Below are 144,179 nucleotides of genomic sequence, written 5' to 3'. Positions count from 1 at the left end.
TTACACCGTTGGCAGCTAGCTGAATGAGGCAGTTGTTTACGCTGCTGTAACGAAGGGACCTCGGCATGCTGCCCATTTGGGATACGAGGCAAACAGTGGGCCTCGGAAACTAAATAACGAGTCAGCACAACAATTCGTAAAAATACACCCATGTACGTATAGTCACATTTAATTTAAGGAAGTGCCGGCGAGTGCGACTGGCCGCCTTCGAGAACGGCACTGTACGAAATGCGGAATGGTTTATTTCAAATTTGTATTGCAAGGACTACAGAAGCATTTTTCTTCATCCCAACGGCTTCATTAGCTCCAGGTCAGTTGCTCAGGTCCGCCACCAGTAGGCGCAAGAACTCAGCGACTGTGATTTAGGTTTGAAATTTAGTGTTAGAAAATCAGGTGTTATGGTATTCAATGAAAACAGTGAACAGACAGTGGAGATACAGGGCCAAGAAATACCTCGGGTAACAGAATATAAATACCTTGGTATATGGATAAACGAAGGCAATGGATATATGGAAACACAGGAAAAAACCATAACAGTCAAGGGGAAGAGAAATGCAGCCATAATGAAGCACAAAGCGCTATGGGGATACAATAGGTACGAGGTCCTCCGAGGTATGTGGAAAGGGGTAATGGTTCCAGGACTTACTTTTGGAAATGCGGTTGTTTGCTTTAAATCAGGGGTACAATCAGGACTCGACGGGAACCAAAGGTCAGTGGGTCGCCTCGCATTGGACGCTCACGGGAAGACTACAAATGAAGATGTGCAGGGGGATATGGGCTGGGCTAGTTTTGAAGTGAGGGAAGCTCGCAGTAAAATTGAGTATGAAGAACGGCTGAGGAATATGGAAGAAAGTAAATGGGCTGGGAGAGTGTTCAGGTATTTGTACAGGCAAAACATTGATTCACAGTGGAGGAAAAGAACTAGGAAGCTTACCAGCAAGTATGCAGCCTGTGGGGTGGGCAACACAGCAACAAGGAAGGTCAAGCGGAAAGTCAGAGAGGCTGAATTAATCTCATGGGTGGCGGCAATGGAAAAGAAACCTGCCATGAGTAACTACTTAAGAGGAAAAAACGAAATCAGGAAAGAAACCATTTATGATAACTCAAAGGGAAGCTCATTACTTTTCGAAGCGAGATCGGGATGCCTTAGAACACGCACCTATAAAGCGAGATATAAGAAGGAAGAAGAAGCATGTGCTTGCTGCGGTAAAGCTAGGGAAACGACGGAGCATATTTTATTAGAATGTGAAGACGTCTACCCAGCGGTCAATTTAGGCACCACTGGCCTCCTTGAAGCCCTTGGGTTCAGCGGGAGCAGTGGTAAAGCAAACAGGTCCGCAATAGACATTAGTAAGAGGCGATTGGAGGATTGGTGGAAGAAAAGTAGGGAAACGACAAAAGACGGAGACGTACAAAAGCACAATTCGCAATAGGGGATCAGAAAGTTTGGACGCGGTAGTTCATAGTGTTTTTTTTTCTTTTTTCATTGGTTAACCTAGGTAGGATATTAGGCAGCATAGTAGCAAGAGCTTGGTGGCGCAACCCACCGCCCCGTTCCAAAGGGGATGCTCATAACATCCATCCATCCATGTGATAGGCTTAACCTCGGCTGAACGCCATCGGCTCAAACTGTGTGTGCGTATGGCGAGGGCTGAAGTTCGTACAGCCAACAACGCATCGGCACTTGCCTCCCATCTCTTGCCCGTACACGCAGAACGTAACTTTTGGCCACAGCAACTTCTCACTCCAAACACTAGTTCCCTATCACTAGTTCCCTGTCGTCTGCCATTCATTCCCAGCATGCTCTGCGTATACAACCTTTTATGTCATAATGCAATGTAGTCAGTAGCTGAGGAACAGGCAAAACAGGTGGTACTAGTGAATGAGCGAAATTCATTTGTAAACAAGCTGCGCCACTCTCAAGCATCATATTTTCAAGGAATTACGGAAGCATGAAAAAGAACTCACTCAGCAAATTTCATTCAGATCCGTTGATCTCTAAAAATCGCCGGAGTTGCCCTTTAAGCCGAGCCGTCCTTCTTGCGATCTTCACGACTACCATTCTTCTGTACAATCCGAGCGCGGAAGATTCTTGTATACAACGCTTACACGTTTCTGCGAATGCAAGTTATACAGAGAAAAGGTGCACTATGCTTTCGGAATAGCTTTCGAAAATTTTCGAGATGCATTGCTGACGTTGATAAACCTATTTCAATGAACTTCTGCAGGTTAACTTCGAGAATTTGACAGACGGCAAAAAAAAAAAAAAAAAAAAAGAAATCGCCAGCAGCGTTTCAAATACTTCTTATTAATTACAAGTCACCATTTTCAAGACGGCATCGAAAGTCGAAATTTTCATTTGCTGTCATTAGCCTAATTCCATGATTTTTTCTTCCTTGTTCGCTTTCCCCCTGCAATATAGTCTGGAAAATTTTCAGGCGCAAAAGTAAATGCAAAATATCAATAATTTTGCAGACGTGCGGATGAACTTCGACACCAGCCCACTACGGCAAAATTTAATTTTCGTTGTCGCATGGTTCTAAGTGAGAACGAAAGGAAAACTAATGGGGGAGGGGGACTTGACAAGAACAAGGGTGGGAGGAGGCGTTAGGCAACTTCAGGAGCGTGTGCATAAATCACTGAGCGCCGTTAACGGCGGATAGCGCTCAAGCGTTTTATTAAAATGGAGCTCGTTACTCTATATCGCTCATTTCTTTAAAACTCAAGCAGAATCCCGCCTTTTTAGCTGGTTTACTTAGACGCGGAAATTACTTGAACGACAAAGGGCAGTGCATACTTCTCTAATTAAAAGATCATTAAGATTATAATTAATTGAAGGAACTGTCGCATTTTGGGAACTGAAGCTGTCCAGTGCTCAAGCTAGATTTCTTGTCCTGCATTACTTTCAAACCTAACTTATGTCCTGAAATGAACTTTCAAAAATTTACATAATTCATTTTGTTTAACGGTGACATATCATGTTGTTTTATTTAGTAAGAATACAGAGAAAACAACCAGGTTGCCACTCATAAGGCCTAGCAACAATGTGCTTATTAAGCACACTAAGCATATTATGTGTTTCTAAGGGGCATTGCGAACGCTGATATGCCATTGATCTTACCAGTCCACGAATAAACCACATTTAAACGAAACATTTTGCTTCGAGGTATGTAAAACACCTTGTATACTGGACGTTCTATTCCCGACCGCTGGTTCTCGCGCCTTTTCTTTCTATTGTTATGGTCCTCCTTACTCCCCGTGACATGTTGTGTCCCCTCTTCGGGAGGCTAATCGTTCCCTTTAGCTTGCATTTACTGAGGCTGTGCGACTATAGCCGACGTGCTTGTTCACCCTCCTGGCGACAGTCCGCGCCAATGTGGTATACACTCGCCCGAGTGCACGTACGCTCGTCGGCCAGGTTGCGTTGAGATTCCTTCGCCGCCGGCTCCTCCTTGACGGAGGGCTTATTGTGGCCTGCATGCCATCGTTGCACCATAGAGAGTGCATTGATCAGGTTGTGCTGACAGCTAACTTAGACGATCGCACATCCACTTTTAAAGGAGTGCTGGCATTACATTTCTTCGCTTGTGATTTTAAAGCGAAGCTTTCTTTGCCTCCTCCTTCTACTTTCCCACTGCTGCTGCTGTCGCGCGCACCGCGTCGGGGGGTGGCTCAGAGCGTGGCGCGAGTCAGAGAGGAAAGGCGACGGGAGAAACTAGTTTTCGCTCCACCGCGTCGAATGTGCCCAATGCCCTCTGGAGCTCCATGGCCGTCGCCAAATTAGTCGCTTGACAGCTGTAATTATCCGTGACTTCCCTTAGAAATAAAGTTTCACGAGGGTTGCAATGAGGGCTTGTTGGTAATGCATCTTCAAGGGGAGTACGGTAGCGCGATTCAAAGACGGGACAAAAGAACACACAAAGGGACACACATAGCGCTTAGAAGCATTGCACAAACTGCAGCGCTTCCCTTTCTACTAACGTGAGAGGCCAGAGGGGACGCATATATAACTGTATAGTGAGGAGAAGAGGCAGTTCCCATACAAGAGAGGGGGGGAGGTGACGTGAGAAGGCAAGGAAGCGGTTGCGGGCAAACAGGATAAGCTTAAGTTCAAGGTAGGTTCAAAAATAAACGCCCTGCAAATATGTCAAGCGGGCAACTTACGCAGGGCGTGCTGAAGCAGGGCCGCATTAATTAAAACGGACCGCAGGGCCCAGGAGAGACTACGGAAGTGGTCGACCGTCAAATCAACACTTCTGTGCCCGCCGCGTTAGCTTTGCGGCTATGGCATTGCTAAGCTCGTGGATCTGATCCCAATCGCGGCAGTCGCATTTAGACGGGAGCGAAATAGAAACGCACGTGCACGTAAATTTTGGGACACGTTAAAGAACATTACGGTTTCAAAATTAATCCGGAGTCCGCCACTACGGCTTGCCTCAGAATTCGATTGTGGTTTTGTCACGTACAGCCCCATAATCCAACTCAAGTGTAATACAATGTTCCACAATGCAATGTGTCATGTGAGGCAATGACAACGCTCAACCCTCTCAGATGTTATAAAATATGGCGCACAACAACGCCTCAAGCAAACACCTCTCCCTGTGTGCTCTGTGTACTATATACGCCTAAACTTTGTAGAAATTAAGCTTTAGCCGTCAACATCACCGCTAATTATCGTCAATAAAAGCATCCAGCACGGAAAGCTTCGCTTACATCGCTTCTCACAGTGCGTGGGATCTGTATAACTTTTTGAATTACAATTAAATTCAGAATCTCGCTACTTCCATACGACCACCTTCGAAGGTTTAAGGCGCGTGACAGCTTGTGTAGGCGCAGAGATCGGATGCTGTCGCCTGGTGCCGCAACCGCTTGCGTGCCTTTCCTCTCTCTGTTTCCACGTTTACCGACAGCTTTCAAGGTAAGGACCGAATCAATCTGCGGTTGATAGGTGGGGAGGTTCGTACACGGCAATGGGGCACGTCTGGAAAGTTGACTCTATGCCCCCTTTATGACGGCACCTTTAATAGTTGGTTTGACGGCTCCACCAACTACGGACTTGTGTGTCCGTCCAGGCACGTACGCAGGATTCTTTATCGGGGGGGGGGGGGGGGGGGGGAGGCGGGGGGGGGGCAAGCCAAGGTAATTTTTCTATGCAAATGACGGGGGGTGGGGTACTTTTACTAGTACGAATGTGGCTAATGCCCACCATTCACCACAAAGACGCGTACACCTGGAAAAGAGAATCTAAATATCCTGTATCTCACAGGTACGCCTATGAGATACACCTCTCCTTTACGTGGCAAACAAAGAACCACATCAAATGGCTTAGCGCATGAAAGATGCGCAGGAAGAACCTTGCCAAGAACAAGTTAACAAGTGAAAGTGCAAAATAAATATTTCTACTAGCATTTCTTGAATTAGCTCTGGAAGAATTATAGAGAAATGTATATTTGCGGAACAATCACAGTTCTTTTGGATCCCTCGTTTACTGCTCTACCAAGTGCCAAAACCGACTCGTGTTGTTATCTGGGAAGTTGCGTAACGATGCGGGGTCACCAGTCCCGTACAACCGAGTAGAGCGCAGGACGCTGCGGTTCTAGACGTACTGCGCCCACCGCGGAAGGTTAGAAAAACACCCCCATTAGCACAGCAGAGAAGTGGCTACGTCAAGCGGCTTGATTGATAACTGTAGAAGTGTCATTCAAAACACACGAAATTATCTTCCACTTCCGGCGACGTTTTCTCTACTTCCTTTTTAAATAAAAAGATGTTGATTCCTAAATATTTTCACAAACAATTTTCGTTTTTCCTCCCTGTTTGGCTGTTGCCTTGGCTCTCTCCCTTAGTAGATCGCTTAATTTTTCATCTCCTTCGCCTCTTGTTTCCAGTTGCCAGTTTTCCACGAGAAGTGCTGCACAATTAGGGAACAGATAGACGAGGTAACGGGTAACAGTCATATTGCTTATGGGTTTAACGGTTATTGTATGGCTTGATGATGGACGCTGTTTCACCCGCCGTGGTTGCTCAGTGGCTATGGTGTTAGGCTGCTGAGCACGAGGTCGCGGGATCGAATCCCGGCCACGGCGGCCGCATTTCGATGGGGGCGAAATGCGAAAACACCCGTGTACTTAGATTTAAGTGCATGTTAAAGAAACCCAGGTGGTCGAAATTTCCGGAGTCCTCCACTACGGCGTGCCTCATAATCAGAAAGTGGTTTTGGCACGTAAAACCCATAATTTAATTTATATGGACGCTGTTTCGCATTATTTTATTTTCCACCTTATCTAACCCATATCGCGGCTATATGGTTCCGAGGTTCTGCCAGCGTCGCCGCGAGCCGTCACTCGAGGAAATAATGAAGTAAAAGGAAAAGTTCAACGCAACTCCGGCTGCAACTCGTTCTTCAAGCATACAGACCAGCTGACTATGAACCGAATCCCTTTCCTGGCCCCTGGATCAGTCTAAACAAAAAAGGTTGAACTAACGAAGCAACAGCGACACGAGTGATTATTGAATAGATGGTGACATAAAAATTGTGTTGGGCTTTATAATTAAAATAAAATATTATAATTAAAACAATAAGCTAAGCCTTGCCTACTGCAATAGATGGTGATAATTCAACTCATCTTGAGCTAATCGCGAGGGCACCGAATTGATGAAAAAACTGGCCTCCACACCCCAGGAGATGCCTATAACCACCGCCATCCAAAAGGAGGGAAAAAATTGACAACCATGCATTACGCTCTGTGATGATGGAATGACAGCGAGAGCTAACTTAATTATGGGGTTTTACGTGCCAAAACCACTTTCTGATTATCAGGCACGCCGTAGTGGAGGACTCCGGAAATTTGGACCACCTGAGGTTCTTTAACGTGCACCTAAATCTAAGTACACAGGTGTTTTCGCATTTCGCCCCCATCAAAATGCGGCCGCCGTGGCCAGGATTCGATCCCGCGACCTCGTGCTCAGCAGCCCAACACCACAGCCACTGAGCAACCACGGCGGGTGTGGAAGCGAGAGCTGACGACAGTAAAAGCTCTCAAACGAAAGGCAAAGTGTTTCACCTCCGCTGCGGGTCGGCCTGAAGATAGTGTAATATCGGGCCGACCCGCGGCGGAGGTGAAGCAGGCGTTAAGCACCCCCCATACGTGGCTCAATCCCAAAAGTAGTGCAACGCCAGGCCGACCGGCGGCAAAGGTGAAACAGGCGTTAAGCACTCCCCATACGTGGGCCGATCCCGAAGATAGTGCAACACCAGGCCGACCCTTGGCGGAGGTGAAGCAGGCGTTAATGCACTCTGTTACGTTTCGCCTACGACGCGCGGTAATGCCGGCGCGGATGCAACGGACGCCGGGGCTTCGTTCAAAGCGGCGGACATTTTGGCCCGTTCGGAGCTGCCGCAAAGCCTCCCCGCCAAGCGCGTCCAGGCGTGTTTCAGTGCCACGTGTCTTCGTGTGTGCGTGTGTGTGTGTGTGCCCACGCTTGTCAAAGCGCGGCAGCCGGGGAGAGGAGCTCCCCAAGTGTGAAGCGAGGAGGTCCGACCGGCGCCCGTTTGGCGGATGCGTCACTACACTCGTCTCAACCTGTCTCTCAGCGTGTCCGTGCCCAGTCACGTGCGCATCTGACGAGACGTTCCTCCTTGCCCTCAGCTGCGAGACTATAAAAGCAGCTGCCCCGGACGCCAAGAGAGAGGCTCCGATTTCTTCCGTTGAGTTACGTGCTCTCCCGTCTCTCCACTTCGGTCGACCTGACCGCGCGCTCTTTTGCGATGTTAGAATAAACAAGTTGTTCTGTTACCAGTCGACTCATGCTTTGCCGGGACCTTCGGATGCTTCCAGTGCCCCAGGCCGCCAGGCCAACGCTACCCTTGGGGCTTGCGACCCATTTGCAATAACGGGCGTCAGCACTGAGTTTCCAACAACTCGTGCCAGCGGTGCGATACCCAACAGCTGGTTGCCAGCGGTGAGATCGCGACAACGGAGGCCAGCAGCGAAGAGATGCGGTTGACTGTATGCTGAGCAGCACAACGACCATCTGGGAGCAGTGCAACGAGCCCTGTGTGATGACTGGTTGCCTGCAGCGGAACGACTGCGCTGAATTCTTGGCTGCGAGGTTTGGTGAGTGCGGGACTTTCTTCTTCTGAGTTTTGCCAGGCTTTTGTTAGTGTCAGAAACAGAGCTGGTAATTGTGGTTGTCGTTGCTGCCGGGTTAGTTTGCGGCAAGACAATAGTAGGCAGTAGAGAAAGCAGCATTCAGAGCAGCCATGGATTTGAAGTCGTTGCGCAAACCGAAATTGCTGGAGCTTGCAAGAGAGTTGGGTCTGGATGTCTCAGACAAACTCAGAAAACCGGAACTGCTAAGGGCTATTCTTGAGTTAGAAGCTGAGGATGACGAGCTGTCGGAATGCCTTGAGACCATTGAGGAGCGGGCAAAAAGACAGGAGCGTGAACGTAAAGAACAGATAGAACGAGAGCAACAAGAGAAAAAAGAAGAGCGCGAACACGCTTTGGAAATGAAGCGTCTCGAGGTAGAGATGGAACGCGCTCGTAATGGAAGTCAGGCACACGGTGCAGGAGAACGAGTATCGTTCAAAATGACTGACCTGATGCGGCCGTTTAAGCTTGGAGAGGACATTGGTTTGTTCCTGGTTAACTTTGAGCGAACGTGCGAGAAGCAGGGGTTCTCTCGGGAGACGTGGCCACAGCGCTTGCTCACTTTGTTACCCGGCGAGGCGGCCGACGTAGTCGCTCGCTTGAATAGAGAGGAGGCAGAGGATTTCGACAAAGTGAAATCGAGTCTGCTAAAAAAGTACAGGCTGTCAGCGGAGGCGTTCCGTCGGAAGTTTCGGGAAAATGAGAAAGGCAAAAGTGAGTCATATACAGAGTTTGCCTACAGGCTAATGTCAAACATGCAGGAGTGGCTCAAAGAAGAGAAAGCGTTTGGTGACCACGAGAAAGTTCTGCAGTGTTTCGGGCTAGAACAGTTTTATAGTCGGTTACCTGAGAACGTGCGGTACTGGGTCTTGGATAGGCCAGACGTTAGTACGGTGGCTCGAGCCGCTGAGCTAGCCGAGGAGTTTGTGACGCGTCGGGCTCGTGGAGCTAAGGACGGTCAAAAGGGTGAATTTGGCTCCAAGTTTGAGAGGCCGAAGTTCACGCCCATGAGAGCAAAGGGGGACACACGTAGTGCGGATGCGAGTGAAAGCAGTCCGACCGAACGTAAGGAGACGGCGGCAGCCGAAGCCGAACGCAGAAAGCGGTTCGAGACGAGGCAAGCGCGCGTTTGTTATACGTGCCAGAAGCCGGGTCACTTTTCGGCGCAGTGTCCAGAAACAAAAACAAAAGTCGTGTTTTTGTCATTGTGCAGCACTGACGAGAACATGAAGCTTCTCGAGCCTTACATGCGAGACCTCCTCGTGAACGGGAAAGAGTGCCGAGTGCTTCGCGATTCCGCAGCTACGATGGATGTAGTTCACCCCTCTTACGTAGAACCCGATATGTTCACGGGCGAGTGCGCATGGATCAAGCAAGCCGTGGAAGCTCATAGCGTGTGTCTGCCCGTAGCAAAAGTGCTTATTGAAGGACCTTTCGGAGCGCTTGAGACGGAGGCCGCAGTGTCATCTATGCTGCCCCCCCAGTACCCGTACCTATTTTCGAACAGGTCCGATCACCTCCTGCGCGAGAAGGGGCTTTTGTTTGGTGAGGCTAGCGTTCAGGCCTTAACCAGATCGAAGGTTCGGGAGCTCGCTGCAAAGGCGGTAGTTGCGGGGCCGACGTTGTCGTACGATGAGAAAGGGTCAGAGGCGCAGCAAGCTGATATTCAGAGCACGCCCGAACTGAATAAAATTGAGCCTGTAGCGTTGAAGGCACCAGATACTGGAGAGGAAATTCCCGATGCGGGAAAGTTAGAAGAGCTATCTGCAGATTTGCTCATCGCGCCTACGTCAGACGGACTTAATAGGTTGCTAAAAGTCAGCCGGGCGGCTTTGATAGCCGAGCAACAGAAGGATGGCAGCCTAGAAAACATACGCTGCATTGTCAAAGAAGGTGTCGCCAAGAAAAATGCTCGCTTTGTGGAAAGAGGTGGGGTCCTGTACCGGAAGTATCTAGACCGCAGGGGAGTGGAGTTCGATCAGCTGATCGTGCCTCAATGCTACCGTCAGGATCTGTTGCGCTTGTCGCATGGGGGTTCGTGGTCCGGACACCTAGGAGTTAAGAAAACTAAGGACCGTCTCTTGCAAGAGTACTATTGGCCAGGGTGTTTTCGGGACGCAGACCACTTTGTGAAGACATGCGACACCTGTCAGCGGGTGGGCAAACCAGGGGACAAATCGAGGGCGCCGTTGAAGTTGGTACCTATCATTACGGAGCCTTTTAGACGGCTCGTTATTGATACAGTGGGACCTCTGCCGGTAACAACCACGGGGTACAGACACATCTTGACTGTGATCTGCCCAGCGACAAAATTCCCTGAAGCAGTGCCGCTTAAAGAACTCAGCTCAGTTGAGATAGTCAATGCACTACTGTCCATATTTGCGCGAGTTGGTTTTCCTGCGGAAATACAATCAGATCAGGACACAGTGTTTGCTAGCCCTTTGACGACAGCCTTTCTCGAAAGGTGTGGGGTAAAGCTGTTAGACAGCTCAGTGTACCACCCACAGTCGAATTCCGTTGAGAAGCTCCACTCCGTCATGAAGCGCGTGTGGAGAGCATTGTGGTTTGAACAACAAACTGACTGGGAGCTGTGTCTGCCTGGGGTGATGTTTGCATTGAGGACCGCGCCGCATGCGGCTACGGGGTTTTCACCAGCTGAGCTAGTGTACGGTCGCTCGCTGCGATCTCCGCTTCGCATGCTTCGAGACGGATCACTGCCCTCTCCAATGGCTGCAGACCATCTCTTCCACAAATGGCCGCCTCCTGCGCTGGAGCCTCGCTTTGCAACAATATTCCTTTGAGGTGCGTTACAAAAAGGGGAGTCTCAACGGTAACGCCGATGGCTTAAGTCGAAGCCCCTAACGTGGGAATCAGCCTCAAAATTGTTTGTTACTGATGTTTTTCTTCCTGAGGCAGGATTTTTAACATATTGCTTTTGTGTAGTGTTTCAAAGTGATGATGTGCTTTCTAGTGCAATTTTCCGATTTGTGGACGCGTTCTGAGTGCTGCTAAACTACTGTAAGGAACTAGGCAGTAGTATAAAAGGGGAAAGAGCCTGGCAGGGCTTAGTGAGGGTTGTGCCGTGCTTGCTGACTGAGCGGTTGAGTTTCGGCGTAGTTCTAACGCTTGCCGGGAACGAGAACAAAAATGTCAACTCTCCCGAAGTCACTTTGCAGTGTCCTGTGTGAACCTGAACGAGAGAACGAGGCCTTCTCTGTGCGCTGCGCTCAAGAAACGCCGAAGGACGCCCGACTTCGGTTATGAGCATCATCGAGCGACATCCCTCCGGACAGCGGATGCAGTCCCCTGACCATCGGGATCTCCTTCCCCCGGCGGGGCGGTCTGTTACGTTTCGCCTACGACGCGCGGTAATGCCGGCGCGGATGCAACGGACGCCGGGGCTTCGTTCAAAGCGGCGGACATTTTGGCCCGTTCGGAGCTGCCGCAAAGCCTCCCCGCCAAGCGCGTCCAGGCGTGTTTCAGTGCCACGTGTCTTCGTGTGTGCGTGTGTGTGTGTGTGCCCACGCTTGTCAAAGCGCGGCAGCCGGGGATAGGAGCTCCCCAAGTGTGAAGCGAGGAGGTCCGACCGGCGCCCGTTTGGCGGATGCGTCACTACACTCGTCTCAACCTGTCTCTCAGCGTGTCCGTGCCCAGTCACGTGCGCATCTGACGAGACGTTCCTCCTTGCCCTCAGCTGCGAGACTATAAAAGCAGCTGCCCCCGGACGCCAAGAGAGAGGCTCCGATTTCTTCCGTTGAGTTACGTGCTCTCCCGTCTCTGCACTTCGGTCGACCTGACCGCGCGCTCTTTTGCGATGTTAGAATAAACAAGTTGTTCTGTTACCAGTCGACTCATGCTTTGCCGGGACCTTCGGATGCTTCCAGTGCCCCAGGCCGCCAGGCCAACGCTACCCTTGGGGCTTGCGACCCAGCCTCTAACAACTCCCATACGTGGACCAATCCTGAAAGTAGTGCAACGCCGGGCCGACCCGCGGCAAAGGTGAAGCAGGCGTTAAGCCCCCCACCCCCCCTTACGTGGACCGATCCCGTAGATAGTACTACACCAGGCCGACCCTCGGCGGAGGTGAAGCAGGCCTTAAGCGCTCCCCATAAGTGGTACCATCCCGAAATGCCGGGCCGACCTGCTGTGGGGGTGAAGCAGGCGTTAAAGGGACACTAAACGTTACTATGAAGTCAAGTAAAAGTGATAAAGCAATGCTCTAGAACGTTTAAGGCGTCAATATAATCGCGAACAAAGCTTTAGTAACCGAGAAATTCAGGTAAATGCATGACACGATTTGAGACCCCCCAGCGACATTCCGGTACTAGCCCGATGACGAAGGCACTCCTCATCATAATTTATATCACTAGTACTCAACTACTCGTATTAAAAAGATAATTTCATTAGGTTATAAGACGGAAGAAAATGCTACTTGTCTGCTTCTGTTCGATTCTAAGAAAAAATAACATTTCGACCTTACCCTTCAGTAGTATGCGTGGTCAAAAAGTTTCGTTTTCGCTCGACTCTGCGCGCTCGACTCAGCGCCATGCGCGCTTTGGAGTTTCAGTTGTTTCGTTATCGCGTCGTGCTGCGCTGGCTCTGCTAGCTCGCGAAACTTGCATTTGGAACAAGCAGCGAGAATGCCACGTCCATGTTATGTCGTAGGATGTGCGAACGGGCCGCGGAACTTGGCCAAGAGCAGTTGCAGCGGCGCATCCAACATTACTTATCACTGTGTGCCAACGAGTGAACCTCTCCGTTCGAAGTGGTTAAGTGCTGTACCTCTGCCACAGCGCCTTGGCAAAGATCCGAAAAATCGCATAGTGTGCTCGCTTCATTTTCGTCAAGAGGATTACGAGTTCAACGCCGACTTACTGAAGTCGTGTTGAGGGCCTTTCAAAACAATGCTTTCCCGTAGCGCTGTTCCGTTGGTCTTGCCTGCATTCTCCGAAGCACAAGAACAAGTGCAGGTCGAAGACGAGGCGGTGAGTGCGGCATTTGGTTTTCACGAAGGGAAAGCTACAAATGTGCGAATATGTACAGCCATGACATACACTTGCCGTCGTAGTAGTACGCAACGACGCTGGCAGCGCGAGCCCTCAGCAGCAGGTTACGTTGATCAGTGCTTAAATCGCTGAAGTCGAGCCCAGCGTCGCGAGCCAATGTGTCGTTGTCAGGGTCGTCCATTGCAACGAGCGTCAAAGTTGGCGTCATAAAATAAAGAACCAGCTTAGCGTCGAGCGCTTTCCCTTCCACTAGCCACCATAGTTCCTCTTTCGCGCTGCTGTCGGCTCTGTCTTGGCTCTGTTTTTGGCCGCGAGTTTGCGTTTTGCTCAGAAAAGCCGTAGCGCCGTCTGCGGGCGCCGTTTTACTCACCGACGGCGCAACGTCACTATGAGACCATGACGTCACCACTCCTCGATCGGAGGGCGGGCGATTTGAACTGCGCTTGAGGTACGCGGACGCTTCAGAACGCATTTTCTTTTAATCTAAGTCTCTTCCTCGCATGAAACAAGCGTTTCGAGGTATCTGGGATGGTATTTCAACAGTCCACGTTGACTTAATATTAACCTTTAGTGTCCCTTTAAGAACTCCCCATACGTAGGCCGATCCGGAAGATATTGCAATACTGGGCCCAGCCGCGCCGGAGCTGAAGCAGGCCTTAAGCGCTCCCCATAGGTGGGTCCATCCCAAAGATAGTGCAACACCAGGCCGACTTTCAGCGGAGGTGAAGCAGGCGTTAAGCACCCCCTTTACCTGGGCCAATCCCGAAAGTAGTGCTACACCAGGCCGACCCTCGGCGGAGGTGAAGCAGGCCTTAAGCGCTCCCCATAGGTGGGTCCATCCCAAAGATAGTGCAACACCAGGCCGACTTTCGGCGGAGGTGAAGCAGGCGTTAAGCACCCCCTTTACCTGGGCCAATCCCGAAAGTAGTGCAACACCAGGCCGACCCTCGCCGGAGCTGAAGCAGGCCTTAAGCGCTCCCCATAGGTGGGTCCATCCCAAAGATAGTGCAACACCAGGCCGACTTTCGGCGGAGGTGAAGCAGGCGTTAAGCACCCCCTTTACCTGGGCCAATCCCGAAAGTAGTGCAACACCAGGCCGACCCTCGGCGGAGGTGAAGCAGGCCTTAAGCGCTCCCCATAGGTGGGTCCATCCCAAAGATAGTGCAACACCAGGCCGACTTTCGGCGGAGGTGAAGCAGGCGTTAAGCACCCCCTTTACCTGGGCCAATCCCGAAAGTAGTGCAACACCAGGCCGACCCTCGGCGGAGGTGAAGCAGGCCTTAAGCGCTCCCCATACGTGGATCCATCCCGAAGGTAGTGCAATGCCGGGCCGACCCGCGGTGTAGGTGAAGCAGGCGTTAATCACTCCCCATACATGGGCCCATCCCGAAGATATTGCAATATCAGGCCCACCCGCGTCGGAGGTAAAGCAGGCGTTAAGCGCTCCCCATACGCGGATCCATACCGAAGGTAGTGCAATGCCGGGCCGAGCCGCGGTGGAGGTGAAACAGGCGTTAAGCGCTCCCCATACACGGGTCCATCCCGAAGATATTGCAATACCAGGCCCACCCGCGTCGGAGGTGAAGCAGTCGTTAAGCGCTCTCCATACGCGGACCCATACCGAAGGTAGTGCAATGCCGGGCCAATCCGCGCTGGAGGCGAAGCAGGCGTTAAGCACTGCCCATACTAATAATAATAATAATATATGGGGTTTTACGTGCCAAAACCACTTTCTGATTATGAGGCACGCCGTAGTGGAGGACTCCGGAAATTTCGACCACCTGGGGTTCTTTAACGTGCACCTAAATCTAAGTACACGGGTGTTTTCGCATTTCGCCCCCATCGAAATGCGGCCGCCGTGGCCGGGATTCGATCCCGCGACCTCGTGCTCAGCAGCCCAACACCATAGCCACTGAGCAACCGCGGCGGGTCAAGCACTGCCCATACGTGGGCCCATCCAGAAGATTCCGAAGGGCGCGTTATAGGTTCCCGTGTCCACAGGGGTATGTGCCACTGATCTTGGACCCTTTTTGCACAATCACCAAGATCGGCCCACATGATGATTTTTTCTGTTAACGGACGGCGGAAAAACTACGGAAGTTAGTCATATACTGCTTTCGCTGTAAAAGGCAACAAAATGTTGACCGCCGAGTAGATTGATTTGTCGGCGCTTAAGGAATGTGTGTGAGGAGTGGTGGCGTGGGCGGATGGGCGGGGGGAGGTATGCCGCTTAATTTCGGCGGAGGGGGGGGGGCGTGCGCCCCCCCCTGGGTATGCCCCCCCCCCCTCTGGGTACGTGCCTGTGTCCGTCTGAGTGCTCCTGCGTGCAGGCTTGAAGCAGGGATATTTTTTTTTCACGAACAACTAGTTGTCTCACTGATGAGCTTGAGTATCTCTTCACGATAGCATGCAATCAAGCGTGTGCACCTTTCCCGTTTCTGGTCTGCTGTCGTCAGCAATGATAGGGTCATGCATGTGCGATCGTCCCAACCCTAAACACACGGTATTTTAACTTCGGCGCTTTTGTTGTCTTTCTTTTTATTGCGTTTCTGTCCTTCCTTTCAGCTAGGACACAGTGGAACGCTGATGGAACTTAATCCCGTTCTCCGCTCATTTCGTTGTTTTTCGCTCGTGTCGTAAATGTTGGCGTATGTGCCTCTTGCGATTGTGCACCTCGAGCATCCTTGTCCAGAACGTTCACCTACCCTTCCGCAGGTGGTCCACGGGTACCAATCCGCCGCGGTGGCTTAGCGGCTATGGTGTTGCGCTGCTAAGCCGGTCGCGGGATCAAATTGCGGCCGCGGCGGCCGCATCTCGACGGCGGCGAAATGTAAAAACGCCCGTGTCCCGTGCATTGGGGGCACGTTAAAGATCCCCAGGTGGTCAAAATTAATCGGGCCATTATGGCGTGCCTCATAATCAAATCGTGGTTTTGGCACATGAAACTCCAGAATTCATTCATTCATTCATTCATTCATTCATTCATTCATTCATTCATTCATTCATTCATTCATTCATTCATTCATTCATTCACGGGTACCCAAGTGTCACCCGAGATCACCAAAATGGAACCAATTTGAAACACACTGAAAATACCCTTTGAAATAAAATAAAATTTGCCTCTTGCGACTCTATCGAACACCCTTGGACACTGTTGACTGAGTTGACTGGGTGCAATCAATTATGTCTGCAGTCGGTTTGAACTGCACGCTGTAAGCATCGTATGCTTTCGTCGTAGTGGCAAGCGGTTATGACCACACAGCTGCCTCGTTTGCACCGCTGATATTGTCACTGTCATGTATGATATGACTGGAAAATCGCAATTGCCACAGGTTTCTGTCCATCAGAAACCCTTCGACGATAAAGGCAGCACGTCAAACGCCTTATACCACGCATTTTCCGTTTCGTTTTGTGAACTTAATTTCGATTTTTTTCAAGAGCTTTTAGCTTTTTTTTTCTTTGGCCGAAATAGAAAGCACGAGGAATTTATGTTTTACAGGCAATATCTGTGACCCTCCACTGTGAGGTGTGAGTCATCCTCCGAACCTCACGCACAACCTGACCGCGCGCGCGCGTGCGTGCTTGCGCTGCACCGATGGTTTTAGCTCTGGTTTGTTTCCCGATTCATGTACTGCCTTGTGCCGCCCGTGTATGTTTTTGTTCACTTGCTGGCTGCCTAGATGCTCCACGTTCCCCTTCCCTCAACGATGGCCCTCCTCCACTTGAAGGGACGCGCTGCTTTGGTGCCACAGCACGTGTGCACGTGCGTCTGCGTGGCGCGTTGTCTTATAACTGCACGTGCTGTCTTTCACATAGCAGCCCATTTTGTCGAGACCATTTACTGCGTGCTTATTGACTGCACTACCTGCAGCATTGGCTTTGTCGTTGAGCTGCTAAGCACGAGATCGCGGGATCGATTCCCTGCCGCGGCGGCCGCATTTCGATGGGGATGAAACGCAAGAACGCCTGTGTACTGTGCATTGGGTGCACGCTAATGAACTTCAAGTGCCAAACTTAACCAGGAGTCCCCCACTACGGCGTGCCTCATAATCATATCGTGGTTTTGGCACCTAAGACCCCAGAATTTATTTAACTTTTTTGCCTCACGTTTCGCGTTTGCGTTTGCGCAGTAAGCCGCCGGCGTGGCGCTTGCGCGCTCCGAAATGTACACGAACTGGAGCAACGAATTCAATTGCAGTCTGTTCTAAATCGTTTAGCGTGCCTGTGCAGCGCATGTAGTCGAATCTTCGAAAAATTGGCTGAGGCAGCATGGAAAAAATTTGAACGTATGAGGCTTTGCAGCAGCATTGTACATCGCAACCAAGTTACTGTTACTTTATTCTGGAAAACAACGTTGTGACTGACTGCCGACACAGTGGTTATTTAAGCAACTATACTTTAGCTGACCCGCAGTCGTGGCTTAGTAGCTATGGCGTTGAGCTGCTAAGCACGATGCACATAGAAGTTGCGGCTTCGATTCCCGGCCGCGGCTGCCGCATTTTGATGGGGCGAAATTTCAGTGCACGTTAACCCCAGGTGGTCAAAATTAAACCGGAGTCCTCCGCTACGATGTGCCTCATTATCAGATCGTGGTTTTGGCACGTAAAACCCCAGAATTTCAAAGTTGTATGCGCCGACCCCACCAACATATTTATGTGTGTGTCTGTGTGTGTGTGTGTGTCCCTAATTTTGTAAATGTTTCATTGCAGGTGACCTCTCAGCAGGATAAGAGGCTACAAGCTATAAGCACGCGCGAGTGCCCGCGCGCGAGAGAAAACTTCTTTGTGCGGTCATATATGCTATATATCAGTCGTGCGTCACTGCAAAGATGGCATTGATCAGTGTACGCGCATTGCTTTCAGGGGGGATTGTGTCGGCACGTTAGAATTAAACGTCACCCGATGCTATGTTTCATTTGTCCGCGCAGTCTGTGTTCACCTGAAGATACCAAATCATAGGTTCCGCTGGTAAGGTACGTATTGAATACTAGGGAAGTCGAGGGAGGAAGAGGAGGGGGTGGGGCTATACGCGCCCAGCTGTGTTTGTTTTGTTCGTCTTCGTTCGGGAAGAATGAAACCAAGAAGAGCCTTTGGTGGAGTCGTGAGCTCAACTGCAAAACTCCAAACTGCTGAAGCTGCTGCTGCAGGAGTGGTCCCCTTGGGCGTTCCCTGTGAGAACTCAGAGCCAAAGAAGAAAAAAAAAGAAAAACTAAAGAAAAGAAATAGAAGAGAGCGCGTGCACCTCTCTGGGCTTGGTGCGTTCGATCCGCTGACCTCTGGACGGTGAAAAGGGGCCGGACACTTTTCGCGTGGTTCTCGGAACTTCGCCAGCAGTCAGCTGTTCTTATCGCCGGCGCGCAGCGCTGATCGATTGCGCTACTCAAATGAAGGTTCGCGGCGATCGGCCTCGCTTTAATCGATCAGGTCGTTTTTGACTGCGGAAGAGTGCGCCGTCTCTCGAGCCGCCGCAGTCGGAGGCACGTACATGTAACATCTACGAACAGCGAATAGTATCGTTCGTGCCCCTTATAGGTAGTGCGCACAGAGAGTAGACATCAATTGTTGCGTTCATGCTATAGAAGCTATTACTCCGTTAATCGGAGATTTTGCTACATGGGGAAACATCCTGGAACGTGATAGTACCGAAAAAGAAGGCACCCGTTTTGTGCACTTCATTCTTCATTCAGTTTTATGAAAGGAAAATTGCCATCCACCCGACAAAACACGGAGCTAGAATGGTTCTGTGAAGAGAAAGCTTCGCAAAAGAAAACATTCGTGGCGGTCAAGGAATCGCACCCGTGACCAACGTCTTTCCTTAGCGGTTGCTGTACGATGTAAGCTAATCAGGATTACATATATACCAGGAGGCTGGCAGAACGCAGAGAGAGCTTCGTGCTACTGGTAGGTGGATGACAATTTTCCCTTTCATGAAACTATCTCAGTCTTGCGTACTTCCACCGAAGTGCTATGTCATGTCCAGTCCCTATGTGCTTCGGGCTGTCTATAAATTTGGCCTCACACTGTGGCCTGCTAGCCTCCTGCATGGTTAGCTCCTATCGCCCCGGAAAGGCCTTCGCTGCGCTTTAAATGCTTGAAACTGGTCGGTTCATTTTTATTTGCGAAATTTTCTCATTGGCCCTGCTTTGTGCTACTGCCGGGTGAATCACAATTTCATTTTTCACGCTTCGGAGGACACAGCCTGCAATACACACACGGGTGCGCGTGGACGATGGATCGCCGCCACAAACAAGGCACTGCTTCCGCCAGCGCGTATCCCGAATGTTGCCAGGGGGAGACATTAGATCATCTCCTCCTCAGGCGCGCACGCACGGTAACAGGGCTCAGAGAGTCCTGACAACTTTCTGCAATCTGGGTCTCGAGGCTGACACGACGGCAGTTCTTCCATTCCCCACAGGCACAGCCAAATGTCGGGTAAGCGCGCATGTGAAAGTCTGGTGGCATTCTCATACGGCGTCGGGATCGCTCAGTACCTCACGTTCTATGTAAGAGAGAGAGAGAGAGAGAGAGAGAAGAATACAGAGAAAGGCGGTAGTTTCGGTTGGCTACCCTGCACGGAGGGAAGGGTTAAGGGGGATAAAAAGAGAAAGAGAGTGGAAGGGGGAGATAGAGAGAAAGAGAGACTAGCACGGAACAAAGCGCATGCACTATAGAGCGGTAGGGGGCGTCGTTCTTAAAGTCAATCGTGAAGCCCCGTAGACCGCAGGAACCTTAATAACGCGAGTAAGGCCTTCAACGCGGATGTTCTATCGGAGCACTCGCATAAAACTTTGAGTTCTGATAGTGGATGATTGTCCAACTAGTCCAGTACTCTGCACATCACTTGTCTCTGGGCACTATATCGAGGGCAGACACATATAATATGTGCGAGCGTCTCATTGGTGTTGCATGTGTCGCACGTAGGGCAGTTGGCCATTCCAATAAGGAAAGCATACAGTATGAGTTCGTAAAGGGAACGCCTAGCCACAGACGGTACAGCATAGCCTGTTCACGTCGTGGTAACACAGGCGGGAGGTGCATCCGTCCAGAGACAACGAACGCAAACGACACATGGTGAAAACTTTCGAGTCCCACAGGGGCAAAGTACAATCACGGGACATCAATCGCAGCCCAGCCGCAGCGTCTGTTCGCGAAAGCGGAATGAAGACTCGTTGATCACTTTCATGCGCATATAGGGCGGCTTCGTCGGCGTGGTCATTCCCGCTGATGTTACAATGTCCTGAAAGCCATTGAAAGATTATGTTGTGTCCCTTGTCATGGCTGTGATGATATATGTGTCGAATTTCTGAGGCCAGTTCATTGGGTCAGCGGCACATTGGGCTTTGTATGCACTGGAGGTCTTGGAGTCACTAAAGACTGTCCATTGTTGCGGTGGTTCCTGATTAATGAAATCAAGTGGAGCACGGAGTGCCGCGAGTTCTGCACTCGTCGATGTGGTCACACATGAAACAAAAAGCAAGCATATCCAGGGACTTTATTCTGCGGTGCTTGACAGTGCGATAGCTCGGGAGGCCCACCAATGAAGCAGGGCCACCAGGTCTTCATAAACTCCATTTTCCTGTCTACCTTTCAAGCACTTTTCTTGCTTTCATACCTAATCCACTCCACTCCTGAAACAGCGGCCCTAAATCATTCTATTTGCCATTCCTTGGTCGCGGAAAAAGCTCAGGCGCCTGCAAGGCAGTGAAGCAGTTACGGTGCCCGAGGTCACACATCTTTCTCTTCTTCACTTCTACTTTATTTGAGTGAGTGAGGATCAACGAGGAGTGAGGATCAACGGCGAATATCTCAGCAACCTTCGATTTGCAGATGACATTGTCCTGTTCAGCAACACTGGCAACGAGTTATAACAAATGATTGAGGACCCTAACAGAGAGAGTGCAAGAGTTGGGTTGAAGATTAATATGCAGAAGACAAAGATAATGATCAACAGCTGGGCAATGGAAGAAGAGTGAGGATCGCCAGTCAACCCCTAAAGTCAGTGAAGGAGTACGTTTACCTAGGGGAACTAATCACAGGGAACCCTGACCATGAGAAGGAAATTCACAGAATAATAATAATGGGTTGGATCGCCTAAGGCAGTCATCGTGAGCTCCTGACTGGAAGCGTACCGTTATCATTGAAAAGGAAGGTATACAATAAGAGCATTTTACCTTAGCTGACATATGGCGCGGAGACTTGGAGACTGACAAAGAAGCTTGAGAACAAGTTAAGGACCACGCAAAGAGCGATGGAACGAAGAATGCTAGGCATAACTTTAAGAGACCGAAAGAGAGCGGTTTCAATCAGAGAGCTAACGGGTATAGACGATATCCTAATTGACATTAAGATAAAGAAATGGCGCTGGGCAGGTCATGTAACGCACCGATTACATAACCGTTCGACCATTAGGGTGACAGAATGGGTACCAAGGGAAGGGAAGCGAGGACGGCAGAAGGCTAGGTGGTGCGACGAAATTAGGAAATTTGCGGGTTCTAGTTGGAATTGGTTGGCGCAGGACAGGGATAATTGGAGATCGCAGGGAGAGGCCTTCGTCTTGCAGTGGACATAAAATAGGCTGCTGCTGCTGATGATGAAATAGTTAAGAATATTGATTCTTGCTAAACAACAATGAAAGGTGGTGATAAACAAAAAAAATATACAACGCCTGTAATAACACAATAATTTTTTTTATACGCATACCAATCTAAACCAATTCAACCGTGACAAGCGTTCATTTTCTGTAAATGAATGAATGCGAAATAAAGATTGATTGATAAAGATTGATTGATTGACCCGATTGCAACAATGGCGCGGGTAAACTTATATTATGGTGAGGGGAGCTTTGCTTTGGATCTTATGATAAAATGTATAGAGGGAAAACTTGAGCGGTCCTGTTCAGGGCCGTTACGTTCTTGGAAAGGAAAAGAAAAGGGGTTTTGGGTGCTGTTGTCTAGTTGAGCCCGCCTACCCGTCTTGTATGTATTCTACTCGAGCTCAATCACGTCAACCACACTTCACAATGTTCTAGTCCCAGTGCTAGAGTTCAGCCAGGTGTAGTTCGTAACTTCAGCTCACTCTTTTATTTCAACTATCTCGCTCGCCCGTCATATACGTTAGGAAATGGCAGAACCATGAGAAGCAGAAGGATATTATTATAAAAATAAATGCAGTTCATTCTTTTTCTTTCTTTCTTTGCGTTATTTACTCTGTAGCACTGGGCAAATAACAAAACAGGTCACTTACGTGGTTAGAAGCAGCAACGTGTTAACAATGAAGAGGCAGACAAGGGGTGCCGATGACGGCGAAGAAAAAAGAAAAAAAATGTCCTGACGTACAGTGCTGATTGTGACGCAATGGGGTGTTTATTAGACTGTAAGAAAAGTTTACACCCTTTGAGTTGTATCTTGCCGCACAACAATAAACGTCATCTGTCTTGTCCGCATTTCCTTTCTTTAACGCTGCGAGCCCGGTACTTCCCAGTAACGAACGACATGCGCGTTATCAGCATGATATAGCATTGCCGACAGGAAAGTAGCGGGCGCGGCGTTTTCAAGAAAGGAAATGCAAGCAAGGCAGACGACGATTATTGTTGTGTGGCAGGTATACACCCCAAAGGGTGTAAACTTTTTTAGTGCGTGCTGTAAATACACTCCTAAGCAAAATTACACCCTTCGGGTCGCATCTTGCCACACAACGATAACCGTCATCTGCCTTGTCCGCATTTCCTTCTTTTAACGCTGCGAGCCCGGTACTTCCAAGCCACGAACGGCATGCTCGTTATCAGCATCACAGAGCATTCTCGACAGGAAAGTAGCGAGCGCAGCGTTTTCAGGAAAGGAAACGCAAGCGAGACAGAGGACGATTATCGTTGTGTGGCAACATACGACCCAAAGGGTGTAAATTTGTTCAACACTATTAAAACGGTTGCACCCTTTGGGATGTAAATTTGTCCCAAAACAATAATCGTCATCTGCCTTGCTTGCGTTTCCTTTCCTGAAAACTCGGCGCTCGCTACATTCCTGTCGAGAATGCTGCGTCACACTGATAACGCGCATGCCGTTCGTGACTCGGAAGTACCGGGCTCGCTGCGTTAGAGAAAGGAAACGCGGGCAAGACGGATGACGATTATCGTTGTGGGACAAGATAAGCCCCAAAGGGTGTAATTTTTTCGAAGAGTGAAGAATGTACAGTCTTAGGCAAAGTTACACCCTTTGAGGTGTATCTCTTCCACACAACACTCTTACACTCTTAAAACGGTTGCACCCTTTGGGGTGTATATTTGTCCCACAACGATAATTGTCATCTGCCTTGCTTGCGTTTCCTTTCCTGAAAACTCGGCGCTCGCTACTTTCCTGTCGAAAATGCTGCGTCGCACTGATAACGCGCATGCCGTTCGTGACTGGGAAGTACCGGGATCGCCATGCACGTTAAAGAAAGGAAATGCGGACAGGACAGATGACGATTATTGTTGTGTGGCAAAAGGGTGTAATTTTGCTTAAGAGTGTACAAATGACGGCGCAGTAATGATGACTGCGCAAACAGCGCACCTCCGTTCGCGTTTAATTTTAAACCGATATGGCACATACGCTTTCGCCGCACTGGGCGATCAACATTATATAGTATCGTCCATGCCCTACACTCTTAGGCAAAGTTACACCCTTTGGCTTGCCCCTTCTGCCACACAACAATAATCGTTATCTGCCTTGATGCGTTTCCTTTCTTTAACGCTGCGAGCCCGGTACTTTCCAGTAACGAACGGCACGCGCGTTATCAGCATAGAACAGTTTACACCCTTTGGAGTGCCCCTTCTGATAACGCGCGTGCCGTTCGTTACTGGAAAGTTCCGGGCTCGCAACGTTAAAGAAAGGAAACGCATCAAGGCAGATGACGCTTATTGTTGTGTGGCAGAAGGGGCAAGCCAAAGGGTGTAACTTTGCCTAAGAGTGTATGTTGTGACATGGCAGCTTCCGTTTTCTTCGATTGTTCTTTGGTCGCTTTCAAATTAAAAAGAACCAGAACGGAAACGAAAAGTGGGAGCATCATAGCGCAGTGCGTTCAAACCGGATGAGCGCGCCTGCCGATGGTGATGACTGGTCGGCGCGCCGCTTCACCTTCAGTCATGTTCTCCGCTTTTTACATTTAATTTGACGCCGATAGTACGTGTTCTGTCTTGGCTGTGGGCCAGGCACTCGCTACAAAGGTTGCGCCTGCGGCGGAGCTGTAGTTCATTCATGTGTATGTCTTTAGCTGAAAGAGATACAACGGCGACCTGCGCACCGAGCTAGATTTCGAGCGCTCTCGTTGCCTCCACTATCTCCCTTTATTTTTCTTTCTTGGCATCCACTGCGCGTGTACTCCACTTCGCCCCAACGCGCGCGCATCTGGCACGCCTTACGCAAGTGCAACGTCGCCATGAGGTCACACGCGTGGCTGCGTATGTTTACCGGCGCTCTAACGAGTCAACGTTACGTAGACGGTGTCCGCTTTCTCTTTGCTCCCGTGTGCGCGCTTCCGAAACTTGAGTGAAAACGTAGTGCCAGAGTCGGTCTGTCGCCGCTGTCGAGGTGCGACACCCAAGCACGCCCAGGTAAGCGAGACACTCCGACGCCAACAGACGCGTGCTCCTCTTCGCTGTCGCCGGCTCCAGTCACGTTGCACAGCGTCGCGATCCTAGGTGTGCCGCGTGCTGCGACCTGATGGCGCGCCGTCGGCGTTCTAGCGCGGAATTTGGCGTGCGTTCGTCTGGTGCTGCTGACACGGTTGGCGCATCTGCCATGCCCCATTTAAAGCCCTATTCGCTCGCACTATGCAGTGCGTAACCAGTTCAAATCGACTACGCCCATGCACGTCTGGGCGATCGCACACATGCCTGCAGGCTTCGAGGTCGTTCTATTCGCGACAGCTCTAGCACTGCTGTTAGTGCGTGGCGACGCGCAGCTTTGAGTGATCGGTCGTAATAATGGCAGTGAGTCTGCGCGAGCGAAGCCCGGCCGTCGGTGCGCCCGCTCCCATTTGCGGGCGCAGGGTCGAATCATTACCAGGTGGCCCGAAAAGGCGGCCAATTATCGCGGCCGATCGTCAGAGGAGACGGCACTGAAATGTTCTCACTGTTCGCTGGTGGTCATTTTCCCTCTGTAAATGGTAGCAGCTCTGTACGACAGCGCGAAGTGGGGCTTTACAGTGTAACCTGATATTAGGCGCTTACATTTTGGCTACGGTTTTTGCAAGTATGTTTTCATAGGATGTCTACTGTGCTTCGTCTGATAATCTCGCGACAACGCTGAGTAAAGGAACAATGGCCATTGAAGTTTATAGCCCTGTTTTTACGCGCTTTAGCGAGTACGCTGCTACTGTTTGCTTTGGTTGATTCATTGCGAAACACTGAACATGGGCAGCGAAGGAGGCGACGAATAGCTGTGATGTGCGCTGTCATGTAAGACTGGCCGCACTGGAAAATACCTTCAAGCGGGGCGTTCTTATAGAGTACTTCGTCCGGAGGTGTCCAGTTTTCGTATTAGGTTGGATCAGAGATGCCTAGAAGAGCGTGGTCCAAGTCTTGCAATTAACCTACCATTCCAGCATTTCAACGGCATCGTATTGCAAAGCATCGATACTGATTGTAAGGTTCGTTACAGCGCAGCACAAGAAAGTATAAAACGATGACCACGGTGCTGACTCTCAACTGATATTTTTATTGAAGATATGTTTAACATATACATAGGTGCCAGTTCAAAACCATGACATGCACGAGACAGAGATACATCCAGGCAACTGTGACCAACTGACGCATAATCAAAATTGACATTGACGCAGTTCTTTGTCATGAAGAGCGATAGATGGTTCGCTGATACATGCCTTGACCCTAATCTTTATATTACAAGCCTCAGCGGTTTCTCTTGTCAATTGGCTCGCGTGTTTAGAAATGCCGTTCGTTCTTTTTTAAGCAGGGACGACAACCGAACGACTTGCAATGCTCCGGGAGATAGAGTGGAGCAACCCTTTGAAGAGATATATCTCTTCAAAGCGCTGAGTGAATGTCCGACTTAGGGAGCATGAGCTATCTATAGATAGTTCATGCTCCCTAAGTCGAACATTCACTCAGCGCTTCGTTTGTCCCACGTACTCTCCACCACAAGATAATGGAATGGCATATACAACCTGCTTAACGCAAGTGATGTGCCCGTTCACATGGTTGACAGTGCACTTTCCCTTTTCTTGTTTATCCTTCAACATATCAACTAACGGGCATATGCGACCTATCTTAAGTTTTCCAGAAAAACGAACATCAATGCTGTACCTTTAACCGACGTTCTTAAGCCCATGCGCCAACTTGTGTACATTCGGTACTACTGCGTTTTTCTTTTTTTCTTCTTAGGGTCAAGGCATGTATCAAGATTAGGGTCAAGGCATGTATCAGCGAACCGTCTATCGCTCTTCATGACGAAGAACTGTGTTACCTATGTCGATTTTGATTATGCGTCAGTTGGTCACAGTTGCCTCGATGTATCTCTGTGTCTCGTGCATGTTTTGGTTTTTGAACTGGCACATATATATATGTTAGACATATCTTGAATATAATATCAGTTGAAAGTCAGCGCCGTGTCGTCGTTTTATACCTTCCTTTTGTCCGTGTCTTGTATTGCGCTGTAATGAACCTTGCAATCTGTACCGATGACTTGCAATACGATGCCGTTGAACTGCTGGAATGGTAAGTTAATTGCACGACTGGGACCACGCTCTTCTAGGCATCTCTGATCCAACCTAATACGGACCTTCCTTTTGTCTGTGTCTTGTGTCCTAACCAACTGGCCCAACTTGCCGTCTTGATGCATCGGTACTGACAGTACCAGGCATTTACTCACTTCTCCTTAATCGTACAGGCAGTTCACTGCTGTGTTTTCGAACATGGAAAAATGAAAATAAAAATAAAATTGAATCATGTAATCCCTTGGCGCATGTAACTCCTCAGAGTCCTTAAGGGCTCTGAGGTACCAAGGCATTACAGTACGGAAACGGTCATCACTGTCAGCTGTATTAGGTAAGTGAGCACTAGGTCCTGGGTTCGATTCCCGGTCGTAGCAGCGGTATTCCGATGGGGTAAGAATGCAAAAAACGCTCGCGTACCGTGGATTGGGTTTGCACGTGAAAGAACGCCAGGTGGACAAAATTAATCCAGAGCCGTCCACTATACACGGCGTCTCTCAGAACCCACTGTGCAGGTCCGGGACGTCAATACCACAATTTAAAGTAATTTTTTAAGTGTGTTATTTCAATAGGCGTTCACACCGACGAGCAAGAGCGTAATATACTTTGACTGCTTTCGCCTAATTTAGCTGTTATCAATGATTATGTGCGGCGTATAATGGCGCAAGGGCCAGCTATGGCCAAAGAGCGCCATGATCGCTGTTATCGCTCTTACGCAAGACTGTATCCGAAACTTCGCGAACGTTGTCGCCTATTCGTTAGCGAGATAGGCGCGTCTATAAGATTGTAAGAGCGACTCGAATAGCGTAGCACAATCTCGCATCTACGTGGGCACCGGCCAATGCTCTGGGATGTATACGATGACGTATAGATAAATACCGGATGTGAGTGGTGGGATATTCGATTCGACATTTGCGCTCGCCGCTGGCACATCTCTTAAAAGCTACTTTTCGAGTATACGAATTCGCTCAATAAAGACTTGGATCCTTCAGTTTTCTACTTCCGGATTTTATTGTTTCGGCCTCTTGACCGCCACTATCGCCTGACAATGTGTTGTTCCCTATGACGACCACTCAGAGTTGGCTAAATGAGCGTGACGTTACGTTACGAGCGTTGGACTTACAAACCCGGTTTCCTAGGACTTAGCCACTTGTCGCAGAAAATATCACGCATTTATCGTCGGTATCGTGACTGCTGAGAACGGAGACAACGGCGAGATCATGCTTCGAGATCAAATATATTATTCATATATAAAAAAGTAAAAGCAGTAGATTTTACATGCGTTTTGGATTATTAAAGCGTAGCCTAAAAGGGGTTTCCGTTAGTCGGATGTATTGTGCGCAGCAGATATACAACATTATAAGTGTCGCGGTTGTAGTGCCCTTGAATTTTGAGTGAAAGTGAAGACCAGGGCTCTTGGCAGCATTAGCGGTGCTCATCTATACCGCAGCTCCCCCTTTCCAAACATGTGAATACACTATGCCACCCTTCCGAAAGATTTTGAGGCCACTATATTGAAATCAATATTCTCCACTCACTACGACAGAGAAGCTTGCGAGTCATTTCTAATACACGATTTCAGCACACTTTCTAGAGGAATTAATGAAAACATAGGTAGGTTGACGTGTATGCCCAACTAGCAAGAGACATGTTTGCCGACATGTTTGGTGCACAAATGAATACTTTTTTCTGTCTGATTTATGCATTAACTAATGGTTATATATGGTATAATATATATAGCATCTTTATGAAGCTACATCTAGATTTCCGCATCTTTTATTAGAGATTCTTCTCGCCCTTCTGTTATGTTGATGTTTATTACTTCGCTTTGTCGTATAGTATTTAATTTATTATTTTATTTTATTTTTCATACACGCATAGACTTTGTAGAACAAACAGTTCGCCCCCAATCACGAAAGATACCACCTGTGCAAAGAATGCAATGAAATGCAGTTCGCGGAACTCGGAGGTTAGTGGAGGTCACGATATGGGTGTCATATAACCAAGTAGGGGTGTATTGACCGCCTTCGTTGCCTCACAGAAGTTGCAGTACCTTCAAACAAAGCACTAGGGAAATACTCTTCTGGCAGTTGCGACTCGATCCTCACATGTTCTTTGTTAACATATGACCCCTAGATCTCATCTGCATTCCACTGGCTGCGTCTTTCCATCTTATATTTCTCACGCCCCTCTCTTGTGGGCACTATATACTGCATGCATACGCGTGTTTGTATTCATAGGCTACCTACGCTTTTTTTTTTGTACTTGAGTGAAAGTACGCGTGTTGCAGGTAGGTATTCATGAAGCCGTATAGTTTTTTTTATGTGCTTCACCCATACAGAGACAATGTATAAATTGAGCTGTGGGTGCTTGCAGTCGTACTCTTGATGAAGGCGGGACCCCGGCCGAGTCGTCGAAATGAAATGCTTGTTTTCGCTTGCCTACGTGCGCTTGCATGGCTTTAAATTTATTAGACATCGGATACGAAAAAATACTTCCTTCACACACATAATTTACAGTGTGGCTGCTTAATAACAATTCTGCATGAGCAGCCTTGTATTGCCTGGATGCTACACGTATATCTTGGGGAAATTTTAAAGAAATAACGTCTAAGAGCCCATCGTCGCGTGAAGCATGGAAGACATAGCTTTGGGGTAACTTTTTTGACCATCCAATATGATACGAAACATGTAAATGAATCTGACGTTCAGCTGTAACATAATTTTGTAAGCGTCAATATTCTGTGCTAGCCATTGTACTGGTTCAGAGACGGACCTACACAGCTTAGCCCAGAAACTGCGGAGTCACAAGCTCATGATTAGGTTGACTTGTCAGAGCTTGGAAACTAAATTGAATTCCGGGGTTTTGCGTGCCAGAACCACGATTTGATTATGCGGCACGCCGTAGTGGGGGACTCCGGATTAATTTTGACCGGCAGGGGATCTTTAACGGGCATCCAATGCACAAGACAAGGGCGTTTTTGCATTTCGCCCCCATCGAAATGCGGCCGCCGCGGCCGGGATTTGATCCCGCGACCTCGTGCTTAGCAGCGCAATACCATGGCCACTAAGCCATCGCGGTAGGTCTGAGCTTGGAAATCCTCGCGCGGATTCTGAGAACGTGGAACGCTTGTTTAAAAGCAAAACTGCGGAGTTTACTATGAAAGTAGAGAAGGAATGAAATAAAATAAAAAGGAACAGAATAAATTTTTGCGGTTGATTTCGCATTCAGCGCATGCGCCTGCGTAGTTGAACCGACTCAACAAAATAGTGACAAGTCTGGACTGCGCGTTCAATCCTGGTAATTGAATTACTTGCGATGTGCGCTACGGCTGATGATATGTCTGTGTGCGTGCTGTTCTAGGTTTTCGCGTCTGGCATACGTCTCATGCGGAGCCTTCTACTTCGGATCGCTGATGCTGCGGTGTGGCAAGTCGCTAGTACGCTGCTCTCACGGTTCGTTTTCTGCCAGGGTAGCATGATCAGATTTGCATGCAAACCAGACGGAAAGGTTGCGAGCGTGGTCTTGCGCAGCGCGCTGCGTTCGCCGGCGTGTTGTGACGAGCGAAATGTTTCTCGAGGGGTGCACCGCGTGCAGCGATGGCAACACACGAGCTTGCCCCTTCCCAAAGTTTCGACACCGTTTTTTCGTTTTGTGCGCGTCCCATGACGCACCACAGCTCTCTGTCTCCGGCGCTGCTATCCAGTCGGGAAGAGAAGGGTTTACCTTGTGCAGGTAATGGAAAGAGCGCAGCCAGAGCTGGCTCACGGTCTGGCTCGTCCGCCTCTCCGGGCCTGCTCTGCTCTCGCGGATGTGGGTCGTCAACCTGCTTTGCTGCGCTTCGGAATGGGACAGGTCTTGGTTGGCGCCAGTGGTTTCAGGCAAAAAAGAAAAAAAAAGAAACCCATGCAGGAACCATTGCCGATGATTGTTAATGTAAGTGAATAGCTGAACCGTTTCCAGAAAGCTATCCGCTGTATTATAGTGAGTTTTCTTTACCTCGCATCTGTTACGAACTCGAGACTTCGTACACATGGTGACGCGCTCGCGATACACCTATAATGCTATAAGGAAATGCGTGAACGATGGTGGCATAGAACTTCTGTCTGCCAGCACAGCAGCCCAATGCTCTATCAGGCCGCAATCACATTTTTTTCTTCTTTATTGCAGGCCACGCATGTATCTATCATGTGAAAGAAGCGCCTTGAAACGTCTGACACGTGCGTCACGTGCCAGATTCTCGTATTCTTCCCTTGTGACAGCTAGCGTTTTGAGTCGTTGTGTGAGACAGCACTGCCTTCGGAATCAACCCACGAAAATGGTTAGATACAAGGAAAGAAAACTGGTCTTCTGAACCGAATAAAGCTATTCGTAACATTGGCTTTTAGCCTTGGCCGTACGCATGTTGCTCCAAATGAGAAGAGGGATGCATGAAAATTACCCAGTCGCACCTTGTACTACGCACGCACACAAAATCCACGAGCATAGATTGTCTGGTTCAGGCTGGAGTCCCGGAAGAAGGCGAAAAGCGGCTTTGTTGCGCGCGAAGCATAGAAGCGATAAACGTTTGGCTTGGGCTGGTTGGTTCATTTAGTAAATAAAGGCTGAGCAGCGTGCAAAAAATATAATCACATGCGAAAGGTAGGGAGGTTAACCGAAAGATAGATATCCAGTTTGCTACCCTGCACTGGGGAACGGGTAAGGGGAGACAAAGCTAAAGAAAAAATACACACGCATACAAAGAGAAGCAGATAAAAAAAAAAGAAAACAAGCAAAGAAATGCGCGAGTGTCACAGTCGTTCGAACAGGTCACTTGACCAAAGTAATTTCTGTAGCGCCTTTGCCGCTTTCTGGTGTGAAGACCGCATCAGCCGGCATCCCAAGGTCGTCTGCTTAGAAAACGGCTGGTCATCGAGGCGTGCCAACGCCGTCACGAGCGACTGTCTCTGGGAGCTGTAGCGAGGATAATAACAGAGGACATGTTCGATGGTTTTCTCGCTGCTACAACTATCACAGGCAACACTGTCAGCCATTCTGATGCGGCAAGCAAATGCATTCGTAGAGGATATTTCAAGCCACTGTTGGCAGAGAACAATTGTCTCGATTCGGGATAGTGCAGGTGGAATGCGTAGTCGGAGGGATGCGTCCAAGCGATGCAAACGAGTATGCCGGAAACCTGGCGTGTTGTGCATGGATCGTGCGGCACCACGCGCGAGTATGCGAAGCTTTGTTGCTGCATCGGTTCTTGATAGCGGGATGGGTTCCTTCACGGCATCTTCGTGAGTCTTCCTAGCAGCTTCATCGGCATGTTCGGTGCCCATGATGCGGCAGTGGCCTGGAAGCCACTGAGGAGTGATATCATGTCCTTTCGCCGCTAGTTGGTGATATAGCTTCTTGATTTCCAGCACAAGTTGGTCTTGTGGTCCACAACCTAGAGCAAATAGAAGAGATTGCAGGGCTGCCTCCGAATCGGTGAATATGCTCCATTTTCGTAGTGAATCCCGTGAAGTGCGCTGCGAAGTGCAGCAAGCTCCGCAGCAGTCGGCGTTGTCCGGTGAGAGGTTTTAAACTGAATGATCACGGCTTTTTCGGGGAAGATCACAGCTCCTGCAGATCCGTCCACAGTTGCCGAGCCATCAGTGTAAATCTGAAGATGGTCCTTGTATGTTTCGTGCAGCATGAGTAGAGATAGCTGCTTGAGAGCTGGCGACAAGAATCCTGCTTTCGTTCGAATTCCTGGTACCGAGAGTCGAACTTGTGGGCGAGCCAAACACCAAGGAGGTGCCAGCAGCCTCTCCGCAGGTGCACGATCTCTAGGGAGGCAGTCGTGATACGCCGATATCCCTTGGCAAAAGGAGGCACTGGGCCGGTCTTCTGGCAGCGCGGCGCGGTGGTGAAAAAAGGGGCGCGGGCAATGTGCCTGATGAGCACTTCCAATATCATGAGTTGTGACTGGGTAACCTTGGGCTCTTGCAATTGTTTCCGCTGTTGATGTCCAGCGCGGCACTTTAAGAGTGCCATGAGTGCCTGCGCCTGAGCACTCTCGATTGTGCGGATGTTACTTTTGTAAGTATTGCTCAGTACAGGAAAGCTGTATCTGAGATACCTGAGAAACAGCGTTCTGTAGAGTTTTAACATCGTGTGTACTGACGTACCCCAGGTTTCCTCTCAAAGAAATTTGTAAAGGTGAGAAATGGCCGTCAGACATTTCTTCGGGTAGGCCACATGGGAACTCCAGGGGGATTATTCTGTAAGTGTCCACCTAGTGGGCATGTCCATTTTGTCTACTGCTGAAGTGCTGATTGGCTAAGGGCGTCCGCCTCCTTCTGATGCATACAGAAGCCCAACCAATCATGATGTTGCGTGCACCACTGCTGGTGCACGCAACATCAACTCACCACTCTCGTGTTAGACTAAACGTTGAAGAAATTAAACATTCGCCGTCAACATCACCGCTAATTATCGTCAATCAAAGCAAACAGCACAGAAAGCTTCGCGTACATCGATTCCCACAGTGCGTGGGATCCGCATATTTTGGCTTAAGAGTTACTGCCCCCCCATCCCTTTCTTTTCTTCTTTTCTTCATAGTTAACGTCCTCGCTAGTGAAGGTATACCGTGAGGCTCTTTCTTTTGGAATTCCTGCTTATTACAGACTCAAACCTGTCATCTGATGAGTCGTCGCCTGTGACCGAAAACAGTTCGGTGTCCTCGCTGGTGCTGGACCAAGTACCTCGTTTCCTCGACGAGCTCGTTATAGTTGACCTCAGGCCAGCCGGTACCGCAGTTGACTCCGCGTCCATAGCCACAAAGCAGTGAGCCTCACTGATGATCTCGCTGATGCTGAACCAGGGGCGTTGATTCACCGGGGATCTTGCGATAGCAGACCTCAGGCTGGGCGGACCTGTGGAAGGCTCCGCGTCCGTTCCCATGAGGCAGGGAGCAGCGTCCCCCCAAAATTTGGAACATCTGATTAGAATGCAAGGAACAGAAACAGAAGCGTTCTAATTTGTGCTTGTTCTCTAGTGAAATGGCGCAATCCACTCTGGGGGATCGACCATGAATCGGGAGCTGAAAAAACTGTTATTTTTTTTTACCTAAGAGGTACTTCGTCATCGTTTTCCCAGGAGCGCAAAAAAAAAAAAAAAAAAAAAAACGAACAAAGAAGGGACACGTAGGACAAAGAGAAGGACGGAAAAGGAATTGGCACTTGACAACCTTGTTGGTTGAATCGTACTGCAACATAATTTTTTTCCTCTTCGCAGCATCCAATGCAAATAACATGTATTGGAAGTGTTCAGAATTATCTACAAGAAGGTGTGGGTGGTTAACGTAGCGAAAATGCCATCTTATTGTCTCAATACATGGCCGTTGGTGGGTTGACAAATTTTATTGGCAATTATGGCCCGAAAACTATTGTGGGGAATAAGGGATTATGAGCCGGGTTAAGAGGAATCCTTGAATTCTTTTATTAGGCGCGCTCTAATGCTCTTGTGTCTCACGTCATTTATTGCCGTGCATCTACAGTGCAGGGGCTGGATATTGCTTTTTTTTATCGTTCAGCCTCCCGCACTTCTGGCAGCGCGTGACTAGTTTCTCCGCTGTGATGGTTAAGGCGGAATTACACATGTCTGGTGGGTTTGGTGTTAGTGAATATCCGGTCCGGGAACTGTGAGCCAGGAGACGAACTTCCCTTCGTATCCTGCTCAGAAGGGTTGGGCTCACTTTTTGGCACATGTTCTTTGCATGGTTTTATGTTTCGTGAATGTCTTCGCGCTTCTTGTTTTCCCGGAAAGGATGACTATCGTTCATGCTCGAGGCGTGTTCGTGATCACGAGACTGTATACGTCCCGGAAGGAGATAATGCAGCAGCGATAGTGCGCGCACGTAAAGCTAAAATTCTTTAAGTAAAAATCAGTGAATGAATCAGAATATCAGCAAGGTGGAAAGCTGGGCTAGTTGGTATGGTTCCACTGGTATATGATAGCGCGACAGATGAAACACATAGTTTTCACAGAGGGAAGCTGATTTTCCCGAAGAACGGCTTTCTTCTGCCGCGGAATAGCTCGCATATACGGAACGTCAAGAAAGGTGACAGGAGGGCAGAGCAGCATGTTGAGCGAAAAAAAGTGTAGGCAAATAGCCGTTCGTCCCTACGTCAATGGATGGACTCACTGCCTAAAAAAGATGGCCTCACACTTTGATGTTCAGGTCTTAATTTCTGCCCCCACGAGATGTGTACGCTTTGTGCAAAAGTAGACCGGATAATCTCGTGCAAGTCGAAGGCTCGGAAGGGTGGCTGTCAGGTGAGGCATGTAAACAGTTGCGACCCATGCCGCACTTCGGTGGGGTATTCGGTTTGTTGGAACCGTACCGCTGGCACGAGTTGATGGGGTCTCGGTGCTGACGCCCGTTATTGCCAATGGGTCGCAAGCCCCAAGGGTAGCGTTGGCCTGGCGGCCTGGGGCACTGGAAGCATCCGAAGGTCCCGGCAAAGCATGAGAAGACTGGTAACAGAACAACTTGTTTATTCTAACATAGCAAAAGAGCGGCCGGTCAGGTCGACCGGAGTGGAGAGACGGGAGAGCACGTAACTCAACAGTACAAATCGGAGCCTCTCTCTTGGCGTCCGGGGGCAGCTGCTCTTATACTCCCGGCGTCGCGGTCCAAAAGGGAAGGAGGGAAGGTCACGGGATGAAGGTCACGGGACGGCGCAGCAGGAGCCCACGACGGCGCGAACTGTCGGGCCGAGAGACCTGCTGAACCGAGTGTAGTGACGCATCGCCAACCTTCACCCACACGACGGCGTGAACAGTTGAGCCGAGAGACGTCCAGGCTCCTCATTCGGGGAACTCCGCTCCCCGGCTGCCGCGCTTTGACAAGCGAGGGCACACACACACACACGCACACACGAAGACACGTGGCACTGAAACACGCCTGGACACGCTTGGCGGGTAGGCGTCGCGGCGGCGTCGGACGGGCCAAAATGTCCGCCGCTTTGAACAAAGCCCCGGCGTCCGTTGCATCCGCGCCGGCATTACCGCGCGTTGTAGGCGAAACGTAACAGACCGCCCCGCCGGGGGAAGGAGATCCCGATGGTCAGGGGACTGCATCCGCTGTCCGGAGGGATGTCGCTCGATGATGCTCATAACCGAAGTTGGGCGTCCTTGGCGTTTCTTGAGCGCAGCGCACAGAGAAGGCCTCGTTCTCACGTTCAGGTGCACACAGGACACTGCAAAGTGACTTCGGGAGAGTTGACATTTTTGTTCTCGTTTCCGGCAAGCGTTAGAACCACGCCAAAAGTCAACCGCTCAGTCAGCAAGCACGGCACAACCCTCACTAAGCCCTGCCAGGCTCTTTCCCCTTTTATACTGCTGCCTAGTTCCTTACAGTAGTTTAGCAGCACTCAGAACGCGTCCACAAATCGGAAAAATTGCACTAAAAAGCACATCATCACTGTGAAACACTACACAAAAGCAATAGGTTAAAAATCCTGCCTCAGGAAGAAAAACATCAGTAACAAGCAATTTTGAGGCTGATTCCCACGTTAGGGGCTTCGACTTAAGCCATCGGCGTTACCGGTGAGACTCCCCTTTTTGTAACGCACCTCAAAGGAATATTGTTGCAAAGCGAGGCTCCAGCGCAGGAGGCGGCCATTTTTGGGAGAGATGGTCTGCAGCCATTGGAGAGGGCAGTGATCCGTTTCAATGATAAACCTCGAGCCGGCTAGGTAACATGACAATTTCTGAACGGCCCACACGATACACGCACACTCTTTCTCGGTGGCGCTATACGCCTGCTCACGACTGGTCAGCTTACGACTAGCATACAGGACGGGGTGTTCTACTTCTCCATTTTCCCGTTGGCACAGTACAACGCCCATGCCTCGCTCACTAGCATCACACTGAACAACGAACCCTTTTGTGTAGTCGGGCGATCGTAGCACAGGCTGGCTTGTTAGGGCGCTCTTTAGGGCGCTAAAAGCTCTTTCCTTCGTCTCATCCCAGACGACTGTTTGCGGCTCTGTCTTTCTTAGAGCATCCGTTAGGGATGCCGCGATATCAGAGTACCTGGGGATGTACCTCTGATAGTAGCCGGCGACACCTAAGAACGACCGAATATCGGTCTTCGTACGCGGTTGCGGGAAGTCTCGCACAGCGGCCACTTTTATTTCAGAGGGGCGGCGACGACCCCGACCAATCACGTGTCCGAGGTAGACAACCTCGGCCTGTGCTAACTGGCACTTGGGAGCCTTGACTGTCAAGCCCGCATCGCGCAGGCGGGTTAGCACGGCCCGCAAGTGCGCCATATGCTCAGGCCAGGATGCGGAGAATATCGCTACGTCGTCTAGATACGGTAAAGCGAATTCTTGCTGTCCCCGCAACACTTTATCCATGAGGCTTGAAAAGCAGTATGGCGCGTTCTTCAAACCAAAACTCAAAACTTTAGGACGGAATGTCCCCATTGGTGAAATGAACGCCGCATACCTACTAGCCTCTTCTGTAAGTGGAACCTGCCACTAACCCCTGACAAGATCTAGGGTGGAAATAAACTGAGCGCTACTCACTCTCTCAAGGCGCTCCTCGATGTTAGGGATCGGATAAATTTGATCCTTAGTGATGGAATTAAGCCTGCGGTAGTCGACGCAAGGACGAGGTTCCTTGCCCGGTACCTCAACTAAAATCAAAGGGGAGGTATAATCACTCTCACCCGCTTCAATAACACCGAGCTGTAGCATTTTCTTTACCTCAGCCTCCATAATATCGCTCTGGCGGGGTGACACCCGGTACGCCTTGGATCGTACTGGCTCTGGGGAGGTAAGTTCTATGTCATGAGTAAGGACAGAAGTCCTACCAGGCCTCTCAGAGAACAGACCTTGAAACTCTTGTAAGAGCTGGTGTAGTTCGGTTTTCTGCTCAGGCGACAGCGATGATTTACTTATTAAGTCACTAATGACTTGATCGGTGTCTTTCCTGTTCGTCACTGAGCCTAGTCCCGGAAGCTCGACCGGAAGCTCTTCTAACTTTCCCGCATCGGGAATTTCCTCTCCAGTATCTGGTGCCTTTAACGCTACAGGCTCAATTTTATCCCGTTCGGGCGTGCTCTGACTACTAGCTTGCTGCGCCTCTGACCCTTTCTCATCGTTCAACAACGTCGGCCCCGCAACTACCGCCTTTGCAGCGAGCTCCCCAACCTTCGATCTGGTTAAGGCCTGAACGCTAGCCTCACCAAACAAAAGCCCCTTCTCGCGCAGGAGGTAATCGGACCTGTTCGAAAATAAGTACGGGTACTGGGGGGGCAGCATAGATGACACTGCGGCCTCCGTCTCAAGTGCTCCGAAAGGTCCTTCAATAAGCACTTTTGCTACCGGCAGACACACGCTATGAGCTTCCACTGCTTGCTTGATCCATGCGCACTCGCCCGTGAACATATCGGGTTCTACGTAAGAGGGGTGAACGACATCCATCGTAGCTGCGGTATCGCGAAGCACTCGGCACTCTTTCCCGTTCACGAGGAGGTCTCGCATGTAAGGCTCGAGAAGCTTGATGTTCTCGTCAGTGCTGCCTAATGAAAAAAACACGACTTTTGGTTTTGTTTCTGGGCACTGCGCCGAAAAGTGACCCGGCTTCTGGCACGTATAACACAGGCGCGCTTGCCTCGCCTCGAACCGCTTTCTGCGTTCGGCTTCGGCTGCCGCCGTCTCCTTACGTTCGGTCGGACTGCTTTCACTCGCATCCGAACTACGTGTGTCCCCCTTTGCTCTCATGGGCGTGAACTTTGGCCTCTCAAACTTGGAGCCAAATTCACCCTTTTGACCGTCCTTAGCTCCACGAGCCCGACGCGTCACAAACTCCTCGGCTAGCTCAGCGGCTCGAGCCACCGTACTAACGTCTGGCCTATCCAAGACCCAGTACCGCACGTTCTCAGGTAACCGACTATAAAACTGTTCTAGCCCGAAACACTGCAGAACTTTCTCGTGGTCACCAAACGCTTTCTCTTCTTTGAGCCACTCCTGCATGTTTGACATAAGCCTGTACGCAAACTCTGTATATGACTCACTCTTGCCTTTCTCATTTTCCCGAAACTTCCGACGGAACGCCTCCGCTGACAGCCGGTACTTTTTTAGCAGACTCGATTTCACTTTGTCGAAATCCTCTGCCTCCTCTTTCTCCAAGCGAGCGACTACGTCGGCCGCCTCGCCGGGTAGCAAAGTGAGCAAGCGCTGTGGCCACGTTTCCCGAGAGAACCCCTGCTTCTCGCACGTTCGCTCAAAGTTAACCAGGAACAAACCAATGTCCTCTCCAAGCTTAAACGGCCGCATCAGGTCAGTCATTTTGAACAATACTCGTTCTCCTGCACCGTGTGCCTGACTTCCATTACGAGCGCGTTCCATCTCTAACTCGAGACGCTTCATTTCCAAAGCGTGTTGACGGTCACGCTCTTCCTTTTCTTTCTCTTTCTGTTCTTTAAGTTCACGCTCATCTTTCTCTTTCTTTTCTTTACGTTCGCGCTCATCTTTCTCTTTCTGTTCTTTAAGTTCGCGCTCCTGTTTCTCTTTTTGCTCCTCCCTCTCCTCAATGGTCTCAAGGCATTCCGACAGCTCGTCATCCTCAGCTTCTAACTCAAGAATAGCCCTTAGCAGTTCTGGTTTTCTGAGTTTGTCTGAGACATCCAGACCCAACTCTCTCGCAAGCTCCAGCAATTTCGGTTTGCGCAACGACTTCAAATCCATGGCTGCTCTGAATGCTGCTTTCTCTACTGCCTACTATTGTCTTGCCGCAAACTAACCCGGTAGCAACGACAACCACAATTACCAGCTCTGTTTCTAACACTAACAAAAGCCTGGCAAAACTCAGAAGAAGAAAGTCCCGCACTCACCAAACCTCGCAGCCAAGACTTCAGCGCAGTCGTTCCGCTGCAGGCAACCAGTCATCACACAGGGCTCGTTGCACTGCTCCCGGATGGTCGTTGAGCTGCTCAGCATACAGTCAACCGCATCTCTTTGCTGCTGGCCTCCGTTGTCGCGATCTCACCGCTGGCAACCAGATGTTGGAACCGTACCGCTGGCACGAGTTGATGGGGTCTCGGTGCTGACGCCCGTTATTGCCAATGGGTCGCAAGCCCCAAGGGTAGCGTTGGCCTGGCGGCCTGGGGCACTGGAAGCATCCGAAGGTCCCGGCAAAGCATGAGAAGACTGGTAACAGAACAACTTGTTTATTCTAACATAGCAAAAGAGCGGCCGGTCAGGTCGACCGGAGTGGAGAGACGGGAGAGCACGTAACTCAACAGTACAAATCGGAGCCTCTCTCTTGGCGTCCGGGGGCAGCTGCTCTTATACTCCCGGCGTCGCGGTCCAAAAGGGAAGGAGGGAAGGTCACGGGATGAAGGTCACGGGACGGCGCAGCAGGAGCCCACGACGGCGCGAACTGTCGGGCCGAGAGACCTGCTGAACCGAGTGTAGTGACGCATCGCCAACCTTCACCCACACGACGGCGGGAACAGTTGAGCCGAGAGACGTCCAGGCTCCTCATTCGGGGAACTCCGCTCCCCGGCTGCCGCGCTTTGACAAGCGAGGGCACACACACACACACGCACACACGAAGACACGTGGCACTGAAACACGCCTGGACACGCTTGGCGGGTAGGCGTCGCGGCGGCGTCGGACGGGCCAAAATGTCCGCCGCTTTGAACAAAGCCCCGGCGTCCGTTGCATCCGCGCCGGCATTACCGCGCGTTGTAGGCGAAACGTAACAGGTTCCGCTTTCATGCGATCGTGTGTACGTTGGGATGTTGGGAAGACGCGGCGCTGCATTAATGAGCGCCTGCGGGAGCAGAACAATTCCTTAGAAGGGCAAGATGGCTCACACTTGTCACACCACTGTCGTGATTGCGGACGTGTCCCCATGTTTGCCAACACAGGGGACAGACGCAACGGGAAATAGTTGAATCAGCTCGGATGAGCAAACTGTCGGAAGCATTCGATTGACTTGCATTCTAAAGAACCTGCGTACATAAAAACGTGTTGATATGCTTATTTTTTTCATATCGGTCCTTTCTCAGGACGCTCTGAGATGTACGTATATTGCATGGATTTGCCATTCATCTTTCAGTTGGAAGTTTTCAGCGCTCGTCCTGTGGTTTTCTTTTCTCTGTTTCGTCTGTCGCGCTGTCGTATACCAATGGAAGCAGAACATCTCGTTTCACTCACGACTCTCAAACAGCGTCAGCCATTATGACTTGTACTAAAGTTTGCTGTTCGAATCAAAGTATATGTAAACTGGTGGCGAAGCTTCCATAGAAGCCCACATGTCAAGACGATGGGGCTCGTTGTAACCATCGCCATCTATGTATCGTGGGGACAACTAACAGCACGCCAAAAAAATTTAAAAATGTGACGTCACAACCGGAAATGGCAGTAAGGTCAAGATCTTACGCTGCCTAGCGCGAATGCCTAAATTTCTTTAGCGTCCGGCATTACGACCTCTAGGACAGCAGTTGCTTTTCTTTTGAGGCTGAGGCGAGCTTGCGACTCGCCTCAGCTGAAACGCCAGCGTGTCCTTTAACTATTAGGAGTGGCGTATGTCTTAATGTGAACGAAATTAGACTGTTACTGCCAGCAGTTGCTCCAGTAGCTTCCTTAGGAATGTGAGTGAATAGAATGGAAATAAATGACACTGCCAAAGAACTTTCATAATCAACTTCACTTTTATTCGTCTTGAATAATGCAACCAATCTAACTGACCAAATAAAACATGTTTCACTGATGAAAGGTACTATGGCCGGCACACAGTCGTAAGGCGTAGCAACCTATGCGAATCCTTTTCATAGAATCATTTGCAATTTCGTGACACACCATGTATTCATGTACAACAGTTATCAGACAACATTGCCCCACATTATAATTTAGGAAGCATTCCACTTACTAATTTTGCTGCCCGTCGCACACTCAGAGCCTGTGTTACGGAGAGCGAACGAACATAGCGCGATGCTTCTTCGCCGGGCGTTACGCATTTATCGCCACGACGAGACAAGCGCGTCGGATACCGCAGCGTGAACTTGCATGGTAACAAAAAACCTGCACTCACACTTTTCGCGAACGAATGCAGTGCGCTCAGTCACGCAAAATTTGAAGTGAAGCGCACGCCACACTTTGAAGAAACACGCAAGGAAATAATAATAATAATAATAATAATAATAATAATAATAATAATAATAATAATAATTCGGACGAAACCGCCGCGTTCAAGCGAGAAACGCCATTCCTCGATCACGACGTAATAGCCGGCTTGCACAGGCTTGCCAAGTCTTGCGCCACAGTCACTGGTTGGTAGTGGTCTCCAAGAAAGAACTAATAAATTGTGAAATAGAAAAAAATTAACATTTGTTCTTTTAGTGCAGGAAAGATATCTGAAACGGAACATTTACTCGTATGCCAGTATTCTGATTGAAAATTTTCCAACATTTTCTTTTTCATATAGGTTTTATAGTCTCAGTGTTTGGCCCCCCTCACCTACTTGCGCTTCAGTCGTGCGCCACTAACTGATATCCCTGGCGATAGGTTTCGGCACGCTTTTTATTCCAAGCTTCGCGAACTACTTAGATGGCCCTTGGTTCGAATACGCATAGCAAGTGTCCTCTTGAGCATACGAACAAGGTTTATGAAGATGAAACCAACTTCGGATGAGTAAACAATAACTTCAATAAAAGAACGGATTGTGTTACGCTGCTAAGCACGAGGTCGCGGGATCGAATCCCGGCCACGGCGGCCGCATTTCGATGGGGGCGAAATGCGAAAACACCCGTGTGCATAGATTTAGGTGCACGTTAAAAAACCCCAGGTGGTCGAAATTTCCGGAGTCCTCCACTACGGCGTGCCTCATAATCCGAATGTGATTTTGGCAGGTAAAACCACATAATTAAATTAAATTAAATTAAAAGAACGGATTGCGATTCGTAGCGAGGACTCATTTTGATCATTTAGAAGCTGTCAGGTTTGACTATTGCGCAGGGCTCAACTGATTTCCGTTGCTTTACGGGCAGCTGACTTTGCAGCACGCAATGTTACCGATGTTCAGGAATCTGTGCTCAATGTATTTGTCTTCTTTTGTAAAGCCTTGTATCTATATAGTGTTGTGGATAGCTTTTGCAGTGTAATACTGTGGGCCCTAGCAAATTTATAGTATTTTTATAGCAGTTATAGTATAGTTTCTTTAAGTGGTGTGCCCCGCAGGGGTGTCTGCGTCAGCAGGCGTTTTGGTGTGTTGCGACACCACATACCCGAGCACACGAGGTTTGAACCCACCTGCGTCTAACTGTGCGCTGCTTAGTCGTGTCCGGGGAAAAGGGGATCCTGGAGGTTGAGCCATTGCCGGATGTTTGGACCTTTACGGCTCCTCGGCAGAGGCAACACACCTCTTTGGCTTCTGCTTCACGTAGACCGCACCCCGGGACTGACCTACTTGGGTGAGCTCGGTAGTTGCCTTTTCCTATACTCTTCTCTCCAATCTTTGTATTTCTCCCTTACTTTCAATCTTTCCTGTCCTCTCCTTATTTCATTTTTCCTCCAATTTTCTGGGCAGCAAGGGTTAACCTTGTGTGGGTAGTCAACGTTGGGTACACCATATTTGGTTATAGCAGTGTCGTACAGCTGGCGTATGCAGGACCTGCCCTTTCAAGGTCCTACAGCGTCCCCTCGTTGGGCTCCGTGGTGGGTGGCTGGCACCACTGCCGAATTTATTATGTGTATTCATGGCAACTTCCTTCCCCCCACTTCCTGATCGCTCTCAGAAACGCGGGCGCACCGAAGAAGTCTTGAAGTTTTTTGGCAATCGAACACAGAACTTTCCCCGCTTTCACGTGCTTTCACGTAATCAATTCTGATAAACCTGAAAAGACGGTGAGAATGATCTCACCCTTCGTCGTCTCGAAATCTCCGACTGAAGTTTTCGGTCCCGGTTACAAAGCATCGAAAATGGCAAGCGGCGATCTACTTCTTGAGCTCCGCAATCAGAAACAACATGTAAAACAGCCAAATCTTGTGTCTTTTGGGGGTGTTCCAGTAAGTGACCCCACACCGTTCCATGAATACTACCCGCCCGCGGCGTTCTCTCCGATGCTGATCTGATAGAATTGTCTGAAGCCGAACTTCTAGAGGGTTGGAATGATCAGAATGTGATCAATGTTAAGCGAATTAAAATGAGGCGCGATGGAAAACAAATTGATACCAAACACCTAATACTTGCATTTGGCTCAAGCATCCTGCCCGACGCTATCGAGGCAGGATATATTAAGATCCGGGTCAAGCTGTATGTCCCAAAGCCCCTGCGATGTTTTAAGTGCCAGAGATTCGGCCACAGTTCACAGAATCGCCGAGGTCGTCAGGCGTGCGAAATGCGGTGAAAATGAATCCTTCCCTGAATCGAGTGAAAACTCGCTCTACTGTGTGAACTGTGACGGGGAGCACGCTGCATACTCGCGGTCGTGCCCATCCTTAAAAAAATGAAATTGGGAAACTAAAAGTAAAAGAAAATATCTAATTCAAGGAAGCACGCAGGCGGGTGTCCTACCTGCCTAAGGTCAGTTTTGCCGAAGTGACGCGTCAGGGGGCGGCGACACAACGGCTTGCGGCTACAGCTAGCACTGTTCTGCCGTCCGAAGAAGAGGCCATCGACTTCCGGGCTGGTGGCCGCAAGGGTCTCGTCCCCCGAGACGAGGCCTTCACGTGAAACACAGTGCTCGCAAGAGCGGGTGTCCAGCGCCCCTCAAGAGGCGATGGACACAACTCCCAGCCAAACAGCCCAGCTAGCGCCTAAAGAGCGGTGAGACTCTCTTGACCGCTCCAAAAAAGAGAAACCTCGAATCACAGGGCCGGTAAAGGCCTCTGTAAGCTAACTTTCTTTTCATAAACACACAGCACAAAACTCTTTTTAATATGGGTACTCAAATAGTTCATTGGAACATCAAAGGTCTCCTCCATAATCTCGATGACGTTAAAGAACTCCCCCGCAAGCTTAGTCCCAGGGTGCTGTGTTTTCAAGAAACGCACCTCAAACACACACAAACAAGTTTTCTTACACAGTGTACTATTTTTTTGTAGATACCGTGATAATGCAGTCGCGTCATCTGGCAGCGTGTCTATTATAGGCTATATATGTGTAGCCTGTTGCGAAAGAAAGAGCTCCGTACACCCCTAGAGGAAGTTGCTGTTCAAGCGGTGTTGTTTAATAAGTTAGTTACTATCAGCTCTATATACATCCCTCCCAACTATCAACTTCATAATATCGAATTTAAAAATTACATTGATGAACTCCTTGAGCCATATATTATTGCCGGAGATCTTAACGTGCATAACACTTTGGAAAAGGGCGGTTAATAGAAAACTTTCTCCATTCATCTGGTACACGCTTGCTCAATAAGAAGGAGCCGATGTACTATAACGTTGCGTTCAACACCTAGGGCCAAACAACAAAATCTTCCTTACCTCAGTAAGGAAGCCTTCATTGCGGTGAGGCCGCCTTATGTCACTCTGAAAGCTTCCTTACTGAGGGGCCCTCGGTGAAGGCTTCCTTGGTGCTTCCTCAGCGTAAGGTAGCTCCGAAGCTACCTTCATGCGTCCTTACGCCGCTCCTGGCCCTGAACGAGCGCTTCACCTCAACGCATAGCCACGTGACGTTTCCTTGCGCATGCGCGCTGTCGTCCACCTGCGGAGAAGCGCGAGCACGGTACGTCTTGCCAGGCATGTTCGTTTCAGTCACGCGTGCGGCATGAAAGTGTTGCAAGGCGTTGGTGGGCGTTGCACGACGCCGGCGTGCCAGCGTTGCTGGAGCACATCAAGTTTTGCACTGTAATATGGTACTTTATTTACGTTTAGTGAACAAAACTACAAAACACACCCACGCATCTCTATATTAGCTCTTCAACTTAAAAATTGTGTGACGATACATTGTTTAATTGAATAATGGTGTTCGCGTAAAGCATTTAAGAGATCATCTTGAACCCAGGCATGCGACAACCGCTCCTTACGTGAGGACGGGCGAAGGGAGCTTTCAGAGTACGCTTGCTTCCTCCATCGGTCCTTCGCTGTAAGGAGGCCTCACGTAAGGTTAGGAAGCGCTCGAAGGAAATGAACGTTTCATTGTTTGGGCCCTACTCCTTAATCAACTTAAGCATAGTATCCAGCATATCCAGCACACTCCTGCCGTACCTCGAGTGTATTGTTATAAAGAACCCTTACGGAAGTGACCACCTTCCAATAGTTCTAAGTCTCACAACACAGGAGGAATTCTCTCCACATCATCCTCGATGGAAGGTGGACTCGGCTAACTGGGAATTATTCCGAGAACGTACACGTTTAGACAGGGAGGACATTGCTGATCTTAATATAGACAATGCCGTGGCTGACTTGACAGGTTTTATAATAGACGCTGCCACAAAATGCATCCAACAAACGAATGGGCTGTCTAATAAACGACGCAACCCCTGGTGGAGTGACGAATGTCAAAAGGCAAGGAAAAAGAACAGAGCTTGGGGTTTGCTACGTGACAGCCCAACTGCCGAAAACCTCATTAATTTTGTCTCAGGGCAAAAGAACATGTCGACGAGCTAAGAGAGATAGTTGGGAGAAGTATATATCCAGTATTAATTCATACACTGATGAGAGAAAAGTCTGGAACCAGGTAAGGAAATTAAAAAGACGACAGTGTCATCCTCTACCCCTAGTAAATACCGAAGGACGCGGCCTAGAAAATCAGGTAGGTTTTCTAGGTGAGCACTTTGAACAAATCTCGAATGCATTTCACTACACGCACACTTTCCTGCGGTTCAAACAAAGCGCACAGCGACAGCACCTTGAACGCCAATGTGGAACAAATGAAGCGTACAATCGCGCGTTCAGCACAGCTGAACTTCAGGCATCTCTCAATAGTTGCAAAGACTCGGCGCCAGGTAGTGATAGCGTCATTTATGAATTGATCGAACACGAACACTCGGAAACTCTAAAAACACTTCTCTTTTCAGTGCCATGTGAGCAGCTGGATACATTCCATCTGCTTGGAAAGTAGCTATTGTTATACCCATACTTAAACAAGGCAAGGACCCATCTCTAGCCAACAGTTACAGACGAATAGCTCTGACAAGCAGTCTCTGCAAGCTATTGGAAAAAATAATAAACCGGCACCTAATCTGTTTCTTAGGAAACAACAAAATACTAGACCCCTTCCAATGTGGTTTCCGAGAAGGTAGGTCGACGACAAATCACCTAGTTCGCATTGAGGCCAACATCACGGGTGCCTTCATAAATAAACACTTCCTTCTTTCAGTGTTTCTCGACCTGGAGAAGGCATATGATACGACATGGGGGGGCGTTTCAGTATTCTTCGGGGCCTTTCCGCAATGGGTGTTCGTGGCAACATGCTGAACACAATCGAAAGCTATATCTCTGATCGTGCCTTTCGTTTCAGAGTGGGAAGCACAGTTTGTCTAGAACATTCACCCAAGAGACGGGTGTGCCGCAGGGAGGCGTGCTTAGCTGCACACTATTTGTCGTAAAAGTGAATTCACTTCATACAGTCGTATATCGACGATGGGCAGATAGGCTTTAAGTCATGTAATATTGCTATCTACGAACGCCAGCTCCAGATTGGTTTAAACAAATTATCTATATGGGTGGATGAAAACGGGTTTAAACTGAATATGCAGAAAAGTACTTGCATGCTATTCACCAAGAGGCGCTACACCAGTCCCTGGTATTTTTATCAATGGACATGAACTCACTGTCAGCAATGAACATAAATTCTTAGGTATTATCTTGGATTTTAAGCTAACGCTTATACCACATATCAACTATCTCAGGACGAAATGCTTGAAAACAATGAATCTCCTAAAACCTCTGTCACTTACCACGGGTGGTAGCGACAGGAAGTGCCTATTGGACCTGTAAAAAGCCTTATACGTACACGTTTAAACTATGGTGCTGTGGTGCACCACTCTGGCCGCACCGTGCGCGTTGAAGATACTGGATCCGATTCACCGGTTGGGTAACCGCCTGGCCACAGGTACGTTCAGGACACGTCCAGTGCAAAGCCTCTACACGGAATCGAACGAGTGGTCACTTAACTTGCGAAGATCATACTCCAGCTTTACATATTTTCTGAAGGTACACGCAAACCCTGAGCATCCATGTTACGCTACTATAAATGATATGACGTGCACCACAGTTTTGCAACCAACACACAGCAAAGGAGCTTTTCTGACTGCGTGTGAGGAAGCTCAATGATGAAATGGGTGTCCCACTTTTAGAACCTCGTCTAAAGGCCTCGGCAAAGCTCGTACCGCCGTGGCAATGACAGCTTATTAAATGGGACACGTCGTTTGTTCATGTTACAAAGCACGCTCCTGAGGAACACATCAGAATGCACTTTCTAGAACTCCAGGTAAAGTGCTCATGCCCGAAATTTTATACTGGCGAATCAAAGTCCTATGCTGGCGTGTCTTTTGCAGCGGTTGGCCCACCATTCTCAGAATCTGATGTTTTGCACATGGAAACAAGTATCTTTTCTGCTGAGGCATGCGCAGTAATCTCGGCAGTTAAATTTATCAGGAAAACCAACCTACCCAGTGCCATCATGTTCAATGACTTTGAGTGTAGTAAGGTCCTTAATGCCATTTCGTAAAAACAAAAATCCTGTACGCAGCAAGCTTTATTCACTTTTGTGCACTGTGTACATGTCAAACCAGCTTGTTGTGATCTGCTGGGTTCCCGGCCACAGAGGCATCAAGGGGAACGTGCTGGCAGGCCAGATGGCTACATCTGTTACAACGAAAGCGAGCAACGCTCTCATACCTATCCCCGTGACAGACTTGAAGCCTTTCCTCCGCAGAAAAATTAGGACATACTGGCAGCGAATTTGGGACACTGAAACATCGAATAAGCTTCATTTAATTAGGCCTCAGTTGGGCGATTGGGACAAACAACGAAAATTCGGCGTATTGAAGTAATTCTTTGTCGACTTAGGATAGGCCATACCTACGGGGCCTACTCTTACTTGCTGTCTGGTGGTGACCTTCCCGTCTGCGCTAAGTGCTGAGAGAGGCTGACCGTCCTACATGCCCTGGTGGAGTGCCGTGAATCAGAAGCTGAAAGAAAAAAAAAACACTTTATTTATTTATTTATTTATTTATTTATTTTACCTTTAAGGCCCGAAGGCGTTACAGAAGGGAGTGGAACGAAATACAGAGCATGTGCAGATAACAGGGTATAATAATAAAAAAAATTGAGAATTAGAACGTGCGGATTAAAAAAAGTAGTCTTCAATAGTAGTTCTAAAAGCAGATGTATCGGTTATGTTAGCAATTGAGGCCGTCAGATGATTACATTCATTGTTAGTTTTAGGAATAAATGAATAAAAAAAATAGGTTCGTGCGACAGTGTGGAACGCTCAATTTATGGCGATGGTCAGTACGAGATTATATATATATGCAGGTTCGGACAAAAGTTCACTTTTAATTCCGGATTGTAGTAATAAATTTTGCGCAGCATTGATAAGCGTGCTAACTTCCTACGGTATGAGAGGAGTGGGAGGTTTAAAGTAGCCTTCATAGATGTTACGTTTGATGTCCGAAAATAGTTAGTAAGAATGAAACGTGCCCTACGATTTTGTATAGATTCTATTGCATTTGTTAAGTAATCCAAGCCAGGGTCCCATACAGAAGAGGTATATTCAAGCTTAGGACGTATTAGTGTCTCGTATAGAAGTAGCTCTAAGATAGCGGGTGCCATAGAGAAATTGCGACGAAGGTAACCAAGCGTACGGTTAGCATTGTTAGCGATGTGGTTTATGTGTGTTTGCCAGGAAAAATTTGATGTTATGTGGGCGCCTAAGTAACTATAGGAACTGACTTCTTCGAGTACAGAGTTCTTCAAATGATAGTTGGCAGGTTAGACGAAGCAGTATTGCGGGAAATCCTCATTAGTTTGCACTTTTGGCTGTTAAGTCGCGTTTTCCAAGTGTCGCACCAGTTAGTTACCTTGTCTAGATCAGATTGTAGTTTTAGAGTGTCAGAATTTGATGATATTACGGTGTAAATGACACAATTGTCTGCAAATAACATTATGGAGTACGCTACACAGGTAGGCAAATCATTAATATAAATGAGAAAAAGCAAGAGTCCGAGAACAGAACCTTGCGGCACCCCGGAACTGACAGGACAAAGCGAAGAGTCAAAATTGTTAGCCGAGACAGATTGTGTTCTATTGGATAAGAAGTGTTCAATCCGTGAGATAATATTACGGTCAATGTTGAGTGTATTTAATTTTAGACAAAGTAATTGGTGAGAGACGAGATCAAAAGTCTAAGAAGATGGTGTCAATGTGAGATCCATTATCGAACGCGGCACAGACTTCATGCGGAAATGAAATAAGTTGAGTATCACAGGAAAACGATTTACGGAACCCATGCAGACAAGATGAAAAAAATAAATTTGTTTCTAGGAAGTTGATGAGATTAGAGTATATTATATGCTCTAGAATTTCGCATGGCACACTTGTTAGAGAAATTGGCCTGTAATTTAAAAATGAATGCACGTCGCCAGATTTAAATAATGGAACCACCTTGCCGACTTTAAAATCCTTTTGTAATGAGCACGACAGAATAGACTGCGAAAAGATGTTGCAAAAAATTTTGAATGAGTACACTTCGGTATTCTTCAAAAACTTAGAATTAATATCCTCTTTTCCTGACGATGACGAAATCTTTAACTTACGAATCAAGTTCACGACACCGTCGTAATCAATTAACAAGGGCTCCATCTGAGGAAAATTCATTTTTTCAGCAAAAATTCAGCACAGGGCAACACGTTGTTCAAAAATGATTTAGAAAACACTTCATTGAGTACAGAACAACATTCTTCTTGTGGAACAACAGCACCATCTACATGAGTTAAGGATATTGTGTTACATTCGGAACCCTTGACAGTTTTCTAAATTTTTTTTGTATTTTCAGTCAGCAGAGATGGACGTGTATTGTAAAAGAAAACACGTTCAGCTTCTTTGACTGCGTTTTTAAACAGTGAAGCAACCTGCTAATACGCACGCCAGCTATCAGTTGTGTTCCTTTTTTTAGTTTGGCGAAACAGCCGCTTCTTCCTGTTCAAGATACGTTTTAGGTATGCATTAAACCACCCTGCTCGATGGTTACACCGGACAACTTGGGGGGGTATGTATTTTTGTACTAATTCATTAACTTTATTTTTAAAAAGCGACCAGTTATGTTCAACGCTCCGAGTGTAAAAGTCCGGCATATATTCTTCTAGAAAAGCTTCAAGTTGTGTGTTCATTGATGCGTAGTCGGCTTTACTGTAGTCTCGAATGTATTTTTGTTTGCTATTGGGACGGTTGACGTTTTCTTTAAGCTGGAAATAAATTAAACAATGATCGCTAAGCCCTGGCAAAATGCTTAAAGAATTGACAAGATCGGGAGCGGTAGTCAAAACTAGGTAGAGGATGTTAACACTGGTTGCTGTAGTTCGAGTTAGTTGAGTAATCAGCTGAGTAAGATGGAAATCAAAACACAAATCGAGAAATGCCTTGCTATCACTGGATGAGTCGGATACAGTTGGCACAGGATAGGACCAGTTTATGTTGGGTAATTGAAATCCCCCATTAGGAAAATGGGTGAGTGTAGAAACCTTGTTACGATGGTATTAAGCAGGTCATGAAGTTCAGCGCAAAACGTAGAGGAAGCGCTCGGTGGCCTATAACATGCGCAAAAATAACATCGCGGTGGTTGATTCTAATTCCTGCGCAGACTGCTTCTAAACCGGAAGAAAGAGGAATGTGAAACGAATTGAGCCTGTCAGCCACTGCGATAAGCACGCCGCCACCTAATCTAGTACCACGGTCACACCGATAGATACAACATTGTTGTTGGCATTCAAATACTTCTTTGTTGGATATTTTTGACGATAGCCAGGTCTCTGTTAAAGTGACAATGTCGGCAGTGCATGCATCGATTAGGGAAGATATGTCATCACGTTTATTTATAACACTATACGAGTGGTAGCTTACAAACAGAATATTCCTCTTCAGGCAGCAGTGTTCCTTCGTGCGGACTCATTTTTCAGCAGCAAATCACACTGAAAATATTTAAATGATGTTCATTCATTACAAGTTCTACGCCCGATTAATTCGTAGCACAACCCAACCTCTTAACAGAGGCTACTGCTGCGATAGTAGCATTTGTATGGCACGTGCCTCCAAGGCCTTGCATCCAAGGTTTCCGGTCAGGCAGCAGTGCCAATGCCACGCATATATCTTAAAAGACCTTTCTTTCAAATCATATCTTTTACTTTCACTGAACATTTAAAGCCATTGTCATAATTTTGATATATTTATATTTTACGCACTGCACACCGATTCTATTTTTAGGCCCTTATACAGCCGTATTCAATCAATACCTTCCACTTCATTGTCCCATTAAATACTTATACGCACTTTCGTGGCGCTCTTTGGCCAGACCTGGCCACTTGTGCCATTAAACATCAGATATAATTTTCAGTGGTGCGACAGCAAGCAGTGGGTATTTTAGCAGCCTGTATTTTTTAAAACGAAGCTGTTAGCCTCTAGTTGGTCAGATATTTCGTGGCGTGCTCACCCAAAAACAGATGGCTGCTGGAAGGCTTTGTATTTGAGTTTCTGCGTAACAGAATTATGTTTTCTCGTATTTTCGAATTACACTCCGATGCTGTCATTTCTGTAGGTTGTGTGTAAGTCGTACTTTACGAATTTTCTGACGCATTTCGCTTTGAGAAATTCAATTAATTCAATAACGCACTTGCGCTAGGTGGAGAGTGTACACGAATGAGGATGCATGCTGTGCTAACGGTACCGCCACCTAGCGGCCCCGGAAACTCAGCCAGACCTCAACGGCATCTGGAAAAGGGCGTTCTCTTTCGGTTTCCGCGTAATAGATTTATGTTTTCTCGTATGTTCGAATAATAATCCGAAGCTGTTATGTCTGCACATTGTGTGTAAGCCATACCTTGCGCAATCTTTTGACGCAATTTACTTTTAAACATTTGTTCCAATAATGCACTTGCGCTTTGTGGAGAGCCTAGGAAGATGAGCATGCATGCTGCACTTCCGCACATGCACATGCGCGCTCGCCGTACGCCGTTTGTGGCGGAGGTGCTTATGTAACGTCATCTAACGTCGGTTGTGCTTGTGTAACGTCGGCAACAGCTTCGCTGTGCATCCACTTTGACAGGGTGGAATGGAGGCGGATTTTTCTCTTTAATTTGGTAACACGCATCATGTGTGTGCGAGGAAACTGCAGGGCAATGTAAGAGAAACAGACGCTTTTCTCACGCCGATGTCGCCGTTTCAACAAATTCAGGAAATGCAGCTAAGGGCCAGCCAGCACCAAATTGAGCTCTCTTCACTCGAAGCAGTCATTTCAGCTACATGTACTGAAGGCATGCACTTCACGCTAAATAAAATGGGCTATCCGGGTGTCGCTGTTACGACTTTCCCAAACAAGAAATTTCACGCTCGTTGAAGCGCACCGCAGCACAACATTAAAGGCCGCTCGTTTGCCCCAATGTTCGCGGAGAAACGCTCCCCGCGTGTCGCGAGAATTTAATGAAAGCGAACGAGCTTGGGACCGAGCTGCGCACGTTTGCTGGTTTTTCTTTTCTCCGCGTTGCTCGATCGTTTTTGTTTCTTGGGGGCAGCGGCTGACAAAAGACAGCATTGTGTGGCTGAATAGTCGGCCGCACGCCCAGTCAGGATTGGGATTAAGGCAGTAGAAAGGAGAGTGGTAGTCATGGCGCGGATAATTACATGCGTAAAAAACGCGTGCGAACGCTTGCCACGGTAACTAGAACGTTTCAGAAAGTAGTGACTTGTTTCTTTTTTTTTTCTTTTCTGCTGCGGAGTGAAAACAAAGCACGAGTCACAGTGAAATGAAAGGCGAAGGCGAGCATTGTGTTTCGGGCGCACCTTTTGTCCTTTCGGGATGCCCACGCAGCAGCGGCCTTTGTTGTGACCGAAGTTTTGTCCGTGCGTTGCTTCGCTCTCCTTTGGCGACAGTGAGCTAGTGTGGTGCGCTCAGCGGCTTTATTTGCTTGGCACAGCGTCATTCGAGCCTCGTCTCCGCAGTGCGTGCTTTGTAAATGCTGCAAGTGCGTGGGGCTCTTTTTTTGGCTGACCGCAGCGAAGCACACGCTTCGAGAGCTGTTCCCGTCGCTGGAATAGAGAGGCTTGCACAATGGGCCCCACGAGCTGCATCTGTCGCGCAGTGCATGTGCTCATAGAAAACACGGCCTAGCTTGCGACTTTGATTAATTTCTAATTTATTTATTTGACTTTATTATTATTATTCATTTTTTTCATATTATTCATGTCATTCATTGTTTTTCTTTGTCCTACATGTCTCATCAATTGAGTGAGTGAGTGAGTGAAGCAACTTTATTCGGTCCACAATAGACGCGAGTAAACTCAACGTCACCTGGCTAGGGCCCACTCGGGGACCATCAGGTCAAACCTGACAGGCCTCTCGCGGGCCCTCTGGACTGCCAGGACTTGAGAGGTCTGGTCCTGGGCCTTAACAAGCTTCATCATTTCCTCTTGGGTGAAAGGGCGACCGGCAGAGGCGCAGCCCCACAGGACATGCTCGAAGTCCGCATAACCACCACACAGGTGGCAGTCCGGGCTTGGGAACCGTTCGGGGTACATTGTGTGCAGTGCCGCGGGGCTCGGGTAAGTGCTTGTTTGTAGAAGTCTTAGAGTGACTGCCTGGGCCCTGCACAGCGAGACAGGAGTCTTCTTCAGAGATAATTATGCTTGCAGATGTCGTTGTACGAGCAGAGAGACTCGGGTGGACCAGGAGAGGAAGCGTTACCCGGTGCACGGTCAGTCAAACCTCGTGCAGCCGAGTGCACCTCCTCGTTGGGATTGAACAAGGCCCCCTCAATGGTTCCAAGGTGCGCAGGGGACGAGGCCAATGAGTGATGTTTGAGGCCTTTATCATTTTGGATGATACGTAGGCCCATTGGAGCCACCATTACCATATGAAAGGCCCTGATAGCGGCCTTGGAGTCTGAATAAATCGTGTCATGTACACTGTCCGTTAATGCAAGAGCAATTGCAACGCTGGAACTAGAAGTGCGGATGGTAGCTCAGCTGAGGACTTTGCAATCACAGTCGATGACCACTGAGGAGAAGGCTTCTTCTTGAGCGTACGAAGCAGCGTCTACGAAGCATGTTCCATCCTTGTCCAAGCGTGCACTGGCGAGCAGATTGACGTATTTTTTTCGCCTTGTGTATGATATTCATAGGCACGGTCCTACAAACCAACTGAGGTTTAGACCGGCCTGTTCGCGTCGTATTGCATTTTTGGTGGAAATTATTATTATTATTATGATTATTATTATTATTAATATTATTATCACGCAGTGATAGACTTCGAAGAGTCCAGAAAAAATTCGTAGCAATTTACCACCATCATTTTTGCGCTGGCATTGGGGAATCTTGTAGCGCTTGCACTTTGCCCTCACTGCCGTCCCTAATCACCTGCCGACGCATTCGCGCAGAACTTCCATTTTTGGATAGGCTCCTTCACGGAAACCTAAACTGCGCTGTGATACTTAAATATGTCGCGCTTCGGATTCCGCAAAAATCACAAGGGAACACCGACCATTCTTTGTTCTTGCTTGTCACAGCAAACATTCCGTTTTGTAGAAAATTCAAAATCTGTATAATAGCTGTTTCGCTGTTCTTGATACTTTCCATCAGTCGCTTTCGTTGTTCTGCTGACAGCTATGAACGCCGCCTCCTACCACTCTATAGTGTACGTGGTTTGCTCATGTTCGTCTCTCTTTCTCTCTCTCTATTTCCCCCTTCCACTCTTTCTCTTTTTATCCCCCTTAACCTTTCCCCCCAAGCAGGGTAGCCAACGGAACTACCTCTGGTTAACCTCCTTGCCTTTCTATGCGTCCTTCTCTCTCCATCTCTTGACAGCATATGAATAAACTTCAACTTCAACAGCTATCTATTGTGTGCTAGTTGTTTTTGGTATACGTGCGTGGTCTAAAGAAGGTCCCAATCCGGCGAAAACGGGTCGTCAACCGCTGACATGCATTACCAGCGCAGATCAGAGAAGGACACCCACCATCGCTGTTTCAAATGAAGCATAGCCACCTCTATCGAAGCTACGCCAACTTGCAGAACTATGAAACACGACTCGTCCACCATCTACGAAGGGCCTTACAGCAGGCCCTGCAGCAGGCTCTGTAGCAGTCCGCGCAGAAGGTTAGGACTTGCAAGTGCTCGCCATGATGAGGTCACTCATGAATGTTATGCCTATGTGGGATGTCATGTCTGCTGAAGGACGAATCCCAACATAAAAACGTAACGATTCTTTATTCGACTAACGATGGCAGCGGACGAGCATACCAGCGCTACGTTCGTCCCAGTAGCGGAAGGTAGAAAAGCGCTCTTTCTCAGCCAGGCAGCCTGTTTTTATAGCCACCGTCGGTGACGCATACCTCGGGTGACGTGGCGGTGGCGCTATGTTTTATCAACCATGCAGCCCAGCGTGCAGCTGTGTTATCCTGGGACAGATGATAAGAAGACGGAGGGTGCGCAGAAATATGCGCGGAGTGTGTCGCCACGCCTACATTACTGACGAACTTGAACACCCCAAACGCTCGCTGCGCACTGCAGGTATTAGACGCGATGAATCCAGTACTTGCAAACTTGAATAGCATCATGGTCCATTCACCGCTGTCGTTCCGTAAAGATGTCAAGGAAGCACCACTTTTTCAGTGGAATACTCGAGGCCTCAGATCAAGAATTTCGGATTTTCGACCTTTCATTTTCTCTAACAAATTTCCCGTTGTCGTGGTCTGCGAACCAAACCTTCAAACTACATTCCGGCTGTCCGGCTATGAAGCTTTCTCATCCACAACGTGTAGTGTCCTCAGCAAGGTCGTCGTTTATGTGCGGTGCGAACTCATTTACGTGCTACATTCAGTTTTGCCTCACAATGACGACCAATACGTATGTTTAACTATGAAAACAAAGACATTTACATTCACTCTTGTCGCTGCATATATTTCTCCAACAAGTCGTTTTGACACGCAACGACCAGATGCTTTCGTATCCGCAACACTTGGCCCTTGGATTCTTAGTGGAGATTTTAACGCACACCACGCACTCTGGAGGAGTTTGAAGGTGGACTCGAAGGGAAGAAAACTAGTAGCATTTGCCTCGGATGACGAACTCTGTTGTTTCAATGGCGGCAGCCCAACATGTTTACGGAGACTGACTTACAGCAGTTGTATGGACTTTGGTCTCTTGGTGTCTTCGAAGCAGTGTAAAGTGGTCCTCAGACATAGAAACCCATGGCAGTGATCACGTCCCTACCTATCTGAAGATCAAGGGAGTGACCAAGTCTCTATCTACTGCCCTTCATAGAACAGACTGGACGAAGTTCAGGTCGATTATGGAAGACGGATGTCAGAAGGCAACCCACATTCCTTGAGAATCACATTCGAAATGCACTGTAAGAGGCTATGTTCACTTTTAGGCCCTCTACAAAGTATACAGGATACGAAGGTGAATTGGAAAAGCGTCGAGCGATTCGCAGACGAGCTGAAAGAAAGTAGAGGTGCACCAAATGTATTCATGATCTGAGGGAGGTGAGGCGGATCCAAAAGAAAATCCAGCGCCGCATCCATAAGTTGCAATCTCAAAAGTGGAAATCCTTTTGCGAGTCTTTGGATCCTCGTAAGCCTCTGTCTCATATATGGAGAACTCTGCATGGCCTACAATCGTCTCCGCAACAGCGCCGACCTCTTAAGTCTCCTTTCCTGCATCATGGACGACGTGAGATTGACGTTTCTGAGGACTCCTGCGTAAGAATTGCTGGCTTACCGTCACTGCCTGTATCAACATCACTGGATGTTGTGACATCCCAAGACTCCTGCGTGGATTTCATGTTCTCTACTGAGGAGCTAGAAGCTGCGCTGGCGACTTGTAGGAAGTCATAATCGTCTCGGCCCGACGGGATCACATACAAGGCACATGGAAACCTTCTCCAAAAAGCCCGCAGTGTACTCATAAAGAGATACAACGAATACTGGCGCGAAGGATTGATTCCTTCTGAGTGGGAGGTCAGCCGCCTAGTACCTTTACTTAAGAGTTCTAAATCTCCACCGGACTTGTCATCGTGCAGTCCCGTCGCTCTTGCAAGCTGCATTGGGAAACTAATGGAAAGTATGGTGTTTGCGCGCTTTGAATTGTACTTAGGGCATAATGAGGTATATCCGAGTGAAATGGCAGGCTTCTGGCGCGGTCGATCATCCATCGATAACGTGTTTGATTTGGTAACATCCATTCAATATCAAAAGAGCATGAAACGATTAACGGGGGCGATGTTTCTTGATATTGTTACCTAGGAAGACGCAGATGAAAAGCTATATACAAGTACATTTACAAGGGAATACGCCGCATTTGGCCAAGAGGCAACCGTCCGCGCTAGCCTCCAATCGTCGTCGTCGTCTTCTCACTGCTCGCCTCTTCGTCATTAGAAATACTGTTCCGTAGCACTACGGAACAGTGTGAACAGTGAACAGAAAGGGGCGTCTTTTTGCAAAAGCTCGGTTAGTGGTCGTGCCATGGCCGTGAAATTTTTCACCAAACAGCAGAAGTACGAACAAAGGCCGATGAAGCTGCGCACATCCTTGACACACTTCGGAACAGGGAAGTGCATAACAGCATGGATCTTGCCTGGTTCCGGTTGCACTCCGTTCGCGTCAACGAGATGCCCAAGGACGGTAATCTGGCGACGGCCGAATTGGCACTTCGATGCGTTGAGTTGCAGACCGGCTCGACGAAAAACGTCCAAGACTGTCGAGAGGCGCTCGAGGTGCGTAGCAAATGCTGGGGAGAATACTATAACGTCGTCCAAGTAGCACAGGCACGTGGACCATTTGAAACCGTGAAGAAGGGAGTTCATCATGCGTTCAAAAGTGGCAGGAGCGTTACATAGACCGAACGGCATCACTTTGAATTGATAAAGACCGTCGGGTGTTACAAAAGCAGTCTTCTCGCGGTCGAGATCGTCCACGGCAATCTGCCAGTAGCCGGAGCGAAGGTCAATAGAGGAGAAGTAGCGAGCACCGTGGAGGCAGTCAAGGGCGTCATCAATCCGAAGTAGGGGATACACGTCCTTTTTGGTAACCCTGTTAAGGTGCCGATAATCCATGCAAAAGCGCCATGAGCCATCCTTCTTTTTTACCAGTACAACAGGTGACGCCCATGAGTGCTGATGCTGACAAGTCCGACTTTTTCTGAAGTCCTGGGATTGCAAGGTTTACTTGAGTACGGCTCACGCACCATGGAGGAATCGAAGGTCTTGCCGTAGGTGCGTAACCTGACCTGAGAGAGGAACAGTGCGCGAAGACAGTTGTACTGAATGTCGTGCGGGGTGTTTCTACTGGGAGACTTGCGAGATGGTGGGTAGGGGTCCGGGCAAAGTGTCTTATGTGCACACACATTCTTTCAATGGTAATGTGCATTCGAATAGTGTAATTTTGAGTGACTGCAGTTACTTCAGTCGTTGACGCACTCCGCGGTAGACCAAGGTATGTCTTGAGAGTTTGGGCTTGGATGCTGTGGGTCGTATTCAGGTTAGTTCTGCAGGTGTTTGAGATGACCGGTAACCTGTACCGCAGGAATCCAATGAGGAGGACCCTATACAGTTGCAGCATTGATTGTATTGACACTCCCCAGGTCCTTCCTGCTGGAAACTTAAACATTTGGCAAATTCCTAATTCACATAATTCACATGAGGGGTCCAGGAGAGATTTCTGTTAATGACCACTCCCCAAAATCTCTGATTTGTGCTGTACGAAATCAGCTGTCCGTCGACAGGTATGACGTATGGAAACATTGGTTTTCTGGTAAATGCCACCACTGCACACTTTTCACATGATAATTGAAGTCCTTGTTCTCGAAGGTTGGTTGATATTAAAGTTGCTGCCTTCTGAAGCAGCGCGTGACGCTGCAGTCGCGTCGCACCCGAAGTCCAAATCCAAATCTCGTAGGCGTAGATGGAGAGCCTAACTGTGCATGGAAGGGTGTCGGCGAGTCCAATGAGTGTTAGATTGAAGAGCGTTGCGCTCAGTACTCTGCCTTGAGGCACCCCACGGTTACTGTAATGCTGGGAGGTTGGGCCATCATCGGTAAGTATAAAAAAAGGATCTCTTATGTAGGTAGCTATTAATCCAGAAAAGATCATGCCGCCAAGTCCTACTACCTCTAACGCGTTGAAAATCGCTTCGTGCGTTACGTTATTACATGCTCCTTTAACATCCAGAAACAGGGCAGCAGATAATCTTTTGCAGGACTTCTGGTGCTTGTGCGTACGTCGCCAAGTCAATAACGTTGTCTTATGGAAGAATGGCCACGCCTGGAACCGGCCATTGCATCTGGATATACCTGTTAATGTTCGAGGTACCATTCTAGCCGTGCTAGAACCATCCTCTCTATTAGTTTTCCGATGCCACTGGCAAACGAAATTGGTCGGACTTGCCAGGCTTGAGCAGTGGAATTAGGCGACTGGTCTTCCATTCCAACCTCTCTGCCAAGAGTTGTTGAACAAGAGCAGGGGCAATTTCCGAGCCTCTTCACCAAGATTACATAGGGCACAGTAGGTTATACCGTCGGGACCTGGTGAAGATGAATACTTGCCCAAGGCAAGTGCAGCTTCGAGTTCGCCTATAGAAAAAGGACTGTCCATGCGGACTATCGCGTGAAATCTGTGACTGGTGGAGCGTCGATGTTCCAGCGGAACTAGTTTCGCCAGCAATCCTCCTGCAGAAATCTTCAGCGACGTCAATCTGTCTGCATTGTTGGCGAAGGGCCAAAGACTTGTAAGGGTGGCGCTGCAGAGGGTTTCCACGGAGACCACGAACAGTTCTCCATATGTGAGACAAAGGTTTTCGTGGATCCAAAGACTCGCAGAATGACATCCATCTTTGCGATGCAAGTTTGTCCATCCGACGCTTAACTTTCTCTTGAGTTCTGTCCAACCTCAAGTTATGTAGATACTTTGTACGCCTGTATCTTCGCTCTGCACGGTGACGAATTGCACGAAGCTTCTCCAGCTTAATGTCGTATTCAGTGCGTGCAGACGTTCTCTGAAGTGAATGCGTGGCAGCCTCTAGGGCACCCTTTATGGCGTCCTCTAGGCTAGAGGACGTCATCACGTCATCCGTCTTCGACAATTGATATGAACATTGGCCAGTCGATACATTGGGTGATGCCGGCTAACTTGGAGCCCGTCAACCCTTCAATCCTAAGATAAGCGAGTACGTGGTCACCTCCCCGCGTTTCAATATCCGGAAACCACGTGACCTTTCTAGTGAAGGAGTGTAAAACAAAGGTTAGGGCCAGGCAGCTACAGTAGACAGTTCCACGCAGAAATGTGGGGCTTCCATCACTTAACAAGCACAGTTCTTGTTCGGATGCAAATTACACTAATTTTCTGCCCCTGGTGTTCATCTTAGAATTTCCCCAGGGATAGTGGTGGGCATTAAAATCTCCTGCCATCACCAAAGGCTGCAGAGTCGCTGTCATGATTCGCCGTAACCGCTCGCAGCCCAGCCTACTTGAGGGCGATATGTAGACTCCAACTACTGTCAAAGTGAGCTTGCCTTTCTTCACTGTTAGACATACGTAATGATTTTCTTGGTCAGGTGGCACTGGATGATGGACATACGTAAGATCACATCGTATGAAAACGATGATCTTCTTGCATTCTTGCATTCTTGTGGGTGGCGCACATAAAACACTCATACCCGGACAGTTTGATGTTAGCTAATAGGAGCTCGCAGATGTCGATGATGGGGAACTTATTCATGAACACAAACTGTCGAAAGTCCGACATGCGTGACTTAAGTCCTCTAGCGTTCCACTGAAATATCGACGCGTTCCGGACTTCGTCACGAAACGACGGCTTCTGGAGAGCCATGATTTCAACCAACAGCTGCAAGTACTCGACTCAAAGTGTCCATTCAGCACTTGTAGCACGCTTTCGGCAGACGAAGATTTCACGTTATTAAATATAACGCGAATGGCGTTCATGAGCGGCCGCAGAATGTTGATGACCTGGATACCATCAGCCAGCGTCGCTTCAACATTTGCCGAAGCCGTCGAGGTCGGTGCGTTTTGAGGTAACTTAGCAGGGTGTTGTGTCCTCGGTAGCTCAGGCCATTCTTCAGGACGGGCGAGCCTTTCCACTTTGGTTGCTTTCCTTGTATTTGTTTTAGTGGTGCTATGTGTTGATGCGGCAATGCTTCTGACGGAAGATGGCGTGTCACTATCTGCAGCTGCGGTATTTCCGGAACGTTTTCGGTGTCGATGCCGACGTCGCCAAAGAGCGGCAGCAGCTTCTCAATGCGTTGAATTGTCCCGAACCATTCGTTTGAGGCTTGCGCATTCCTTCCGCATTTGCGGGCAATCCTTCGATAAGGCCTTGTGAGCACCACTGCGGTTAGGGCACTTTAGAACATCTGTGCTTCAAGCGTCTTCTGAATGGGACTCAGAGCACTGGGGGCACACGACGTTGTTCACGCAGACAGCCTTTACGTGGCCAATCTTGCAACACTTGAAACACTGGAGGGGCTTCGGTACGAATGGTTCTACTGGGTGGTTGACATGTCCTACTTTGACGTGGATAAGCAAAAGGAAAACAAGGTGAAAGCAGGAACCAGCGCTTCGACAAGTGGACTTGTCTTCTTCAAGGCTTGAGGAAGACAAGCCCACTTGTCGAAACGTTGGCTCCTGCTTTCACCTTGTTCTCGTTTTGCTCATCGTCTTGAATTTCCATCTTCCGCCTTCCTCGTGTTTTGACTTGGATAGGAAGGCTGTCTCCTTCAAAGAAAATCTTCACACAGCGTGTTTCCCAGTCTGAAAATCCTCGTAATGAAAGTGCCTTCTGTCGTTCGTTTGATCAGTACTAGCAAGTTGTCATTCGGGATGGCAATGTCGATGTCATAGATGACGCCCGCACTATCATCGCCGCCTGTAAGGATCATGGATCGCACCTTTACATTGTCGATATAAGTTATATTACGTAGGCGTTGTAGGGCGCTGCGATGTAACACGTCAACTGCCAGGACAATTTTGCGCGAGTTTATTCTCATGTCTTTAATCTCATTTGGTGATATTTTCTCGAGCAACAAAGAAAGGACCTGCCTGTTTAGAAGCCGCAAATTGGTCGCCGGCTCCACAGGCATGAAGAACAGAGTGTGCGGCCAGCGCTGCGGTGCACTCTTCATGGTAGAAACACTTAGTGACGAAGACGCCTGTAGTAGTCTTCCTTTTCTGATCTAATCATGACGACATTGAAGTCATCGTCCGATGAGTCGTAGCTGTCCGAGCATGACTCAGTAGCCTCGCTGTCTGTATCGCTTGACGCACTTCCACGTTTCCTGGACGTTATCCAACCTAACGGCTGCGCACCAGGAAGGTCCTCGGATATGTTTTCATCCATTGCCGCAAGGAGGGAGTGCAAGCTCTCAGAAATGCAGGGAAACGAAGCGAAAAAGCAGAGACAAAAGTACAAGCGTTCTTTCAAAGGATCACTTCGTCTTCCTAAATCCTCTAAATATCCTCACTGGTTCTCGTCTGAACCCATAATTGCCTTAAAACAAAGATCGCGCGCACCAAAAATGTAGACTTCATCTGCCCGATGAGTGGGGAGAAGAAATCCGCTTTTTTCGGCTTCTCTGTAAACACCTCTATAAGCGGGATCAAGGCTCTTATATTGTATTCTTGGAAAAGAGCGCCTCCGACCGGCTAGCGGAATTTTGGAAGTATATCTGTAAGCGCTCTAATATACGTGGATAGTGTTTTCGCCTGCTTGACTCTAGAGGAGTAGAAGTCCAAGCAGTCACGGATTGTTTTGCTGCCCATTTCTCATCATTATATAAAGCTGCTGGTCTCAACGCTGGAGTCAGTCGGCAGCACACGACGGTTCCTACATATAGTGCTGTGTTGGTCTATGAAAAGCTCATCAGCGAATGCCTTAAGTACTTGAAGCTTTCCCTATCCTGCGGCCCCGATGGCATCCCCTCCGCAATTCTAATAGCTTACGGCAGCATATTTGCTCCAGTATTCACATCTATATTTAAGAACTTTTTGACTGCTTCCACTTTGCCTCACATTTGGAAATCTACTCGCGTTTTTCCTGTATTTAAGTCTGGCTGTAAAACCGATGTCTCGAATTGTCGTCCAATTTGTCTTATCTGTGCCTCGTCTAGGATATTTGAGTTTGCTCTTCACAACATATTGTCTTTTACTGTGAAGACTCACTCATTCCGAATCAGCATAGATTTCTCACTGGCCGCTCCATTACAATAAATCTCGCAAGTTTCATTACACAGATCTCCGCGCCGGTACTTCCAAGGGGGCAAGTTTACACCGTTTACTGTGACCTAAGCAAAGCTTTTGATGTAGGCTGCCACTCACTGCTTCTGATCAAGCTTACGCACTTGTGATGTTGACTCGTCAGTTGTCAATCTCTTGCGCAGTTATTTTCTTGATAGATCATGTTATGTTAACGTCAAGAGCCAAATGTCTTCTTTTTACATGACAACTAGCGGTGTCCCTCAAGGATCAGTATTAGGACCGCTCCTTTTTTTTCAATTTTCATTAACGAAGGTTATTCCGTTATTCGGAACTCTTCTTTCCTTCTATATGCCGATGACATCAAAATTTTCGAGAAAATTCACACTATTGATGACTGTCGCACCCTGCAGTCTGACCTGCTCTCATTTTCGAAATTGTGCCATGATAATAACCTCTCCTTGAACGCAGCTAAGACCAAAGTCACGACTTTCACAAGCAAAACAACAAGCATTTCTTTTTCTTATTCTGTAGATTCTGTACCATTGTGTAAGGTCTCCGAGGTCAACGATCTTGGTGTACTTTTTATGCAACCTTACACTTTTCTGCTCACACTAAACGCGTTGCTATGCGGGGTATGCACTTTCTTCGCTCTGTTTGCAGACTATCGAGGGAATTCAAGCCTCCAACACCGTTGCTCAAGTTATACACAACCATCTGTCTTCCTCAACTTGAATACGCATCAGTCGTCTGGAATGCCTTTTTCAGGTCCAACAGTGACACTATAGATCTAGCCCAGATAACGTTTCTAAGCATATATCATCACTGCTTTGCAAACACGCACATTGGACCTTGTTCTAACACTGTTGGATTATTGTCATTGCTCTTACTTCGCTCCCGACGTAATCGCGCTGTCCCTCTGTTTCTCTTCAAACTCCTTCAAGGTATCCTCACCTGTCCCGAACTCCTCAGTTGTATCATGCTTCGTATTACCCGCAACGCTCGAAAAACTGGACAATTGCCCCTTCACAGAAGAAGAAGTTCAAGGACACTGGTCCAGACGGGTTTCGGCACTCAAGGCCTTAAGGGCTTTGCTGAAGTTTTTAAGAGCTTGTGAATTGTGCGACCATCTTTGAACGTTGTAGCGCGCAGCATCGCGTTGCTGTGTGCATTTTTCTCGTTTTTTTCTCTTCTGTCTCCTTTTATTCCCTTTGCCCCTTTCCTCAGCACAGGGTAGCTAGCCGGTACTTACATTGGCTAACCTCCCTGTCTTTCCTTCCCTTTTGTCTCTCTCTCTCTCTTCCCCGCAAAATCAGCAGAGAACACATACTTTTTTATGTACCAGCCTGTCATCAACAACACGCAACCGTACACCCAGAATACAGTGTCATAACGCTTATTTTCACGACCTTGAAAATTTTCATAACCTGCTGTCATCGTTCGTTTCCGAGATTTTCCTTGTCCCATAGTTTCATGCGTTGTTAAGCTGCCCTTCTCCTTTTCCTTTTGTATTTACATTGAGCTTTGTTGGATCTACTCTCTTCTCTTTGCAATTGTTGTTTTATTCATTGCTTTCTTAAAATTATATTCCCCTGCAGTGTCTTGTTTTTGTTTTTGGATTTTAATGTATGCGTGCCCCAGCACGCAGACTATTCCTGGGCACGTTAAATAAGCATGATTGATTGATAAGCATGACTACTACTACTACTACTACTACTACTACTACTACTACTACTGTGGGATTGCGAATATGAAAGATGGTGTTATGAGGGCCAATCGAGTACGAGGGAAATAATAGCACTGTGTAGAATACGAATAGTTGCCGAATACCACGGTACTTAAAATGCGTGAAGGTTTTAATCCAAGCAGAAATTATGCGACTTTATGAAAGCAAATGAATGCTGCTCAATAGTGTTTATATATGAAATGGAGAAACATAGTTCCCAGCTATATAGGAATTCGCTTTGGCACATATCAGCGTCAGCCGGCCCTGGGTTATATTTATAGGCGATCGTTGATTTCATCTGGAACGCATCACTATATTGGGGGCGAACTCCACCACTGGAAAAGCTGGTGCCACCGTCGGCGTGACGTGGCATGAGGGATCACGTGGACACAGCGGCTGCGTCGGCTGCTTCGGAAGTGCCGAAGCGAGCTGAAAACGAAAGTTTAAAGCCCCACCTGCGCCGCGGTTCTGATTAAGTGGTGAGGCTTTACCGCCTAGGGTGTCTGCTTGACAACATTTGAAAGTAGTATAATAGGTAGTGGCTGCCTTTAGAGGCGTGCAGCATAGTAGGCTAGTGCTCGGTGCCGCAGTGCCGGACGTAGTCTTATTCACGTAGCCGCAGGGCAGGGAGCTGCGTGAAGCTTGGCTGGCGAAACTTAGAACCGGCAGACAGCCATCGGCTACAACTCGGGTATGCAGCAAGCACAGACGCGAGGAAGATGTCTGTTACGGCGCCGGAACTGCGCGATGTTCGGTGAGTAGCAGAAAACGCGCACTGAGACGCTCGCCCGCGCCCGCTGCCCGGCTGATGTCATGACGCTTTATTAGTTTTATGAACTTGTTGATACTAGATTCTGGCAAGTTCACTGGAATGGAAAGGGAGCGGTAAGAAGCACATTGAAAAAAAGGCATGACACATGGTCATGTTTGTGTTATGAAATAATGTACTGGATTACAAAAAATATGCAGTGGGGAAATCGCAAGCTGAGAAGACCGATAAATATACAGTGCAACGCAACTTGAGAAATAATATTGAAACGTCCAAGAATTTAGAAAAAGAAAGAAAATTTAATCGTCGCGACGGCATATCACAATCGCCGTAGGCGTCGAAGTCTCTATAACGAAAGTATCTTTGAACAGCTCTGATAGCGTCCACGCAACAATGGTTGCTGTGTACTGTCAAATGCTCATATTTTGCGCCCTAAAGCTCACGGCACGGTGTGAAAACGCGCTCGCAGCGAAAGCAAAACATTGTGCGCGGACATGCATGCAGACGCGCAGTCAGTCGCTGCGAACCCGTGTGATCGCTGCATTGAGGCTTCATTCTGTTATACCCCATTTGGTTATACAGATAGCCCACTATAAGAACATATTTAACATAGTTTACTCTCAGCGTTTGCCTACCTTTCACGTAAGAAGCCGGTTCGGGAGACTCCATCGCGGCGACCTCGCGCAGTGGCGTTCACTGTACGTATTCGGTAGTTAGCGTTGTTGCAACCTCAGCGCTGACACCCGTTGTTGCAATCGGACCGCTGGCACGAGTTGTTGCAACTGGGTCGCAAGCCCCAAGGGTAGCGTTGGCCTGGCGGCCTGGGGCACAACTGGAAGCATCCGAAGGTCCCGGCAAAGCATGAGTCGACTGGTAACAGAACAACTTGTTTATTTTAACATCGCAAAAGAGCGGGCGGTCAGGTCGACCGAAGTGGAGAGACAGGAGAGCACGTAACTCAACAGAAGAAATCGGAGCCTCTCTCGGCGTCCGGGAGCAGCTGCTCTTATACTCTCGGAGTCGAGGGGGAGAAGGAACACCTCGTCACAGGCGCACGTGACGGGGCACGGACAGGCTGAGAGACACGTTGGGACGAGTGTAGTGACGCATCCGCCAGGCCGGCGCCTGTCAGACCTCCTCGCTTCACACTTGGGGAGCTCCCCTCCCCGGCTGCCGCGCTTTGACAAGCGTGGGCACACACACATACACGCACACACGAAGACACGTGGCACTGAAACACGCCTGGACGCGCTTGGCGGGGAGGCTTTGCGGCAGCTCCGAACGGGCCAAAATGTCCGCCGCTTTGAACGAAGCCCCGGCGTCCGTTGCATCCGCGCCGGCTATACCGCGCGTCGTAGGCGAAACGTAACAGCGTCTATAAACGATTCTGTGCTTTCAGTTTGCCCAAGATTATTATATCGACAGTCAAAAACTTCCCTTGTTTTGAGAGTACCTACATAAATGTGCAGGAGGGCTGCCGCATGGCGATTTTATTGAGCACCGTAAGCGAAACCTATGAGGAGCGCGCCGCGTGATCCCTCATACTACGCAAGGGAGGCGCTTCCGACAGATGGCGACTCCGTAACTCCTCGCCCCCAATATATATATATATATATATATATATATATATATATATATATATATATATATATGCAGCAAAACTTTTCAATGCCAAGTCCAATAGCGCCAGTGTTCCGCAGCGAGCTCCGAGCGGAAGGTAAACTTTCCCGGATACGGGAAGTGAGGAATATTCTGTGATGTCGCGGGGAATGGCATGTTAGAGCTCCTTCTCGCTAAGTAGGGCGCAAGCAATGCATTAGCGCCATGAATGGGGCGAAGCGAAGCGTCTCTCCCTTGAATGATTAATTACTTGAAATACCGTTTAGCCGTTAAATGAGACCTACTTGGCGCCACCAGGGCGCGCCGGTTCGGTTCGATTTTTAATGCGGCAAGCCATGTGACCACGAAATATTCTCAAGTTTTGCTGCGGGACATGTCTTATTCATGGCGAAGCCATTCAGGTGACTCCGAAGAGGAACGGCAGATTGGGAGAGTCGGTGGTTTTCCATAATATTTAAAAATAGCGCCACCGACACAGGACGCTGTTGTGTGTCCCATTCTATTTTCTTTGTCCCGTGTCGGTAGCGCTGTCCTTAAACAGGTGATTCCGTGTGTTCTTAATGAGAAAAGCGTGATTAAGATCGTCCCGCTCTACGAGACCAAGGTCTAGTCAGGAGAATAGTTTCTCCTTTGCTCTTGACTCGTGGACAATGTGATTGGATAGCCTGAAACAAGAAACTTCAGCTTCAAGGTCGTCTGCCTGTTTTGATTCTCATCGTGAAACACCTGACTTCGCTTGGTTCAGAGAAGCCTGATAGCATTTTATGTTTTTGCCTGTTTTGATTCTCATCGTGAAACACCTGACTTCGCTTGGTTCAGAGAAGCCTGATAGCATTTTATGTTTTTGCCTGTTTTGATTATCATCGTGAAACACCTGACTTCGCTTGGTTCAGAGAAGCCTGATAGCATTTTGTTTTTGCCTGTTTTGATTCTCATCGTGAAACACCTGACTTCGCTTGGTTCAGAGAAGCCTGATAGCATTTTATGTTTTTGCCTGTTTTGATTATCATCGTGAAACACCTGACTTCGCCTGGTTCAGAGAAGCCTGATAGCATTTTATGTTTTTGCCTGTTTTGATTATCATCGTGAAACACCTGACTTCGCTTGGTTCAGAGAAGCCTGATAGCATTTTGTGTTTTTGCCTGTTTTGATTCTCATCGTGAAACACCTGACTTCGCTTGGTTCAGAGAAGCCTGATAGCATTTTATGTTTTTGCCTGTTTTGATTCTCATCGTGAAACACCTGACTTCGCTTGGTTCAGAGAAGACTGGCAGTATTTTGTTATGTTTTCATCAGCCACTTTTACGCAGTCAAGCTTAGATGACCAGGACTGTGAGTATCCTTTGCTGTGAAAATTTTTGCTCCCTTCGACATAAGAAAACAAGTGACGATAGATGTAACATTTACAGGTTGATGCCCTATTGGCTACGCGTGGTCTTTCGAAATGCTGCCGCCACATTTTGCGACCGCTGAAACGTGCGTCCTGACGTAAACGTCCTCAAGAAAAATATTTCTTTTCTTTTTACAGTGAAGCTGGTTATGGCTAGGGTTCCGTGCATTTTTGTTCTGCGTGTGCAAAAAAACCATGTGGCGATCCTGGAGATAGTGCAATGCCAGGCCGACACATGGCGGAGGCGAAGCAGGCTTCAAACACTCCGCGAACTTGGACCTTTATCTTGGACCCAAATAGAACCTGTACCAGATAGTTATTTATTTATTTATTCATTTATTTATTTATTTGTTTATTATTACCCTGAGGGCCAAAGGCATTAAAGAGGGGAGTGGGTTACAGCAAATGAGAAAAGAAACAACTGTAAGCAGTTCGAGCGTCTAAGTACAAAGGCTTCTGATTATACAGTTTTAGCTAGGGCTTACAACGTCATGATAAATTGGTAGCAAACTAAGATAGTAAAGCGGTAAATACAGATGCGCTTAGGTTACAACCGCACAGTAAAACACAAAAAATGCTTCGATTACACAATGTTAGCTAGAGCTGCTCGAAATCTTAGGTTATCGTAAATAGATAACACTTCACCAGGAAAGTGGTTCCATTCCGTGGGTTACCGAAGAAAAAAATGACTGCAAAAAGTTTTAGTGTGACCTGAGTCAAGACCAACTTTATAATGGTGGTCGATTCGAGGTGATACGTATTGTGGCTGAAAAATGAAATCCGTTGCGAAATGTTGAATGATGGTATAATTTATGAAAAAAAACTAAACGTGTGATTTTACGACGAGAAGAAAGTGGGGTAAGTGATAGGCTGGTTTTCATGGCAGACACACTTGCAGTTCTGTGGTCATTACGTAAGATGAAACGAACTGAAATATTTCACATGATTTCTAATGAATTAATTAGTTTGTCAATGGCAGGATCCCAAACAGCGCATGTATATTCAAGTTGCGGACGTATAAGGGTAGTATAAAGAATAATTTTTAGGGATGAAGGGGTGGTTGAAACGTTACAGCGTAGGTAGCCAAGCATGCGGTTAGCATTGCGGATGACGTACTCGATATGAGCATTCCAAGATAAATTAGCAGAGATATGCATACCTAGGTATATATAAGAGTAAACTAATTCCAAGGGAACATTATTTAGGTAATATGTATGCATGCTATTAGTTATGCTCACTTATCACTATCATCACTATACCCCTATTATCACTTCACATTTGCCAACGTTTAGTTCCATTAGTAAATGTTTGCACCAGTTAGCTACACTAATTATATCAGACTGGCGGTGGTTAGCATCATATGCGTTAGGTATTTCACGAAAGATAACACAATCATCAGCAAATAAGTGAATGTCGGATGATAGTGAGGAAGGGAGGTCGTTAATATATATGAAAAAGAAAAGAGGACCGAGTACTGAACCTTGTGGTACACCGGAAATTACGCTTCGAAGTGGGGAGTTATGGCCGTTTGCGGTCACAAATTTAGAGCGATTAGATAGGAAGCATTCAATCCACTTCAGAATGTTAGTTTCAAGGTTCAGCTGACTTAGGTAATAAAATAAAAGTTTATGACAGACCTTATCAAATATGCTTTAGCGAAGTCTTAAAAAATGTAATCTGCAAATGACGAACGATCGAGAATACGATTTTTGAGTAAAGATTTCAAGCTGTGTTTCACATGAATATATTTTGCTAAATCCATGCTGAGCTGGTGTGAAAAATGCATTGGATTCCAGGAAGTTAACAAGATGTTTGAAAATTATATGTTAGAGCAATTTACAGCAAGTGCTTGATAGTGAGATGGGGCGATAATTAGCTGTTAAATTTTTGTTACCTGGTTTATGCAGTGGAACCAGCTTCCCAATTTTCCATTGGCTAGGTTGAGTAGATGTATCCAGTGATTGCTGAAAAAGTTTTGGTAGTATAACAGAACTAGCTGCGTCGGTATTTTTAGAAATTTTGAGTTTATAGAGTCGTAACCAGGCGATGAGTGTTGGTTCAGGGAATTTATTAGTTTCGCAACGCCAGCCGTATCCACGATCACTGGTGGCATAACTATATAATCGTACTGGCGAGGAGGAGGTAGGTGGTCAATGCAAGGGACAGAAAAACTTTGCACAAATGCGTCATTAAGGGCGGCAGCGCACTGTTCCTTAGGTATAAGGATGCCAAAAGGGTCTTGCAGAGTTAGGTGCTCATCATGCAAGGGGTTTATTACACCCCGAAACTTTTTAACGTTATTCTTAAACATTGATGGAAATACGTTCGATAGAAAGTTAGATATTTAGCGTTATTTAGTGCTGTTATGTACGTGTCGAATGCGGACTTATAAGCAGACCAGCGTGTGTCAGTTGGCGAGTGTTTTGCCGAGCGATATAGGCGGTTTTTTTTGCGGTTACATAAGCGCTTAAGGAAGGAAGGAAAAAGTGGAGAAGGAAGGCAGGGAGGTTAACCAGTTTTGCCAAACCGGTTTGCTACCCTACACATGGGAGGGGGATGGGGGGGATGAAAGATGGGGAGAAGAGATAGAGGGCACATAACACGGCACACACATCGTTGGTTACAGTCTGTCACTCTTGTGTGGTACGTGACATCACTGTCACAGTCGCTTGTCCAAGCCCGTATCCTTCATAAACCGAAGTAGTCCCTTCGTCGCCTTCAGCTGCGATGTCTTCAGTCGGCGATATGTGAAAATGGTTGCAACTGACAATGGTCTACTGTCAAGGTGCGCTAGAACGGACGCCATGGACTGTCTCTGAACATTATATTCAGGACAGTCGCACAGAATGTGTTCCAGCGTCTCCTCGCAAAGACAGGCATTGCAGAGAGCGTTGTCGGCCATTCCAATGCGAAACGAGTAAGATTTCGTGAAGGCCACCCCTAGCCATAAGCGATAAAGCAGGGTGGCCTCACTTCGGCGGAGTCCGGTTGGCATACAGAGATGCATCAAGGAGGGCAGGTCGTGTTGATGATCGCTGCGGTTGGTCTGGCTGCTTGGTGTGCACCATAGAGAGAGCGTGATCTCCTGTGCAAGCACTTGAAGTCTGCTGGCTGCGTCGGAACGTGAAAGTGGTATGGCCTCTTCCTGTGTGTCTTCAAGAGCTGTCCGAGCGGCTTTATCGGCGTCTTCATTTCCGATGACGCCGCAGTGACTTGGCAGCCACTGAAACGTCACGTGATGTCCTTTCTCATGTGATGTATGAAGTAGGCATCTAATATCGAATACGAGCTGTTCAGATGGCCCGCGACGCAGAGCTGATAGTACAGATTGTAGGGCTGCCTTTGAGTCGCTGAAAATTGACCATTGTCGAGGTGGTTCCCGATTGACAAAACAAACTGCAGCTCGAAGAGCAGCTAGTTCCGCAGATGTAGATGTCGTTGGGTGGTCAGTCCTAAAGCTGATGGTAATACCTCTTTCTGGGACGACTGCAGCACCGGACGAACACTGGATGTTTGTGGAACCGTCAGTATAAATATGTGCACTGTCTGCGTACCTCTCGTGCAGAAGAAGCAGAGACAGTTGTTTCAGCACAGGCGATGACAGCTCAGACTTTTTCCCGATTCCTGGCACGTTGAGATGGACTGTGGGGCTGACAAGGCACCAAGGGGGCATCGATGGTTTAGATGCAGCGGTGAAGCCCGAGGGAAGTTTGTCGTTGTACTTGATAATAGTTTTTGAGAATGATGCTTGGTGCCTGTCTGAAGGTAGTGTTGCAAGGTGGTGATAGGGGGCCCGTGCCAAATGTCTGATATGCGTTCTCAGGGTTTCCACCGTGATGTGAGTCTGCATTGGATGGTCCCGAGCAATCGCAATAGTTGCCTCAGTTGACGTGCATCTCGGCAAACCAAGACAAACTCTGAGTGCTTGAGCTTGCGCTGCTTGCAGAACACGAATATTTGTCTTGCAGGTGTTGTTCAGTACAGGTAGACTGTATCTTAAAAAACCGAGAAAGAGAGCTCTGTAGAGTCTCAGCATTGCGTCTACTGACATCCCCCACGTCTTTCCTGTCAGGTATTTAAACAACTGGGAGGTTGCTGTTAGGCGTCGCTTCATGTAAGCCACGTGCGGGCTCCAACAGAGGTCTCGGTCGATAATTACGCCTAGAAATCTGTAGGTTCTGACATAGGAAATGGTCCGCCCGTTGATTGAGATGACATAAGGCGTCATTGGTTTGCGAGTAAACGCCACTAGGGCGCATTTTTCTGGCGATATGCTGAGACCTTGTTCACACAAGTAGCTCGCTGTCAAAGTAGCCGCTCTCTGAAGCCGTGCACGTATCTGAGGACGTGTGACTGCCGAAGTCCAGAGACAGATGTCGTCTGCGTATACTGAAATTTTGGTGGTAGTTGGCAAGTGTTCAGCAAGCCCAATAAGAGCGAGGTTGAATAGCGTCGGGCTGAGAGCACCGCCTTGAGGAACGCCCTTGCTGGTATAGCGTCGCGTAGTTGGGCCATCGTCAGTTAATACATAGAATGATCTTGCAGATAGGTAGCTTGCAATCCATAAAAATACTCGGCCACCTAGGCCAACCGTCACAAGAGCGTCGAGAATAGCCTCATGCAATACGTTATCGTATGCCCCTTTCACATCTAAGAATAAAGCTGCAGATAAACGTTTACGGGACCTTTCGTGCTGGACATATGAAACGAGATCAACTACATTGTCGATGGAAGAGCGGTCACGTCGGAAACCAGCCATGGAACTCGGATAAATCTTGTAGTGTTCAAGGTACCATTCCAGGCGGCCAAGGATCATCCGTTCCATTATCTTTCCTACACAGCTGGCCAACGCTATCGGGCGGTAAGAGCTGAGCTCTAGTGGGGATTTGCCCTGCTTCAATATTGGCACCAGGCGGCTCACTTTCCATTCGTCAGGAACATTTCCCTCCTGCCATGAGGTGTTGTAGAGACTCAATAGTGCTGTCCGTGCGGATTCTCCGAGATAGCACAAGGCTCGGTATGATATACCATCTGGACCCGGAGATGATGAGCGCCTGCAGAGAGCTAGTGCCGCCTCGAGCTCCTCCATTGTAAAAGGAAGGTCCATGCGGCAATCTCGGGAATGGGGGACATCATCTCGGGCTGGAGGATCTGGGCGTGTCGCTTGGTCTGCCATTCGCACACAAAAGTCTTCTGCGACATCGATGTCTTGCCGCCCTTGGAAAAGCGCGAGTGCCTTGAATGGAAAACGCTGTTCCGAAAGGCAACGCAGACCTTGCACCGTTTTCCAAATGTGAGACAGTGGCTTGCGGGGGTCGAGTGTTTGGCAAAACGTTGCCCAACGTTCCGACGCTAATCTATTCATTCGACGCTGAATCTTCTTTTGTATCCTCCTGGCTGCCCTAAGGTCATGGATTGATCTTGTACGCCGATTGTGCCAAGGAGCATCAGAATTGGAGGTAATGATGCGTAATGGAATGTACTTTTCCGTTAGTTCCTGAACTTTAGCGGCGAACATGTCCCAATTGTGCTGAAACGAACGATTTTCAAAATTCAGTAGGTAAGTGCCGAGAAATGCAGCTAATTTATTATTTATGGTGGTAAAGTTAGCGTTTTCGTAAATGTGTATAGTTTTTCTGATTTTATTTGGTTTGGGAGTTGAAGTGTTAATTGAAAATGCAAGTAGGCAGTGATCGCTTGTGCCAGGTGGGTGTGTAATCTCCGAGATTGTATCAGGTTGGGACGTCAAAACCAGGTCAAGAGTGCTTGTGGCATTAGAAGCTACACGTGTAGGTGGTGTTACGAGTTGTGACAATGAAACAACTTAGCACAGGTCTAAAAACTCCTTAGCTTGTGCCGAAAAGGGAGAGAGTGAAAAAGGTTGATCGTTCCAGGTTATGTTTAGAAGATTAAAATCACCCAGAAGTAGGATGGGAGATGAAGGAAATCGCGTGCGAACAAGGTTTATACTGTCGTGCAGGTCATGGAAAAAGGTAGGTCGTGCAGAGGGTGAGCGATAGCACACACCTATGATGAAGTGTTCGTGACCAAGAGTTACGGAAACCCAGACAGCCTCTAGATCGTCGTTGGTACAGACAAGAGAAGAAGGAATGTCATTTGAAATTGTCAAAAGGACGCCACATCCTCTGCGCGCAGTACGATCGCAGCGATGAACACGAAATTGCCCAGCACCGTGAAACACTTCTGTGTCAGTGACATGCGCAGGCAACCATGTTTCAGTAAGCGCAATGATTTTTGCAGAATGTGTCAGTTGCAGGAGATAAAGAATCGTATTTGTTGAAGGAGCTTCTCACGTTAGAATATAAAACTGAAACTTGAGGAAATGAACCAAATACAAACGTTTAAACTATCTCACACGACGTCATCAACAACAGCAGAGCTTTTTGCAAGTTGTCTATGCTACGCTACATAAATTCAATGCAAAAAGGGGAACAATGGGTCATCCATTGTGACCCGCAGGCAGCTTTGTCTTCACTTCATAGTGCCATCAACAATTCGCAAAGCATGGCGTTAGTTAACGAGATACTTAAGGAACTCACAAAAGCGAGTAAAGAAAATCGAACGGTAATATTCCACTAGATACCTGGCCACTGCAATATCCCTGGGAATGTTGCAGCAGATAAGGCAGCTGGGCAAGCGCATGTTAACGCCACACATGGTCTCCCTCTAACACAAGGCGAATTGCGCCGCATACTAAGACAGATATCAGCCCGTGGTTGCAATATGGCATGGTTTGATCCGAACTCGAAAGCTTCAGATTTATTTCACACTGACCCATCACTTCAATTTAAAATCCCGTCCACATTAAGTACAACCAGAGCCTTTGAAATGCTGATTCATCGTCTGCGGCTCGGTACCGAGTATACAAAACACTTTCTACATAAGATTTCAAGAGCTGATAGTACGGAATGCACTTGTGGCCACGCTGATGAAGATGTACAGCATCTTCTGCTAGAATGTCCATGACACGACAGAAACAAACAACACTTAGCACTTGATTTAGTGGCATTGGATCGTAGGCCCGTCAGCCTTAGGAAGATATTAGGTCATTGGCCAACGTACTCATTGCAAAGACGAACGTTACAAGGCACTTCAAAGATTTCTAGAAGCGAGCAATATTCTCGGAAAGTATTGAGTAGACTGTTTAAACGTGATAGCGCATTCTACGTTATCCTTTTACCCGACTTTTGCCCATCCAATGCCTGGTTTGTTGCAACTTCGTAAGAATGTAATCCGTTATTTCTTATGTGCCCTTATTTTAGTCTAGCTAAGTGACCGGAATTTGTCTTTACTTTAGTGCACATATGTGTCTGGACTTTGTGTTGCTGTGTTTCTGAGTTGATTTTCAGTTTTAGTGTGGCATTAGTCTACTTACGTGACTGGGCTTTGTGTTTTTATGATTTGGAGTTGTCTTTCAGTTATAGTGTGACATTAGTGTACTTATGCTACTGGAATTTGTGTTGTTATGATTTCCCTATTTTTGTTATGTTTTATTCTTTTATCTTTAAGTCACTATGGGAAAAGGAGTAGCCGGCGCCAATTAAAGGCTACATCTCCTAAATAATAATAATAATAATAATAATAATAATAATAATAATAATAATAATAAAGAAGATGAACCACTGGCCCTCGCGATTTCATTGATCGGAGTACGTGGCGGAACAAGATATGCACGCGGGTAGGGGGGTGGGGGCTACATTATCACTGCGTTGCTTGATGTCTTCAATTTGATCTGAATTTGCGTTGTACACGTATGATTTTCCGTTGAGGATTAACTTATATCGAAAATCGAAAGGTTCAGAAGAGGCTTGGCTCTTACCGAATGTTATCCGTTTTCTTCGCGTGGTTCGTGTAGCAACGGAAGAATCCTCACTTAGATTAATGTTCTTATGCTTCAATTGACTTCGTAGCGACAGTAGTTTCTCTCTGGTTTTGAAGCTTGCGAACTTCACGATAACAGGACGGGATTTATTAGGCATATACGAATCTAGGCGGCGCGCACATTGGACTGCGTCTGCAGGAAGTGTGTCGGTAATACTACCAATTAATGTGGTTATATTCGATTCTGTTTGCTGCCATGTCTCGTTATTATCAGAGAGACCATGAAAAATTAAATTGTCGCGGCGCTGAAAAATATTATGATTAATTAAATTCGCGGCGCTCAGATTCAAGAATATCATTCCGAGTGTTAACTCTTCAATTGTTTTCGTTATGCTGGAAACTTTCAGGCTGACATTATCAACCTTTTGCGATTTTTGCTCTAGCGCGTCAAGCCTTTTCATAATACCATAAACTTTTGATTCAAGTGATTTTTGTCCCCTTCTTATGGCCTTAGCATCAACAGTAATCTCGGCCTGGAACTTTCACCTTTCTAAGGGACGCGTATGCATGTCCTTTATGAGCAAGAAGATTATGCTCATCTGCTCAGAGGGGTCATCTGGCAAGGACTTAGTGACAAGCGGAGATTCAGAGAGGGTGTTGGGGCCAGGGTTCAATTCAACGTCCCACGAGCACAACAAAAGAATCGCCATGTAAAAACACTCACAAGTGGTTTCACAGAAAACTTTTGGGCATGGGAGCAGAAGCAAACATGGGTCGTCGATTTTCTTAGCGTAAAAAGAAAAGAAAGCACAAGCCTGCGAAGTAAAAACATAGTGGTTGACAGCAATGCCAACGGTAGTGCTCCCGTGCACACAGATACTATACTTTGACCCGCGTCGGCCATGTCTACGTTCGCACCGCCCTCTCTTTGTCGGCCTTCCAAGCGCCTGCGTTTCTACTTTCCTTCCGCTCTCCCGTGTTGGCAGTCCGGTCGAAACGTCACGCATGTCTATAGTTTCCTCAGACTGCTATAGGCGGTGGTCCCGTCGTCCACGCGAATGTATATAAAAACCACGGTACGTGAGTCCGTGCCTATGTTAAAAATTCTGTGTCACCTCTGTGTCGTATGCTAAACAGCTTCGCTGGTCATCCACCTTCACAGAGTGGAACGGTTCATGATTATTTTTCTTTTACTTCCTGTTTTGAATCGCGTTTTTACCCCTTTTTTTATCGTCGCAGAGCAACGAACGTCAAATCAATGAAAAAATATTACGTTGGTTTACGTGCCAAAACCAGTCTCTGAGGCACGCCGGAAATTGGACCACCTGGGGTACACCTGGGTGCACGGGCGTTCTCGCATTTCGCCCCGTCGAAATGCGGCCGCCGTGGCTGGGATTCGATCTCGCGACCTCGTGCTTAGCAGCCCAACACCATAGCCACTAAGCAACCACGGCGGGTAAAGAAATCAAGGGAACAAACATCACCGTGTGAAATGCGATGAAGATAAAGGCAAAAGAGGCGTCTCCGCGAAGTCGTCTTTCGAAAAAAAGATGCACAAGGAAAACAGCGCTGAGAAAAATAATCGAATAAGCCTGCCTGAATGGAGCGTTGATCCTTGCGGGATCCCCAATGACTGAGATTTCCGACACGTTAGGGACTTGAGAGCCTTGGCTTCGGAAACGCCTGCACGAATTGCCCTTTTCGCACTGTATACGCGAGCGAGAACCAAGGGACGCGCACTAATCCCGGTTAGTGGTGCCGTGTACACGGCTACTTCGTTGCACCCACTCTGCTGCCTGACCACAGACGTTGTCTGCGGTCCGCCGTGGCTGGTCGGTGTGATTGGAGGCTCTGTCGACAGCGTTCTTCGCAGCGCGAAGACTAGGACTATAACTTGCGTGCCGCGAACATCTTTCTTTTTTCGAGCAAGTTATTTCCTTCGCGTACATTTACGCAAGCGCCTCGCTTAGACGACTTGTGAATCGCAAGAATGAGCGCCCTCCTGAGAGTGTATATAGATGTCGTGGACGTATGCATCAGTAAAGATTCTGGAATTGGGCTGGTACCAGTTAGCTCGTGGCTTATAAATGCAACGACGACAGCGAATACGAGGAGATAAGGAGATGTCCTCGACAGCCCGCAGTTGTATAGATATATGAATGTAATTGGCTGGGCTCTCCAAAGCTCGTGACTCCAAGTTAGTATCAACTTTCGCGTCGTACTGCATGCATCCGCGTCCCTGAGAATGAACAAACTCGAGAGGAGAAAGAAAAGGAAAGGGTACGAGAGAGGACTTAGAGCCGCCGTCTGTCGAGTCGGCGCAGTCGCACACCGAATTCGTGCATTATGAAGTGCGCTCATACCGGCCGCAGTTCTCAACTACCCGCGGCGTGGAAACCGAGATTACGTCGAAGGCACGCGAGCGTCGTCTTCGCCGCGAAAATCCTTCGCTACTTCCTCGTGCGCCGACCGAGCTGTGCATGGCGCGCCTTTACGAGATTTCCTACAATGATCTCATCTGCAGCGGGCGGAAACGGCAACATTGGCTGCATTAGCGTTTCAGATGGGAAAACCTCCCGGCTCTCGCCCACTTGCCCGGATTTATGTGTTTACATGGCGCGCCGAAATCGAATCAAAATGGCATCAACGGAGGAAAGGTCTCTTCTTTTTACATACTGCCTGTTCTATATGTGGCTACTTCATTCCTGCGCCAGATTTGCATGATGGAAACTAATTTTATGCTGTGATCTCGTTTCGAGGCGCTGCCTGCGCTACGCACTCGAGTGATTTTACTTTCCGAATTCGCTTTTTTTTTCTAGTAGACCAAACAAGCTTCAAACGGCGGTGTTTTGTAACAGATTTCGACCTTGGAACGGACCCGACAACAGGCCCTGTCCCAGTGCGTCCTCAAGGCCGCAATAATGCAGGAATCCTGTTTTGTGGCGCCAACTGGCAGCCCATCACGCAGCCGTCGGTCGTGTACGATCGAACTCGCATAACATTTCGAACCGGAATAACATTCGGCGCAAAGTCAGTCAGCGTCACGAAATTGAGTTTCATCTTCCCTTTTTTGCCGTTTTTCTTCCGCCGCATCGGATGCGCTCGAACGCTGCGAGCGGGATTGGAATAACTGCACACCATTCACAAGCGCAGAATTGCGCAGTGCGCCTTTCTTCATTTGTCCGTTATACTCGTCCATTCTTCCTCCATGTCTGGTGGACGTCACAGATAATCATGTGTTCGACTGGTCGGCCCACGACGCTCGGTTACAAAATACGCGGCTTTAACGGAATCAATGACACGCATCGCTTTTTCCTCATGCGGCACTCAGTGCTGAAGTTATTGCTGTTGCTTCGATATGATCCGTTGAGTGAAAATTGACTTTAAGCCAATTGTTGACAAATTTCACAGATAAGCATATAGCAAAACTCGCTGCCACTTTTGACGGTTACATGTACACTTCATTTGACGTCTACTCAGTCGTGAGACATCTCACATCTGCCGCATTCTGCAGACTTCTGCCTTGGCTGCCACCTTGGGCTATCATATTAATGCGCGTAAGCGCCGATGAATGTGAATGAGGAAGCAACCTTCGCCGCAATTCGATTGTTTGGGCAGCTCTTCTGGCACGTGGCGGCTGTGCATTCGGCCTCCAGTGACACCGTTCTGCATTTCTTTCAATGCCTAAGCGTGGCATGTAGCGCAGCAAAAAAAGAAAAAAAAGGACATAAGAAGAAACGAAACGCAGACACAAGCGAGCGGTGGTGTTAGCGTCCCAAAGCAACGCCTGGGCTTTGAGCTACGCTGTCCTGATTAATTTTCACCACCGGGGGCTCTTTAAGGTGCTTTTAAATAGAAGTACGCGACCGTTTTTGCATTTTTGCTCCCCTCTATGTGCGGGCCTGCCATGGCCAGGAATAGAACGCGCGCCGATCGTGCTCAGCACCAGAACGCCATCCGCCGAGCCACCATGTTCGAGGCAGTGGACGTATTCGGCCCGTGGAATACGGGCTCTCAAAAATGAAACGACTGCGATTGCACGCATGAAAAGTGGCGTTACGCTGCCTCCGGGCAGACACCGGCATTCAGAATGACCATGTGCTGCAGTCACACCAAATCAGTAGGGCGCGTTCCGTTCGACGCTCGGAGGAAGAATTGTGTAGCAGCATGCATAGCGCCACACTAATTGCACCTTTGTGCTTATCGAATAACGCACTCCTGTTGTTGCCCTCCTTCGGCTCCACTCGCGGACGTGTCTGCTATCGCGGAAATTTTACTGTAAGATGTAGTGTGTTACAGTCAAATTTCCGTTCTGTACGAGAAAGAAAATACAGATAATCATACCTTATCCATAAGTTCAAGACATTGCAACCAATAGGCGCAAACGTTTCAAAGGGAGCTTTAGAATCTATTCGGTATGCTAAATTTCAAGCTATAGGCAACAAAACTTAGTTGGTTCCTTAGATTTTTTCCTTTCCTTTTCTTTTCTCTCTCATCTATCACATCCCTTTGCCCCTCCCCCAGTACAGGGTAGCCAACCGGAGATAATCTCTAGTTGAAGTCCCTGTCTTTCCTTTGCCTTTCTCTCTCTCTCTCTCTCTTTGGTTTCTCAGCGTATTTTTCGCTTTTTTTCTTTCCGTCTTTTTCCTTTTATTTATCAATTCCATTTCAGTATTTTCTTTTCTTTTTTTTTTCACGAGCACCGGTTTCTGCCGCTCCTTCTATTGTCTCTTTCAGAGACATGGTAGACCACGACTACCAGCGAAACAGGTAATACGAGGGCTGCTGTGCACGCCGTTGAGACGCCGGCTGACACAAGGGCGTTGACACGTGATTGACAGGCGGTCGTCTTGTCGCTGGCCTTGTGCACAGCACTCCTTTATTCTCAATTCGACACCCTCGCTCGTTGCCGCACCCACCCGTATTGCGCCCTCTCCCCTTTAGAAGAACCCCACTCATATATACTGTCGCGAGGAAAGCATATGTCGCTTTGAAGAAGACAAGTCCACTTGTCGAAACGTTGGCTCCTGTTTTCACCTTGTTCTCGTTTTGCTCACCGTATTCGATTCGAAAGTTTCGAGTATTCTTATGCCCCTACTTTCAAGAGATGACCGATAACACATCGATAGCTGACCATGCTCGCGAACGTTTTACTGCCTCTTCTAAGGTCCGTATGCGGCCGCGAATTTCTAAGTGAACTTGTCTTTGCCTGACGCAGCGCGCTGTGCTCGCGGCCTAGTTCTTTAGTAGTAGTTGCCTAGTTCTTTCCTAACTATACATAAGGGGAAGTGCATCCAGTTTATTTGGATGAAGGCACAAGCTTATTGGGAAGGACCGGAACGAAATATCTCAGCCTAAGCGTGTCGCGTATTGCTAGCGTGTATGATACTAGTATGTATATGTATACCGACGTGTCGTACGGATGACTCCTCTTTCTGGACTGTTTTCTTTGGCTCTTTCGGCAGTTTTCCTGGTTGGCCGCTGGTCGATCGATGGTCGGTGGTCGGACTCGGTAAGGCAAACACTCGCTCTCTCTCGTTCGTTGGTTCGTTCGCCAGCTCTCTCGCTCGTGCACTTTCTCGCCTGTTCGGTCGGGCTATTACACTGACAATCATCGTCGGTTGTTTGTGCAAAAACTTTTAAATGCTCGAGACCTGTTCTTTTCGACGCCCAATTTACCATTATTATGGATGGTATTGACTCTTGCATTTCCTCGTTTTCACCATGTGTCGTTTGCGTTCGTTGTCTCCGGACATACGGATGCACCTCCCGCCTGGGTTACCACGACGTGAATAGACTATGCTGTATCGTCTGTGGCTAGACATTGCGTTTACTAAATCATATGCTTTCCTTATTGGAATGGCCAACAGCCCCACGTGCGACACATGCAACAGCGATGAGACGTTCGCACATATTATCTGTGTCTGCCCGCGATGTAGTGCCCAGAGACAAGTGATGTGCAGAGTACTGGACCAGTTGGACAATCGTCCACTATCAAAACTCAAAGTTTTAGGTCAGTGCTCCGAAATATTATCCACGTTGAAGGCCTTACTCGCGTTATTAAGGTTCCTGCGGTCTACGGGGCTTCACGATAGAGTTTAAGAACGCCGCCCCCAACCGCTCTATAGTATACGCGCTTTGTTCGTGCTAGTCTCTCTCGCTCTCCCTTCCACTCTCTTTCTCTTTTTATCCTCCTTAACCCTTCCCCCCCGTGCAGGGTATCCAACCGGAACTACCTCTGGTTAACCTCCCTGCTTTTCTCTGTATTTTCTCTGTATTCTTTCTCTCTCTCTTGTTGATCCACTGAATTAAGAAAAAAAGAAAGAGGAGACTAGAAAGGCTGCCACAGAAACTAGACACCATGAAAGAGAATCACTTATAAAGCTGTGTGTTTTGGAAGGTACACTAATCAGAACGCGGCAGAAATGGCTGTGTTGGCAGCTCACGCGCCTTTGTAACTGTGGCGCAGCTTCCCTAGTTTCCGATTACTGACGTCCGCGAACTGCAAAATCTTTGTTGCCGTATTCAATATAAGCGACAATCATGGAAAGCTCTTGGTGCGAGTCGTTGTGTAACTAAAATCGCGCTGACTCCAGAACTGGCGCATGCACCTTGCAAAAGGGACGCTGTTTCAGCACAAAATGCACACAGAAAAAAAAAAAAAAATCGCCGACCCTAAAATTAAAATGTGGGATTTTACGCGCCAAAACAGCGATTTTGGCTGTGAGGCACACCGTAGTGAAGGATTCCGGATTCATTTTGAACACCCGGGGTGAACTTTAACGCGCACCCAATGCACGGTACACGGGCGTTTTTGCATTTCACCCGCATAGAAAAATGGACGCCGCGACCGGTTGTCGGTCCCGCGCCCTCGGGCTTGGTAGCGCAGCGCCAAAGCCACAACGGCCGGTGAAAAGTCACAAACACTGCAAATGCATCCTAACGCATCGCAGAAGGGTTTATGTACATTGACAGCACCATGAACTTGCATCGCACCATGCATTCTAATTAAGCAACGAAACTTGCCGCGGTTCAGCCTGATATTGCACTGTCTCTCGAATTACCCCGTGCACCTGGGAAGAGGGTCTTTGACAGGTGAAGGTTGAAGGTGGTGGTTTCGTGTCATTATGTTAAGGGGGTGTCAGGTGTCTGCGCCACGCTCTGCTTTTGCGCGTCTGGAGAGTGTGGGAGAGGCAGGGAGAGAGAATTAAAGCGCGGGGTTTGCTCCCTCACTTAAACACATTACATCGTGAACTGTGTTGCTTTGTGTCATTGTGAAAGTTACATCGCGTTGTATTTAGTCGCATCGTGTGCCCCGGCTTCGCTAATATGTCTCACAGGTGTAGCGTGACAACTAGGTGTATTGAGATAAGCTGTAACTGCGTCTGTTTAGATTATGTTGTTTTGTTCCGATTGCAATTCAGGCATAGCGTTTGACTGGTATTTAATTTTGCATTTTTTCTTGAAAAACATAATTTTTCTAATGTAGCCGCGCTTACCCGACGTGTTCGACAAGTATAGCGTTTTGCTCTGGCGACTGTCTCCATCAGTATTTACCACTTCTTTCTGTATTTCGGAAAGAAGAAAAAAAAAATCTGGAGGGCGGTATCCTGAGAAGACTGTGCGCTGTGCGGCAGAAGGTGTGTAGCTTTCGGCTGTTACAAAAGCAAGTTTTCTCGCTAGTGTCACCGAGGAGCGTTTTTCTTATTTACGAAAGGAGTAACTTGCGCAAGTCACACCACTTTTCACAATTTGCACACCGAGGCGAAGTTCCCTGCTCTCTTCAGCCCACCTGCCGATAGTTTAGAAAAGCAATACGGCTTCCGACTGACACGACATATTTTACTGCGCGGCGCGGTGATTTCTGGCCCAAATCTCCTGAAGCGATAGTTGTAGGACAACGCGACATTGCTCACCCAGTGAAAGCGACGAGCCCATCAGTTTTACGAAATTTGCGCACTAGATGGTATCCATTGAAATGGTGAAATAAAGCAGCGAGCTTGTGAGCAAAACAGCTCGTGCACTACGTAGGCCCGGAGCAGTATTTCGTAACATTCGATCCTGTTTTCTCTCCCATTCTTTTCACCCTCTATCATAGTCTCATATATATAAATGCCGCCATTATTGCCGCGACAGTCTATTCGGCACGACGTATGATAAAAAAAAAAAGATGGACAAAACATTGAACGATATATTAAAAAATACGGTCCGCCTTCTTTTCTAAATGTATGACAAAACTGATTGAAGGAAATAAAAGAAAGTGGGTACGTTCGAAATTCCGATTCTGTAGTGGTCGTCACTGGTCCTTTGTTGTTATGCACGTCACTCATTGCTTCTGGCGACTCGCAGGCTTTGCGAGCGTTCAAATAATTAGTACATGACCATTTAACTTACGTCCAATTAGTTTAAGTCTCTGAGCTTGAACGCTTATTTTTTTCAACGAAATGGCCAATGCATTGGCAAGGGTGTCGCCAGATGGTCCCGCTATTGATATTGATGCATGGAGACAAATGATGCTGCGAGAATTTTCTGTCCCGTGTATAACAAACTTCCCAGATTTTAAGTATCTATTGAGACTTGGGAAAGTAAGTTATGCCAAACATGAAGATATGTAGTAATTAGTATAGCTGTCGCATATCATTTTTTTTTCGTTGAGTGCAAGAGCGGTACTTGGCTCATTGGACGTTTTGCCTGTGTCCGGCGTTGGTGGTACATTTCATGGTGGGAACGCTAAAATGTAAGTATAGTATGCATGAGATCCATGTATTGTATAGAAAAAGGTCATAATAGAGAGTTTTAGAATAGGGGCCCCAAAGAAATAGCGTCGAAGCCACTGCGCATGCGCGAGACGCAAACTGCGTTTGGGTTTTGCGTTGGGAACGCTATTTCACCGATTTAGTGGGAGCTCAAATAGCGTTCCCAAAAGCTTTGCGTCAACAAACATGGCGGCACCCATCGAAGCGACGGCTCTAACCTAGCACCAAACTGGGTTCGATTCGCGGTAATTCGATTCGCGGTTCGATTCGCGGAAGTTCGTAAGCTAGGAGAAGTGACTGCAGTTATCGTTTTCTCTCAACTAGCGTGTGTTATGAAGATTGATTCATTAGACGCCGCTGATTCCGAATTCGAGTGTGGATTTTATGGCTCGTAGGCCTAACACGGCTAAGCTTGGCTGGTGAAGGCACGTAAAGTTGGTTTTGTTGCTCCAAACTAAGCACAACTAATTGTTTGCTGCTTGAAGAATAACCTCTAAATTGTAATTAAACGCGAATACACGCAAGTCAAAATTACTATTCATATCATAAGATGGTATATTTTATTTAATTATTTTTAATCGTTTTTCTTAGACGCCGTAGTGGCGCTGTCAGCGCAAGACGCTATCTGCAAACGCAAAGCCCTATTCTAAAACTCTTCACTCCTGCGTGCCCCAACGCTAACACCCGCAAAGCTCTTTGGGCCCCCAAAATATTGGGGCCCCTATTCTAAAACTCTCTAATGTATGCAAAGTGGTTATGTAGACATGTCCAGGTATAATAAATTAATGACCGCTAGGCGCGCGGTGCGAACTAGGCGCTCCTTCGTATCACCGATAACACCTGCAGGGGTGGAGTGGAGGTAACGCCTCTGTCTCGCGCTGCAAAACTTCCTCAGGGTGGCCTGGGCTCTAAACCACCTACGGGCAAACGCACTCCGAATTTTCTGTTGATTTCTCATTTGCAGGTGTTATCGGTGATACGAAGGAGCGCCTAGTTCGCGCGGCGCGCCTAAAGGCTCGTGACGTCACGGGAGAGGACTCGCCACTTGCACATAAAAGGACGCGCGCGCTGGCTCGTCTCCATTGCGTGCTGCAAAATGGATCCAGGAGCATCTACTTCGGCGGGCCTTCGACGCCACGTGGTCGACGGCGAAAGTACGCCTCGAAAGAAGAAGCACGGGCCCAACGCAACGCGGCTCGGCGTGCAATGCAGTTGTAATGAAATCACATTTCTAAAGTATGCACCTGCGCACATTATGGACCACCAGATAATGATCGTTGGCGTTGAATATCCACTACCAGCAAGGACACCGTCACCTCATTTGTGAATGGAATAAATAAAGAAGAGACTGCGATGGTTTAAATGTGTGTGTTTCCGTAAAAAAAATTGGGGAGCCCGTCAACACTTCCGGGGGCTACTGCGAAAGCACTAAAAGGAACGCAATGGGGGACTGCATGGAGGATTACTTTGGGAAACTACATTAGGAAACAAAAGTCAATCATAATAGTTCATCGTTGTAGTCCCCCAATGTGTTCCCTTTAGTGCTCGCGGCCAGGGGCGGAGCCAGCGGGCGAGCCTATGGGGCTTCAGCCCCCCACCCTCCCCCGAAATTTTTTCGTGCTGTCATGCACCGCAGACTAAAACAACCCCCGGCGCCGGAAATCGTTCTGGATTTTGTCTAGAATGTCTATTTCCCGCTCGAAAAGACATTTCAGCGCGAACATTGCGAACTCGGGTCGGATTTTGCGGCAACGTCCTTGCACCGGGACTCACATGACGCAAGGAGCACCAGTGTTGCCACGTCGGCCAAGGCGGCGTAGTCCGAAGCTAGAGAAATTGTAGCCGAAATGTAGCCAAACACAAAAAAAGACCAAGAAATCTGTAGCGAAATATAGCCATTTTTATATGAAGTTTTATTTGTATATACATTTTCGGATTCGACTACGGTAATTCCTTTTTGCGCGATCCGTTGTTACGTTTCGCCTACGACGCGCGGTATAGCCGGCGCGGATGCAACGGACGCCGGGGCTTCGTTCAAAGCGGCGGACATTTTGGCCCGTTCGGAGCTGCCGCAAAGCCTCCCCGCCAAGCGCGTCCAGGCGTGTTTCAGTGCCACGTGTCTTCTTGTGTGCGTGCGTGTGTGTGTGCCCACGCTTGTCAAAGCGCGGCAGCCGGGGAGAGGAGCTCCCCAAGTGTGAAGCGAGGAGGTCTGTCCGGCGCCCGGCCGGCGGATGCGTCACTACACTCGCGTCAACGTGTCTCTCAGCGTGTCCGTGCCCAGTCACGTGCGCATCTGACGAGACGTTCCTCCTTGCCCTCAGCTGCGAGACTATAAAAGCAGCTGCCCCCGGACGCCAAGAGAGAGGCTCCGATTTCTTCTGTTGAGTAACGTGCTCCCCCGTCTCTCCACTTCGGTCGACCTGACCGCCCGCTCTTTTGCGATGCTAGAATAAACAAGTTGTTCTGTTACCAGTCGACTCATGCTTTGCCAGGACCTTCGGATGCTTCCAGTTGTGCCCCAGGCCGCCAGGCCAACGCTACCCTTGGGGCTTGCGACCCAGATTCTAACACCATCGTAACAAAGCGTCCACGACCCCGTGACGGTCGACGCTTGACATCAACAGAGACATCATGCATGAACACAGAACACTTTTTGGTTGGCCCCGAAAACTCAAGTTCCGGCGAATCGTCGCAGAGCGCGAACCTATCGAAGTGAATCTCGAAGGTAAGCACGAACAAAAAACTTGGAGGAAGCTTCGCCTTTAAGAGTGGAACGCGATCGCATTCAAAGATCCCTGACTGCTTCTCATGCTTCCCGACAACTGCAGCTTATGTAACCGTAATGTTTACCTGCAAACGCTGGCGGCTAACGCTATGCACGAAAGCGAGCTTTCTGTTTGTTTGTTTGTTTTGCTTTCCCCCGTACGGCGGGCACCGCCGTTGCAGCGGATGCGAGCACCATCCGGATGCTGTTGCTAGGAATCGAGCACCTCCTTCCCACTAATGGCAAATTCGGCAAATCGCACCGCTGCACACCCAGGCGCCCCAATGGTCCGTTTCATCCTATCATCGTCGCCCCAGGGAAGCCCGCGCTGGTGCGATTTGCCGAATTCGCTATAAGAAAATAAACGGCAGCGAGGAAAGGGGTTTGTGTTTGAGTTTCCACGAAACAGAAATATGTTTTCTCATATATTCAAATTACAATCCGACCCTATCATGTGTGTGTTATTATAATTATTATTTGTTTTGAACACATATATGCAATTAACAGGAAAAGGAAAGCGAAGAGCAGGCTGGCAACTGCCACAGGAAGGGGCACAACGCCTGCCTGCTCTTCAAAAGCAGGGTGACAGCAACACAGAAATGGAAGATAGGAAGGAGGGGAGGAAAGAGGAAAGGAAGAGCAACAGGACAAATCTAAAGAATAAAGTAGAACACAGTACAGATCCCACGCAGTAGGGCAGGTCACTGAAGGTCACGCTACTACAGAATGATGAATAGAATAGTTTCGACGCTACAAATGTGAACCTAAGTTAGTTAACTCTAGGAAATTAAGTAGAGCACGATGAGCCTGATCACATTTAGACGCACAACCACTGTGGCGCAAACATTCGTCGAGTGTCGTACACCGCAGGTTACACTATAGCGACATGCGCTGCGCACTGAAAGCGGGACACTCAAATATATGGTGTTGAAGTGTCTCGTAGCAGCCACAAGACGGACACGATGGACTTGCCACACGTCCTTGCCTGTATAAACGTTCGTGCACGTTCACGCAACCGACCCTCAGCTTGAGTAGTTGTGCTCTAGCGCGACGAGGCAAGCCTCGACCGCGAACACGGGGCGGGAACGTTCCATTTGCGACGCGCTGGTCTGGATGCTACTTGAGTAGGTGGCGACGAATCATGTCTGTAGGCTGTGGGTAAGTTGGATGTAACGAATTTTCTGACGCATTTTACTTTGAGAAATTCAATTGCTTCGGTAACGCCTATGCTCCAGGCGGAAGGCCTGCGTGGTTCGGGATCATTTTTCTCATACGCGCAGTGACGCCGACACTGAGCGCCGACACCGGGAAATGGAAAATTACAGTAAAGCTTCCCGTGAGAAAAGAGGAGCAAGTCGAAAGCGCTGCCTGGCGCGATACTTCACCCAGAAATGATGGCCATGAACACACTGGAACGCGTCATCTATCCGTGCTTCCCTCTTTCATGCCGGCGCCATGATTGCCGACCCTATTTTTACTTCTCTCCCTTTCTGAGCATTGCCATGTTAGTACAGTGCACTGTGAAACATCCTCTGCTCCCAGACTCATTCCGATGCACGGTGATCGGTTGCCTGATGGCTGAAACTGATGAGACGAAGTTGAGACGATGTTGCTGGCGCAGATGTTAGCACGGTGAAACGCGGTGTAACTTTGAGTGTATCGAAGATCAAAGCCATATGCTCAGACAAGGGTGCACTAAAAGGAGCGCGCGCATTTCGCGCACGCACACGCCCAGCCGCGCTGCCGGCTTAGCCATCTAAAACATGGCCTTCGAGGTTTGTTTCTATTCGATGAGAGCCACCTCTGAAGCGTGGCGTAGGGCGCCACGTATATCACAAGCAAAACCAAGTCACTGATTTTCAGTAGCCCAAATATAGCCGCATAGCCAACTCGCTGAAGTGGACGTCAACCATTTTTTTTTCTGTAGCCCAATTTGGTTATATATAGCCAAACTTGGCAACACTGCCGAGCATAAAGTTTCAAGGGCGTTTTGATGGCGAGCGGGCTTGTCGCGGGACCTCGCGGAGGCCGCGAAATCTACAGCACGCATGGATTTCAATTCCGAAACTTTGTGGGTATAAAGTTTTCATAAACTTTTGATGCGAAAGGTGCAGTGACATTTCCAAAGTCGTGCTTTAGATTTTCAATTCCGGAAATTTCTGGGTTTAATGTTGCTATAAACATTTGGCGCCAAAGGTGCATTGACTTCTCTAAAGTTGTACATCGCACCATACAACGAGACAAGCCAAATCAACACACTATCAGACATGTTGACAAAACACGCAGGGAAGACCGATGAGACGAAGCGTTGTGGGGGTTCATTTGTGCCGTCATGTCACAGAAAAGAGTATCAACATGTTTTTACCTGCGCCAAAGCATCCATGTCAAGACACTAAAGCCGGGAAAGGTAACTACGTTCTTATTTATTTTTCTACTTTGACTTTTATTTTCGAGGACCACATTGAGCCTCTTCAATTTTCTTCTCTCTACCCGCGGGCTGCCAGAGCCAGCCAAAGTGCATGCGTTTTTCTCGTGTTGCCCCGATCCCCGCGCGGCGCACTTCGGTGAGCGTACGTTTTTCTCTGGCCGAGTGGATTTTCGCCTGGCAAAGTTTTGGACATTTCTGGCTAACAGACGAGAAAAAGAAACAATCTTCGCTCGCCGCCATCACTATGGGGACTCTACGGATTGCAACGAGTTCGCTTGAGCGCGACCTCTCCGGAAAGTCTCGTCTCGCCGGTGTAGGATACCGAGAACTATGCATATGGTTCTCTGTGGGCCAAGCATTTCACGTTTTCTTCGATATTCCTTCGGTAGTTACATCAGGTGCCCAAAGTAGGCGTTCGATTGTGGCCAACATCCTTTCCTTCGCGTTTTTTTTTCATTTCGGTGCTCCGGTCCCACAAAAGGGAAAAAGAAAGACATTGTTGCGGCGCAGCGAATTGTCGCATGGTGAAAGTTCGATTTCGTTACATCTTTTGCGGAAAGTGATGGACCACGGGACGCTTCAGTTGTTGGATACCCTTATTATATTGTTACGCGAAGGACGAGTCAGTAAGGCGAGCAACTATTTACAGGTTATTTTACAACAGCGGTTGCAGCGCTGACCGCCTAGATTCACAGCACGAGCCCAGTTCGTTCTTCCTCCTCTTTTCTCGAGTGATGGCGCCCACGCGCCTCGTTCAAACAATCAAATACCACACGCGTGTAGCATAATCCCCCGGCGGCAGAAGCGACGTCCCGGAGCGTCTAAATGTCATCACTGGAAGGGTGGTACTGCTTCAGTCGTGTAACGTGCACGATATCACTTGACTGGGAAGCAGATGGGGCGTCAGGGGCGATCTCGTAGGTGGCGGGAGTCACGGCACGACGCACTCGGTATGGGCCTGTGTAATGAGACAGCAGTTTTTCTGACCGGCCAACCTGACGCGACGGAGACCATAGAAGCACCAAAGAACCAGGCGGGAAGTGCACGACTCGGTGTCGCTGGTCGTACAAACGCCTTTGACTCTCTTGGGATTTCAGAAGGCGGTCACGGGCAAGTTCCCTTGCGTGGGCACAGCGGGCGACGGCATAAAGTGCATATTCACTGGTCGGTGCCGTGTGAACAGGGAGGGTTGGGTCCAGGGGCAGTGCTGGTTCTCGGCCGAACAGAAGGAGAAATGGGGAATAACCGACTGTGTCGTGGCGTGAGGAATTATAAGCAAATGTGACAAATGGTAGAGCGAGGTCCCAGTCAGTGTGGTCTGAAGAAACATATTTCGCGAGCATGTCTGTGAGAGTGCGATTGAGATGCTCCATGCATGAGGCCATTTGTTTGCGGATGGTATGACGTGGATAGCTTGTGCCTCGTGGCACAGGACTGCAGGATGTCCGCGATAACTTTTGATAGGAATGTTCGGCCACGGTCTGTGAGAAGCTGTCGCGGAGCTCCATGTAATAAAATCACGTCGCGCAGAAGAAAATCGGTGACATCAGTGGCGCAACTTGTAGGAAGCGCTCGGGTGATGGCGTAGCGCGTGGTGTAATCCGTGGCCACAGCGATTCACCTGTTCCCAGAGGTAGAAAGAGGAAAAGGGCCAAGTAAGTCCAAACCAACCCGAAAGTATGGTTCCGCGGGCATGTCGAGTGGTTGAAGGTGCCCAGCAGGGAGCGTCGATGGTGTCTTGCGTCGCTGGCATTTCTCACACGCAGCTACGTATCTTCGAACGGAGCGGGCAAGCCCTGGCCAAAAGAAGCGTCGGCGGATCCGGTCGTAGGTACGTGACACACCCAGGTGACCGGCAGTGGGGAGGTCGTGAAGTTCGTGGAGAACAGCCGAGTGAAGGTGTTTAGGGATCACAAGGAGTAATGCAGGGCCGTCGGTGTGAATGTTGCGGCGGTAGAGTACGCCATCTTGAAGCGTGAATAAGTGAAGGGAACTGTCGGCAAGTGACGATTCCAGGTGGTCAATGATGATATGCAAGGACGGGTCACGGCGCTGCTCGTCAGCGACATGGAGCAGTGGAAAAACAGAGAGAACACAGGCGTCGGTGTCAGTATCAGACGTAGAGGCTGCGTCTTCGACTGGGTAGCGAGAGAGGCAATCTGCGTCCTGGTGTTGGCGTCCCGACTTGTAAGGCACTGTGTAGGGATATTCTTGTAGTCGGACGGCCCAACGACCGAGCCGGCCAGTAGGATCCTTGAGCGACGAAAGCCAACAGAGCGCATGATGGTCTGTGATTACTGAGAAGGGCTTGCAGTATAAATATGGGCGGAACTTTGAAACAGCCCAAACGAGAGCAAGACATTCGCGCTCGGTAATCGAATAGTTGCGCTGTGCAGTTGTCAGGAGCCGGCTAGCGTAGGCTATAGCGCGGTCGTGTTCGTGTTGGCGTTGCGATAAGACGGCGCCGATCCCATAACCACTGACATCGGTTTGGACCTCTGTAGGTACGGACGGGTCAAAGTGGGCCAAGACCGGTGGATTGGTGAGAATCGTGATAAGGCGTGGAAATGCGGCAGCCGTGAAATGCGGCAGTAGGCAGCCCCACGTAAAAGGCACGTCTTTCTTCAGAAGTTCAGTGAGTGGTTGAGCGACTGCTGCGAAATCTTTCACGAACCATCGGAAATTCGAACAGAGCCCCACAAAACTCCGAACGTCTTTGACAGACTAAGGTACAGGAAAAGCCGTTACTGCTCGAACCTTCTCCGGGTCGGGTTGTACTCCGGAAGCATCGACGAGATGGCCTAGCATTGTAATCTGTCGGCGCCCTAAGTGGCACTTCAATGAGTTTAATTGGAGCCCAGTCTTGCGGAAGACGTCAAGGATAGCTGCGACGCGCTCAAGGTGCGTCTCAAATGTAGGGGAGAACACAAGGACGTCGTCGAGGTAACAAAGGCATGTTGACCATTTGAAACCTTGAAGCAGAGAGTCGATCATCCGTTCGAACGTGGCGGGGGCATTGCATAAACCTAATGGCATAACCTTGAATTGGTAGAGGCCATCTGGAGTGAGGAAAGCGGTCTTTTCTTGGTCTTGTTCATCGACGGAAATCTGCCAATAACCAGATCGAAGGTTGATGGACGAAAAGTATTTGGCACCGTGAAGACAATCAAGAGCGTCGTCGATTCGTGGTAAAGGGTAAACGTCCTTTTCGGTAATTCGGTTTAGGTGGCGGTAATCAACTCAGAAACGCCACGTGCCATCTTTCTTTTTGACGAGCACGACCGGCGACGCCCAAGGAGTTGACGAGGGCTCAACAATGCCTCTGGCGAGCATCTTGTTTACTTCCTGCTGAATAACTTGCCGCTCTGCCGTGGACACGCGATACGGTCGGTGGTGGATGGGAACAGCATCACCAGTGTTCATCCGATGCCTAACAAGGGACGTCTGACCAAGTGGTCGATTGTCAGTGTCAAATATGTCGCGGTAGGAAAGCAAAAGGCGATATAGGGCGGCTGCTTGGTCAGGTGCGAGGTCCGGAGCGACCATGGGACGTAATGGGCCGTCGAGGTTCAAGGTAATCAGGAGGATCTGGAGACGCGTCGAGCAGTGCACATACCCCTGATGGCAACAATGGCGCCATTGGTGACGCCTACGGCTCGAATGATGGCAGGCGTAAGATCTTTTTTGAGGCGACGACATAGGTTAGCGCTCATTATGGACACTTGGGCTCCAGTACCAATTAATGCCATCAACGGAACACCATCTACGTCTTCTTCAATTAGGTTCGTGTTGGTGAGGAGCGTCAACGCAGGATCCGGACAGGACGAACGTGATACAGCACTACCTCTAAGAGTTGCATGGCCTAGTTTTCCGTCCGTCGGTATGGCGACGAAAAGCGGCGAGGCTGGGGTAACGGGGACCGACGGCGTTGAGGCGACGGCGATCGCACGGAGGAGCGGCCGCACGGAGACTAGGAACCATAACGTACGTTGGCATGGGTGAGCCGATGATGGTGGCTCAGTCTTCTGTGAGCAAAGGAGAAAAGCGGGGAGGAAGCACGTCGCCTTCCGCCGCGCGCGATACATCAGCGGGATTAGAGAGAGAGGGGGGGGGGGGCATAGGATTCTGTGAATCTGTGATTGCGCAACATGTTTATTTGTTTGACGCATTATAGACACTGACTTTTTCTTAGATACGTAGATTTATTGGAGACTTATACGTGTATTTAAATATTTTGTTGCGAGGTTTTATATATACGTGCAGTGAACCTTATTTCCAGTGATACTTTTTTGCCCTTTATCAAGCTGTATCTTCGCATTTGTAAATCCCATTGTATCTTCGAATTTCTAATGCATGAGAGCGAGTCAAATGAAAGTGAGCCAACCCACCCCGCGCAATAATGGTTCGGTTCATTATCTGCGAGGCATGCGCTAGCACACAGGCATCTCTCATTTACAAAAGTGACACGCAGGTGTAAGGATAAATGTTCTTTAATGCTCTCATACACTGGGTTGAACAAGGTTGCGTGGCATAATGGACGCTCCAAAAGTTGAACAGCGTGGTGTCGGGATTTTTCAGACAGCTGAAGGGGTTTCCCAAAAAGAAATCAGTCGACGTATGGCTGCCGTGTACGTTGAACATAGCATTTCATTGGCCGCTGCGAAGCGTTGGAGCAAACTGTTCAAAGAAGGACGTGAAAGTTGCAAAGACGATGCAAGACCGGGCCAAAGCCACCGTGCAGTCACCCCCAACACAATTACAAAGGTTGATGAGCTGATTAGACAAGAACGGGGGATAAGTATCGGTGAATTGGCAGAGCGTATGAACATCAGTCACGGTTCGGGTCACACCATAATTTATGAACATTTCGGTTATCGGCTCTTGAGTGCGCAATGAATGCCCAAGATTTTGAACCACCGCCAGAAGACGGAGAGGTTCGGCGCTGCCTTGACTCATCCAATCCGGTATCACAATGAGGGTGACGACTTTTTGTCTGCAATTGTGATCGCGGTCGAATCATGGCGCCACTACTACGAGCCTGAAACACGACGGGAAAGCTTACAGTGGAAGCATTTGAATTGACCACCCCCAAAGAAATCAAAGGCCGTCATTTCTGCCAGAAAGGTGTTGACTGTTTTTCGATCATCAGGGGCCATTATTGATTGAATTTGCTAAACCTGGAGAGACTATCAGTTGTTTCCGATATTGTGAAACGTCGGATTGGCTGCGAGTTGCCATCAAGAACAAACGATGTGGAAAATTGAGGAATGGGGTCATCTTGCTCAACGACAATGCCCGTGCCCACGTCGCTGATGTTGTTAACACAAAACTGGCAAAGCTCAAGTGGGAAACGTTGCGACATCCGCCACACAGCCCAGACCTGTCGCCTTGCTACTTCCACATTTTGGAGCATTTGAAATAACAGCTCAAGGGAACCAGATTCGTGTCGGACGATGACGTGAAAGAGTCAGTTACAGACTTTTTGAAGCAGCAACCCAAAGAAATTTATGATACGGGAATCACGCGACTCGTTAGCCAGTGGGACAAATGTATAAATGCTCATGGAGACTATTTTTAAGTAAGGTACCCCGTTTGTCATATATTCGCATCGGCTCACTTTCAATTGACTTGCCCTCGTATATTTTGTAGAACTGCTTTTTATATGTGCTCTCTGTTGCACTATAATTTCGGTGCAATTACTCACAATACGCGATTGGTGACAGCTGCTCCTGTGCAATACATTGTAACAAAGGACAGCGTCATTGAGATTTTTCCCTGGCCATTGCACATGTACAAAAATGTAAACAAGGTTCTTGAATGACAAACTTTCATTAAAATATTTGTCCTTAACTTGTTCATTTCCTGGGCTTTACATTTTTCATATGAGCGGCATGCACTGCATTGCTGGTTTCAAACTGATATAGTTCTAAAGTTCGTGTGATATTTTGTTTATTTGTTAAATAGACAGAAAACATGGAAGCATTGATGTCAGTTTTCGGGCACAATTTTTTGGACATACGAGTATATTCGTGTATGAAAAAATACATATTTTACTTGTCTTGACAGTGCGTAGCGTTTCAGAATTCGTTTGCAGCATCTTTGACAATGGCAATGCAGTTATTATTCACGTATATGATTCCTTGATAAATTTCATGAGGAGGAGGCCTAGCTGCAATGTGAGCTCCCCCACCCCCGCGAACGAAATTTCTGGCTGCGCCACTGCTCGCGGCAGCCCCCGGAAGTGTTGCGTGCTCCCAATTTTTCTTTGCAAAGAGCTGGCGCCCTCACCGATTTGTTCTTTTTTTAGGGTCAGTGAGAATAAAACATTATTTCTTGTCGACGATTCCTTATCAAAACCTTAGATAGAACGATTCCCCTTTTTGGATAAGATATTACTGCTGCCAATTATATAACATTGGGTGCCCCGACTCTCTCGCATAGCAATGTGAAAGTTTGCTCTGCCATCCAGGCGTCACATTGAGGCTCAATGCGATTTAATAGCTAAACACTGACTTTGATATTTTTCTTTCTCCCAGATTTAGTTCGATTTGTTTTATCTTTATGTTCTGGTTTATTCCTTCTTGTGCATTAATTTACTCACCAATCTCTTTGTTTTGATTCTACCAACCTATTATCAACTATTGCTTCACTTCTTTTACATTTCCTATCTGTTATTCTTAATGTGAGCTACCCGGTCTATGGCTAATCCTCCAGAGTGGGTATGTACGACTGGACAATGATGGCCAATCGGGTGAGTTCCAACTCGCCCATGATAGCAGCGCACGGCAAACAAAGGCACAGAAAGAACGCTTGTCCCGTCGTTTCCTTTTTCTGCGTCTTCGTTTTGCTGTGCGCTGCTATCATGGATGTTTCACTGCCTCGAAAGGATTCATATCTACATCTATATTCATAAGCAAGCTTCTGTGCAGAATCCACTGCCTACGACAATATGACATCTCGTTTAGTGGAGAAGCTGATTTGGAGGGTTCTGTTAGTCCCATTTGATGACTGTGGCGGTATATGTTGTCTGATACGATCATTTTAAGCCTAGTATGTTTATTGGCCAGTGTGGCCTACGTGAAAAAGCAACTGATGGCCGTTTTCCACTTGTTCAAATTTCTTGGAGGGAAAACGTGAGGTACGTCGGTGAACGTGAGGTTGCAACTATACACGACGTTGTTTCCGGGGGATTTGTGATAGAGCTTGCTTTGTGTTGACCAATACCTGCCGCGCTAACATACGTACTATCGAACGTACTCAAGCCCAGACGCTCAGGGCTGTCTTGTATTGTCACTGCATATGTCAAGCGTGAACTATAGCGATTGCTCGTGACTAATGAGCCAACCTTCGTCTTCTTCTTCATCTTTGTAACGAGCTGCTTGATGGGACTGCAATAGGGTACGAGCGCATCAGGTCATTCTGCCCATCAGGTCATTATCATACTTTGCGCCCTGAACTCCAACATCCTCCTTGACGGCTTCTTGAGCCTTCTTGTAACTTTGACCGTGCCGGGCATTGACAACATATCATCTAATTTTCCCTCAAAATCGAAACACCTAACACTTCTTCAAATGAGTTGTCAGCAAGATTTATTTACATTTGTTTTCACAGACGGTTCAACTGCTATACATGGCACTAGGTTGAATAACAGATGAAGGCTCAGCGGCAGGGTTTCACGCCCTTAAGCATCATGTGAGCAAAAAGTACCGACTGTCTCACCAGACGTCACCTACGACGGTTAAACTCTTCAGTTTATTGCAAGCGGTGAGGTTAACATTGGAAAGTACTTGCATTGGTCGATGGGCAGTCTACTCTGACTCAACGGCGGCTCTCGATGCGCCCTCTGTATCGCATTATTACGATGGTAGCTGTTTACTCTTTCATGAAACTTCAAAGAACACAACAGATTGCATCTTTAGCGGGTCATCAATTCTCTTTTGATAGGATTCCGAGTCACATTAGTATGAAGGAAATGAGGTGGCGAACAGACTGAGGGACAGATGTTGGACTCCTTGACCCTTAGCGGAAATTTAATATCAAGTGCCAAGAGTTTATTTATCTAGACTTCGACAAAAACTTAGTGAAGCCATGCAGTTTGATGACCAGACAAACTCACCTGTGCTATTAAGGACTGATTGTTCTTTGCGCTAATGAAATATATACCATTGCACTGATCACAGCTTTGACAAGCTCATACACCCTTTACAAGTGGAGGATACTTACACGCTTTGCTTTTTACATAGAATCAAGAAGATATCGTCGGATGAATGCATCCACAGCAACACCACGGGTGCATCCGTAGAGCATCTCCTCATCAAGTGGCCGCAATACAAGCGGCAGCGAAGTATTTCGAGGCCGCTTGAACCGACTGGATAGGCATCCTTTATTGGTGGTCACGGTTCTTGGTCCCTGTTCATGCCCGGGAAAACAGACACGCTGTCACAGCACTTCGTGAGCTTCTAGTAATAGTGATCTTACACAGTGACCTTGACGATCAACCGTGAATGTATTCAGAATGCCTTCGTTCACACTCATGTGAACTTGTACCAATTTTTGGGGGTTTGTTTATGAATGTTCTGTCATAGCCTTATATGTTGCACTTGTAGTGACATGATTTACCATGTTCGAGGTTCATCTTTGTTTTGTTTTTCGTGTGGTGAGTGTGCAGATGTTCTGGTAATGTGTGCTGTGGTTTGGCGTTCGGGCGTGTGGCCGATGAAATGCACTCTCACTATGCACATAGTATAGCAGGCTATACTTGATCAACTATATAATGTTTTATTCCTTTAATATACTTTTTCTTTTCTGCCTTTGTCTTTTCGACCTTTTTTCCTGACATTTCTTAGTCGCTGGGTGTTTTTTTTTTAGGAGCGGGGGGATATATGGTATTGCCGGCCATTCAGTGACCTACTTTCCGAGGATCCCATCATTTAATAAACAACGATCCTATCGCGATTCATATTACTGTCCAAGTGCTCAGAGTACTCATGAGGCGCCTTATCCACGGCTCTTCCCAGAATCTTGCCTTGCTACCTCTTCTGTCATACAGTGTTGTCCTGTAGTGATTTCCTCCCTACAGATTATAAGCCTGTGGAAAGAGTCCCGGTTCCTCCTTGGCGCTTGGCTGAACCACAAGTTCAAATTTCTGTGCCAAGGATTTGTACGAAAGAAGAATTATCATGGCCAACTCTCAGACAGCTCTCTCTGTTCCTGCTGTACAAGACGTAGAGATACCATCTTCACGTTTACAGGGGTGGTGCGACCATTGTGGGTGGATCAGTAGGAGCTTGTAATCTTCCCTAGAAAATGCTTCTTCCCCACAAAATTTCAAGGTCCATTCTTTTTATATATGACAAATGCATGACGTCACTTTTCTGTGGTTAGTGGGCCACTTTGACATTAGGGGCCATGAACTTGCCGGTGAACCTACTAGCCTGCTCATGAGCGAGAGAGAGATAGGAAGATGAAGAGAAAGGCAAGAATATTAACCAGATATTAGTCTCTGATTTGCTACCCTACTTTGGGGTTGGGAGATAGGGGTTAGGAAGAGGACAGAGAGGAAAGGGTTAAAAAAGTTGACACACAGAGACACACACACGAAGGACGTTCCAGTTAGAGACGTTCACAAAGGCCGGTAGATCGCAAGAAGCGCAGTAGCGCTTGCAAGGCCTTCTTCTGTGACGTCAGGTCCTGTCGATGGTGTAGAATTCCTTCTTCCGGTAGTGGTCGGTCGTCCAGCTGGTCGGGTTCGGGGCAAAGGGATTCCCTCTGTGGTCTGTACGGCGGCCAGTGGCACAAAATATGGCCAATCGATTCTTCATGGCCGCAGTGGTCACAGGTTGCGGTGTCGGCCATCCCTATGCGGAACGCATAAGCTTTGGTAAAAGCAACGCCCAACCACAGTCGATACAAAAGCGTGGCGTCTCCACGGCGAAGCTTTGGTGGGATTCAAAGGCTTAATGTGGGATCAAGGGACTATAGTCGGAAATTCCTGAAATGTGGCTCATTCCATTGCGACGTGGTGCAATGGCGAGCAAGGAGGCGGAGCTTCCGTGCTGCGTCAGTTCTAGAAAGTTCTATTGGTACGTTGCGGTCCTCAGTATGGGCTGAACGGACAGCTTGGTCGGCCCGCTCATTGCCGACAATGCCGCAGTGATTTGGACGCCATTGGAAAGTTATTTCATGGCCTGCATCACTTATATGGTGTTTTGTCTCTGTAATCCGAAATACTAGCTGTTCGCGCTGTCCCCGTCATAAAGGCAACAGTAGAGGCTGCAGTGCCGCCTTTGAGCCGCAGAAGATCGTCCGCTTGGGGGGCGATTCATCGCCGATGTAATGAAGGGCGGTAAGGAACGCTGTGATCTCTGCTGACGTCGATAATGTCGCGTGAGCCGTCTTAAATTTGATGGTTTTAACTTTCGCTGGTATCACGATTGCCGCAGCGGAGCTGTTTGGCAGGACAGATCCATCAGTGTAGATATGCGTAGAGTCACGGTAGTTCTCGTACAAAAGTAGTAACTTGAGCTGTTTAAGAGCTGGTGATGATATATCAGCTTTTTTCGTGATGCCAGCTATTGTCAATTGATTTTTGGCTGAGCGAGGCACCATGGAGGAATCAAAGGTCTCGCAGCAGCAGTGAACCAAGCTGGCAATGATTTACCATGTGCGGTTATCGTTCGGCTGAAAAAAAGGTGCATGGTCTGTGCGCTGGTAGAGAGGCTAGGTGGTGGCGAGGAGTCCTGGCAAGATGCGTAATATGGATACTCAGCGCTTTAATTTCAATGTGGATCTTGACAAGAAGCTCTTTAGCGATTGCTATAGATTCGTTGTGCCTGTGTTGGTTATTGCTGGCAAGCCGTACCGCAGAAAGCCGAGAAAAAGCACCCTGCGTAGTTGTAGCATAGCACTTGTCGACATTCCCCAAGTCTTGCCAGTGAAAAACTTGAACAGGTGGCACATGCCTGTTAACCATTTTTTTTTCACGTATGACACGTGAGGGCTCCATGACAAGTCCCTGTCGATTATGACACCTAGAAGCTCGTGAGATCGAACATATGGCATTCTTTGGCCATTTGTAATTACGCTGTAGTTTGTCATGGGTTTGCGCGTAAATGGCACTAGTGCGCATTTGTCGGAGGAAATTTCCAGGCCTCGATTATGGAGGTAGATAACAGTTTGGTGGCAGCTCTCTGAATTCTCGCTTGTAACTGTAGCCGTGTTACTGCAGACGTCCATATGCAGATGTCATCCGTTTACCAGGCCGCCATACCGCCAATCCACCAGACCAGGCCTGTCTGACAAGCGCTTGTGCAAAAAGAAACACCAGGAACGGTTTGTTGAATGTGCGGGAGCAGTTGTTTACAACCTTCCTTTAAAGTATGGAAAAAACTACGTGGGGCAAAGCGGAAGGTGTCTCAACGAGCGTTTAAAGGAACACCGGTATAATGTAGCAGAAAAGCGGGGTGGGTTGCTTGACGCTCACTGCAGGCATTGCAAGCGAGCTGTTGCCGGAACGGATAATGGTGACCACTCGACGTGTGCTCCAGCATACAGAGACTGCTCCATCGTGGGACGAGCCCGAGGAAGATTAACTCGCGAAATTATCGAAGCAGAAATGATTGATAGGCTAGGGGATAACTGTGTTTCAAAACCATCAATTGCCCTTTCCCGCAAAGAGCTTACTTGCGTAATGGTGTGTAAGGTATTTTTTGCAAACAGCGCATGTATGATGATCTATGCGAAAGAGTTGTATATATGTCTGGGTCCTTTGCTCGAAATAAAGATTGTTGCAAGTTAGCGCCTGTGTGTGTCACGTCTTCCTTTCGTCCTTGTCTTTTCATGCGCTATAAGCCTCACGATGTCATACCAACAAGCCCAAATCACTGCATTACACCACTCTTTGGATCGTATCCCGTATTTTGGAAGGAGACAATCCTGTGATCTTGACGTACGCGAGGATATGGCCGCTTCCTTGCGTCTTTATGTCCGCAAACCACCCAGCATGTCCAACAAGGCTTCGTGAAACAAAAGCCAAGTCAAGACAGCTGCTATATGCGGAGCCACGTAGAAATGTAGGACTTCCGTGACTTCCATGAAGATGGCGTGCAGGAACCCAGCTGCTTTCAAGATCAGATACAGCAAGAAAACTCTGTGCTCGCGAATGATGTCGCACGATCCTGATGGAGCCCACAAGTTTATAGCACACCCGTCTACATAGCTCAGTCTCTTCTTTCCGACTTCGTCCCGCACATTAACTATCCCGAAACAAGACAAATGGTCTCTGCCGAGTGTGGCTTGTTGTAGGCTTTATGGACATTTACTCGCACGCATCGGAATGATCGACAGCACTGTCTACGAACATTGAGGCAGCGAGGAAACCAGTGCAGACGTTATTTCCCACTGCCCCCATTACAGCACGCAGAGGCGGTTGATCTCGACTGCACTGCGCTAGCACATCTCGACCACCATCCGCTTTCGAAACGGGCGATCTTGGAATGTCGTTGCACGAGAAGGCGATGACGGCACTGGCTACTGAGCTTCGTATGTTCATGTGACTTACTTAGACGACTCTAACGCCCCCGTACTCTTTGTGCACGCTATTTCCACTTCCCGCTTTCGTTTTGATCTTTCTGTCCTCCCCTTCACCCTTTTGTTTTTCTTACGGTTAACCTGCTTGCCTGCCTTTCCAATCTCATTATTCTCTTTTTCAGTTAGGTTTATGCTAGTTTCGATCTCGCAATACTTAGCCAAAATCTGTCCTTGGTTATCAGGTAATAAAACAAACCAAAGGACTGACCGGCTGGAAATCTAATTCCCATCAACTGATTTCGGTATCGAAGCAGTGGTCAACAGGCCATGAAGTTAATGAGTGCCAAGATCCGCTAGGGGACACTGCTGTTGCTTGCGAAGCGCGTGTTGTCCGGGCATGCAAGAGAAAAAAAGCAGGTATACACGGAGATGATTTTTGTGCCGCGACTAATTTATCGCTGTAATGAATAGCGGTGACAAAAACAGGATGATTATACAAGGTGTTTCAGGAAATGCGCCAGAAATTCCTGAAACACAGGAAAAATGCCATAGTTAGGCGATTTCCTCGAGATTGAGTTTAGCGAAGTGAACAAGTAATTTGGAAAATTAGACTAAATAATTTTTTTTTTTAACCGAATGTGTCAGACAATTTATCTTAATGCAAGACTCGAGGCCCGTCATCCGAGGAGTTCACTATACCACTTGCGGACATGCAAAACACTGAAGCTGCTAATTTCTGTAGCGCGATGCATTCTGGCCAATTTCACCCGCACTCACTCGCACACGCGAGATTGAGCCACGTTCGCCGGCTCACCCTCACACGCTTTCACTCGCTCATACAGCGTACGGCGCGCGGAGACGATTTTGTCGCCCTCGTACTTTATGCAGAACCTCACGGTGGCGGCGACTGCGGAAGTGCGCCTGGAGTGTCCATATAATTGTTATCGCAATAAAAGTATTTAGTTGCAGTGCTTTCTTGCTAAAACGGCAATTCTGCGTCGCGATTTTTTCAAGACCGGTAGTTGCGATATTGAAGACAGGAGACAAGGTACGTCAAGCATGTAACATTTACTAGTTCGTGCTTGCACTTATCTTCCTTGAGAAAGTAATATGTGAAAGAATTTGAAATAGCTTTAACTATTATAAGCTACATTTAACACTAGAAGCGCTGATTAAAACAGGGAGATAAATCATGCAGTCAATCGTTTCAAGTTCACAAAATTTCGAAAGTGAGCTTTCCCACAACGCAAGGCACTATAACAAATCTACGCCATTACGCTTTGAGAAGGCCTTTGCCGGAAAAGTTCTCAATGCGCCCCATTTCGAAACGGATATTGTCGGATGACTGGGGTTTTCCGAGGAAAATACACCAGGTGCACACAAAGCCGGCCTCATACGCGTGTTATTATAAAGTGCTTGGGTTTGTGCTCCGTTTCGGCTCGACTTCTCTTCCCCTTCCCATGCGCAGAGTAGCAGGCGAGATACTACACTTCCCGCTTCCCGGCCGACCTCTCGGCCTTTTCCAGTCAATAACCTTCCTTTTTTTTTTTTTTTTGCTTCGGCTCGACTGATTTAGTAGAACAAATAGGAACGGCCTTTCTGCCGATGATGACTTGAATGACCAAACCTGCTTTGCGACTCATTGAACTGAAACGTGAAAATCTTCCGGCCCATTTAGTATGAATTTACGAAGCAAAATAATTTGGCTCGGATACCAACGGAACTCCACAGTGCCATACACATGCACGTTTCTCTTTGTTCTTTCGTGGGAGCGAGGGGAGGAAGAAAGAGCGGCACCGCACGGCATCGTAATTATGGCAGTAATTATGAGGAATCTGATACAGGGAGCGCTCGAATAACGCTGCGTCGCCTGCAAGTCCTGCAGTTGTGTGAGCCAAAAGTTCGTGTCAGGTCCATATGGAGGAATATACTCTGTCTGGTCCGCTCGGGAGCTCCGGAGGCTGCTGATGACGATTTACTTAGAACAGATGTGCGTGCTTTTGCTTGAATATTTAGAAAGCAATCCCCGCGTGCCACCGCTGAGCACACGATCACATGTGCGTGCACTCTGGGCTGGGTCCCACTGACTGGGAGAACTGCGTGTGCCGCCGGAGACAGCGGTCGCGCCGCGAGCGTGTTTGTTTCAAAGGCGGCGTCCTTTGGGGCGCGTCTTTCCCGTGACTCAAAGCCCGCTGTCTCGCGCGACCGTGGTTTACGTGCCGCGCGGTCGTGACCACGCAGAAAAACGGCGTTCCCCCGGCGTACAAGGGCGCAGAGGGCGCGGCCGGCGTGGCGCGCGATCGATGCGCTCAGGCCCTTCGATGCTTCCCGTAGTTTCCCCCTCGCCCGCAACTCGGTGCAAACACAGAGACACGCCGGCCACGTTTTTCAGCAGCATGGCCTCGCACTGAGGCCTGTGCCCACGAGTCGGCGAGCCGAGCAGGCGCAAAAGCAGCGGCCAACGCGTCACCAGCGGTCCTCCAGGTAAGAGCCGGCCACGGCGCCCGCAACAACGCAAACGAAAGGACGCGCGCGCGCGTGCGCCGCACGCGTGCGGCGTTGCACTCGCGCCTCGGGTGCACGGGTGGTGGCAAGGGAGCCACTGGTCTGATGGAGTGGGGGAGGAGCCGACCGGCTGCACAGGGTTGTGTTCATGCTGACCGTCCGCGGGATGCTTTTGGCTCGCAAGGCTAGGCCTAGTAGCAAAAGGGCGCGCAGCTCGGAGGGGCTGTCAGCGCGACGAGCCGGGCACGGCCCTGCCACGACGCACGGCCTTGCTCGGCTCGGCACCCCGGAGCCGCCGGCAGCGTGTCACGCGAACGGCGGGTCACCCGCCAGCTGGCCGTACGCGAAATCGATGCCGCTTCCTGGCGCGCGGTTCACCCAGTGAACCCGAGCCACCACCACGAGCTCGTGAGCGCACGGATCGAGACGGCTCCTTTTAAATTTTTAAGCGATATCTCTGGGCTGAAAGTGAAGTGCCGACAGCGCCTTTCGCAAGCGTTGTCATTTCAAATTTAGTTTTCTTAAGCTCGCTAGCAGTCGAGGGCGGTTGTTTACAGTCGCAACTGGCAGGCTCCTATTGTAGCAATCGCTCTAAGTGTCATGGTTCTGGTGTGTCATAAACTCGATCGTCACTTATCAATCGCCACAAATGTTTGTCGCCACAGTACTACACGTCAGGCGTTCATTTCGCTGAAACCAAGAGCATGTAAAGTGCCTCCTCAATTGCTATGGTAAAATCCTTTGTTTTAGACGGCTGAGATGCCAGTTTCTCACATTATGCGACAAATAGGCCATTTACAGCGTGAGTATTCCTTTACTGACCACTGTTACAAATGTCCACGCCATCCAAAGGGTGATACTAGATTGAGCGGTCGACGCGGCTGTTGAGGCTTCCTGTAGGCAGAGTTAATGGTTGCTATTGTTTAGTTAGATTAGGTATAACAACTACTTTCGGGTGTCGATCCCAGCTGGGACTTTCCTTTTTTGCATATCTTAAACAACGATGTGGATAATTAAGCGACACACGAAACACGGGGAATGAAGCTTTTTCTCGCGTTGCAGGGTTTTCTGTTTATGCATGCGTCGTCTAGTTATCACTGTTTGCTTGGCACTATATATTCGCTCCAACTGCTAAACCGGATTGCGGAAATTCTGAGATTGCCTGTTTATACTTCACTACCCCTTCTATACCATTCCTCCTTGCGCCTGGATGCTATTGCAAATTGAGATATTGTATCCATCCTGTCTTGCGCTGGCAGCCAATTTGTGCGCCTTCCTGTCTCGCTTCCGGGCCGTTTCGTAGCTCTCTCCGATCGCTCGCGCCTCTTTGAGACCCTATAGAGTGTTTGTCAGAGCATGTTTTTCTCCAGACTTGGCCCTTTGCTTCGGAACTTTCAGCTGCCATACATTCTGCACGCTCAGGTTTCGTGCGAGAAATACTCCTTCACATATTTCTCGCTAATCGGGTTACTCAGCAAATCATGGTTGTTGACTGCTAGGAGAAAATTTTGGAGTGGTTTCAAAAGGGACAAAATGAAATTACAATAAGTTAACGCATATTATTAGTTTCATTGGCACTGTTTTACCTACCACATCTACTACTATTAATAGTAACAGTGGTACTTTTCCATTGCTTCGTCCCTCTCCTGTACTCTCCGCCATCTGAACACAGCCCTTGGGCTCTCCTTACCAAAGTAGGCGGACAAACCGCACTCAGGAGACGGCGCCATCATCATAGCAACCTCGATACCGACTCCCGTCACTCTTACCAACGCCCAGTAGCTCCGGCCTGCGGGCCGGAATCCAAGACATAGTTCTCTCTCTCTCTCTGATTGGTCTATAGACCAATCAGCTTAATGTCCGTTGCCTACAAAGTATTTACTAAGGTAATCGCAAATAGAACCAGGAACACTATAAACTTCTTTCAACCAAGAGACTAGGCAGGATTCCGTAAAGGCTACTCAACAATAGACCATATTCACCCTATCAATCAGGTGATAGAGAAATGTGCGGAATATAACCAACCCTTATGTATAGCTTTCATTGATTAAGAGAAAACGTTTGATTCAGTGGAAACCTTAGCAGTCATGGAGGCATTACAGAATCAGGGTGTGGACGAGCCGTGTGTAAAAATACTGAAAGATATCTATAGCGGATCCACAGCCACCGTAGTTCTCCATAAGGAAAGCAACAAAATCCCAATAAAGAAAGGCATCAGGCAGGGACATACGATCTCTCCGATGCTATTCACAGCGTGTTTACAGGAGGTATTCAGAAACCTGGATTGGGAAGAATTGGCGATAAGAGTTAATGGAGAATACCTTAGTAACTTGCCATTCGCTGATGATATTGCCTTGCTTGGTAACTCAGGGGACCAATTGCAATGCATGCTCACTGACCTGGAGAGGCAAAGCAGAAGGGTGTGTCTAAAAATTAATCTGCAGAAAATTAAAATAATGTTTAACAGTCTCGGAAGGGAACAGCAGTTTACGATAGGTAGCGAGGCACTGGAAGTGGTAAGGGAATATATCTACTCAGGGCAGGTAGTGACCGCGGATCCGGATCATGAGACTGAAATAATCAGAAGAATAAAAATAGGCTGGGGTGCGTTTGGCAGGCATTTTCAGATCATGAACAGCAGGTTGCCATTATCCCTCAAGAGAAAAGTGTATAACAGCTGTGTCTTGCCAGTACTCACCTACGGAGCAGAAACCTGAATGCTTACGAAAAGGGTTCTGCTGAAATTGAGGACGACGCAACGAGCTATGGAAAGAGGAATCATGGGTGTAACGTTAAGGGATAAGAAGAGAGCAGATTGGGCGAGGGAACAATTGCGAGTTAATGACATCTTATTTGAAATCAAGAAAAAGAAATGGGCATGGGCAGGACATGTAATGAGGAGGGAAGATAACCGATGGTCATTAGGTGTTACGGACTGGATTTCAAGGGAAGGGAAGCGTAGCAGGGGGCGGCATAAAGTTAGATGGGTGGATGAGATTAAGAAGTTTGCAGGGACAACATGGCCACGATTAGTACATGACCGAGGTAGTTGGAGAAGTATGGGAGAGTCCTTTGCCCTGCAGTGGGCCTAGCTAGGCTGACGACGACGACGACGACGGCGACGATGATGATGATGATGATGATGGTGATTCATGTTACTAACTGCATACCGATCACAGCTTTCCTTCTATCAACAATATGCGCGGCCATGTATATGTGCTGCGATCAAAATTCGTTTGTCAACATTCGATTGTTGTATCTCAAAACACGGACTCCTATGTTTTATGCTTCTGCCGGATTTAATGCTGACTTGTAGAACTATTCTTTTCAATATGACAATTTCAAGTGATTACTGGTGTGATACTTTTAACACGGGTGCAAATACGAGTAAAGATTTAAATACATTGTGACTGCACAACTAAACATTCAGTACTAGGAGCATTTTCTATCTCAGGTGAATGTCTATCTCAGGTGAATATGAGGTGAGCGAATTCTGTGGCTGTCGTCGTGTCTCTTTCTGGTTTGTGTGAGGCCAGAAACCCTCTTCATGTACAATCTACGTGTACGTGTGTAAATGACACGCAATAATGTTGAATTCGAGGTTTGCATTTCTTAGGTAAATCGGTAAAGCAACCGTACCCGCCGATATGAGTCGCACGAAAGTCCACGATGTTATCTTCCAAAGCCATGCGGTAAAGTCACCCTTTAGTGCGCTTAGGTGCCACGCTCAAGGCGGCGACAACAATGCCCAGAGGTTGTTGGTGTTTCCTAAAAAAAAAATTCTAGTCTCATTCCAGTATACGCAAAGAACTTTTGCTTGCATTGTGACTGCGAACACTTTTCAAATGAGTCCGAGCTCAAACGTTTGAAGGCTCTGCGCAGTTCGCTGCGAATGTTATTCGTGGGCAATGCTTTTTTTCTGCCATGCGCCGCGTTTGCATCGATTGCGTTCATGAATACCTCTTTTCGCGTTTTGAGAAGTAAATTGAGAACGATCCCATCGGCGCAGAAATTGTTACCTACAACATATTTTATCAGTTTCATGCGTGAAAAAGATTGCCCATGTGCAGGCTGTACTGAAATGCCTCATTTGCAGAAACGTTACTCGGGGCAGGAAACAAGATTTCAACTGCAGATGTTCGTATTTCATACCAAGAAAGCTAGGGCAGAATGCTGACTTATGTCCACAGGCAGCAGCGAAATTAACCCAGCGGGCGCTTGGTGGCCTACTTCGAAAAGAAAGGAAGGGCTCACAGCCAAATATAAATAACACTAATGACAGTGACTGGCGATGCTTCATTACTACTGTAATGATGAATACAGCCCAAGCATGGCAGGGACCTTATGGCTTTCGAAGTGAGGAGGACAAAGACAAAAGGATCGGTGTTGCTGCCTTCCTCGCGCTCAGCGCTTGGCTGGAACTGCTCGTCTGCTCTCTGCGCTGGAGCCGACGAGCTGGGCTTCCCGTTGACCGTCAGTAAGCCGCGTAGCATTTGGTGGAGGTGCGGGGTACCTAACGAATCGCGCTGTAACTCCGGAGTCGCAATCTTACCGCTGCTATCGCCACCACCATGTCAGACGACGCCGGCGAGCGACCCACACTTCGTTAACTGGACCAGTCACCTGGGGTGCCGTTCGTCAATGTGACCCAGCTGTGTTCACTGGAATCGCTGACACTGACGTCGATGACTGACTTTCGTCTTACGAACGGTTGAGCAAACACAACGAATGACATGATCCGATGACGCTCACCAACATTATTTTTTATCTTGCGGATGTCGCCAACCTCAGTTCTGAAACTATAAGGAAACCATTGCGACATGGAATGGCTTTTAGACTGCCTTCGTGGAGGTATTTGGCTGTCCGGCCGTGCGAGTGCTTCGTGCCGAACAACTCCTCCGCCAACGAGCGCAACAGCCAGGCAAGAATTTCATTAGTTATATTGAGGACATCATCGACATATCCAACCAAGTGAGCCGAACGATGACAGAGGAAGATAAGATAAAACGAATCCTCAAGGGCAATGAAGACGATGCTTTTCAAATGTGCCTGGCTAACAATCATTCCACTGTTGCAGCCGTAGTCACCTACTGCCAAGGCATTGACGAATTACGCTGGCAATGAGCGCCCACCTGGCAAACTGTTCTTCACTTGGCCTTCCTTTCGATCTTGGCGACTGCTCCCGGACAGATTGATGATGGGTCTCTGCTCCCTCAAACCAAAGGCTTCCTTCGCGAAGAAGTGGCCCGCGAGCTATCGCTGCTCCCTCTCACCCAGGACTCTATTCGATCTTTGTCCTCGTCCATGCAGCATACCATCCGCGAGACGGTTACAGAGGCTCTCCCGCCAGTCCTCCGGCACGCCCACATTGCCGCACCGTTGTCGTACGTGGAGATCGTGTCACCTCGCGGACGAACGACTCTCCCTATACTCGACGTCACCTCGCCCAGCACTCGTCCCTGTGCCTCAAATGTACCTCCACCAAATGCTACAGGATTTATTGATGGTTAACGCGAGGCCCAGTGTCGTCGGGTCCAGCGCAGAGAATAGCCGAGCAGTTCCAGCCGACCGCCAGCGCGAGGAAGGCAGCAACACCGATCCTTTTGTCTGTGTCTTCCTCACTTCAGAAGCCATGCGGCAGCAACGACGCTAGGGCTATCTTCGTCATTACACTACGATCACATGATTACAAGGACAGGCTTGTGAAGCTTGTACTGAGGAAGGAGGGTGTTAATCCATGTATCATCTAAATGAAGGAACTTCCGCATGACACAGCGTAGGCTTTGCCGCTTTCAATGTGGCTCGCGCAGTTTGGTTCCCCACCCCCTGTCATACTTGCATGCAAATTACGTTACCGCGTAGCAATGACGGATCCTTGATGACTTTGTTGCACAAGAGAAGGAAAGGCCGCCGCTACCCCATAGCCGATGGGAAGAAACGCTCACATCCCGCCGATCGGAAAGCCTGCGTCGCGTTCACCGGGTCGGCTTCTGCTAAGCACATCGGAACATTTGGCGTCATCTTGGGCCTGGCTATTGGTAAATAGCGGCGCTAGTGGCATGGAGAACAACAGTCAGAACTGTGCATGCCACTCGTACCACGAATTCCGATTGCAACTTGCTTTACCCTCTGTCAGCTGTGTCATCATCTTGAGCATTAGGCCGCAATAAGCAAGCTACTTTCCTAGGAGCGAACAAACTAGCCCAAGAAAAAATAATCCTCAGCCAAATTCCTTTAAAAAAATTGTGCGTAACCCACACACTGTGGGAATCGACGTAAGGGAAGCTTTCTGTGCTGTTTACTTTGATTGAAGGTAATTAGCGGTCATGTTGACGGCGAATTTTTAATTTCTTCAGTGTTTACTGCAATACGAGAGTGGTGACGATGTTAAACGTTACCTTGCGTCCACGACTGCTGTTTGTCTGCGTAGTACACAGAACACACAGGGAGAGGTGTTTGCTTGAGGCGTTGTTGTGCATCATACTTCATAACCTCTGAGAGGTTTGAGCAATGCCATTGCCGTAAGGCTACCCCGGCGAGCACAGAAGTGTTGATTTGACGTGTGACCACTTCTGTAGTGTCGCCTACAGCCTACGGTGCGCTTTAATTCGGCTTTGCTTCAGCACGCCCTGCGTAAGTTGTCCGCTTGACAAATTTGCATAGTGTCTATCTTTAAGAAAGAGAAGAAAGGTACTGATCCGTACCTTGAACTTAAATTTATCCCGTTTACCCGCAACTGCTGTTGTGTCTTTAGTAGTAGCGTTTCCTTGCCTTATCCCGTCACCCTTTTCCTATCAGCCGCCCGCCTTATGTGGGGACTGCGAGCGAATAGTGACAAGGCTGTTATTCACTCGTTCCGCGACTGCGTCAGTTTTATCCATTCTCTGCCTCCTCTCCCCCTTCTTCTCTACCGTTCCATTTAGCTTCCCTTTGGATTTGTGCGTTAGTAGAAAGACAAACGGCTGCAATTTCTGCCATGCTTTTGCGAGGGTCACGGATAATTACAGCTGTCAAGAGGCTAATGTGGTGACACCGAGGGAGCTCCAGAGGGCATTGTGTACATTCGACGCGGTGCAAAGGTCCAAACGAGTTTCTCGCTTTGCATTTCCTCTCTGCCACGCTCCTAGCATGTATACACACGCTCTGAACTCCTTACCCCAATCCTTAGGCGCGCTGTGCTAGACAGCAGCAGTAGCAGTGGTAAAGTCGAAGGAAGAGGCAAAGAAAGTTTTTCTTTAAAACCCTTTTCTTCTTGTCGTGCTACACTTCATACCGTCCTCTTAAGCACGGTTCCTTCTATGTTCAGAAGCTGCAGTGGACATGTTCTGCCGCGACAAAGACAACAGACTGCATATGGTGATAATGAAAACTCGCCAGCCTTGTTAACTCACGCTTTGTCATTGCTTAATATATGAACAGGTTTCTGTGTACGCAATTTGGTGTAATTCTTGTGTAGTATTGTTGCTGACACACTTCATGCGTGCGTGTCGGTCGGCTATCATACTTATGCGCGAGTCTGCTCTCAATATAATAGAGCTTTCTGATCTTCTTCATGGTGTTGCGATTAGGGTGTGCGAGCAATAATTAAATTTCGGTGCTGGTGATGCGCTTGGTGCCGGGCGATCGAGCGGTCCGGGGCGACGTCCAAGAGATGATGAAAAGGGTTTATTTACAAATTTACATGGTGCTGGTTTACATGTACGAGCACGAGCACCAGTGCGAGCATGAGCACGAGTAGGAGCACTCGCACGAATCGGTGCACGACCCCACAACACTCAAGATCCACTTTCTGTGCACTTATTTTCCCCTTTCTCTCGTTGGGGAAGCTCACTTCTTCTCGGCCAACCACAATCGTTGAACCGTTCGCAAAATCCCGCCCATGACGCCACATCGCTCCGCCGGGCTCCGCCTCCAATGTTGCACGTTCGACCCTGCACACAAGGCGACGACGTGCCAAACCGGGAACTTGATGTCGAACTCGTTCCCACGGAAGAGCTCGACATTGGCTCCTTTTATAAATTAGTGGGCTCTTCGTGACGGTCCACTTGTCAGGGTCAGGCTCCGGTAGAGGGGTATTTACGGTAGTCATTGCTTCCACGGAGGGCGGCGGCTGTTGTCGCCTCGACGTGAGCGCCTTAGTTTGTCACAGTCTATGTCGGGTTTAGTCTAGTCCAGGCGGGCGCTCGTCTCGCCCGTCAGCCTTTGTTACGCTGCTTTAGTCGCCAGCTCCCTAGTCTTCAGGAAATGACGATGCAGCGTGAAAGGCTTTTCATTGCTGCACGCTCGCCGGTGAGCCATTAATCGTCGAGAAGGGATGCGGGGCATAACAATGCTAAACGCCAATCGTAGCAATGGTGCCTGGGTGGTGCATGACATGGTGGTTTCCCTGCAAATTGTCGCCGTCATGTCGTTCCTGTCACGTTAACGTTTTCAAGGTTGGGAACGGAGTATGCACACTACCATTATACTACATTTACATAAGAAATCCTCAAGCAGTGCCATGGGTGAGCTTAGGTCGTGCTGCTTGCACATTCTTTGACATTGGCTTCTTTTCTGTTTGTTCGTGAGTCATTCTCTCAGTAATCTACCCCATACATGAAGATCGTCCTACCCTCTCATTTAACGTATTTTTGAGAATTTGAAAGATGAATCTGCCCTTAATAGTTAACAATGTGTGCGTGCGAACGTTTGTGTGCGTGCGCGTGTTTTGGTAAAGTTGCATGCGACGCATGAGACACGAGTTTAATTGTGTTTTCTAATCTGCACACTCAAACATTCGACTACATCAGCGGCTCTGCCGGCACGAATAGTCATAGGTGCTACTTTATATCCTATGGCCGGTGCCATGAGAAAGTCAAGTGACCATTTTTCTTTCGTGTCTTTGGCATCGCTAAGGTACCAGGGGCTATTATCTTTAGTGGAACGAGCATCGAGTGACACTCTTGTTTCTTTCGCAATGCTTCCGATTCACCTCCTGAGACGACCGGGGAGGAAATTGAAAACAAATCTGAAAAAAAAAAGATAAGAAAAAATTAGTACAGTACAAAGCTCATGGGTTTCATTAGCGATATAATATCCGAGCATAAGTTTAGTTAAAAGTTGAGTTGCCGAAGTGTCTGTAATAACTAGAATTAATTAGAAATCACTCAGATGACCGGGGACGAAATTCGAAATAAATCGTAAAAAAAAATTGTACAGCACAAAATTCATGGGTTTCATTATAGATATGCTGTCAGAGCATAAGTTTAGTTACAAGTTGAGTTACTGAAGTGTCTGGAATAATTGGAATTAATTGGAAATCACTGATTACCGCGCACCAAAGCACGGAATCGTAGACTTTAGAGATCCGCCCGTGAGCACGACTTTGGTGAAACTCCTGGAAACCCGGAAGTGGAAAGCGGAAGCAATGACGCCACACACAAGAAGGTGGCATGATATTTAAGCGGCTAAATAATGAAAGACAGTTGCCTCCGAGTTATGTTCGTGCGTTGCGTTCGCTTAAGTTTAACCTAAAGAACACCAATGCCGAGGTGCGAGTGCCACTTAGAGACACCTAAGTCAAATATTAGGGTCACCTACCATTTTTCTTTAATTTCCGACTATCTGTACTTTAACGATATTGTGCGAATCATGGCGGTTCGTTATTAAAGCGTACTATTTACAGCGTCTATTTAAACCATACACGATGGCACCGCATCGGTCAGTCGCAGTTCATCCGAGTCCAGCACGCGCGGTATTTGGAGCTAGAACCGCCGTCGTGGCTCGGGGCGAGCGCACGAACTCGGGTCTTTTCCGCGGAAGTGCTCCCATCGGGAAGAGGAAGCGTCGTTCCGGGCGGAAAAGATCCCGCGCCACGTAATCGCGCCGTGTTGGCGTGGGCGCGGGTGGCGGTGCGATCGATATACGCGCGCCAGGCGCCACGTGCAATGCAGGAAGGCGCAGAGGCGCTCTGCTGGCGTGGCCCTACACGCAGGCGACCTGACGTGCGCGGGCCACCTGGCAGCGAGGCCGACGCTGCGTTCGTCCGCTGTCACCCTGTGAAGGGGAAATGGAGATTCGCAGCGCCTCGTGAACCACGAGGTCCTGCATCGTGCCTGCAAACAACGCGCAGCGCTGCGAAACGCCACGCCCCACTGGCACTTCAAGGCGCAATACAAACGTGCGAGGCGGTGCGACCACCCGAATCAAACGCTTTGCATTTCAAGGGGGGGGGGGGGGTAATTTATTTCAGTAACATGCGTGTCCACTTTTTGCATACGGACGTGTCTTGCTTACTTGTCAAACCGTTGAGATCGGATTATCCCGGAATTATTGAGTTAATTATCAAAGTAGGACAGACAGCTGCAATCTTGCGCCGCTATACGCAGGGGCACGCAGACTGAGGGGTTACGCGGATCACCGTCAGTTTCTTCGTTCGGTGTAATTCCTTCACGCTTCCACAACGAACGACGCAAGTAAATGTGAGGAGACTTGGGAAGTTTCGTGAAATATATTTTTTTTAATCTGCTAGGAATTTGCTTTGCACAGCGTGATAGCAGGTATGCATATAGCAAATATATGCTAACGCTGGGATACCGCCTCGAACAGTGTCCAACGATGAGAAACGTGTGAATCACGCGTTACTGATTACATTCATTGCCTGTGTAGTTTCAGAGCGCTCCGGCGGCGTAGCGAAATCGCGTAGAACGGTTTTTCAAGCGGTACTGGGAGCTCAAAACGGGCTCCAGTGCATACTGGAGCCAGTTTAGTTCAGCAAGGAAGTTGCCACTTCGCAGCTCTGCTGGAGTGCTCTGGAGCGATCAGTACATGACGCCATCATTTGTTATTACTTACGGCACGCGCTCCGGGTACGTTGCCTTTTCTGTGTGCCCGTAGTTTCTATGTAGCTTCAGTTTCAGCACTCTGTGGCATCATTTTATCCTAATTCTCTATGAGCGCATATATGGAACTCTTGAACACTGCAATTCTTCTGTACATTTGATAAGACAGATATTGGCCCGCATATAGCCACAACTGCCTAGCTTCTTTTATGCTTAGCTTCTTCAATCAAAATTATTTTGAATGAGCTAACTACTGGAGCACACTGAGGCATGTAAAAATGATCAAGAACGATATAATTTGCTTAGTTGTTCAGCTTTATGTGTTTCGGTACGGTAGGCTTAGTTTCACATCTGAAGTAGTAATAAAAGGAATGGACATTATACCGCGTTGCATTCTGTAAATATGTGACTCATAATGCAATCTGGCGTTAACCAGTCTTCGAATCATTTCACTGAAGAGCATTGAATCTAGAAATTATTGATAACTCTAAGCGCATCTTTCTGCGGCCGAGGAGCAATACCATTTCCAAGGGCGCTATAACGTAAAGCTTTTCCAAACTTTTCTATTCCAATTCTGCAATCAGCCCTCCGCGATTGGTCAAACACTTTTTTGAACTACCCCCCTTCGCCTGTCTGCCACGCGACGTCATGAAAACCGCGATAGCTCCCCCATATGATATGACGCATACAGACTGATTAGGCATCATTGAACCGAGCAAAAAAAATTGTTATATCTGATTCGACGCCTTTTAGCCATTAACCCTCCGCTATTGATAAAAAGTTTTCGTGCTGCATCCACTTCACTTGCCTGTCACGCGACGTCACAAAACCGCGAAAACTCACCGCGTCAAAGTGACGTGCACGTATGCGTTCAAGATGCATTAATTAATTTGCCGAACATAACTGATTTTCTTTCTGAATAGCCGCAGGCTACCCCGTTCCGAAAGGAATAAAAGATGGCTGCCGCCGACCTCTCAGGCACTGGCTAATCGCACCTCCCGGAGAGGCTGGGTTTATTTGCGTACAATAAAACTTCTTGCGTGTCCGTGTAAGGTTTTCAAGCACTTTCGGCACGTTTACGACGTCGCTCTGCCAACTCTTCTTTCCAGAGGATCCGTTTTAACGGCATTCTTAACCTTCCGTTGCCTGCCGCCGCGATTTTCGACCAGCCAGCTCAAGCCAAGTAAGGGAAAGCGGACCAATCGCAAACGCCGACACCACCCTCTTCTCCCGGCTGCCGATTCTCAGTGCGCTGGCTCAGCCCCATAGAATCCCTCTCCACTTAAGCGTGCTCCTCGCCTCTTGTCAGCCAATTAGATAGGACAAGGCACTCACTGTAGGCAATGTTATTCGTTTTTAGAGCAAACAAAAGTGACCTCCTATAAACGAGTAGAGCGTTTGATGGGTCGTTTCAGACATCCCTGCGGGTCACCGCTCGATGCTTTCGTCGTCGGTTACCCAAATTTGACGTCAGGAGATTAGAATAAAAACAAATTGGAATAGCTTTACGTCCATCATCATCAATATCATCATCATCATCATCATAATCATAATCATCATCATCATCCTCATCATCATCATCATCAGCCTGGTTACGCCCACTGCAGGGCAAAGGCCTCTCCCATACTTTTCCAACTACCCCGGTCATGTACTAATTGTGGCCATGTCGTCCCTGCAAACTTCTTAATCTCATCCGCCCACCTAACTTTCTGCCGCCCCATGCTACGCCCCCCTTCCCTTGGAATCCAGTCCGTAACCCTTAATGACCATCGGTTATCTTCCCTCCTCATTACATGTCCTGCCCATGCCCCATTTCTTTTTCTTTATTTCAACTAAGATGTCATTAACTCGCGTTTGTTCCCTCACCCAATCTGCTCTTTTCTTATCCCTTAACGTTACACCCATCATTCTTCTTTCCATAGCTCGTTGCGTTGCCCTCAATTTCAGCAGAACCCTTTTCGTAAGCCTCCAGGTTTCTGCCCCATATGTGAGTACTGGTAACACACAGCTGTTGTACACTTTCCTTTTGAGGGATAGTGGCAACCTACTGTTCATGGTCTGAGAATGCCTGCCAAACGCACCCCAGCCCATTCTTATCCTTCTGATTATTTCCGTCTCATGATCCGGATCCGCGGTCACTACCTGCCCTAAGTAGATGTATTCCCTTACCACTTCCAGTGCCTCGCTACCTATTGTAAATTGCTGTTCTCTTCCGAGACTGTTAAACATTACTTTAGTTTTCTGCAGATTATTTTTTAGACCCACTCTTCTGCTTTGCCTCTCCAGGTCAGTGAACATGCATTGCAATTGGTCCCCTGAGTTACTAAGCAAGGCAATATCATCAGCAAATCGCAAGATACTAAGGTCATCATCATCATCATCATCAGCCTAGTTACGCCCACTGCAGGGCAAAGGCCTCTCCCATACTTCTCCAACTACCCCGGTCATGTACTAATTGTGGCCATGTTGTCCCTGCAAACGTCTTAATGTCATCCGCCCACCTAACTTTCTGCCGCCCCCTGCTACGCTTCCCTTCCCTTGGAATCCAGTCCGTAACTCTTAGTGACCATCGGTTATCTTCCCTCCTCATTACATGTCCGGCCCATGCCTATTTCTTTTTCTTGATTTCAACTAAGATGTCGTTTACCCGCGTTTGTTGCCTCACCCAATCTGCTCTTTTCTTATCCCTTAACGTTACACACATCATTCTTCTTTCCATAGCTCGTTGCGTCGTCCTCAATTTCAGCAGAACCCTTTTCGTAAGCCTCCAGGTTTCTGCCCGATATGTGAGTACTGGTAACACACAGCTGTTGTACACTTTCCTTTTGAGGGATAGTGGCAACCTGCTGTTCATGGTCTGAGAATGCCTGCCAAACGCACCCCAGCCCATTCTTATCCTTCTGATTATTTCCGTCTCATGATCCGGATCCGCGGTCACTACCTGCCCTAAGTAGATGTATTCCCTTACCACTTCCAGTGCCTCGCTACCTATTGTAAATTGCTGTTCTCTTCCGAGACTGTTAAACATTACTTTAGTTTTCTGCAGATTATTTTTTAGACCCACTCTTCTGCTTTGCCTCTCCAGGTCAGTGAACATGCATTGCAATTGGTCCCCTGAGTTACTAAGCAAGGCAATATCATCAGCAAATCGCAAGATACTAAGGTCATCATCATCATCATCATCAGCCTAGTTACGCCCACTGCAGGGCAAAGGCCTCTCCCATACTTCTCCAACTACCCCGGTCATGTACTAATTGTGGCCATGTTGTCCCTGCAAACGTCTTAATGTCATCCGCCCACCTAACTTTCTGCCGCCCCCTGCTACGCTTCCCTTCCCTTGGAATCCAGTCCGTAACTCTTAGTGACCATCGGTTATCTTCCCTCCTCATTACATGTCCGGCCCATGCCCATTTCTTTTTCTTGATTTCAACTAAGATGTCGTTTACCCGCGTTTGTTGCCTCACCCAATCTGCTCTTTTCTTATCCCTTAACGTTACACACATCATTCTTCTTTCCATAGCTCGTTGCGTCGTCCTCAATTTCAGCAGAACCCTTTTCGTAAGCCTCCAGGTTTCTGCCCGATATGTGAGTACTGGTAACACACAGCTGTTGTACACTTTCCTTTTGAGGGATAGTGGCAACCTGCTGTTCATGATTTGAGAATGCCTGCCAAACGCACCCCAACCCATTCTTATTCTTCTGGTTATTTCAGTTTCATGATCCGGATCCGTGGTCACTACCTGCCCTAAGTAGATGTATTCCCTTACCACTTCCAGTGCTTCGCTACCTATCGTAAACTACTGTTCTCTTCCGAGACTGTTAAACAATACTTTAGTTTTCTGCAGATTAATTTTCAGACCCACCCTTCTGCTTTGCCTCTCCAGGTCAGTGAGCATGCATTGCAATTGGTCTCCTGAGTTACTAAGCAAGGCAATATCATCAGCGAATCGCAAGTTGCTAAGGTATTCTCCATCAACTTTTATCCCCAATTCTTCCCACTCCAGGCCTCTGAATACCTCCTGTAAACATGCTGTGAATAGCATTGGAGATATCGTATCTCCCTGTCTGACGCCTTTCTTAATAGGGATTTTGTTGCTTTCTTTGTGGAGGACTACGGTGGCTGTGGAGCCGCTATAGATATCTTCCAGTATTTTTACATATGGCTCATCTACACCCTGATTCCGTAATGCCTCCATGACTGCTGAGGTTTCGACTGAATCAAACGCTTTCTCGTAATCAATGAAAGCTATATATAAGGGTTGGTTATATTCTGCACATTTCTCTATCACTTGATTGATAGTGTGAATATGGTCTATTGTTGAGTAGCCTTTACGGAATCCTGCCTGGTCCTTTGATTGACAGAAGTCTAAGGTATTCCTGATTCTATTTGCGATTACCTTAGTAAATACTTTGTAGGCAACGGACAGTAAGCTGATCGGTCTATAATTTTTCAAGTCTTTGGCGTCTCCTTTCTGATGGATTAGGATTATGTTAGCGTTCTTTCAAGATTCCGGTACGCTCGAGGTTATGAGGCATTGCGTATACAGGGTGGCCAGTTTCTCTAGAACAATCTGACCACCATCCTTCAACAAATCTGCTGTTACCTGATCCTCCCCAGCTGCCTTCCCCCTTTGCATAGCTCCTAAGGCTTTCTTTACTTCTTCTGGCGTTACCTGTGAGATTTCGAATTCCTCTAGGCTATTCTCTCTTCCACTATCGTCGTGGGTGCCACTGGTACTGTATAAATCTCTATAGAACTCCTCAGCCACTTGAACTATCTCATCCATATTAGTAACGATATTGCCGGCTTTGTCTCTTAACGCACACATCTGATTCTTGCCTATTCCTAGTTTCTTCTTCACTGTTTTTAGGCTTCCTCCGTTCCTGAGAGCCTGTTCAATTCTATCCATATTATAGTTCCTGATGTCCGCTGTCTTACGCTTGTTGATTAACTTAGAAAGTTCTGCCAGTTCTATTCTAGCTGTAGGATTAGAGGCTTTCATACATTGGCGTTTCTTGATCAGATCTTTCGTCTCCTGCGATAGCTTACTGGTTTCCTGTCTAACGGCGTTACCACCGACTTCTATTGCGCACTCCTTAATGATGCCCATGAGATTGTCGTTCATTGCTTCAACACTAAGGTCCTCTTCCTGAGTTAAAGCCGAATACCTGTTCTGTAGTTTGATCCGGAATTCCTCTAGTTTCCCTCTTACCGCTAACTCATTGATTGGCTTCTTGTGTACCAGTTTCTTTCGTTCCCTCCTCAAGTCTAGGCTAATTCGAGTTCTTACCATCCTGTGGTCACTGCAGCGTACCTTGCCGAGCACGTCTACATCTTGAATGATGCCAGGGTTCGCGCAGAGTATGAAGTCGATTTCATTTCTAGTCTCACCATTCGGGCTCCTCCACGTCCACTTTCGACTAACCCGCTTGCGGAAAAAGGTATTCATTATCCGCATATTATTCTGTTCTGCAAACTCTACTAATAATTCTCCTCTGCTATTCCTAGAGCCTATGCCATATTCCCCAACTGACTTGTCTCCAGCCTGCTTCTTGCCTACCCTGGCATTGAAGTCGCCCATCAGTATAGTGTATTTTGTTTTGACTTTACCCATCGCCGATTCTACGTCTTCATAAAAGCTTTCGACTTCCTGGTCATCATGACTAGATGTAGGAGCGTAGACCTGTACAACCTTCATTTTGTACCTCTTATTAAGTTTCACAACAAGACATGCCACCCTCTCGTTAATGCTATAGAATTCCTGTATGTTACCAGCTATTTCCTTATTAATCAGGAATCCGACTCCTAGTTCTCGTCTCTCCGCTAAGCCCCGGTAACACAGTACATGCCCGCTTTTTAGCACTGTATATGCTTCTTTTGTCCTCCTAACCTCACTGAGCCCTATTATATCCCATTTACTACCCTCTAATTCCTCCAATAACACTGCTAGACTCGCCTCACTAGATAGCGTTCTAACGTTAAACGTTGCCAGGTTCAGATTCCAATGGCGGCCTGTCCGGAGCCAGGTATTCTTAGCACCCTCTGCAGCGTCACAGATCTGACCGCCGCCGTGGTCAGTTGCTTCGCGGCTGCTGGGGACTGAGGGCCGGGGTTCGATTGTTGTATTCATATAGGAGGTTGTGGCCAAGTACTGCACCAGGGTGGCCAATCCTGCTCTGGTGAGAGAGTGCGTTACCGGTTCTGGTCACCGGGATCAGGCCGCACTCCAGGCCTGTTTGTGCAATTTTCTCAACACACGGTTTTTTTTTTAATTTTCCGGTGGAGAATTGCGCGGCACCGGGATTTGAATCACGGTCCTCTTGCACGTAAATACTTTTGCATAAATAGAATAATCTTGGAACACACTGTGCTCTGCGGGCCATCTCTTCAACTATGCCTAAAAAGAAAACTGCGCTCGGGTCAACGTTGCACGTGAGTGCGCGATCCCTTCATTCAACCCGAATCCCCGAGCACGCCGCTGGTCTCCTCTTTACGACCTCACTTCGGCTCCTTGTACCCATACAAGGAGGCGAAGGGGTGACGTCAGAAGGCCCGTAACAACCTACTACTATACGACAGCGGGGAAACTGGATAAGACTATGTTCATGGTACGGTAGAATACGTTCCTGCTATTTCTGAAAAACAAACCCCATGCAAATATGTCAAGCGGACAAGTTACGCAGGGCGTGCAGAAAAGCAGAGCCGCACTAATTAAACAGCCCCCAGGGTTCAGGCGACACTACGGAAGCGGTCGACCGTCAAATAAACACTTCTGTGCCCGCCGCGGTAGCTCTGCGGCTATCGCATTGTTAGAGGACGTGGATTCGATTCCGGCTGCGGCAGCCGCATTTCCACGTGGGCGAAATAGAAAATGCACGTGCATTTAGAATATGGGACACGTTAAAGAACATCCCGGTGTCATAATTATTCTGCAGTCCGCCACTACGGCCTGCCTCATAATCCGTTTATGGTTTTGCCACGTGCAGCCCCATAATCCAATTCAAGTTTGATACTTCTGCCACGATGCGATGTGCCGTGTGAGGCAATGGCAAAGCTCAACCTTCTCAGGGATTATGAAATATGGCGCGCTACCACACCTCAAGCAAACTGCTCTCCCTGTGTGTTCTTTGTACTACGCACACAAACAGCAGTGGGGCGCACAAGGTAACGTTTAACATCAACTCAAAACTCTCGTGGTTAAACTAAACGCTGAAGAAATTAAGCTTTCCCCTTCACCATCACAGCTAATTATCGTAAAGCAAAACAATTAGCACAGAAACCTTCGCTTACATCGATTCCCACGGTGCGCGGGATATGCATAACTTTTTTATCTCCCCTCTCGTCTTATAAATTTTACAATGATAATTCTCTTCCGCGACGGTACCAATCAGAAGTTGTGACTATAAGGTTTCATATTGCTAAACAGCGGATCATCGTCACCATCACAAAGTCTACGCAGAAGTTCTTCTTGGCCTCTTGTGCTACGATGAAGATACTTTTCGTGACGCTTAAATATTACCTCCGAATCGGGAAACGTCCCCTGTGCGCGTGCCTCGTGTTTTAGCGCAAAAATTACAGACGACCACGTGTGCAGAGAACCGTTTTAGGTCGCCGAGTGTTTCGTAAACATCGTGGTCTGCTGCCGTCGTATACTATAAACGCTTAGCTTGCACCGCTGCCCACTTTTACACACGACAGGAATCGCTACTAGGCGCCACTTCGCACTTTCTTGCTTGACAAAAGGGGGTAGGGGGAGACTAGACAATATGAACCATACACGTAAAAAAAAAAAAAGAATGATTGAAAATATCGGCGAACTTTCCCGTTTTGGCGAATCCTCCGCGCCGACTCCAAGAGTAGCCATTTCCGCAGGTCCAGGCAGCGACGCGTTTCTTGAGGGTTGTCATATGACGACAGAACATGCACACCCACGCGCCACGGAACAGCGTCGGTGGTTCAGTGGTAGAATACTCGCCTGCCACTAAGGTATTCTCCATTAACTCCTATCCCCAATTCTTCCCAATCCAGGTCTCTGAATACCTCCTGTAAACACGCTGTGAATAGCATTGGAGAGATCGTGTCTCCCTACCTGACGCCTTTCTTTATTGGGATTTTGTTGCTTTCTTTATGGAGGACTACGGTGGCTGTGGAGCCGCTATAGATATCTTTCAATATTTTTACATAAGGCTCGTCTACACCCTGATTCTGTAATGCCTCCATGACTGCTGAGGTTTCGACATAATCAAACGCTTTCTCATAATCAATGTATATAAGGGTTGGTTATATTCCGCACATTTCTCTATCACCTGATTGATAGTGTGAATATGGTCTATTGTTGAGTATCCTTTACGGAATCCTGCCTGGTCCTTTGCTTGACAGAAGTCTAAGGTGTTCCTGATTCTTACTTACATTCCTGAGTTTTACGTTATAGCGCCCCGAATTTGCCGTAATTTGCCATCACCATATTATTACAACAGTAAATACTATTAACTGGAGTTGAAGTAATTAATATAAAGCGTAAGAAAAACGGATATCAAATGCAACCAACCCTAAGGATAAAAATGGGCACAAGTTGTTTTATTTATTTTTTAACGTTCTCTCGTGTCAAACTGATCAGGAAACTGTAATTTAAGCCGCGCGACACAAGTAAACTGCGTGTGCCGAGCAGTGCAAATACGTCTTTAATACCTCGTTTCAGAAAGGGACAAAGCCCAGGAAACACATATATTGAACTGTTTGCTGAGCCAGCGTCGTAGATTAGAGGTCAGCGCGAGGCCTCAATATGAACGAAGACGAAAGGAAAACAAGGGGATTATTTGCAGCATAAGCCGATTGGTGACGAAAGGAGGGCCTAAATCCGCGCTCTATTTACAATTCAGAGACTCAATGCCGTTCATACGTACTCGCGACTCATGCACTCTCATCTTTCTCTGTCGACGCAGACATACTATCGACGATCATGTTATGAATTTTATTCGTTTTCTTTTTTGTCCGATATGTGGCCCCGTTGAGGGCGTGCTTATGGACAGACCTTTGATGGCATGCAGGCAGTTTCATCTACGAGCTTTCGAAACGCGAACATGTCCTGCGATCTGATTTGCGGCGAGCGTTCCGACGGCTCTGTGCACTCGTTTCGCCCAGCTGCGGGAGCGGCTGTGTACATGCATAGCGGCTGCTCTGGACTCTTTCAGGATGCATGGCTGACAGAGTTACACATTTGTCTCCTTATCCATTGTTCCATTCCATACAAGGCTTCTCACGGGTGCCAATCACGCAATGAATGGCCTTTTGTGTCCGCCAAATAAATACTGGCTGTTGGATGTGCACTGCGAAGCCGCTCGTGTTCATGCAGCAAATGGTGATGGAACGATGGAATGAAACGAACATCTTACCTCCCATACTCTTAAGCGAGCTATTCAATGTTGTTTAATATTTATTCTCTTGCAGCTTAATTTGCCCCTGAGTATTCGGGAATTGTGACTGAAACGTCACTGGAGGCCTATCTTTATTTCAAATCGACATATTTGCAGTTGCGGCGATTTTGCAGGCCTCGCACGCGTATCCATCCCGTTTCGTTCGGTCATTTTAGTAAATGCTTTCTTCTCTCCGCTCAGTCAAGCCATTGGGCCTTCTGCAGAGAAATCATCTGCTGAAAAGAATGAGCGACGCTTTTTGAAGGCGTTGATGGTGACCTTGATGGCACAACGGATGCACCAGGGTCATACCGGTACCAAATTTTAACGCATCATCAACTATCCCAGTAGCCATAGCCTACGTCTCATGCAGTCGTAGAAACAGGACGTTCTTATGGTGCTTCCTCGAGATGGCGGCTCCGGCAACCCTAGAACTGTACAAGCCCGAACAAAGGAAGCTTAAAACACTAAAGAGAGATCTTGAAATTACTGTATTGAAAGAACTAAAGCTAGAAACACTGAAGAAGCACGTCTGGGGGTTTCGACGACTTCATATAACAGCAATGGTTGTGCGCCTCCAGCGTCATTGTAAGACAAGTAACGGATATCTTTTTGAAAGGCAGCGCATTTGTTGCTTATCCAGGGTTCGATATAGAGCACGATCTGATTACAAACTGACATATGACAGATATCGGTGGCAAGAGTATTCCTGCAAAAATTTCAGTCAGCTACACGCACGGGATTACTCGCACATGCAGTACGTGCAGACTCGTCGCCTGCACTCGACCTCCTCTGGACTCTCCTTGACTCCGTCCGTTGGCAACCTGACGCTGGCCCTGACTTAAGGTCTTCGTGCTGCTTTAAAGGGCATGATACCTCGCCAAAGGCACTGCGACTGGAGTAAATAAGCAGTATAAGCAGTAAATAAGCAATAAATAAGTAAGAATAAGCAACACCACATTCGAGTAGATCTAAATATCTTTCGATGCGTGCCACAACCGTGTACCGTCGCCGGCTCTGAGAAAATTACAGGCATGCACTTTCACGCATACCAAAGCTGTGCGCAGCGTGGGAGACGGCTTTGCCGCCGAGCCTATTCGAGCTTCGATATATGGAGGCTCGCGCCTATGTACTCACTCTGTTTACTCCTCTGGTGGGCTTGGACAAGTTTTACCCAACCAGCGCTACATGCAGGCAGCCTTTCCCACGTTCGAGGTCCGTATAGTGGGCCATCTGTTTTGGTCCACGAACTACGGGCCACCAAGATTCGTGTTGACGCGCTTCTTCTGCGCTAAACTGATTACGTCTTTCTTAATGGGGCCTGCGCACCGCGCTTGTTTGCTGACCTCGACCAGAACGTCTAGCGCTTATCTCAGCATTAGGACGCTGCGTTCGGCGTCCCACGTCTAGCGACCCAATTACAGAAAAGCTTCCATAGATGTCTTTTTTTCTCATACATATATATATATATATATATATATATATATATATATATATATATATATATATATATATATATATATAGTCCAGAAAGCCTTCGGAACCGTCAATAAGATTTTCCTTATTAGCTCTGTATCCGAGTGTGTACGTACCGTACGGGCCAAGCTCAGAGGAAACATTTAATTAATATCTGAGGTCTAATTTTCGCTCACACAATATATTAAGGCCGGCGGATTAGACTTTCACTGACAGGTTAATTCCGCACGCCACATTTTGTTCAGCAAAACAGATGAAAGACGGAAGTAAATTTCGCTTGTATACTAGTTGGGCGCTTCGGATTCTCGTTGTTAGGTAGGTAGCGTACGTAATTTGTGCTTGGAAACGCTGCACTGCCTCACGGACTGGTTTTAAACAGCACTTTAGGCATCCCTCGAGACGCGTGCTTAAAATGAATGGCCTCAGACCACTTGGGATCATTGTTTCGGCGTTGCGCGTTACAAACACGTTTTTTGACCTAGCCAGACGGCCTGAGTGTATAGAGTTTCTCCAGGTCACGTCGTTGTGCTTGTTTTAAGAGCATGAGTGACCTTTGTAGCGTAGCTGTTATTGCGAGTGTAAACGCTCGAAAGTGTAAGTGTTAACGCTGAGAGTTGTTTATGAAATGGTGCGAGACTGGCAGAATGAAGTTCAGAAAATCCGGCAATCACGCAAGCATTCAAAAGGAATCGGAGCGTTATAGGGAAAGGAAAGAATAAAGCAACAAAGGCTGAAAGGAGAAAGTACCCAAGGAGTGCATTCGCATGCGTTTATATGCATGTACGCTGCTTTTGCTTGTCTCATATTTCTTGTTTTTAAAGAGGAGCTTTCTTAGCGAACCCTCCCGGCCGTTTATCACCGCTGCTACTGCTGTCTTGCCGAATAGCTCTCGCGCAGAACGTAACTACACGTGTCCGATGGTGTGATCGAACCTCGGCCTCCCAGCGCAACATCCTCGATGCTTTGAACCATTTGGCCACCAACCGTGCGCATAATTCGTGCCAACGCCAAGTAGCTCTTTGAGACAATTGGTGCGTGCGCAAAAGCACAAGTGCGCGCCAGTTTCCGTTAGACGCACGTGCTCTCGCGCGAGAGCACTGTGGGGTTCGAAGGTTAAGGTGGTCGGTAATGGAGCTGTGTCGCGTTTCTGTGCCGCCTTGGCTGATGGTTGCGGGGCGCATTCGTCGACGATAGTTCGCGGCGATGTCAATTATCGACATGTGCCGTTTCGTCTTGCCTGTGGGAATTGGTGGAGCCTCGCTTACACCGATTCCCACAGTGCATGGTTTCTGCACTTTCTCTTTTTTATTGTCTCTCATTCCACACGTTATAGATCGGGAGCAATATATGCCAGATATGCCACACCGTCCGGCTCTCTCATTGATCAGCATTCGCTGGAGTCCAGTCTTTGTGCGACATCCGAGAGTGCAAACGTTTTGGACACATACCGTGGGTCTCGCACTCACGCTTTAAATTTTGCATGCAGGGTGATTCCTGGTGGCGCTACAGGAAAGCGGCTACATGCAGGGTGAAAAAACAAACAAACATTGAAAGTAATATTTACGAAAGGGTGTTGCAAAAACGTCATTGCTCTAGGGGTAAATGGGCTTATGTTAGTGTTGGCGTACTTCACATGTTTATCACTGACTTGTAAATTGGCCCGTCAAACGGGCGAGTTTGCGCCTGAGGCTGGGCTTCCGACTTCGTTAATGCTAAATCTGTGCGTGCAGTGAACGTGTGTTGAATGACCTTTTGACGCCGTGAAAAGTAGATCTCCACGTGCAGCAATCTGCCTGATGGAACTCCGAGCGGGGAATCAATCGCGGATGGCCGTATTCGCCTGAAGATTACTCACTTCCTTGGGAACCTCCGAGATGAGTTTGATTCGTATGCTGCACCAGTGAAGGCCGCATTAATGCACGTAGTTTAAGGATGAGTGCGATCATCAGGATCTACGCAGGAAGTGAGAATTGCGCTGCGATTGGTATGCGAATTTCACGGCGGAATAGCTTATCTTTGTGCCCTAATCGTGGCAGCATATTTATATTACTTAACAATTGGCTGCACTAATTGGTTTTTACTTCACTATGTGCAAAGTGCGAAGAAAGCGTCATCATTCATGCTGAATACTTAAAGTATAATATTCCATGACGCGTAGCTACGCCGACCATATAGAAAGTAAATAGGAAAATAAGGATCATCGGACTTCAGTGATTCTTTTCCGCTGAACTCAATTAGTGTGAGATCATCTGCGAGAGCAGCCACCGTTCCGAAGAACAACTTTGCGATGCACACATCATCCTCGTCCACTACAGTATTGAACGTTGTGGCCTCCGAAACACATGCAGAGACGCCACCGCTCTCAGAGTCCTTGTGGAGCTTAAAGCCTTGCCTAGATTATCGAGCTAAATGTTGGGCGATAGCCGAGTGGCTAGCGCGTCCGATTCGCAATTGTAGATTGTCAAAGGGACGTGATTTCGAATAGGCGCTGGTAACAAGTTTCGGCTAAACCGCATATGCTAAGGCGTGACACTTTTATCTCGAGAACTTAGCCTGTGGCAACTTACCGTCACTGGCGCGAAGCTTTTCACCCTACGGTGATATTGATAATGGGCGAAATTCTTCACGCAAGTGGACTCTGGGCCTGTATAATACAGCGATTCCTTTCCTTCGTTCTATTATTTTCGTCGCATACACTCTTCACTGCCCGTCGATTGTGGTGATAAGGTAGGTGGAGCGCCGCTCGGACCACTGTCGAAACGCAGAAACGAAAAGAATCGGAGTAGAATCGTCACATGATCCAAGCGTTGGTTTCGCTGGAGCCGCACAGGCCAGACGTTTCACCAGTGTCACTCGCTTTCTCGGAAGTGCCTGATGCAGCGTTCCGCGCGGTGTATGCACGCTCCTTCATGGAAAGGCGGTGGACCAATAGGCGATAATGCTGCGTCATTCAGGCTTTCATGCCGTCCGAGCGGAACGTTTTCTCGACTCGAAAGGCAGCCGACAAGAAAATCAAGGGGTCCTACCCCCGAAAGTCGCTGCAGTTGCGCGTCTATCTGCGACTTCACTGTCCGAGGGAAGTGCAACGACGTCACTGCAACCCGGATGGTGGTAGCGTGCAGGAAAATCATTGTGCTGTAGAGCGGAGGCTTTAATCAATCATACGCCAATCAATAAGCGATGAATAAGTGCGTGCTTTTTTTTTACTTGAAAGAGTGTTAGCCGCATTTATTATTTTGTGCTTCGCAGTGCTGCATTCACATTACACAAAACCTAAGTGAATCATAGGGCTTGTTAAGTTCTAGCTTGCCACAGTGGACACAAGTGTTCGAAGCGCTGGCCTCACATGACGATATGGAAGACACGGAGTATCTGCGTCGCAAACACGCCGTTCATCGCGGAATCGGATAATGCAATTCATTGCGAAAGCGCCGAATGTACAAAAGTTAATAAGTAGCTTATGGAAGTATTACACGCGGCATACCAAAGGTTTGGGCTTAAGCTTTCCTTATTTTCACCACTTCACCGACTATCTTCTGCAGTGTAACTATCAGGAAAAGCGTCGCTGCCACGGACTTTCCTGTGAAGTTGTTAGCTGAATCAGCAACTATATTCTGCAGTTTTGATTCTGTTGTAAACGACACAACTGGCTTCACAGGGGCGAAATTTTGCACGCCGGATATGGCCGTCTCTAAGAAGATCTCGAAATTCTTACTCACGCCGTCAAGAAGGAGTGCAAACTTTGGGGCCGTTGAGATAAACGACTACTGATAGGGCGAAGTCGCTGCGCCCGCTAGGAAGCCCCGCGGTAATGACCGACAACAGACCCCGCCGAAATCATTACACCAGAGGACTGCATTGCAAATTGTTTGAGCTTCGCTTAGTTCCTTTACAACTGAGAATATTTTTCACCGCCATGTATTTCCTAAACTAGGGCCCTCAAGTGTCCTCCATTTTTTCATTTCTTTTTCAGCCTTTGCAACTCTCCGGTTAAAAAATAAAGAAAGTTCCTGCACATTGCATTGAAAAGGCACTAAATTAATAATAATAATGAAAACATATAAAGGTCACGTAGAGAGAAAGAGAATCACACTGGCTATTGTCTCCCGAAGAAAGCACCACACTCACGCACTTGAAGAGGAGAGACAAAGTAGGGAAGGAGAAGAGAAAGGCACGTCAAACACGCAGACCGAGTATGAGCGCTACAGACGAGAGCCGAGTCCCGTAGTTGAGAAAAATTCCGGGGCAGCTTTGCTTATTTCACAGCGTATCGTTGTAAATACAATATACATATGCGTATGCGATGCGCTGTGATTTAAATACACTATGTTTATTTTCAAGCAGTAAGTTTCTGAATTTGCGTCTTGTGCACCAGTAATAAAATTCAGTTGCGTGCCGCAGCGTGCACTCATCTGCAAGTAACGCCTTTGTCGCCCGGCCCCAAAAGCTTGTTATCCCGCGTCGCACCGCGCTTGCTATGCGCATCTTTAGGAATTTGTTGACTGCTTACCAGCTAAGCACACATAACGGTCTCGACGGACACTTACTCGGTGGCCTCTTTAGCTAGAGAGCTTTGATACGGGGACGTGAATTAAAATTGAGCATTAGTGCAAATAGGACGACCGAACGTGTTTGACAAAAAGATTAGTCCCCGTTGAAATCCTTTCTGCAAGCGCTGCGTGGATCCAGTTCGCCAGAAGCTCGCTCATGCATACTGCGGCTCACAGCAGCGAGCTCGGTATGCGACTTGGTTATCGGGGCTGGCGCATAGCGCGCCTTCTATTGGGATCCGCATCTGGCCATGATATCAATAAGTAAAGCACGGCGGAGCGGTCAGCTCCGGCGTGGCCCGGCGCGCGGCAGTGGGCGACGCGTCAGGGTTCGGTCGGGCCAATCTACGGCGGAAACCGCAGGGGGTTCCGGCCGCGACTTTCTTGCGGGTGCGTCGGGGGGGGGGGGGGGGGCGGCAGCGACCTTGAGGCAGGCTGCCTGGAGGAGGAGGAGGAATGGTGTTTGGGCCATGCATCCGGCGTGAGCGCGGCAAATGGCGCACGCGTGCGTGCACGCACATAGCGGATCGATGTCCTCGCGTAGCGCCGCGATCACCGTGCTGGGGTACTTGACCGGAAATGACGCTTCCTCGTCAGCCGCGCTGTTTTCCGGCTGCCCTCACTCTTTCTCCGATCCTTCGCTTGTTCCCGCATTGCATGGCTTGGCGATCCGTCCATCAGCTGAGCTGGCAGCGCGTTTCCATAGCGGGCCGGAAGCGTCGCGGCGATAAAACGCCACCGTTACGCTGAATGGGTTCGCGGGAGGAGGGTGAGGGGTAGCTCGAACGTCAATGCTGTGCTTCTCTGCGCAGCACAGGCCATTTTTCGTGACGGCGCCTTTCTCTGGCACGTGCGTGTTTTCGACACAGTGCGCCTGGCGAAATCTGTCGGTGACAATTCTATTGCCCACGGACAAACCTGCGATGGCCGCCCGCGAGAGCCTAATACGCGCCGCAGTTATTGAATTTCGGCCTTGCTAAAAGGTATTTGCCTCTCATACACAATGTCTGGCCGCGAATGGTTTCCAAACGGGCATTTCAATGGGGCTTAAGTTATTAGGTTTTGGCTTAGGGCCAGTGTAAGGGATTTGAGCATTACGCAATTTACGCAAAAGCGCACCATTTTATGACCGCATGTGAGCGCTCAAGTATTTTCGAAATATTCTTCTAAAGTTTTTCGAAGGCATGCATGAACAACGAGAGATACGTATGGTTTAGTTTCAGAGGAGGAGCCTTGGCGGAGACGGTGCGGGCATTAGTTGATTGCGGTAGGCGTAGATATTGGGCCTGAGTGCAGGTTTAGTTCCATGACTTCCAAAGAAGAATAAGAAAACACTGTGATTTTATTTATTTTCGAGGTTTCTATAAGAAGTCACGTCTTTCGGAGCGGACGGATGCAGTGAAAGCTAGCCTTACATTTTATACACACTATTTCAGTTCGGTTTAAACGTCAGTGAAAGGGCGACCAAAGATGGCCCGTATATAGGGATCTTCCGGTTAAGTTATATGTCGTTATATTTTATATCGTTCGATCAAAATGCTAGAGTTATATTACTTTAGACGATTGATGTCACCAAAAATTGATTTCCTCGTGTGAAGTAGAATACATCATTGCGCGATTAGCAGAACACTTAGGATAATGATTTGTTAGCGGCGGATAAGAATATTAAGAGACATTCTTTCTACATTCTTGTTGTGCTTGATCAGAACGAGGCACGATATGGATTCAGAAGGCATGCAGAATTAACCATATAAAATGAAATTAGGCAATTTTAGAGATAGTTATAGTACCTGCGTACAACCAGTTCATAACTGCGGCGTTGGTGGTACCGATGCATACACACATAAGAGGTGAATAATATATGGATATCGGGCGGTTTAGTGTTATCTCTATTATTTTTGTTTTTAACGTTGTAATATTAGACGGTGCAGATGTAGCAACGTGCCTATGCCTTCCATTGATTCTGCACTGTCGCTGTAGTGCCTCTTTGAATTCAACGCGTTACGCAAGTCGCAGGAGAAGTCTTACGCAAGAAGCACGCGGGGCAAATTTGCACAACGCTCTACACGTAAACGCTAAAGAATGTCTAGTTTCGCAACGCGCTTAATAAAAATAAATTCCAGCGCAGTTTCCGTCGCAGACGGCGGCTTAACGCTTCTACCTCAAGGTTGCTGTCTCGATGGAAGTTTCCTGTTATGAAGGAACGTTCGGAATAATGTGGGAGAAAACGAAGCTTTGTCGTTTTGGATGGAATCGTTTGCTTGCTGGAGCCTTAAATCTCTTTGAGTTCGGAAGTTATCCTTTCGGAAAAATATTGAACACCGGGCAACGTTCGTAATTATGCGAGGATATATAGCAGGGTTGGCAACATCGACGAATGAATAATCGATCAGATATATCCCGGAAAACGATTAATCTTCATCGATGTCCACCTTTCATCTAATCGACTTAATCGATGAATCCTCTTCGATTAATTATTTTCGAGAGTTTGAGTGGCGGGAAAATTTTTGAAATCGTACTGGAATGGCGGTGCGCGAGCAGTGACAGTGCGGCTGTGGTGGAGCGACTGTCGGGGACTGTTTTTCCGAGTCCCGAGTGATGCCGAGCCGAGCGGTGCTTACCCTCTCTTCCCCCACACGCCACCCGCAACTGCAGTCTTGAAATGCCCTTGCAATTCAAGGCATAGTATAGCAACCCAGCCTTTGATCGCGGTGCCATTGCCAGTCCACTAATGACACTGGCGCAGCAAGCATGCGCGCTGGTTTGGAGCAAGTATTTGACCTAGCGATTGCGTTCATGTCGATTCCAGTAGATCTGTAGCGTCCGAGCGTCTATTCTCGCCTGCTGGTTTTGTGGCCATTCAAAGAAGGTGTCGCTTTCACCCAAACATCCCAGCTAATTGACGTTTCCTTCGCTCTTGAGAAAAGAGCATGTGGCTTAACATTCTAAGCCAGTAATTTTCTCTTCCCTTGTGCTTATTGAAATTTCTTGCGTTTTTCAGTTGGACGTCAGCTTTCACTTCTGCCATTTTTCTTAGTTCTTGTTTAACTGTACTGTACACCAGTGCCACCAGTGCCACGCATCACCAGTGCCCGGCGCCTTATTTAATTCTGCTCTAAGTACCATATTATAACATATAATGTTTATATTGTCAGAAGTGAATACTGCCAAGTATATTTAGTATTTAAAAAGTTAAATTTTATCCTTTATCAAACGCCTCCAGACTTTGTGCTTCAAACTTGGTTGCACCTCTCAAACATTAAAATAGGGTTCTACAAAAGTAGATAAGTGTGTTTCAACCTGTTTAGAAGTGCCCCGAAAAAAATTAGATTTATCAATTAATCGATGAAAAACCCTGCATCGAAAGCGATTAATCTATTAAAGGCTAAAGTGATGGATGGCTAATTGTTAATCGAATAAAAACATAATTGACCATCCCTAATATACAGTCGCTTGCACGATCAGCAGCTGCAAACAGTAAGGAAGCATTTGTTTAGAACCTCCTTCACCGTTATCATGAGCCGCCTTCAAGCCACCATAGCTTATTCTCGGTCATACTGAAGTGGACTGGGAGAATAGATAAAATGGGACGTCACTACGTCAGTTCGCTATTTGCTCGCTAACTTCACGACGAAAGTTGGGAGCCTATATTTCGGCGTTCAATGAACCATTATACACTTGGCATCGCTTGTAGCATGCTGCCTATTAACACGACGTAACAAGAAGCTAAAAATCGCAATTCAAATTTAGGTCTCCTTGGTATCGGCAGAGGACTCTGGTATCGGTAACGATCACGTTCTGATATTTTCTGAAGCCCACGCGATGTGTATACTGCGTGCACCAGTCTTGCTACGAAGCAAATGATTCAACAACGACAACGCTGAACACTCACTTTTTATTTTACCTTCTTAAGGACATAGCGAACAGAACGAGAAACTTCAGCGTCTTGGGAGCTAAGTTTTATTGTTGAAGCTGAAATATGTAATCTATGCGTTACGGTCCTCGGGTAGCACAGAACAAGCTGCCGTTGGTCGTCAGTTGGTCTTTACGTATTCCAGGCTACTTTCGTAGTTTTTGTCATGGCGCAGTTATGGAATGGAGATAACACGGAAGGGGATGAATTTGGACTGCCGCAACGGTGGCTCAGTGGCTCTGGCGCTCTGCTGCCGAGCGCGAGGTCGCGGGTTCGTCTTCCGTCCACGGCGGCCGCGCCCGATAGATGTGGAATGCAACAAGGCTCGCGTACCGCGGGTTGGATGTACACGAGTCAAAGAACCACATGCGATCAAAATGACTACGGACCCCACCGCTACGGCGTCCTTCATAGCCCATGGTCAGTGCACAATTTGCTTATGAATGCACAGTATCAGTGTCTTCGTACCTGGTAGTAATAAAATAAGTGACTGCCACAGTTAAACCAGTTCTTGGCCAAGACACGTTGACTTTATTACGACGCGTCACCCTAACAAAGCCAGACACTTAGAAGTTTCATTAGAACTGCGTTTATCTACTCTAAGTTCTTTCTTCTTTGCTGTGACGTTACGCAAGAGCAGCTTGAGACAGTACCGTTTTTTTTTTTTGCATAGATGAATCTACATTGCGCTCTTGACATGGCAATTATCGTTTCGGAACCTCCTGGAAAGCAACTGTTGCGTCATATACTTTATTATTGCATGATTGAGTGTAGATATGGCGTGAAGCCCCGGAACCGTCACTATAGTTTAATGTGGGCCCTTTTCACATCTCACATGCATATCTTCGCCTTGTGTGTGCGTGCGTGCGTGCGCGCGCACTGGTATTAGAAAGTTTTGGTTGAGGGGACGCAAGCTTTCAGGCCCCCTAATCTAAAATTCTCTATTGTCATTGACCGCGCTAATGCACGGTCATTGCGCGGTCATATATGCGCGGTCAGTATGCGTCTGCCGTTGTTGTAGTTGTCGCGTTTTCCTGAAGGTGACGAGGAAAAGCGAACCAAGGTCTATATTAGGTCTATCAGAGTCATCTGTTGAAACACTGATGCCATCTTTGCATCCATCGGAGCTTAAACACAAGTGAAAATTTATGCAATAGGGCATGCGAACTGCGCTTGTTTCCTTTTGTTCTTCTTTTGTCAGGTGTGTTGTGTGGCGCCAATTATTTTGACCGAAAGAAGGCGGATAAGGCGCGTCGCCAAGAAAGTCAACCTACCATTTAGAAACGAATGTGCGACACTCTCGTCCCACTGGCAGTTTCTTTAGCTCAGCTTAACGGTTGTCATGCTGACTTATATACCTGTATACTAGTAACTACGAGTGCAGGTTCAATGCCTTGAGAAATAACAAGCAGTAAAAAAATGCACTAAAGTACCCTTCTCGTTAAGAGATTACAATGGGTGGACAGAGAAGAAGGAGGAGAAAAGGAAGGGAGAAAGCTGCGATGTTAACCAGAAAAGCGTCTGGATGGCAACCCCACGCTGGGGGAATGGAACGGGAAAATAGAAAAAAATTAGAGAGAGAAAGACACACAGAGAAGGAAAGACACACAAAGAGGAAGGAAAGACGCGGTGCACTCGTCCCAGACAGTGTCACGCAGTCAAAGGCGTTCAGACAGGAAAGTTGCCATCAAGAAGCACAAAAGGGCTTTCACTGCTGCGTTGTGGGCCGATGAGCGATAGGGGCGGTGCTCGAGTAGCACCTGCCTGCACGGACAGCGGCCAATCGTTCAGTCGTCGCAATGCTTTGGAGAGTGTTTGTATTTGTGTCTTAGAGGACAGTGGTCCAATAAGTGCTCGATGTTCTCTTCACAGCCGCAGATATTGCACGCAGCACCATCGCTCTAAGTATTCGTGAAGACAACTAACCATAGCCGACACAGAAGCGATACCTCGTCGTCGAATGTGCGTCGTGAGTGCGTAGCCTTGAGCGATGACAATAGTTTCAGCCATTGGCCAGCTCCATGGTAAGCCAAGGCACGTCCTATGTGCTTGGGTTTGGATACTCTGAATTACACGTAGGTTAGTTTTGCCGGTGGTGGATACGACAGGTGAACTGTACCGCAGGAATAAAGCAAACAACACCGTGTACAGCTGTACATCTCCAGTCTTTGTTTACGGATGTAGCATGGCGTCTAGGTGGTTGCCTCTTCAGATCGAGAGCGAAGCTAAAGCCGTGTCATACCTGACGTCCAAATACAGATGTCGTTGAAGTAGATAGAGAGTCAAACGGAGCTTGGTGAGTTGTTAATCAGTCGAATGAGGGCTAGATTGAAAGGCGTTGGGCTCACAACTCTGTCCTCAAGGACTCAGTGGCTGATGTAATGCTGGGGTGTCGGGCGATCCTCGGTGAGCAACTAGAATGATCTCATTTGTAAGTAGCTGCAAAGAGAGAGACATCCTGCCACCAAGCCCTACTACTTCTAAGGCTTGCCTCCTACAGTCTTGATTATACCCGTCTCGTCACCGTCACGGCGCCCGCGTCCGTCATGAGATCGCGTTTCCTCGCCGGTTTCCTCTCAAAAACGAGACGCCAGCAATTTAAGAGCATCGACTGACGTCGCCGGCATCCTCTGTTTGAGGATAAACCGGCGAAGAAACGCAATCTCATGACGGACGCAGGTGCCGTGACGGGAACAGGGCGGGGCTGATGACGGCTAGGTTAATAAAGCCTAAGGCGTTGAGCATGGCTTCGTGGGTGACATTATCGAAAGCCTCTTTAGCACCTAGAAACAATTAAGGCTGCATACAGTAGCTTACAGACCTTGGAGGATGACCGCAGAAGAAAAGGAAGGAGGTGATACTTGAACGAGTAACCAGCTTGGGAATGTGTATGGACAGTAGTGGAAGCTGCTTTTGAGGCTTCAACGCACTCAGACGTTCCGATTTGTAATTCGGATGCATTGACGAAAGCCCACACATAGGGACGTCAAAAACATTACGCCTTCATGATGTATGGTGTATATAGAGATGAAACAATATGCTCTCCTTGAACTGGGCTTTGAAAGAAACTTGGCAATGAGCTATACGCTGACGCAACTATATAGAGTAAGAAAAGAATGCACACAAATTAAAAAAAGAAAGAAGGCAAAAGGAAAGAACGGTACAAAATGAAGAAGCCGGGCGTCTATATGTCTTATCCAAACACTCCAGCGGCCTGGGATTTGCTCCGCACACCGAACACAACAAACCACTCGAAAACCGTGGGTATACTCCCGAAAGCGATGAAAACATACTCCACACGACCAGCCTCCCGCAGCGAAGTGGGGGTATTGCGACCGTGACCGTTGCGCGGGTCGCCGATATACACGCGGACATATTTTCTCTCTCTCCTCACGAACGACGCCGAGCGCGAGAAAAACGCGTCTCGCCATTTCCGAGTTCCATTTCTTCCTTCGTCCTCCTTGTCGCCAGTTTTCGTTTTCTCGGTGGCCGCGTTGCACACGACTTCGCCCTTGACCAGTGGCGTAGGGGGCTCACGTTGCAGTTCGGCCTCCTCCTTATAGAATTTTTCGAGGAATCCAATACACGAATAATAACTGCATTGCCATTGCCAAAGATGCTCCAAACTAATTCTTGAACGCTACGCACTGTCAAGACAAGTAAAATATGCATTTCTTTCATAAAAGAATAAACTAGTACGTCTCAAAAATTGTGCCCGAAATAACTGATATCACTGCTTCCATGTTCTGTCTATTTAACAGATAAAGCAAATATCACACGAACTTTAGAACTACATCAGTTTGAAACCAGCAAAGCAGTGCATGCTGCTGATATGAAAAATGTAAAGGCTAGTAAATGAGCAAGTTGAGGCCAAATATTTTAATAAAACTTCGTCATTCAAGGACCTTGTTTAGATTTTTGTACATATGCAACGGCCAGGGAAAAATCTCAATGACGCTGTCTTTTGCTACAATTTATTGCGCAGGAACAGCTGTCACCGGTTTGTGTATTGGCCTGACCACCGCGGCTCTCAAGCAGATCACATTGGAACTTTTGCATTGTTCATACGCTAACCGAATCCATGTTTACACGGACGGCTCCGTCTCGGAAAATTCGACGGGCGCCATTGTTATACCATCTCAATCGGTCGTCATCAAGTTTAAGACTTCACACGTAACGACATCTGCGGGTTCCGAACTGGCCGCTCTTCGTGCTGCTGTCAAGTACATTGAAAAATAACCGCCTAACAAATGGGCAATATTTTGTGATTCGAAAGCAGCCCTCCAGAGCTTGTGAGGTTTACGACGGGGCAATTATGAACAGCTGGTGTCTAAAATCAACGAAACTTGTCATTGCGCTTCTGAACGAGGACATGATATCATATTTCAGTGGCTGCCGGGATATTGTGGCATCGTTGGTAATCACCTCGCCGGTGACGCTGCTCGACGTGCCCAGGCTGACTCACCGACACTGCTTATACCTTTATCGAGAGTGGACGCTGCAAGAGAGCTTCGCAGTCTCGCTCCTACCATCCCGCTAAGTTACTGGCATACTCCGCAGAACACCAAGTGTCGTTTATGCAGCCTCGACCCATCACTGAACCTTAAATTACCAGCAAAACTTTCACGACGTGACGCAACACTGCTGTATCGGCTGTGGGTAGGAGTAGGATTCACCAACTCCTACAGCTATCGTATTAGAATGGCGGATTCACGCTTTGACAGCCAACGTCATACTCTCCAGTGTGCCCTGAATAGATTGGATAACAGCCCATTTACAGAAGCAAAGATCTTGAGAGGCTGGCCTCACAGTTCATTAGCCCAGAAAGCAGTTCGAGCGCCTCTTCACTACCTGAAGGCAACAACGAACTTGAGTGCCCGACTATAGACATCCTACACCTAACTTAGTGCATGTGAAAGTGCGGTATAGACTCATCTTTTCTCTCTCTCTCTTTCACTCCCCATTCCCCTCCCCACGTGTAGGGTAGCAAATTGGACTCAGTCTGGTTAACCTTACTGCCTTTCCTCCTTCCCTTCTCTCTCTCTCTCTCTCTCTCTCTCTTGTGTATTGTGAGTAATCGCACCGAAATTGTAGTCGCAACAGAGAGCACATACAAAAAGCAGGAGTTGTGCAAAATATGCGAGGGCGAGTCAAATGAAAGTGAGCCAATGCGAATATGTGACAAACGGGGTACCTTACTTAAAAATAGTCTCCATGAGCATTTAGACATTTGTCCCACTGGCTAACGAGTCGCGTGATTCCCGTCTCATAAATTTCTTTGGGTTACTGCTTCAAAAAGTCTGTAACTGACTCTTTCACGTCATCGTCCGACACGAATCTGGTTCCCTTGAGCTGTTATTTCAAATGCTCCAAAATGTGGAAGTAGCAAGGCGACAGGTCTGGGCTGTGTGGCGGATGTCGCAACGTTTCCCACTTGAACTTTGCCAGTTTTGTGTTAACAACATCAGCGACGTGGGGACGGGCATTGTCGTTGAGCAAGATGACCCCATTCATCAATGTTCCACATCGTTTGTTCTTGATTGCAATTCGCAGCCAATCCGACGTTTCACAATATCGGAAACAACTGATAGTCTCTCCAGGTTTAGCAAATTCAATCAATAATGGCCCCTGATGATCGAAAAACAGTCAACACCTTTCTGGCAGAAATGACGGCCTTTGATTTCTTTGGGGGTGGTGAATTCAAATGCTTCCACTGTAAGCTTTCCCGTCGTGTTTCAGGCTCGTAGTAGTGGCGCCATGATTCGACCGCGATCACAATTGCAGACAAAAAGTCGTCACCCTCACTGTGATACCGGATTAGATGAGTCAAGGCAGCGCCGAACCTCTCCGTCTTCTGGCGGTGGTTCAAAATCTTGGGCATTCATTGCGCACCCAAGAGCCGATAACCGAGATGTTCATAAATTATGGTGTGACCCGAACCGTGACTGATGTTCACACGCCCTGCCAATTCATCGATGCTTATCCTCTGTTCTTGTCTAACGAGCTCATCAGCCTTTTCATTTGTGTTGGGGGTGATTGCACGGTGGTTTTGGCCCGGTCTTGTATCGTCTTTGCAACTTTCTCGTCCTACTTTGAATTCTTTGCTCCAACGCGTCACATTGGCCAATGAAATGCAATGTTCAACGTACACGGCAGCCATACGGCAACTAATTTCTTTTTGGGAAACACCTTGAGCTGTCAAAAAACCTCACGACACCATGCTCTTCAATTTTTGGAGTCTCCATTATGTCTCGCAACCATATTCAACCCAGTGTATGAGAGCATTAAAGAACATTTATACTCACACCTGCGTGTCACTTTTGTAAATGAGAGATGCCTATGTGCTACGCGCATGCCTCGCAGATAATGAACCGAACCATTATTGCGCGGGGTGGGTTTGCTCACTTTCATTTGACTCGCCCTCGTACATTAGAAATGCGAACATACAATGGTACATACAAATGTAAAGATACAGGTTGATAAAGGGGAAAAAGTGTCACTGGAAATAAAGTTCACTGCACGTATACAAAATTCGTCGCAACAACATATTTAAATATGCGTATAAGTTTCCAATAAATCGACCTATCTAAGAAAAAGTCTCGGTATATAATGCGTCAAACAAGACAAATAAAGATGTTGCGCAACCACAGATTCACAGATCACCGCCCCCCCCCCCTCCCTCCCTCCACTCCCCCTGATGTATTGCGCGCGACAAGAGGGGGCGCACTTCCTCGCCGCTTTTCTGCCTTGCGCACAGAAGACTCAGCCACCATCGTCGACTCACCTATGCCACCACCATCTCCCTTACGCTTTCACTCGCACATACAGCATGCGGCGCGCGGTCACGATGTTATCGCCCTTGTTCTTTATACGGAACGTGAGGGCGACGGCGGCGGCAGAAATGCGCCTCGAGTGTCCACATAATTGCTATCGCAATAATATATTAAGAGTATTCTGGAAACTGATGCGTCCCGTGGCCCGTTACTTTCGGCGAAAGAAGTAACAAAATCGAACTTTCACCGTGCTACAATTTGCTGAGCCGCAACAATAACTTTTTTTCTTTTGTGGGGTGGTGTCACGGAAATGAAAAATAAACCCAAAGGAAAGCATGTTGGCCATAATCGAATGCCTACTTTGGGCACCTAATGTGGCTACCGAAGGAATATCGAAGAAAATGTGAGACGCTTGGTCCACAGAGAATCATACGCGTACTGCTCGGTATCGTACACCTGCGAGACAAAATTTTCCGGAGAGGTTGCGCTCAAACGAACGCGTTGCAATCCGTCGAGTCTCCGCAGTGATGGCGGCGAGCGATTGTTTCTTTTTCTCCTCGACTGCTAGCCAGAAGGCGTCCAATACTTTGCCTGGCGAAAACCCACTCGGCCAGAGAAAAACGAATGCATATCC

The 144,179-nt window shown here is 48.0% G+C and overlaps 1 long non-coding RNA gene across 1 annotated transcript; it reads left to right on the top strand.

Moving 5' to 3' along the window:
- The first annotated feature begins 24,533 nt into the window (after positions 1 to 24,533).
- LOC140216513 (uncharacterized) lies at positions 24,534 to 87,737 on the top strand. Its single transcript, XR_011893186.1, has 2 exons — positions 24,534 to 24,745; positions 87,339 to 87,737. It is a non-coding gene; the product is annotated as an uncharacterized lncRNA (long non-coding RNA).
- Positions 87,738 to 144,179: the final 56,442 nt, after the last annotated feature.

The sequence above is a fragment of the Dermacentor andersoni genome, chromosome 1, assembly GCF_023375885.2.
Source record: "Dermacentor andersoni chromosome 1, qqDerAnde1_hic_scaffold, whole genome shotgun sequence".
Classification (NCBI taxonomy): domain Eukaryota; kingdom Metazoa; phylum Arthropoda; class Arachnida; order Ixodida; family Ixodidae; genus Dermacentor; species Dermacentor andersoni.
This window is presented reverse-complemented; position numbering and strand designations above follow the sequence as displayed.